Source organism: Podarcis bocagei (genome assembly GCF_964188305.1).
Source record: "Podarcis bocagei genome assembly, chromosome: 3".
NCBI classification, from domain to species: Eukaryota; Metazoa; Chordata; class Lepidosauria; order Squamata; family Lacertidae; genus Podarcis; species Podarcis bocagei.
Genome location: NC_138127.1, coordinates 45,143,959 through 45,255,660, shown reverse-complemented (window position 1 = coordinate 45,255,660; position 111,702 = coordinate 45,143,959). Strand labels below are relative to the sequence as shown.

Genomic DNA, 111,702 nt, shown 5'->3' with positions numbered 1-111,702 from the left:
AGCAATGGTGGGACATTGTGATGGATTTCCATTCACTTGTAAATATGCCAGAACAAATTGTAAAAATTAGGATGTCACTTATGTACACTGTTACTGAAGAAAAACAATGCTTAGAATAGATTCCCCCTCATCTTGGGAACACATAAAACGTAGGATCACTTAGAATTTCTCCCTCACACTGAAATATATGTATTCTAGAAACACGTGTTGCTGCAGCATATACTCTTTTTGATATAGTTTCATACAGACTGCTGCCCCACCTCTCAAACAAAACAACACAAATTTGGTAAACAAATACCATTCATTTAAAAAATGAAGTTGTAGGCTTTCACAAAACAGTAATTTATAGTTAAGAGACTGAAGGTGCAGGATTGGTGAAACTGTCCCAGATGCTGCCACTGACAAGTCCTTTTCCAAGCAGTTCCTTGTGCATTTTCATACGAATCTCTGGACTTGACAAAAGCGCCTTTATCTGATTCAATTTGGACAACAGGGCCAACAGTTCTCTGTGCAAGGCTTGCTTTATTACATCTGCTTCATGGCTCTTCCCTAGAGAGGAGGAAAATGATACATTTTTGCATATGAGTAAGTGTTGCCTAAAATGTTATGGAACGAATAAAAAGAGATGCCATCGATTGGAAAAAAACAACAAGTTTGCCCTTATGCATCTTTTAAATATATATAAAATGTTATGTTTAGCCAAAAATATAATTTAAGGGTGCAAATGTTACTTAGAAATGAAGCATAGTGATACAATATTCATGAACAATTCCCATTCTATTGGGTAACAGTAGCTATGATTAATATTAGTAGTGACAATTCCATTCAACAAAATGTCTTCTTTTGTACTTCAAGTAAACAGTTGTCCAGTTCTGCAAAACAAAAATTAATGGCATTGTTTCCAGTTTGGTTAGCCCATCTTCCATTGGCCATTTGTTTTGTATCCACAGGGCACACAAAGAAAGCAGTGGAGATTCATATATTTTTTTCTGCAGCTGAGAACACAACGAAGCTGGCACTTTAGTAGTAAGATCTCTCCATCCTTCTGGCCCTCTCTGTCTTGCCGTCTTTCCCTTCATTCAGTAGTTTGTTTTTTATTCTTATCAGCCTTGATATTTGTTATCATGAAGCTCTGCAAATTAGCCTCGCTCTGTTCAGATGAGGTGCCTGATAACAGACAATCACAAATCCCAACTCAAGTCAGCCAGGATAGCTCGGCAGAGCTGATCCAGGGAGCAGAGTCGTGGGCATTTGTAGCTGGATCATGCCTTCTTGGCCTCCTTCAAAGCACTCATTTTCTATTGTCATTCTCACTTTCCTTGCAATTGCCAATGGCTGCTTCCTCAGTTTTCACTGGGCTTTCAAAATCAGTCAGTCTGTTTTTGTTTTGGGTTTCTTCTAGGTACTGCTGCACCGCCTTGAGGACTGCATTCTCCACCAGCCTTTTGCTGAGGCTCAGCAATTCTGCATCATCTGGCTCTGCCCCTTTCTTTTCACCTACACACCACAACAGAAAAAATCAGTAAACCTGTGCAGGTGGGGAAATGGCATGCAGTACACATCTATTGGGCCTAGCTGCTCAGCCTCACCTAGTTGTGATGTGCAAGCTCACCCAAAGCCATCTGAATGTCTCTGTTTACTTTCAACTCCAGGAAGTCCCTCTAAATAGAAGCATAAAGAGGCTGCTTTCTCTCCTTTGTTTTTCTGTGCCCTGACCTTTCATGAATCTTAGTTGTTTGGTTGGCCTATTTTGCTCTTAGATTCCTCCCAGTTCCAAATGCTATCCAAATCCCAGTTTACTCCTTGACAATCACTTTGAAACAGCAGGACAAAAAACTATAAATCTTGGTGTGGTGAATAATCTGGGAACAGTTGATGCTGCCCTATTGCTGAAGGTAAGAGGGTGTGGCCCTGATCATAAAGAAACTACAATAAATACTTTTTAAAACCCCACCCGCAAAATCTGTTAATGTTCTAGTGTGAATACATTTCTACAAATAATATATAAACTGAACTGGCAACTAAAAATCCCAGAGCTCTTATCAGATTTTTATATTTCTTTCATATTAAATCCATAAATCAATGACATAATACATAAAACACCCTATTAGCTACTTTCCAATATTTATTTTCTCACCAAACTGTATCTTACACATTAAAAAATTGAGAAGTCTGTTGAGCTCGGTGAATTCAAACTTGGCTATGAAACTAACAATACCGTCTGTGTATTTATGTTTTTCATTTTTAAAGGGGACATTTGTTTTGCTTTTTGATTGCTGTATTGCTAATGGGTTCAAAATCTCAGTTAAATGCATCTATTGTGGAGGACCACTGGCTGCCTCTCTAAACCCTGGAGTGAGAGACAGAGCAAACAGAGTGTAATATGGCAACTGCAAGGTATATAAAAGGATGCTACAAAAGACTAAAGGACAGAACAAACTTTGCTTCCATTGTGCATTTCTTATTACAACAATCTGAACTCAAAATGACTGCTTCCCTAGGTTTCACTTCTCTAGTGTTCCCTAAAACAGCTTTCTTGTGTCACCTACACTTTGGTTTCTACTGTCCTTGCAAGGGGTTATAACCAATGCTGTCCTTCCATTCATGAAAGGCTCTTAGATCCTGCAGAGGCTTCCATGATCAGAACAGGAATAGAGCCAATTTTCACACATTCCCCCTTTTCTCCTTTGCGCAGCCTCACATGCTGCCTGCTATGCTGTTCTACAGGGTCCCTCTACCCTCTGGAGCAGAGCTGAGATATATGAGTTCCAAGAACTGTTGGAGAAAGGGGAATCAATGAAATAGCTCTCCTCTTTCCTATCATTACACCTGGAGCTGGATCAAAGACCCTTCTGTGAATACAAGGACATTGTTAAAATACACCCCAAGAAGTTCATGTACAGCCACCGGAGAGTGTGCTATATTCCTCTGATTAGACAGAGCAACTATCAATAGTAAAGTGATGCCGCAGCAAGAGCAATGGGTACTGGTAGAGCAAGATGAGGACAGTACAGCATGAGTTTGTGAATAAGAGTTAATTTTGCCAGAGCTGGCACTTGCCCCACACAAATTGTTGAATGGCAGATTCCATGGTTAATACATGGAAAGGTTATCAACTGTAAACATAAGTTTTAATGTATGCACAAGGCTTTAAGGGTACTGGCTTTCTGGTACATCATTAGCTTTGGAGTGTTTGCCACAGTTCTTTAAAACTACAGCAATATAAGCCAAGTTAGTAGCAAGCAGGTCCCAACTTAATATGCATTCACTCAATTCAACATTATGCTTCTGCTTCGTAAACATAATATGCATGTTTTTACCACAAAAATCAAAATGCTTATTATTAGGCAAAATAGAAAAATAATATTGTTTGAAAGGCAACAAGATGGATGCCTTTTAGCTGGACAGATTTAAAGAGATGCATATTATTATTATTATTTATTACTTAGCTTTTAGCATAATTTCTTGGGATTATTCAAAAACATGAATTGTTTTCTGGGTTGTTTTGTTTACGTATTCATTTAGCAGCCTTTTAATGTGTTAAGTATGCATACAGGTGCACACAGACAATTAGCAGCAAATAATAATACATAAAAAGCCATGCAGCTGCTTCATACATTTATTCAAAGAACTCATATCAAATATCTAATGTATACACTCTCTTTATTACAAAAACAGTTTCTTAAAAGTGAAGCTCTTGGACAAAGCCAGAAAATTCTTCAAGAGTCTTTGCTCATTTTTTCCTAGCAAGTTTTATAATGGCTGCAGGAACAGGATCATTTATTCATTATTATTAAATTTCTATACTGCCCCAACTACATAATATAATCACAAAAACCATACTGCCCTCAGTTTAAAATGCCATAGATTGATTAATCAGACAAAGGCCTGTATATAGAGGAACATTTTCCCCTGGTGCCTATTAAGAACTGACAATCCATCCTGCCCCATAGAAACAGTAGAATCTAAAACTTTGCTCAAGTTTGAAACTTTACTCCAGTTCAAAATAAGCATGGCAAGCCAGGGCGACCTTTGCAACAGCATCTTCTCCTAGTCATTGTGTGTTCTTTGTGTCTTTGTGTGCAAAAGCCACATAAAGCTATCTCATTATGATATAACAATATACACCCCAGGGCACATGATACCACAGAATTGTAAAGTTCAAAACAAGAAAGGACAAGACATATGTAGCCTGTAGCCTGTCAACATTTTGAAGAAGAGTCTTGCTGTTAAAACATTGCTATGACTCATCCTAGAGCAGTAAGCTCAGCTATGCTGTTTTGTGAAACATCAAAAAGTCAGCTTAATTTACTATCATTTTCCCCTCCCATTTTTTCCTTCATTAGGAGCATGTCTGCACCAGCAAATTTTCATCTTATTTTACTAGAATATATATTAAAGTGGCATATGCACTCTAGTCCTGCATCTTGTCATTGCTAGGTTTCGTTGTAGTGAAGTTAGAAATTTAAAAAGGTACATTCGCAAGCAATTCTAAAATTCTATGATAGTTTTTTGTTTATTTGTTCATTTTAAATCTGATCAGACAGGAACAGAAGTAGTCTATGTCCATGATGGGTGTGCAGTAGTTATATGAATTGCTCTACGCAATGAAACAGGTAAGAAAACAATGGGAAATTTAACAATTGTCACAGAAGGCATAGCATTAGTGAGCCCACAGTCCACTAGATACACATTCTACCAATGCAATCTATCCCTTTTTTAGAGGAAGCTGGCCATGTTGACAGGAACATCATACAAAGCCTTCCGTGTGCAGTAAGCGAGACATGCAGCCTCCTGTACTCAACTTTATGTGGTTGAAATAAAAAATTTAAAATTAAAAAATTGTCCAGTAGCACCTTAAAGGTAAAGGGACCCCTGACCATTAGGTCCAGTCGTGACCGACTCTGGGGTTGCGGTGCTCATCTCACTTTATTGGCCGAGGGAGCCGGCATACAGATTCTGGGTCATGTGGCCAGCATGACCAAGCCACTTCTGGCAAACCAGAGCAGCACAAGGAAACGCTGTTTACCTTCTCACCAGAGCGGTACCTATTTATCTACTTGCACTTTGATGTGCTTTCGAACTGCTAGGTTGGCAGGAAGTAGCACCTTAGAGACCAACTAAGTTTGTTCTGGATATAAGCCTTTGTGTGCATTCACACTTCTTCTCGAAAGCTTATACCCAGAACAAACTTAGTTGGTCTCTAAGGTGCTGCTGGACAATTTTTTTCATTTATTTTGACTGTGTCAGACCGACACGGCTACCTACCTGAACCAACTTTATGTAGTAGAGCATGTAATTTGTGTGTAAATTGACCCCAAGGTAAGAAAAACATGAGTTTTCTTAATATTTTACTGCATATCAGCATATTGTTCTATTCACCATGTGTTAGCCAAAGGTTCAAAATGGGTTTCCTACAATCCAAACAAACACACAGTACATGTGACCATCTGAAAAGAAAAGAAAAAAAGAATACTATGATCTGATGAAGACTATCTCCCCATGAAAAGATAATGGCAGCTGGACTTAGGAGAAAGCATGCCCCAAAAACTCAATCATGATTTGATTTATAAAACTCCAAATTTCCTGTTTGTTTGAGCCCTCTAATGCCTTTTCACCAAGTTGGCTTGAATCTACATCCTTTGCAGAGGAATTCAGCACAATATGAGGAAGCAAATATAATAAAACTCCAAGCGAGAAATGAATTACAACAATGAACTGGAGAAATGAGCTTGGTGATCGTTCTTTCTTTGACTTGCAACTCTGCTGATATTTAAGCAGAGCAAATAGCCACACTGACAGAAGAGTCTCCCTATTTAATTTGTAAATGCAACAAGAGTAATTGGTAATGTAGTACCAAGAACATGCGTTTAGAGCCCGGCCGATCCAGAATTCTCTGCATTATCAGATGAAAATAGCAGCCTGAACCTAAAATGAGTATGGCAAGCATCTTTTGTTAGTGATTGGTCAGAATGAGATCCCCCCCCCCCCGCGCAAGGTGCTAACTAATAATACAAAGAGCATATTGGAGAGACTATGGCATTAAAATGCAGAGGATCCACATGATCAGTCACTCTGCAGGAGGTGGAATGACAATGTGCCATGCTCTTGGCTGTGCTGGTGCTGCTGTTTGCTGGAATTGGGATGGAGTAGGGCAGTGTGACAGTGCAGGTAGGGGAAGCCCTGGGTTGAGGTAGTGATGAGCTCAGATGCACTGGGTAGGAGGACAGCGCATCAGCAGTGCCCCACCTCATGTGCCACAACTGTGTGTGCGTGTGTATTCTTTTTAATTTGTGAAGGAACTAAAAAAAACTTTCTCCCAATAAACATCAACCATTTGCCAGCTCCAGGCATGGAGGAAGGAGTCATATGAATAACAGTGCAGTTGATGAAGCAAAAGTGAAACTTCTCACTGCATTAGAAGGGAAGCAACATCCATTAAAACATCATTTTTAATTCCTGGCCAGCATTTTACTTGATTTCAACATCAGTGTTTAGTCTAGATAACCAGGAACAAAAGAGAGAGGGCTCCTTCCTGTATAGAAATGTGGTAAAGGGAATTTCAATGGACACAAGCTTTTCCTAGGGCAGAGGTTGTTGCACTACAACTGCCATCATCCCAGGCCACTGGCCATGCTGGCTGGGGCTGATGGAAATTGAAGTCTTGCAGCATCTGAAGGGCTACAGGTGAACCACTCCTGCCCTAGAGGGATGAGGAAACCTGCACCTGTTGACACCCCAGCTTCTAAACATCCATTAACAAGTACAGGACCTCCATATTCCTTTGTGTTCAGTCATCTGCCGTGCAGTCCTATAAATCCCACAGAGAACAACATGGGTTATCACAAAGAAAGTGTGCTTCAGACTGTTGCCACCTCAGCTTCTCTCTCTAGGCCTAGTTGCCCTGAGACTGCAGACCTGAAAGGAAGCACAGTCTGGCTCCATCCATCAGCCAGCGAACCAAGGGCTGATGTGTTGTGTGCATTTTTAAAGGAAGAAAGGCCCACATGTCCAGACCAGGTGATACTGTTGAGGTTATATAACTGTGAGAACTGGTGTTTGTGAATTTGCTTGCTTTTATCTTCCCTCCCCATTCCTTTTCCCTTTTGTATCATATCTATTTGATGGTAAGTCTGGAGGCAGGTGCAATCTTTATCTTGCCATCTCTGCACAGCATTTAGAAAGTTTTAAGTGCATTATAAGTGAATAATAATAATATTACTCTAGCTATGTCCTCGTTCTTACACTAGTCTTGATCACCTAGTGAAGAAACAGTCCTAGGGTGGGATATTAAACAGACAAAATTTGCAAACCTATTATGTCTCAAACAGCCTTGGAAATAGATGTTCCCACAAAGAGGATTCTTTTTTTTTTTTTTTTTAATAAATTTTTATTGGTTTTACAGCATTTTTGAGAAAAACAGACAAACATAAAACAAAACAAACATACAAAATAATTTCAAAGATATTTTCATAAACCTCTTTTCTTGGACTTCCCCATACCCCCCCTCTCTGCATCCCAGTGTCCATATTTGAACTAGCAACTCCCAGATGTTACTTTCTAATCTCTGTCATCTTAGTCCTCCTTTATTGTCTAACCTTGTATCCCTGTACCCTGTTACTTCTAGCAACCACAACATTTTAACATTCATTGAGTTTATAATAGTCCTTAAGATAGCTTTTAAATTTTTTCCAATCTTCTTCCACCATCTCTTTGCGTTGGTCACGGATTCTGCCTGTCATCTCAGCCAATATCATATAGTCCATCACTTTCATCTGCCATTCTTCCAGAGTAGGTAAATCTTGTGTCTTCCAATACTTTGCGATGAGTATTCTTGCTGCTGTTGTGGCATACATAAAGAAATTTCTATCTTTCTTTGTCACCAATTGGCCGACAATGCCCAAGAGAAAGGCCTCTGGTTTTTTAGAAAATGTACATTTAAGTACCTTTTTCATTTCATTATAGATCATTTCCCAGAAGACCTTTATCTTCGGGCATGTCCACCAAAGGTGGTAAAAAGTACCTTCAGTCTCTTTACATTTCCAACATTTATTATCGGGCAAATGGTAGATTTTTGCCAGCTTGACTGGGGTCATGTACCACCTGTATACCATTTTCATAATGTTTTCCTTTAAGGCATTACATGCCGTAAATTTGATACCGGTGTTCCATAACCATTCCCAGTCATCTGACATAATGTTGTGTCCAACATCCTGCGCCCACTTAATCATAGCAGATTTAACTGTTTCATCCTGTGTGTTCCATTTCAACAGCAAGTTATACATTCTAGATAGATTCTTAGTATTGGGTTCTAGCAATTCGGTCTCTAGTTTTGATTTCTCCACTTGGAAACCGATTTTCCTATCCTGTTTAAAAAATTCCATTATTTGGCGATATTGAAACCAATTTTCTACTTTGTGCTTCAATTTCTCCTGACTTTGTAGTTTAAACTTGTCTCCATCCTGTTCTAAAATTTCCCAATACTTCGGCCATCCGACCTCCATATTGAGTTCCTTCACTGCTTTAGCCTCCACTGGTGACACCCATCTAGGGGTTTTATTTTCCAATAAGTCTTTATATCTTATCCAAACATTAAATAATGCTTTTCTAACAATGTGATTTTTAAAGGTACTGTTAACCTTGTCATACCAAAGATATGCATGCCAACCAAAAGCATTATTGAAGCCTTCCAGATCCAAGATGTCCGTGTTCTCGAGTAGCATCCATTCTTTCAGCCAGCAAAACGCTGCTGCCTCATAGTACAATTTTAGGTCCGGCAGGGCAAAACCCCCTCTTTCTTTAGCGTCAGTCAATATTTTGAATTTAATTCGGGGCTTTTTGCCCTGCCAGACAAATTTCGAAATGTCTTTGTGCCACCTCTTAAAACATTCCATCTTGTCAAGAATCTGCAAGGTCTGAAACAAAAATAACATTCTAGGCAATACATTCATTTTAATAACTGCAATTCGGCCTAACATTGACAATTTCAGATTTGACCATATTTCTAGATCTTTTTTAATCTCTGACCAACATTTTTCATAATTGTCCTTATACAAATTAACATTCTTAATGTTAAATAAACCCCTAGGTATTTGACTTTCTTAACCACTGTCAAACCTGTTTCCTCCTGAAATTTCTCCTTTTCCATATCTGTTAGGTTTTTCCCTAAGACTTTAGTTTTTTGCTTATTCAACTTAAATCCAGCCACCTGGCCAAATTGTTGAATTATTTCTAAAACCCTTTTCGTACTAGTGTTTGCACAAAGAGGATTCTTGCCCAGAAAATACGTATGCAAAGAGCCTATTTTCCTTTTCTATCTAATTGCAGTGGAATGGCCTTTTGTATACAGTGATAAGGGGAAATAATGAATGAAAACCTTGAGAGATACAATAACTGGGGGGGGGGGGGACTTCCATAGCAGTTTAAAAAACCAGCAGCACATCACTCTCATATAATGGCCTTGAAATGCTTATAAATCATAAACAGGTTAAATGTTTTAAATAGACAGTAGAAAAGCAACATAGTAGGATTTAAAGAATTCTATGTACCATAACGGTTGGAATAATCCCCTTTTCTCTCTCTTCTATTTTCTCAAGCTATATTAGCATACAAAATGGCACTGCCACACTCCATCTACTGCCCACCTTCAACAGTTTGTCACCTTTGGCCATAAAGAACGCCAGTTTCTAGCATTAAAGGAAACACTACTGCAAAACACATGCCAAGAGTCAGTATAAGAAAAGCTCCATGACTGGACCAGACCAAAGGTCCATCTAACTGGACACTCGTAGCATGATGAAGATAGTCATGTACTGTTGTTTCTCTCCCCCATGGCCATATACCCCAAACTGTGACTGAACACAGAGCAGCCCTTTGCCAGCATGGTGCCCTCTATACGTTTTGGACTACTATTACCATTAGCTCCAGATAGCTATATGGAGGCACCAGGTTGGTGAAGACTTATACAAAAGACCCATTGTTGACTATCATGTCTCACAACCATGACAGGCCTATTGTCCCTGAATTTGCTAATCCTTTTTTAAAGGCATCTATTGTATTGGCCCTCACAATACTGAACATACTAATAATCAATTCTAATGCTTTCTAAGGAGTGGGAATAGTGTTGCTTGATTATTCTTCCTACACAATTCATAGTTGTGTTCAGTTATAACTCTCCCACAGTTACAAAGCCCCAACAACTTCTTGTCTACTTGTATGTTTATCTTACATTTTCATACCACCCTTCATTGATGAGGCTCAAGGTTGGTGTATATCAGTAAAAATCATATAAAAACAAAACAGATGTAACCAGAAAACACCATCGCTTACAACAAAATCTAAACCATGCTGAAAGGAGAGCCATAGATAATATCAGAAACAACCCAAACATTATAATTAAAGAAGCAGACAAAGGGGGAGCTGTCGTCATCATGAACAAAACTGACTACATTCAGGAGGCTCACAGACAACTTTCCAATACCGCCTTTTACACAAAATTGGACTCAGACCCCACACAAGAATACAAGAAAGAACTGAACAAGATTGTTAAGGAGCTACCCCCACACATCCAAGAACAGATCCTCACCAACACACCAACAGAACCTCGACCAGGAACTTTCTATCTTCTACCCAAAATACACAAACCAGGAAATCCAGGACGCCCCATCATTTCAGGTATTGGCACTATTACAGTGGGTGTCTCCGGTTATATGGACTCTGTTCTGAAACCATATGCCATCAGTGCTCCCAGCTATGTACGTGACACCACAGATTTTCTGAGGAAAATACAATCTTTAAATAATCTTCCCAACAATACTATACTAGCTACTATGGACGTGGAATCTCTGTACACCAACATCCCACACAACGATGGTTTACAAGCTATAAGGAACACCATTTCAGATAAAACCACAGCGGACCTTGCCACCAAACTCTGCCAATTTGTCCTTACCCACAACAACTTCAAATTTGGTGATGACCTGTTCCTTCAGATCAGCGGCACAGCAATGGGCACCCGCATGGCCCCACAGTATGCCAACATCTTCATGGCAGTTTTAGAACAACGTTTCCTAAACTCCTACCCACTCAAACCTCTCTTGTACCTGCGATACATTGACGATATTTTTATCATCTGGACACATGGTCAACAGACCCTGGACACCTTTCACCAGAAATTCAATGATTTTCACCCCACAATCAACCTTACAATGAATCAATCTATGCAAGAAATACATTTTTTGGACACTACTATAAAAATACAGGATGGACGCATAGACACCACCTTATACCGTAAACCAACTGACCGACAAACATATCTACATGCCTCTAGCTACCATCCCAAACATACCAAACAGTCCATTGTATATAGCCAGGCACTACGTTACAGCCGCATCTGTTCCAATTCTACAGACAGAGACTCTCACCTAAGAGATCTACAGCAAACCTTTTCAGAACTAAAATACCCAGCAGATGAAGTTAGACAACAGATCAACAGAGCCAGACTGATACCCAGAGAGAACTTGCTGCAAGACAGACCCAAAAAAGAAAATAACAGAACACCACTAGTCATCACATACAGCTCCCAAGTTAAAACAGTTCAACGCATCATCAGAGATCTACAACCTCTCCTGGACAATGACAGTTCTCTTTCTCAAGCTCTGGGAGGAAGACCTTTCATTGCCTACAGACAGCCACCCAATCTTAAACAACTCCTAACCCACAATAATACTACAACCAGACTTAACACGGACACTGGCACCAGAGCCTGCAATAAACCCAGATGCCAACTTTGCTGCCACATACACCCGGACAACACCATTACTGGCCCCAACAACATCACACATACCATCTCGGGACTATTTAATTGCTCATCGTCTAACATTGTGTATGCCATCAAATGCCAACAGTGTCCTTCAGCTCTCTATATTGGACAAACAGGCCAAACCTTACGCCAAAGAATAAACGGACATAAATCTGACATCAAGAATCACAAAACAGAGAAACCAGTAGGAGAACACTTCAATCTCCCAGGACATTCTATACAAGATCTCAAAGTAGCTGTTTTACTACAAAGGAATTTCAGAAATAGACTGGAAAGAGAAGCTGCTGAATTACAACTCATTACCAAACTTAAAACAATGGAGAGACCTGGTCTGAACAGAGACATTGGATTCTTATCTCATTATACATGACTAAGCCATCTCTCACCTCCTCACCCCTTGCCTTTTCCTGTAAGACCTATTACAGTCATTAAGAGTCGTCAACAGGCTCATCTCAGCTATCTGCCAATCTCCGATTCCCACCACCCTTCTGAGTAATACCCCTCCCCACCTTCTCAATATATAGAAGGATCTGGCAACTTCTGTTTCAGTGTATCTGAAGAAGTGTGCATGCACACGAAAGCTTATACCAAGAACTAACTTAGTTGGTCTTTAAGGTGCTACAGGAAGGAATTTTTTTTATACAAATCCAACTGTGGGATATCAACTAACAATTCTTCACCCTAACCTTTCTTCAAAAGCCTGCTGGAAGAGATGTATCTTAACCTATTTCCTAAAATAATATAAATAAGAGTGCATGTGGACCTCAGTGGGGATGGAATTCTACAGGCATGGGGCCACCACTGAAAAGGTCCATCTCAATAGATATACATAAGGGTATTATATTTGCCATTGTCTGTTTATTGCTTCCTCCCCTGCCTCCTTGTTGTGGTATATTAAGCAGATGTTTTCAGTGGAGATCTCATCTGTATATATTGTGAAGGTAAGATATATATATTTTTACCCCAACATGCATCACTTTCTGAATATTGAATATATTGATAGAATATATTGAATATAGTCTACATTTCTATAGCCTTGTCAACCAGTTCAAAGAATTTTTTTTCACATTCTGTATGTCTACTTGGGTTCTTACCATGCTGTATAACTGGTTGACATATTATAACTTTGACTCCAGGTTGGTTATGAATAAGTTCAAAAGCACCAGTTTTACTACAGATTCTTTTCAAGATCACACTGTATTCCATTGCATTCTTTCACCTGTAGATAATTTAATAGCAATGAAAAGTTTTTGTTTATGAATAGAAGATAAAAAGAATTGTTTTTGTGTGTGCATACTGCTGACAAGCACTCTTACTACAAGTCTATACTTACATATAGCTAACCACAAAAAAATATTTCCACATTGAGACAATTTACTTGTTATGGTAAATTACTAGCAATAAAGCCTTTGATATACATTCCCATCCACCACTTTTCACAAGGGCACTTAAATGGAATACAGAAACTTGGCAAACTAAAGAAAAGCAATTTCCCTGATGACACTTTGCTGGTTAGGAATACAACAAAACACTGCAGTCTTGCAAATACATTTTCAGCAAATTGCTGCCTACCTCTTCCTTCATTGGTTTACTCCATACTTCTCCCATGGCTTTCTCAGCTCCCCAGCAAATACCCTCTCAATCAGGAAAAGGCAGCACTGAGTTATGGTACCACCAGACCCTTCTCTCTTTCCCGCTATTAAGAGAGAAATGGAGAACTGGGGCAGGCAACAGCCACAGCACTTCACTTCTGCAGGTAAAAGAAGGCAAGGAGAAAACTGGGCGTGCATGCAATGGCTATGGTGCTTCATTGTCTGCTCTTTCTGCACACTTCTTGTGACCGGTGTCCAGAGGAGCTCTGATTAGCAGGTGACATCACACATAGTCAAACAAGAATACAACAGTGGATAGACCTTTATATTTCCCCACAATGCAACAGAAGCTGAATCGTTATTCAACAGTCTTCACAAACAGCAGTATATATGCTGAGGCTGAACCAGAACAAAATCGGATGTCAGGTTCAGAATAATGGGTGCACATGCACTAAGGAAATGGCCTCATGAGTGCAAGTATTTCTGCTTACTTGATGGAACATTCTCCCCTCTCTTCCCCCATTTTGGAAATTTTCCCCCACCCCCCAGAGCCAATGTGGAGGAGAGCCCCATTGTACTAACAGGACTCACTGTTCTGGCTCCTGCTAGCTTAAGATTATTAAGTCGTGCTCGGTCTTCAAATATTTAACATTGCAGAATCTACCTGTCATTTCCCTTGTGCTCCTTCTCTATTTCTTTCCCTCGCCCCCTTTCCATCCCAATGTCCTCTACAAATTCTAGGCTTTTCTTAGTATATGTAGCCAAGCTTAGAATGACATATCACAATGGTACTAGTCTCATCAGATATGCAAATCAGCATCATAATTTGGCCATTTAAATTACCCCCTTCCCATGTGAACCAGCTGATTGGTTGAAGTGTGCCAAGCTGTGCTATGCTATTTCTTCCAGTACACTTTGCCCCTTGATTACTCCAGAACAGTGGCAAATTGCATGGCTGGAACACTGTGATGGAGTACATATTCAGATCCGTCAGGGATATAAATTTGCAGAAGTCTCTGTACCTTCCTTCTTACAGACACTTGCATACACTTTAACTTTCACTCTCATGTATCTATAGCCCCACCCCCAGTTAATGGGGCACTGGACCTGTCAAAGTTCTATTGTGATAGGTTTGCTAGGCACTGTGAGAACAAAATTGCTTCTCTTTATGCTGATCTTGATGCCAGTGTCTGGGGAGGTGTTCTTATTAAGTTATGAAGGATCAGTTCCAGTTATGAAGGTCTGAGAATGCGACCATGTTGCTCCTGCTGGATCTATCAATGCCTTTTGTTACCGCTGATCATGGTATCTTCGTGGACTATAATGTGAGCTGGAGGTTGGAGACACAGTTCTGTAAGTGGTTCTGCTCCTACTGGTCTCAGAAAATAGCACTGGGAGAAATATGTGTCCACACCCTGGCAGTTGCAAGGTGCTGCAAGACACCGCTTTATTCCCAATGCTAATTAACACCCGTATGAAGCTGTTGGAGCATCATCAGGAGATCCGAGGCACAGTGTCAACAGTATGCTGATGACACCCATCTCTATTTCTCCATTAAACATGACTCAGGAGAGGCTGTGCACAAGCTGAACCAATGCCTGGACATATTGGTGATGGCCAATAAATTTAAGCTAAGTGGACCTGCAGAAAGTACACACACTCCCACTGTAATTGCCTTACCATTCAAGAGTATTTTCATTATTCCCAACATAGGTCATGTGAAACTCACACTTGTTGCACATGGCAAGCGTGTAACAGGATCTGCACGAGTGGTCTTGCTAGCCAACATGGTGCCCGCCAAAAGTTGTTGAACTACAACTCCCATTATTTCTGGCTATTGGTTGTGCTTGCTGGGGCTGATGGTATGTTAGATCCATAACGTCTGGAAGGCACTGTGTTCGCTAGCCATTATCTGCTGTGAGTGTGCAGAGTTGGCTTGGGGGTGGGGTCATACCTTATTGTAAATTGCCTCATGATGGGCAACTGCTTTATCATATAAAATTGTCCATAGAATTGTATCCAATTGTCCAGACATTTATATTATATTATATTATATTATATTATATTATATTATATTATATTATATTATATTATATTATATTATATTATATTATATTATATTATATTATATTTTATACTAATGCACTATTTCCCAAATGCTTTATAACTCGGCTAATTAATATTTCCTGCCACATGCCAAAATTCCCCCCTCTCCAAGAAGACGCCCCTGTCTTCTTTCACAAAATTTGCCTTCAGTGACGTTTTCTCCTCAGCCTTTCATCAACCTGCCTAACTGTTAATTCCAAGGCTCAGTTGTCAATTTTGCCATTTGGCCTGGAATAAGGCATGGGTTTTTATAGTTCATTTGGTTCTGTGACCTCTTGGTCTCTGCTTTCAAGAGGCTGCTGCAAAAAGCAAGCAGAAATAGCCTGTGGTTCTTACCCAAGCCACCCTGACGACCCCCACTGGTTGTTCCACCTGCCAGTTCCATAAGCCTCTACCAGAACCTTTCCTAGCTTTCATTTCTGATTAATTTATGTCTACTCTGGTGATTGTATATTGACCACCCTTGTTGAGGTGCTAAACCTGTGTCTGGCTTGTACTACTTAGGCTGCAGGTGATGGCTTTAATGGTTTAATGTTCTTCCATTGAAAAAGTCCCTGTATACAGAAAACAATGTGCCAATGAGCAAACCTAGAGTTGATTTCTACCTGACATGCTAGACTTTTATAGGCAAGGTTTTATATGGCAGAAAGCATCCAATCATGTTTAACCTCCACCTGCAGTCTGAGGTGGTACTTTTACAAGTGTGCTACCTTAGTGACTTGGACAACTCTCTTCTTTGTTCTGTGCCTGAGCTTACTTTGCCTTCTTCCTGTATACATATTATGGCCCAGAACTGATCATCCGGGGGTGGGGAACCTTTATCCCTCCATACGTTGCTGGACTACAACTCCCTTCATCCCTGACCACTGGGCATGATGGGTGGAGCTGATGGGAGATGGGAGTCCAACAACATCTCCTCTAAATCTAATAAATACAGCTAACAATCTAAACTGTGTAATAAAGTTTAATTTTGCAAATACTGCATTCAACAGTATTCAAATACTACATAGTTTTAATGACTGGTGGGGGTGGCAGAGAACAGCTAGAAGGGGAGTTTGAATGTGTCTCTGGCTCCTTTTGAAATATACTGGATATAAAAGCTGGAAGTTATATTTCTCACCACATAGAAACATAGAAATGATGTAACCAAATATCCCTTTTAAACCACATCTTTCTGAAGTGAAAGTATTGTATTTACGGTAAGTAATCATGTACCACACAGCCTTCGGAACAGTTACCCTTTTCCTAGGGAGCTAATAAGGTAATAAGCATCAACAACAAAGCCTCTGCCCACTGCATCATGATATCCTAACAGCGTGTTAGGTCAGCTTGGTATCACTGAGGAGAATATTTTCTTCATTGGCCAAATTATTCCCACTGGATAATTTTCTTGCACAATATGCTATTTGCTTAGAACATGATATGTCACCCAATCTTGTCTTCATATTACTCTTCTGTGATGTCAAGGTTTGGGTTCAGACTTAGTCATGCTTAGGGAGGACCCACTGAAATCAACAGAACTTATGTCAGTCATGACCAACATGAGTCCCATTTATTTCAGTGGGTGTAACTGTAAACATGACTATGTCTACATCTAACCCAATGTTTTTGTACGCTCAACCCATTCTCAACTTTCTCCATCCAACCTAACTTCAATCCAGCTGTTATCCTACACCCAAACACTGAACTTCTGGACAACCTGTTTGCATTCTCCAACTCCTTCCCCCGCCCTCAACTCCAGCCAAAATGCTCACAATTTGGTTTCCTATGGGTGTGCTGTTATACAGAAGCTTGTGAAATAATTTGAAATATATTGTACAATCTTTTATTCCACATTAACATTGTCTTTTTTGCATTAAAAAATGTTAATCTATAATTAGGAGAAAGATATTTAAGTGACTACCTTATGGGACTACCACATCTAATATTATGGGTCAGCTAACAGAGGTTTATTTCCATGTAAGTGTTATAGCACTGGAGCCTTAGGCTGCAATCCTAACCCCACTTACCTAATAATAAGTCCCACTGAACTCACTAGAACTTACTTCTGAGTAGACATACTTAGGTTTGAGGCCATAGTCATTAATTTTATTTATTAACGGACACCTTCCAAGTTTGCTTGGACCAAATATATGAAGCTGATTAAAACAATTTGGAAACAGTGTGACAGACATGGTGTGGCTTGATTTTCTGAGAGGAAAACTGGAAATATTTTGGTTAGTAAAAAGTCAACTGTAAATTTGTCACTATGTAGCCAAGGTTGGTACAAATATTGCACTGAAGCACATACCGGTAATAAATAAATAAATCTGAGAACTGAAGTCAAATCACTTACATTTTGTTAGCACAATTTTATTCTCTGGTGCACCTAACTCACTGCAATGTGAACTAAAATAGAAGCAGATCTAGTAATTATTCCAAAAAAAATATTGTATTTGTATGGATGCCATGCATTTATAATAAACAAAAGTGCTATTGAATCATTTTCTCAACCTCAAAGTATAACAGCAACAAAAATATTCTGGCTTTTCAAACCTCCATGTCTCTTACATTTGGCTAATAATCAATGCCCTTAAAAGAGATTAGTCTTTAGTGGGCAAATACTGCCCTATCCCATAGTATATACCTGGTAAGTTAAACAAATATATACCCTGATGCACTGTTAAGATATCATCTTTACTATTCACTAACAAAACAACCTTCAAAGAGTAATCAGAATACAATTCCTCTCAGTTACAAACAAATCTAATAAACTGAGCATATATAGCTATATATTCAGACATTTATCTTTTACCTACCTGCACTCAAACTCTTGAAGCAAAGTATTTAATTTAAAGGGGGAACCTCACCCCAAATAAAGAAAGCTGTCTTTCCCCAGCTTTAAACAGCACTCTGGAATACTGCAGCCAGTATTTAGGAAGACTCTGGCACTAGACAAAGCAGTCAGACTTACTGATTTTCTCCTCATCTCTCCCAAAAGGATAGCAGCAGAGTTGACCCATGGCATCTACAGCTTTATTTTCGTCCTTGCCCTTGCAGTGTGTACACCCCAAACTGCAAAGTGGAGAGCAATCTGGAGTCTAAAGGAAAACTGTACGTTCTACTCCAAGGAAGAGAGAAAAGCACACACAGAGGCGAGGAAAAGGGAAAGCAAGCGAGCTGTGTGCTGTGATGAACGAACAAGGCTCCACCTCCTTGTCCTTGTGTAAAATGCTTTAGCACAGATAGTTGAAGAGAGGGGGAAACTCACTTTTTAATCTGGACTGATTAACAGAGACATGATTCTCCAAACACACACCTCATACATTTCACAGGGCTTCCTTGCACAGGGATTTTAAAGAAATAAGACACTGTGCTTTGCCACTATCAAGAAAATATGTATTACAATAGCTAGTTGTTGTTGTTTTTTTAAAAAAAATCAGTTTTTATTAATCTTAGAGTTCATAAAGTGCTAGAGCTAGTGTTGCCTTAACATCTTTTTTATTTTTCTGGGTGTCCTCTGCTTTTAAAAGCTGCATGACTGGCAGAAATGTAGCAGGTGCAGCTTCTTCTATCACTAAATCAGCAAAAAGTCACATCTGTTAAATTCTTGTCTGTTTAATGACATTTGAAGAAATAGGAACTCTACCAGAAAAAGGTGGTAACTCTACTTGGCTTTTCTATCTATTCTAGTTACCTATTCTACTTGGGAATTATAACTCTCTTTCACTTCCCCTTGCCCTGCCATATTTAAGCTCTCAGAGAATGTAAAGTCCCCTTAGACTCCAACTAACACTAAATTTAAATGATGCCTCATTATAATTCTGTAATTAATGACAGAAAAATTAATGTAAAGTAAGAAAATGCTTATTAGAGCATGTCCTCCAACATGTCCTGAAATTGCTCCATAAGCAGAAAGGTAAAGGACCCCTGGATGGTTAAGTGCAGTCAAAGGTGACTATGGGGTTGTGGCGCTCATCTCGTTTTCAGGCCGAGGGAGTAGGCATTTGTCCACAGACAGCTTTCCAGATTATGTGGCCAGCTGATCAAAACCAGTTCTGGCACAATGGGACACTTTGATGAGTGCCAAAGTGCATGGAAGTGCCGTTTACCTTCCCACCACAATACTACCTATTTATCTACTTGCACTGGTATGCTTTCGAACTGCTAGGTTGGCAGAAGCTAGGAGAGCAGTGGGAGCTCACCCCATTGTGTGGATTCGAACTGCCGACCTTCTGATTGGCAAGCCTAAGAGGCTCAATGGTTTAGACCGGGGTAAGCAACCTAAGGCCTGTGGGCCAGATATGGCCCAATCACATTCTAAATCCGGCCCATGGAAAGTCCAGGAATCAGTGTGTTTTTACATGAGTAGAATGGGTGCTTCTATTTAAAATGCATCTCTGGGTTATTTGTGGGGGATAGGAATTTGTTAATTTTCCCTCAAAAAATATAGTTTGGCCCCCCACATGGTCTGAGGGACGGTGGACCAGCCCACAGCTGGAAAAGGTTGCTGACCCCTAGTTTAGACTACACTGCCACCCACTCCCCTAGCAGAATCAGTGACGGGAACTGGACTGAAGAGCAAAGAGTTGAGAGGATGTCCATGAGATAGATCACTTTACTGCCTTAGAGAACCGTGAAGTTGTTTTTTCTCCAGTGTGTTTCACAGTGCTTCTACCACCCCACCCCACCATTCATCTTAACAAGGTTTAATTTGTTTTCGTTTGTGTACATACCAGGGGGCATTGACATGCAGGCATGCCCATGCAAAGGCATTCACACTTTGGCTGGAGACAAAGAAAACTGCAAACTAGGAGATTCCACAACCTCACCATCTTGTTCCTTTGTTTCACCACTCTTATATCTTTACCTAACACTTCAGTGCCCCTATGTGATAGCCCATAAAAACATGTAAGACCTGGCAGAGATCACAGGACACAGATTTATGAATCAGGGTGGCCTAAACACATGGCTCTCTTTGATCTTCAATTTTGGATAAAACATCATTGATCTTAGGATGACAACAATCTTTGTTGTCGTTTTTACAATATCATTAACAATTAGCAAGTTGCTTCAGAATCACCAACATACAAAAGCAGAGGGGTTTTATTTAAAAAAAATATTTAATTGCACCCATGTGTTATAACAATCTGAAAAGAACACAGTGTCCTAACAATGTTGAGGGCTGTCCCATTATCATTTTGCTGCCAAAGCAGGGACAGGAGAAGTCAGATGGTGCCTCCGTGGAAATACTGGCATTTTCTTTTTAAAAATAGAATACTAGGAAGACAGCAACCTCCTAAACCATTCTGATATGACAGAATGGATTGTAAAACTGTATCAGGCATGGTAACAGATTCATCTACATTTTGTAATAAAGCATGTCTTATCTAAGCAGAAATTGTCAGCCTGTCTAATCACGAGTTTGGGGAAAACACATGACCCATATTCTAAAGTACAAATGAATTAAACATGACTGCTTAACACACATCTACAGGGCATAAGTAAAAACCAGCCATTAAAGCAAGGGAGAATATTTCTGACAGTAACGCGTTTCAGTCATCCTTTTCGGGGCATCCAAGAACTGCACGTGCACCAATTAATATACAAAGCAAGCCGGAAAGGGGGGAGAAGTGCAGTAAAAGCCAGTGCCACTGTCAATGAACACTTCTGATCCCTGTGAATCTGTGTCAAAAGCAACCCAGCCGATTTCAAAGGGAGAGTTAAGAATGTGCTTAAAGTTTTCACACAGAATTTAATTAAACTTCAAGATGCATAACTTCAACTGGATTGTCCCCATGAGAGTTAATGAAGTGGAGCAGGCAAACATATGAGCTGAGCTTGCCCAGTGTGAATCATATCTCTGTCATGAACTTACTAAATGGCTGTCTGGCAAGCTACTATTTCTCAGACTCAGTGTCCCTCCCACTCCCAATATGCAACACAGAGATAATTATGCTGACCTACCTTACAGGGTTGTTGAAAGGGTTACTAAGAACATATATATGAAACAGTACAAGCAAACTAAAGTGCTGTTCCACAGTTAAATAATGGTTCATGCTAGCCACGTTACTTCTGAGATTATTATTAATGCAATTAATGCCAGTTGTTAGTGGTGTCATTTTGATCTTCTGGTCTAAGAAGTAGTTCTTTTAGGATGTGAATAAATGATCCACCCTAGGGAGAAATACAGACTTCAACTCTTGATATTGTGAGCCAGCTCATTAAAATATTTTCCAGAACCTACAAACTGATGCCATCTTTTTAAATTTAAGTAACAAATTAACACGTAGTAAAACTACCCACTGAATCCATTCAATTAAAATTCAAAGGGTTAAGCATATTTTTCTTTTGTTATTAAAAGAAGATCAGGTGGTATATTGGCCTTTAGATTTTTAGGCACCGGAATGGAATTTTTCATGCTAGTCAGGATTTATTTCTAAAAGCCTTTCTAGGCTGCATTCCTATAATCAAGGGGCCTTATTCCATAGCTCCTTAAATCTTTACATGCCTTCTATTTAGAGTTCGGTATTGAATCTACCATCTCATATCTCATTTCAGTTACTAAATAGAAAAAAAACAGTGCATTTCCCCAAACAGTCTTTGGTTTTGGCTGTTCACTATGATACATTTCATAATATAGCGATGCAAGAGGATACTTGCAAAATTCAATCCTTACACACATACAGTGGTGCCTCAGGTTACAAACTTAATTTGTTCCGGAGGTCCGTTCTTAACCCGAAACCATTCTTAACCTGAGGTGCACTTTCACTAATGGGGCCTCCTGCTGCTGCGCCGCCGGCGTGCAATTTCCATTCTCATCCTGGGGCAAAGTTCTCAACCTGAGGTACTACTTCCAGGTTAGCGGAGTTTGTAACCTGAAGTGTTTGTAACCCGAGGTACCACTGATTTTTAAAGAACCAAAAAGCATAAGAATTGCAGAACCATTTCTCTCCCAAGAATGTACTCCTACAATGAACAAAACCCTATTTCACAATATTTCTCAGGAGAATACACTACAATTCTCAAACTATTTCAGCTACATGTAACAGGTTTCGGAGTTCAGCCACATTTTGATGTGTAAATACAGACCCCAAAGCACCAGACCTAACAGCTTTATGGCACTTCATAGCTCTCAGTTTTTATTTTCAAACAAAAAATGTGCAGGCTGAGATTCCCTGACTAATATGCCTATCTTTATCAGATGCATGCCTGCTTATCACATATAAAAACACAAAACCTGAAAAACATATTTAAAATTGGGCCTCAATGCTTGCAGAAACCAACACTGAAATACTGAGAGCAATTTCTCATAGGCAGAATGGTGTGCCCAAGCTGTTAAAAGAAAATCTTTTATAAGTACATTAGTTAAATCAAACCAGCTTCAAAGACAGCTTTATCTTAGTGCTTGGAAACCAGACAGTTCCACAGTCACACACTATTTTGAATCTATTTCAGGTTTTAACCTATATATCTCAGCATATTTTAACAGCTTGGCACAGTTACAGTTTCTTTGTTCTGAGAAGTAAGCTTTTAATACCTCCATCATTCAGTGCTTCTCATTCTCAATTTAAAATAAAACCATAGGGAAAAGGGAACATCTCAGGAGGAAATTGCACTGGAAATTATTCCCGTGTCTTCATAGTGATTTATTACACTGTATAGCTTGTACTTGTCTCCATTATGTATTAGTCAGTATGTCAGTAACAAATTAATACAAGATTTCAAAATGGTTTAATTATTATTAAGTATCCCATCTGAAACATTGTACTGTAATAGTAAATTAGCCAGGCACACATAATGCTTAAGTCAACACACAGTAACAATTGATCTGAAAGGTTATAGATTGTAGGCATTTCTAAAGAAAAAGTTGTTAGAAGGCCATAGCAAGCAGTCAATTACATTTGTTTATTTCAATTTCGAGCCTGTTCTTCATGAAATTAATGATATCAAGGTAAGTTACAGTATAAAATATGACCAAAAATCATATATACAGTATTCCAAATGAAGTCACAACATAGAGTTGTGTAACAGCATTCTGAAAGAATGCAAGACATACAAAATATACAATTAACTTTGCCTGCAATATTTTGATTAATAATAGTTATAGAAATATAGGAAGCTGCCTTATACTGAGTCAGAACATGGGCTCATCTAGCTCAGTCCCATCTAAGCTGATTGGCAATGGCTGTCCAGGGTTTCATACTGAGGTTTTCCCCCAGCCCTACTTGGAGATGCCGGGGATGGAACCTGGAACCTTTTGCATGCAAAGCAGATGCTCTAACCACTCAGCGAGAGGCTTTCCAGAAAGAGATGCTATTATGAAGCGCTTAGTATTGTGTCTTCTCAAATCCATACTGTGATATCACAGTTCACAGAATAAATAGAATATAAAGAACCTTTGCCCTCAAGCTTAACAGCAGCTGGTAAAGCTGCACAACTGCTAGAATTATTTACAGAGGGGAAACATTCAGTTTCTCAGAAGGAAGGCCAAACCCTGCTCGCTTGAACCTTGGCTTAGCCACACATTCACCCATTTTGAAAAATAGGAAAGCACTGTTTTGCTAACATGGCAACACTCCTGCCATTTCAGCAGCATTTTGTTCCTCCAGTCCTGTTAAATAGGTTGACTAGTTTTTTTTCCTTTTACTTATTAATCTTACACAGTGCTACTGAAGAAAATATTCACATACTTTAGGGATAAATTTCATGTTAGGTGCAAGTGCATGTGGTTTAATAACACAGTGCTGCCTCCCCCCCCCCCTTTAAAGCCACTTACTGGGTAGTACTGGAGAAGTAACAGGAAGGGTGATTAACCCTTTACCTTAATGCTTCTTTACATTCTCCCTCAGAGAGTTTCAAATATGTAAAAACACATGAGTGAGGAAGTCGTAGGTATGCAAAAACTTAAGCATGCATGAAGGTACAGCTCCAGCATTTCACAGAGTGAGGCAAGCACCTCGCATGGTGGATGCTGAGCGGGAGCAGCAGCCACCTTCAGCTATTCCACCCATTCTTCTCTGTTGCCACATGTTCTCTCCTGTCCTCCTAATCTGGCCTGAAGCTTCAGTTGTGATAAGGATCCTATCCTGTCACCAGTGTTGAAGGAAGTTTTAACTACAGTCCAGTCAGCTTTTGTACACGGAAGGTGCCACCTTGTCTGCCTCAGGCAGCAAAATGTCTTGGGCTGGCCCTACATGTATGTGCATACACAGTCGTGCTAAGAGGAAGGCACGCTTGGCAAATCCACACCGTGATCAACTCCCGCCCGGGAACCAATGTTCCCACAGTGGAAGGATGTGTGGGTCCAGAATTGGCCTCCACAGTCACTTACGGATTCATTGTCAAAACCGTGTTTATGGAAGACAATCTTACTCGGCTATGAGTGATTGCCAAAGAAGAAGACGACGACGACACAGTTGCACACACCTGCTGCTTCCCAATCACTTCCGCTTTACCTTTACCTTACCCGATACAAGTCTGGATCCAACCTATTTTTAAGAAATATATTATTAAAAAGATTATAAAACCAAGGAAACAAACTGGAATTTTGTTCCCATTTTCTAAAACACACAGTATCTTAACAAGAGAAGCTAGACATTCCTCATACTGAATAATGAGGATGATGAATTATTTTATTTTTAGAAATATTTTCTGGAATCTTGCATGTTGCTTCTCAACTGAAACAAAGACAAGTTTACAGAGCCAATGGAAAAATCTCTAACCTGTGGGTATAGGGTGGTATATGAATTCAATAAATAAAAATAGTAATAATAATAATTGGGACAGTGTGTAGTGGAATTTCAAATCTTGTGCTCAGTTGGAGATGCTCAATTATAATGTTTTTTTACAACCTCACCCCTCCAAAAAATTATCATCCTCAATACTTTATATATACTAAGCTTTAAAGACAAAGGCAGCGTGGATTTAGAAGCAGCAAAAGGAACTTTTCCTGCTGTTCTATATTGTTGCCTAGATATATATGCTGTGGCATTAAACCTAAAACGTTTTAATAGCAATGCTCACATTATTTCTGAAGTACTGACCTGTTCAACAGTGTATCTTATTTTAGAATACCTCAGAGGGCTGCAATGGCCATCAGAGCAGAATCTCTGCGCAATCATGCAGCATTCTCTGTAATCTCTGGAGACTTTGGATAGCCATCAGATGTTGAAGAAAAGGGCCATTCTGGCATTTTAACAGAAAAGAAAATGGCTTTTTCCTATACTTATTCTTATTTATCTTATATTGCCATTATCCAGGCAAGACAGTGACGGTCTGGGGGTTATTAAGAAAGCTGATTTGAGAGGAAAGTGTGTGATTCGCTTGGATGGTGTTGCATTCCCCTTGAAAAAGCACATGCTGGTTATTACCTGGGCCTTCTCATATGATCCTTTCTGGCACTCAGGTACCGTATTTTTCCATGTATAAGACTAGGTTTCTCCCCCTAAAAAATAATGTCCAAAATTTGGGGGTGTCATACACGGGGGCCATCTTCCCCCATTTTCTTAAATTGGAGTCCCCCAAAATAGAGGTTGTCTTATACATGGGGGCATCTTATAGACGAAAAAATACTGTAATTAATGTAGGCCCTGATTTGAGCCCGAACACGAGCAGAAGCATAGCTGTAAAGTGTAAGGTCTTCTTTGTCATGATGCCCAGCAGCTGAACTCGGCCTTAGGATACTTATTCAGCCTCATCACAGTTGGCGTTCAGGTGTCAGGTAAAAACTGTATTGTTCTGGTGTGAGTTTGGTATTACTGATGTCTGAAACAATTCTTGCTATACTATGCAATTGCAACTACTGCACCTTTCATTTTGCCTTTTGATTTTCTAAAATCTCTGTAAGCTGCCTTGGAAGGCATTTGGCTACAAAAAGCAAGGCTGAAATAATTTAATTAATAAATATGGAAGGCACTGGAAATGTTTGTATATGGTGGACTATAAAACACTTTGATGATTGATTTATTTTTTACAATCAAGCGGTATATACATTCTATGAAATAAATGAAATAAAAATAAGTGAGAGCTAAACACTGGAATAGTTGGCTCAGGTCATATGAACAGTCTGCCCATGTACTGTTCTGAGGGGTTCTGACTCTCCAAAGCAGATGTGGGGGAAGCACAGGGGAGAGTGGGAAGAGCACCACTGTGGTAGCAGGAGTCTGTGTGCTGGCTTCTAGCAACACACTGGGTGACTTGAATTTGGCCTTTTGTATACTTAAGCCTGCCTATTTTCATTATGCTAACAATTTCTTCATTGAGTCCAGTTTATAGTATGGCATTGCTGAATAGGTGTGATGCAGTCTACGGCTCATAAAACATTTCCATGGTAGCTGCAATAAGAAATCATGTGCCCACACCACTAGATTCCTAGGACAGGGGCACCTTCTTCAGCCCAAGGAGAACATTCCCTTGTAGACAGCCTGTGATAGTGGTGGGGAATGTGGCAGTGATGGGCAGAGTCAGAGGCACAAGTGTGCAGGGCAAGTGAGATGACTATTATTTTTGCACAGGCCTCCTTCCAACCACATAAAAGTCAAAGGTTTTTACCCAAACATCTCTCCTGCTAGGCAAGCAGGGGGCATTAGCACCGTTCAAGGACCAATTTGAGCAAGGCAAAAGCACTCATGGAACAGGTGCAGCAGGGCAATTGAGAGGTGTGTGGCCTAGGGCAAATTCTAAGGGTCAGTGAACCCTAAAGGGCTGCATCGAACCTCAGGGCCTGCAGTTCCCCAGTGAGGTTCCCCACCCCTACCCTTGTTGTTGTTTAGTCGTTTAGTCGTGTCTGACTCTTCGTGACCCCATGGACCAGAGCACGCCAGGCACTCCTGTCTTCCACTGCCTCCCGCAGTTTGGTCAAACTCATGCTGGTAGCTTCGAGAACACTGTCCAACCATCTCGTCCTCTGTCGTCCCCTTCTCCTTGTGCCCTCCATCTTTCCCAACATCAGGGTCTTTTTCAGGGAGTCTTCTCTTCTCATGATGTGGCCAAAGTATTGGAACCTCAGCTTCAGGATCTGTCCTTCCAGTGAGCACTCAGAGCTGATTTCCTTAAGAATGGATAGGTTTGATCTTCTTGCAGTCCATGGGACTCTCAAGAGTCTTCTCCAGCACCATAATTCAAAAGCATCAATTCTTCGGCGATCAGCCTTCTTTATGGTCCAGCTCTCACTTCCATACATCACTACTGGGAAAACCACAGCTTTAACTATATGGACCTTTGTTGGCAAGGTGCTGTCTCTGCTTTTTAAGTTGCTGTCTGCCCCTACCCTAGCACCTATGATAATTCAAAAAGGATTAAATGATGTGTGCAAATTGTGAAAGACAGGAGTTCAATGTTTTGTTTTTGATGGCCAAATATCTGTCTTAACAGTAAGGGTGCCTGCATCGTCCACTGAAAACTATATAGCATTACATAGGCTGTTTGTAAATTACCAGCTTTAAAGTAGCTCTTTTTCTCAATTTGGATTGAAGCTGGTTTGGGAGAAAACTAATCAAAACACAGTACTTTATAAGAAATGACAGGATAGAGAAAGGATTGTGGTTAATGCTGTGTGCTCATCATTTCCCAAACCAGCACACTGGATGTAAATATGAGTGTGTATACATAGAGCCTGATAGTTTGAAAGAAGAGAAAATGAAGCTGCTGATCATGTTTGTCTCCTCACATTCTTTAACAGCTGGTTTACACATAAATGTGCATCACTTGATGCCTCACATCAACATGCATGCTGACTTGCATCTTAGCATGTACGTTGCCTGTTCAGAAAGCATTGTGTTTGAAATGAAACAAGCTGCCTTAAAAGCTTTGTGATATTTTGGACAACACAACTCGGGAAAGTATTTGCTGGGAAAGTGGTTTAGAACTATGAAAAATAAAATAAATGAAATTTATTTGCTTTCACTTGTTACTGCAAAAAATGAATAAATGAATATAGTTGTATGCAAGTCTTTTTTTCCAGCCGCAATTTACAAGAACTCAGTTCTGGCACCTCTCAGCTGGGCACCGTTGCCATTCTACAAGAATGAGGGAGGTGTTCATGGTGAGGTACAACACCTCTTTTTCTAGAAAACAGCACTGGTTGTATGAATTTACCCACAGTACAGTTTATAATGGGAAAGACAGAATGGGGCTGGAAGCTTGACCTCAGTGGTAATAGTGCAATACTGCAAACACTGACAGACAGATAGCTGTGAAACAGGAGTAAGAGGATGAAAAGGGGAGAGAGTTCTTGCTTCCCTATAACAGCATTCATATGCAAAACATAAGTAACTTATCACATACTGAGCAAGACAAGTTGTGTCAAGCACCTGTTCCAAAACACTATCTATCTATCTATCTTTCTATGCATGTACTAATAGCCATCATTAAGAAGGGGAGTTAAAACAAACCTGTTTAGAGCTGAAAATAGTAACTGAGCCCTTTACAGATGTTTTATTTTTGCACCGTATCTTCCTGAGGTATCAAAATAATGAAGCTTCTAATTAGAGAGTGCGAAACAAATATTGCTGTCACGTCTTTTCAGATCTTTTTCTTTCATATTCAATTCACCATAAATATACTAGAGCGGCACTTTTTGGTTTAAAAATAAAAGCGCTCATGAGCAATACCTATGGTTTTTTAACAAAGAAACGGAGGACCAATTTGGAAAGCCATTGTGCGCAGTCCTGTGAAAAATACAGGACAGCTTAATGCGAATTTAGTGAGAAGTTACAATGGTAAGAATGACCTGGCTCACTTTGAAACCTTAGGCCTTTTCTTTGCCACTCTGGATCCTTCAGTTTCTCACACATTTATTTATCAGCTGGTGAATGTGAAAATATGATCTGACCTTAAAATGTTTTCCTTGAAACATGTGGAAGTCTTAACACTTCCCCTTTCCCTATCTGCCCACTCTGATCTCACGCCACTTGGCTGACTTCATTTCCAGCATAGCCTTTTCCCCATCAGTCTCATCAGGACTGATATTGCTGGCAGTGAAGAACAAAAGGTATAAATGAAATCATGAAAGATTTAAAGCACCATATCTTTCTACTGAAGAAACAACTTTCAACTGTATTTCACATAAACCATTGAAATACAGTGACATTGCCTGGTTTACACATGCAGAATGAGCGGTAGAATTTGAGGTGCTAAGAGTGGACAGTACCTACCCGAGATTGCAGAGAGTCGCATCACATTTTTTAATACTCCTCCACACAAAAACTTATGGGGGGCACCCTGCTAATGCTAGGGTGAAAGATTCTAGGTCACCTCTTTTCCTGCTCTGCTAGTTTCTACTTGCATTGAGTTTTCCTCCCTTTTTTTTTTAACAGAGAGAGAACTTAAAATTTGAATCGCCTCCTGCAATCTGAAGTAGCACAGTGAATTTTTCTACATCAGGTCTTGACAACTTAATTCCTGTCTCATTGTACTGCAAGGTAAAATAGGCCATCACTGTCTATGGAGCAACATGACCAAGGCTCTGCCCTGCTGCCCCAGAACTGTATTCTTAGAAATAATAAGGCAGCTTTCTTTCCTATAGTGGGGGAACTTGAATAGAATAAGAATAGAATAAAACAGGAGCAATTGTTCTGACAGTAAACGCACAATGAGCAGATACAGCATAGATGACGCAGGAATAGACACACATACATGCTGCAGGAAACAGAAACTTACTAAATAAGGATTGATGCAGTACTGCTGAGGCTGGGAATGAACAGGAATAAACTAATTAAAGGCCCATAGAAGCCCCATTACCTTTTGCTTGTTCAAACAAACATGAAAACTGAGGATGCAAATGCATTTCAAAATTGGCATTAAGCACAATAAAAAAATAAAAAATAGAAGACCACGTGGAAAAACTGATTGCAATCGTTTAGCCATGTTATATTTGACAGTTATTTTTACTCAGAGCCCAAAATATAAAGTGCAAGAATAAACATTAGTAATAATCTCTGCTGCATGCTCCAAAGCAGAATAAAAGCCAAAATCAAATGGCACAGTGGTGAGAAGTGAACCTGAACAACGTACTGAACTTGCTTTGAACTGTTTCATTAGCAAAAAAATATTACGGTATCTTTCTAGTATATAGAAACTCACTTCCAAGAGCACCTTTCCCTTGCTAATAAAATGCCTCTTTATGCCATAATACCTTAAGAAAATGTTATAGACTATCAACATAAAATTCAATAAAGGATATTGATTTTACTCAGGCTAAAAATGTAATGTATTGGATTGCATCCAATAATGCCCTTCTGCAAACAGAACAAATGTTTCCATGCACAGAAGATCTCACTGAGGCCCTGCTAACAGAAGATGGGGATAAGAGAGCTTTGCCACGTCATCCTTTTCCCTGTAGTTCCTTACACCACCTTCCAACTGCTGTGGATAATCTAGGTTTATGGGGTTACAGAGGGCTGCAGGTAGAAGAAGAAATCAGCAGAAATCATTTCTCCTTGCCTTCCATTAGTGGAGGAGAACATGCTACTTCTAGCACACCTATATGTATTTATTTTAATTAAAAAATATCTACACTACTTTTCGTTTGGAGTAACAGTGAAGCACTTCACAATGCAAAGTTACAAAGTTACAAAACCAACATTATCAGTAAAAATGTCATAAGGACCAAATCATCTGGGGTATGTCAGGGCACCCAGGGTAAAGAGTATAGTTATTTTCACTGTTGAGGAAAGCGCCCCATTGAAATAAGCTGATGGAGAAAGGTCCTGCAGGCTAACAAAAAGGTATTTTTGCCATCACAATACAAGTCTTTGGTTACTGAGTAATATAGAAATGTAGTATGTAGTTATTTAATAATAAAAGCCACTGCTTTTATACATTTCTATAGCAAATGAAAACTTTACTCTGCTTTAGTCCTCTGTATGCTGCAGTAATTATAAGGGTTGTAAGTTGATTAATTATGCTTTAGTCACCTGGCTTTCTACAAATAAAGAAATATATTGATTAAAGCATTTTTAGGATATTGCAGGAAGAGAATAGTTTCACCTGTGTGAGAAATTAATAATAAACAAATGGCATTCAACTGTTGAAAATAAATTTATTTAATTTGCATCTCACTCCAATATCACCCCAAATCAGTTCCTCCTCTGTGTCCCATTCTGGTGGTCCTCTCTGTCCTACACCGTTGATCCCTAGCAGCTGTTTGGTATTCCTACTACTACTACTTCTGTCAAAGCTGTTGCTTTTGCTCTGGGTGCAGAGCTGCTTCTGTTCCCTCTTAATGTGGCACAGTTAGACGCAGTATTATCCACTGGCAGCTTTTTCTTTTTCTTTTTGCATTTCCTTTGGCAGTTGTCCTTAAGGAAATGTCCTCACGTCTTTCACACACAGCCACAAGCTTGACCTGCTGTCAATACAGTACGTTAAAAATAAATAGATTTCATTGCCTTTAAAAAAAACAACAGTGCTGCTTTGTAAGCGGTAGGAGGCACTTGGAACCAGATCTGGCATTTAAAAAGAAAGGAAGGTCAGATCATGACTCCCTGTCCACCTCAAAAACCCCTTCCCTAAGTGCCAGTTTCATGAATTTTACTGGATGAACAGGGAAAAGGGACACAATCCCAAGCAGCTGGCTGTCTGGTATGGAAGAGGACACTAGGCCACCCTAAAGAAAGGCCGTCTCTGCTAAAATCCAAATGGCTTTTAAAAATGAAACTTATTAGTATTGTGGAAGATCCAGACTTAAATGAATTATTGACACTGAACACTGTTTGCTTCAGCTAGCTCTGGTTCTCATTGTTAGAAAGCTAGAGTAGTTTCACATGGACAGGAAAAATATAAGCAGGATTCTCATTCGTATGTCATTTTTAAGTGTGCTGTTTTTCCATGTACACACAATGGGGTGGGATATAGGAACCTCCTGCATGCAACTTTCCCTCAGTCACAGCCTCTCCTATTAATCCAGGAGGGGGGAAACAATTTTAATGTTAATGTAAAGCTTTAATTTTTAAAAATCCATCAATCAAGTTGCTTGAAGTTTACAGCCCTGGCAATTATAAATTCAAACAGTGCCTATTGTTTCCCATTTAATCTGACTTTTCTAAGAAGATAAATTGAGGAAGAGGCAATATTATGTGAACAAGTTTCAAAGCCTTGACCAGAAACATTATTTAAGCTGCATTCTTGGCACTGTGTTTGTGTTACGAAATCTTGAAGAACTAAGCAAAAGGTCCACGCATATGCTACACTCCTTTGGTCATGAAAGAAGTAGGAGGATAAGTGAACATAACAAAAAGCCATTTCACTTACAGCTAACTCAGAAAAGCATAAGAAATATATTGCACTTACCTACTATGATAGAGGACTCACAGTGATAGTACCCATTAGGCTGCTTCTTTTTCAACATTGAGCAAAGATCTAGACGCTTCATGGGTTCATCCCCAAAATGATGGTTTTTGAAATTCTCAAATAAGGTTGGGTCAATTCTTTTCACTCCCTTAAAACAGTAAAGAAAAAATACATGATCTAACAAGGAGGCAGAAGAGTAATACAGGATCATCAATGTACACAGCACTTTATAGACTAACTAGATTTTCATAATATTTTCCTATTGGTTCTACTGACCAAAGTTTCAACGTGCTGAAATTTTGAAATAAAACTTGATAGTCTTGCTGGCTAATAATCCATCTGATGAGTCCATTGCAGATGCAGAAACTTAAGTATTATATTTAAATGTCATACCTAAAGCAGTTGCCCACTCTCCTAGCGTCTTTTTGTCTGTCAGTAGCAGAGATCTGTGAATGAAAACCTGTTACCAGCTATAGATCACTTCTGTTGGGTCAGGAAGCACATCAATATGGAGAAATCCTATACTCAGTTGATTGGTACAATACATTTTGTCTGGTATAACCAGTAAATGGTATCAGCACAACATTAATTAAATCAGAGATTAGTATTATTGGGCACCTGTCGAGGTAAACAGCTGGCTCCTGATTATTTAATGAGTATTATTCCATTAAAATACTGGCATACCATAGGCATATAAATTTGGCTTGATCATTTAAAATAAGCAATTTTAAAGACAAGTAATAGAAAGATGCTATGGTCAGCTGTTTCAAATTTAATTCTACGTATTGCATGGTTCCTTTATCATATCTGTTAGAATTGTTCAGTGCATTATAGAATTGCCTTCTTGGAAAAGTACAGCTGTCCTCCTCATTGGTAGTCTTTAGATATCAGCTAAATATATACATGTTCATCTGTGTTTTGGGGAGATAAATGTGCCAGCAGTTGAAATATGTTGCTGCAGTTTTAATTTGGGTTCTGTTGAATGCAATGAGTTTTTTAAATTGCCTTTAACGTAATAATTTTTTAATTTACTGTTAATGCTGTACACTGCCCTGGGCTCCAGACTGGAAGGAAAAGAAATACGGAAATAGTAGTAGTAGTAGTAGTAGTAGTAGTTGTAATAGTAATAATAATGCTGCATTTCTTTTTATTCAAGTACTTTTGAAGAAGCTTTCTGAGGTAAAAACAAAGCAAGTGTGTCAGAATATATTTGGACAGAATATTTGCTCACTGTCCAAAATATTACTTTGCTTTTCCTAATTCTTGAAATGTCACTGACATCTAGTGGTAAATGATGTTAATTCCACATGAGTCATTTCTTGATAACCCCTAATGCAACACTCTTATAACTCAAGTATAATTTGCAGTTAGTTAAATATCTGCAGAATCAATACAATACAATGATTTAAAAACCTTGCTGATTTAAAGCTATGTCATACTGGCTCAAGCTCTTCAACGCCAGAAAACTGAAAAATAATGCTAATGCCTTATCAGACATGCCCTGTGATCCATATTGATGTTGTGTAATGTCACAAATTATGCTTCCTCACGATCTGTGTTCATGTGTGGTTGTGAGATGTGTGCATGCAGTTGAGGGTGTGCAGTTGTGAGGTGATGCCTACAACAGTTTCTTAGAGCCAGTGTGGTGTAGTGGTTAAGAGCAGTAGACTCGTAATCTGGGGGAACCCGGTTCGCGTCTCCGCTCCTCCACATGCAGCTGCTGGGTGACCTTGGGCCAGTCACACTTCTTTGAAGTCTCTCAGCCCCACTCACCTCACAGAGTGTTTGTTGTGGGGGAGGAAGGGAAAGGAGAATGTTAGCCGCTTTGAGACTCCTTAAAGGGAGTGAAAGGCGGGATATCAAATCCAAACTCTTCTTCTCTTCTTAGTTTTCCAAATGTGCCCACAGGCCCCTAAAACCTAGCAACTTCTGCACCCCATTGTCATAAACTGTAATAATTAAATTAAATTAAATTACTAGCAGACTCCCTCCGCAAAAGCTGTGATAATCTCAACGTTTATTTTATTTCACTTATTACATTTATATTCCACTTTCTCTCCAAAGAGCTCAAGGTGGCCTACACGGTTCTGCTGCTCCCCATTTATCTTCACAACAACCCTGTGAGGTAGGCGAGGCTGAGTTTGAGTGACTGGCCCATGGTCACCCAGCGAGCTTCATGGCTGAGTGGGGATTTCGTACATCAGTATTTAAATTACAAACACGCCACGTATTATTTGCCAGTAGTTGCTACCATGGGTTTTAATGGGGCAGAAAAGCCTTTTGACATTTGAACTTTTGACATTCATAACTTCACTAAAGCCATGAAGACATGTCTTCCTTAACAAGCTTGAATACATGAGTAGTTTACCACACAAATGTAAAAAAATGCCTGTATAAATATTAGAGCAAAAACTGTCACTTTGAGGTATATATTCCCAAGTGTTAATCTTCAGCATTTTTGAGACAATTTTTATTGGGTTTGCAAGGTGACACATTCATAAACCTCACATATGTCATGTTTCAAACTATAAGCTCAACAGGTATCATTTTTAGAAGCCATGGAATTTTTATCTATTTAAACAATGTATATGCCACTTAACTACAATTACCTTTAAGCAGATAATTTTGAGGCTTTTGGTGGAACCTGAACTAAAGGGGCACTGCCTTAATACAATATCCTGACAGGACAAATATCCTGTTACACAGTCTATGGGATATTGAGGAAAAACATACCAGAATTACTCCATAACTGGCAAGGGACATTTCGTTTTATATGCAGTAGTATTTTATGAGGGAAAGCGTTAAAGTATCTAACCGTCGCCCCCCCCCCCCCACAGCAGGCTGGAATGGTATAGTCCAGCAGTGGGTATATTATGAGGGAGCTCTGGTTTCCCTCCACTTCTTTTTTTAAGCTCTCTTCAGGCATCTTTGTCTGCTTGAGGGGGCATAAGGTTTGTCTGCAGTAAAGGGATATAAACCAGCTTCATAGTATCCTGTAGCCTTGTCTAATTATAATTTCTAGCCAATGTTACAATAAGAGAGCAACAGAAACATAATTCACAAAGCATTTTTAATTAGTTTTCAAACCAGGGTTGATGTTTTCAACCTAATAATAATAACAATAATTTATTATTTATACCCACCCATCTGGCTGGGTTTCCCAACAGGATATTTAAAACACGATAAAGCACCAAACATTAGAAACTTCCCTAAACAGGGCTGCCTCCAGATGTCTTCTAAAAGTCAGGTAGTTGTTTATTTCCTTGACATCTGATGGGAGGGCGTTCCACAGGACTGGCGCCACAACCGAGAAGGCCCTCTGCCTGGTTCCCATGATCGTTATAAGGCCTGCCAAACCTCTGATGGGTTTTGTGGCTTTTCAAACATTACATACAACCATAATCTGGTAAAGCAGTCAGACAACTATTTCCAAACACACACACAAATTCATAATGAATTTTATAGAAACTAGTACAGTGGCACCTCAGGTTAAGTACTTAATTTGTTCCGGAGGTCCGTACTTAACCTGAAACTGTTCTTAACCTGAAGCACCACTTTAGCTAATGGGGCCTCCTGCTGCTGCCGCGCCGCCGGAGCACAATTTCTGTTCTCATCGCAAAGCAAAGTTCTTAACCTGAAGCACTATTTCTGGGTTAGCGGAGTCTGTAACCTGAAGCGTATGTAACCCAAGGTACCACTGTACACCCAATTTGAGAATAAGACCCCAAATGGATCATGTTGATTCACTCAACGGTTGGATACTGATCTCTTATCTAACCATTATATCAGATATGCTGAAACACTGAACTCAAGAGGCCTCACATGCATGTGATTAACTATGTTTTTGTATTTAAATATTCTTCAAGCTCTCTACTTGTTCTGTGTAGAAGGCAAACTACCTTGTTCACATTTTTCTTGTTACTTTGCTTGCAAAAGCCATGTTGTAAAATATTACTTTCATGCTAAAGAATGATGAATCTCCTCTTAATTATACTTTCTAGTGGTTAGTCTCATATCAAAGTCCACCTCACTCTCCTGTACATTCAAAACCACTTCTTGAACAGTTTATTAGCTACCTTTCATATTGCTATAAAGGTCCAAAAGCATCTGATTCTACCTATTCTGTATAATCTATCTGTTTTCTATAGACTCTTCAAATAGTGACCGTTCACAATTAGCAACTTGAGAAGAATTCAGGTAAGACTATTACGGTACAGCTGACTCTAAACTTACATGAGGCTTACATTCTGAGGATAGTGCCTAAAGCCAAAATGGTGTATGGTCAAAACACACTGGGTGCCGTGGTGACTGGGATTGCAAAAGTTTTCCCCCCCTTGGTGTCCACCCCATTTTATTTTTTATTTTTTTCATTCCCCGCCCCTAAGCATGTAAAGCTGAATGTGCACAAGTTAAATGAGTATAAGTTGTGAGTTACCTGTATCGTCTTCACAAAATACTAATTTACTTAATCAATCAATCAATCAATCAATCATAGAATCCTTCTGGTGCCTTTTGTGTCTAATAATCTTGTGAAATTTTTGAAAGTCTTTCTTTTTTTCAAATGTAGCTGTAACAGTTATTTTTGTTGTTAGACAACTGTTGTAACAGTTATTTTTGTTGTTGTTTGTTTTGTTTCTATGCATATGCAGCAAAGAAAGAAAGGTAGGAAAGGGTGATGTTCCATTTCCCTCTTTCCTCGTTGCAAACTCACTCATTCACTTCCATCAACACATATACAATACCTCTCTTCATTCATTCATACCATTCTCTCTTTCATTTACAACTTTGAAGCATACCACATTGCACACGTGAGGAAATGCTCAAACACAGAAGTACCACCTGATCTTTCTATCATACATATATATGTAAGCAGATACTTTACCTTACTACACATAGAGAATAATGTTGAAAAAACATTATAGTGTGATTGGGGGACCTATTTCTGCAATTTTAATTTAAGGTGCTATTTTGTGAAATTGGCTATTAACAAAACTTGTTGTTAGGGAAGGGTTCTGTAGTGGAAGAAACAATGCGAATTTGTTTAAGGAAAGTGTCACTCTTTGCTTGTCCTCAACCAGGTCATGAGTGTGGTATTGCAGTAAATGTGCATCTCAGAACTAGACACCTGCCATAACACTGCAAACTAGATACTCTTTTCCTACCAGAAGTGAGGTCTTGGGTGATCTGCCCACTTTTTTCTGCAACTGATTAGGAGACATATATAGTAAACAAGGAACAAAGTGAGAGGGGAATGCACAGAGTAAGATAAAATATAACAAGGCCATGTAAGAAATAAGAACAGTGATATCATAGGTTTGGAGAAATAGCCAAATGGGAGGGGTAGCTTTGCGAGGAAAAGTGGGAGAGTTAAATAATGAAACACTAAAAAGAATGCTTTGTTTACCCAGCCACATATCTTCTAGAATTCTGTTAAAAATGAGTGCTACTGCTTCTTTTGCCACCAACTGCCAGCCCCAACCATTGCCTACCATTGATCAAGAAGATGAACAAGAACAGCATGAGATCTGCATGTGTGTATTGTGGTATGGAGGAGAGCTGGGTATTGCCTACTATGACACTGGAGACTGCTCTATCTACTTTATGGCTGACACACCAGACAATGAAGACCTTAAGCTGCTCCAGAAAGTGGTTGATGAAGTACTTCCCAAATACATATTAAGTAGTGCTAAGCAAGATTATAGCATAGCCAAATTCCTGTCCAATTTAGGTAATACTATGGGAGAACATCAGGAAGGAGGAAAGCCAGAGGTTGTCCTGTATCCAAATATGGATTTTGGTTTAGAAGTAAGCAAGCAAAGGATCCTATCTAGGCAATTCCCTTTTGTCCCCTCTGACATGACAGCAACTGAGAAAATCCTCTATTTGTCGTCTATTATTCCTTTTGAGAGCCCACTCGTGGTAAGGGTGCTAGGAGGATTGCTGAAGTTTCTTGACAGGAGGAGGGTTGGAGTTGAACTGGAAGATAGTAGTGTCAATGTTCCTATCCTTGCCTTTAAAAAGTTTGTACTGACAGATATTGTACACGTGGATCAAGATGCTTACTCTGTGCTGCAGATATTTAAAAGTGAAGTGCATCCTTCTGTGTATAAACAAGCCAGCGGGAAAAAAGAAGGACTCAGCTTATATGGGATTCTGAACCACTGTAGATGCAAGTGGGGAGAGAAGCTGATGAGACTGTGGCTCATGAGACCCACACGCAATTTGACAGAACTGAACAAACGTCTTGATGTTATCCAATTTTTCCTGTTAGCTCGGAATCATGAAATAGTTCTGACCCTACAGGAATGCCTCAAAAATATTAAAAATGTGCCCCTGATTCTTAGGCGCATGGCTGTTTCTAACACTAAGGTAAGTGACTGGCAAGCACTGTACAAAACCGTTTACAGTGCTGTGTGCCTCAGAGATACATGTCGCTCCCTGCCCAATACCATTGAGCTCTTCCAGACTATTTCACAAGTCTTCACTGAAGATCTACACTATATTGCCAGCCTAATCAGCAAAGTGGTAGATTTTGAAGGCAGTATCTCAGCAAACCACTTCACTGTCAGACCAAATGTAGATCCCACCATTGATGAAAAGAAACGAAAGCTGATGGGGCTTTCAGCCTTCCTCACAGAGGTGGCCCGAAAAGAACTGGAGGACCTGGATAATAGAATTCCATCCTGTACCGTTATTTATATTCCCTTAATAGGATTCTTACTCTCCATTCCACGGCTGCCCACAATGGTGGAAATGAGTGACTTTGAGATTGAGGGACTAGATTTCATGTTCTTGTCAGAAGAAAAGCTTCACTACCGCAGTGCCAGGACAAAGGAACTGGATAGTTTGCTTGGTGATCTTCATTGTGAAATAAGGGATCAAGAAATACTGATCATGGACCAGCTACAAACTAAGATTTTGGAAAAATCTGCAGTACTTAGTGATGTGATTGAATACACAGCACACTTAGATGTGCTGCTCTCTTTAGCAGTGATGGCTCGTGAGAATGGATATATCCGTCCATGCTTCTCTCACTCCCACATGATCCGTATTAAGGATGGAAGGCATCCACTGATGGAGTTATGTGCAAAGACCTTTTTCCCCAACTCAGCGGAGAGCACTGAAACGCATGGCAGGATTAAGATCCTCACTGGACCCAATTCATCTGGAAAGAGTGTATATTTAAAGCAGATAGGCATTATTACATTTATGGCACTAATTGGCAGCTACGTTCCGGCTGCTGAAGCTGAGATAGGGGCAGTGGATGGAATCTACACCAGGATCCATAGCAGAGAGTCAGTATCTCTAGGGCTGTCCACTTTCATGATTGACCTTAACCAAGTAGCCAAGGCAGTAAACAATGCCACTGAAAGGTCTTTGGTGCTCATTGATGAATTTGGCAAAGGCACAAACACAGTAGATGGCCTCTCTCTTCTGGCGGCTGTGCTAAGGTACTGGATTAGACAAGCAACCCAATGCCCACACATTTTTGTTGCCACTAATTTCCACAGTCTGATGCAGCTGAATCTCCTGCCTGACAGTCCTCTTCTGCAATATCTGACTATGGACACCCACCAAGATGGAAATGAACTTGTGTTTTTCTACCGGATCAAAGAAGGCATGTCCACTGTCAGCCATGCAGCTAATATTGCAGATTTGGCTGGCATGCCACCTAAACTGATTGCCCGAGGAGTAGAAGTGTCAGAGTTGCTCCGCAATGGGAAACCCATCCAACACACTGACCATTCTTCAAAGGAGAAACAGTTGCAAAGTTGCAAATCTCTGGTAGATAAATTCCTCTCCCTGGATCTCGATAATCCTCAGCTGGATTTAAAGGAGTTTATGAGTGAAGACGTGCTTCCCTCTTCAGCAACCATATTGCACCCTATTAAAAAGGCATGACATGTACTGAATTGCTTCTGCTTAGTTGGTTAAGACAAACAAAAGAAACGGGAGTCCTTGCTCAAGTTAATTCATCTATAGATGTCAAAGAAGCCTGCACAACTTGTGATCCACCAAAATAAATGCAGCCATGCATACCAGGTACTTGACACACTACCACAATGTAGTGGCAGAAATGCCTTGGGAAAGGCAGAAGGGAAAGAATGCTTGAAAGTGCTCATGTCCTAGGAGAGAAAGCTGCTAGGGATCTTTAGACAACTCTCTGGCCTTCACTGCATTACTTAGGTAATGAAGAAATTCTATAGTAACAATAAGCGATATTTGGAAAGATTATTTGAAAGAGAAGCATACATCTTCAGGTGCATAATACTAATAAATATAAGAAAAATAAATTACTTTAAATAATTGAATTGTTTATTAGGTAAAATTAAATAAGACTATTAAAATATTACATTTGTGTTCTAAGTTCTATTCATTGTTATTGTTCAGTTTTACATAAACTTCCTCTTTACTGTTTAAACAAATTATTGTTGAATAAATATGAACTTAAGTATGCCTTAAGTATGTTTATTATACTCTAAAAAAACCCTAAAACAAGCTACACAACCAAACAATGTTGAATTATTATAAAGGAAAGAAATTTGGCAGATTATTATCTATAGTCTCAGAACACATTCAGGAGAAATTGGTTAATATAAATCATGATAATACTTTAAATGTTTATACACTAGACTGAGGAGATATACTTTAATTGTTGCAATTCAGTGTGGACATTTGCATTAGAGTTTTACTAGCATAGTAGAAGAAATAACCATTCCAGGAGGAATCACTTTAATTAGAAACTGATTTTTTTAAAAAAAACTTCTCTAAAGTGGCTTTGACCAAAACTAAGGGCTGTGCCTTATCAGAGTAACCATTAAGCTGTAACCCTCACTGAGTGTGTTTAAAAATTCCAGTTTGGTTTCCAACATGCCTCATCCTTACTTGGAACCTCTGGTTGGTGAATAAGTGGTCACAGATTTTCATTTCACATTAAGAGTTCTTGTTGCTGGATATTAGTAAATGCTACCACATGCAGAGAATCTCTCTCCAGTGTTACTGACAGGGAGTGTCTTACTTTTAAATCACCCAAAACACTGTCACATTATCTCGCCCCCATCAATATTCAGGGAGTTTGCCACACAGCCAACCCTCTGGAACAGATTTGGGGAGGGCATAGGGGGAGAATTCTTGCACTAATGGAACAAATGCCTTGGATATTGCCCAATATAATATATACAGTGGTAGCTCAGTTTACGAACTTAATCCGTTCTGGAAGTCCGTTCTTACACCAAAACCATTCTTAAACCGAGGATCGCTTTCCCTAATGAGGCCTCCTGCCACTGGTGCCCTTCCACTGTTCGGATTCCGTTCTTAGACCGAAGTAAATTTCTCAAACCGGGACAGTATTTCCAGTTTTCTGGAGTTTGTAAACCAAATCGTTCTTAAACCGGACTGTTCTTAAACCAAAGTACCACTGTATTTTTAAGCATCACTACTTGACTTCTGGGTTACTGTGTTTGGAAATTTGAACCTCCTTTATAGTACAATTTCTTAAAGGTCATAGCATTCCCCCACCATTTGTATAGATATTGTGATGTACAAAATGACTGCACCTGTTTTCGTAGTTTTGGTGATTTTGACAGCTTCATGAAGGTCAAGTGAGGCTTAAAAGCTTTATCATCTCCTGTGACGATGCCCTTTTCTTTAAATATCTTCCTCACAATATCTAGGTAGGCACAAATGGAGAAACTTTTAAAATTCCAAACACTGTGCAGACTATAAAGTTTGATAAAATTATGAATGATAAGACAGAAACGAGAACAAATGTTCAGATAGAGTCTAATTTAAACTTACAAGCAAACCACAGAATTACGCACTTGAAACTAGATACACATTTTAAAAATTGCATATTTTTAAAAAATGGAAAGAGCCAATCTGCTATACTCGTTAGTGCAACAAACCCACCTTCCTAACATAGCTTTGTAGCAGATGAAAAGCCCTCAAGGTGATGCTTACATGTGTTGTTTTACATCTGTCACAATTCATTTCTGCCCAAATTTGTACCACCTAAGACTAAAGTTTGCCAGGTCAACACTGTTCTAGGCATAGCAATGTTGACTCACACTGTTGTACCAGTGAAACATAACAGAACTATATAACTGATAGCCAGTAAAACAACATAAACTGTGGCATTTAGACTAGCAGGATCAGTTGCCATGAGGTGTTGGTTTTATTGTGTTTAGTATTTTTTTACCATATTTACTTAAGTCTAATGCGCCATCAAATCTAATGCGTACCTCATTAAGTCTAATGCACCTTAATTTTCACAAGATAATTTGACCAAAAACGGTGAGCATTAAATTCGAGTACATACAGGGTTGCTATTTCTTTCTTGTATTTTGTACTGATCTAGTGTCTTAGGCTGGTTGAATTATTATTTTGGCGTGAGGGGGGGTGTTGGTTGATTGTTATAACTATAACATAGTTTAAAAAGAAAAACTGAACAATTGGCTTCTATCAGCCTGCCATAATCACCACTGGGTGTTGTTGTTGTTGGGGTTTTTGTTGTTGTTGGTTTTTTTTTTAAAAAAAAAAGCTCCAAGGGTATCAGATCAATACTGGACACTTATTTTAATACCTATGAATTATTGGTATTTCCCATCAACACCTGTTGACAGACATGCACTTCTCTGTTCAATTTAATTGCTTGAAAATATTGTAAATCCATACAAACCTTCCATGCAAAGAAAGCAGTGACATTCAAAGATGTTAGGAAAGCTGGATTCAGTTCTAAGCACTGCCAGTAACATGCATTTTGGCTTTCAACAAATTCATTAAAAAATTGTCCAGTAGTACCTTAGAGACCAACTAAGTTTGTTCGGGTATAAGCAAACTTAGTTGGTCTCTAAGGTGCTAATGGACAATTTTGTAATTCTTTTATTTATTTTGACTGCGTCAGACCAACACAGCTACCTACCTGAATCTAGAATCATGGAAGGCACCACATTGAGCCGCATGAAATGGAAGTCCACCAACCTCACAAAGAAACTTGCACAGGTACAGACTGATATCTCCTTTCTGACTAAATACAAGAACCTGGACATTATACCTACGGGTCTTAAAATTAATAACCCCCTACAATCCACCTATCCTACTGAATATGTAAAGAAACTATGCCACATTCTCTCCAGGAAGCTGCTCAAACATATGATCAGCGTTCTGTACTCTAAACAGAAGCAAATAAAGGAGGAATGCTCTGTAATGGACATGGTATCTGAAGAAGATCGATCACCAAGCTCATTTCTCCAGTTCATTGTTGTAATTCATTTCTCGCTTGGAGTTTTATAATATTTGCTTCCTCATGTTGTGCTGAATTCCTCTGCAAAGGATGTAGATTGAAGCCAACTTGGTGAAAAGGCATTAGAGGGCTCAAACAAACAGGAAATTTGGAGTTTTATAAATCAAATCACGATTGAGTTTTCGTGGTATGCTTTCTCCTAAGTCCAGCTGCCATTATCTTTTCATGGGGAGATAGTCTTCATCAGATCATAGTACAGTGGTGCCCCGCAAGACGAAATTAATTCGTTCCGCAATTTTTGTCGTCTAGCGAATTTTTCGTCTTGCGAAGCACGAAATCCCATAGGAATGCATTGAAAATCAATTAATGCGTTCCTATGGTCAAAAAAAGTCGAAACAAAGCCAAATTTGGTACAACAACAGTTTATTAACTGCTCTTTAAAGTCACACATACTGTAAAGAGCTGTTCAAAAATTGAAGGGAAAATAAATTAACTTTATAAACAAAACATGTCTTTGTTTTTAGACAAAGGAAACAAAGCCGCGAGCCGTTTTCGTCTTGCGAAGCAAGCCCATAGGGAAATTTCGTCTTGCGAGGCAAATCGAAAATGGAAAAACCTTTCGTCTAGCGAGTTTTTTGTCTTGCGAGGCATTCGTCTTGCGAGGTACCACTGTACTCTTTTTTCTTTTCTTTTCAGATGGTCACATGTACTGTGTATGTTTGTTTGGATTGTAGGAAACCCATTTTGAACCTTTGGATAACACATGGCGAATAGAACAATATGCCGATATACAGTAAAATATCAAGAAAACTCATGTTGTTTTTCTTAACTTGGGGTCAATTTACACACAAATTACATGCTCTACTACATAAAGTTGGTTCAGGTAGGTAGCCGTGTTGGTCTGACGCAGTCAAAATAAATGAAAAAAAAATGTCCAGCAGCACCTTAGAGACCAACTAAGTTTGTTCTGGGTATAAGCTTTCGAGAAGAAGTGTGCCTGCACACAAAGGCTTATACCCAGAACAAACTTAGTTGGTCTCTAAGGGTGCTACTGGACAATTTTTTATTTTTTAAATTTATTTCAACAAATTCATGTATGTGTATTCTTATGGATACTTTTTACTGCACTGCAGGGGGTTGAACGATGACCCTAGGGGTCCCTTCCACCTCTACAATTTGTCTACACATATAAAATCAACACATGTAGTACAACATGTGCTAACTCATACTGATTTCTTTCTTACTGATCTCTTTGCACGAGAGCTCCTATACAAATGTTAAGCGAAACGTGGTGATTGGTATTATCACTATAATACTGATTCTGCACCGTGTATATAGTTCGGAGTCTGCACAGGAATTGTTGATAAGAGCACCTACTGAAGACTGGGGCCAACATCTGGGTAAAGCTTCTGGAGTCTATCGCCATATATGGGAGCTTTCCACCTTATTAACGTCTAGTCTGATGTTAATACGCCACTTTCTACCATGTGAAGCTAATTATTACCAAATGAAAAAGGGTTGTGAGATATCTTATGATTCCAAAATATTTGTGCTACTGTGCTTTGTCTTGCGCTTCCTGATTTTAATTTTTTTTTAAAGCAAAGAAGTCAGAAAAATAAATCTGGCTGTTATGGCCTTCTGGTACCATGTAGATCCCTAAAAGAATTAAGATGTGTGTGTTGTCAAACAAAAAGTCCTTAGGAGAACAGCTGCTGATTATTGTCCCACAAACATAGGAAAGGGTGGAGCTGGGGCACTAAACAAAAGCTTGCTCAAAGAGGAGGAGAAAGCTAAAAATGGCTTGTTATCAGAAGGTGGATTGCTGCACCAGTCTGTAAAAGTCTTTAAAATGACTGATTAGCAACCCTAAAAAAGCAGCTTGGTTGTCATTGGAAATAAGCCTACTTTGAATTAGCATAAATATCTCTACATGTAAGAGTTAAAAGAACTAAAGCTCTGTTTTCCCAAATCAGCAGGGTCAATGCTTATTCTACTTTAGTGAAGAACTGTGAAAAAATTTAAAAAATCATTGCCTTCACTGAATTCTGCCAATCACATATTTTTTTAAAAAGGCAATATGGGAAGAGTGGAGTTTTCAGATTGTGTTCTTATGGTGTTTGACAAAAAGAACAGAAATATATTTCCAACCGTTTGAGCTTATCCTGAGGAAGGGCTGAAGAGCTGAGTCTTTTCTAGGTCCAAAAGTGACAATATTTCCTTACACGCCCTCCCTACCGCCACTCCTAAATAATCTACAACATACAGGATTCAGTGGCAGATACACAGAGGTTCTTCAAAAGATTAAACCCACACATAAGAACCTGAAAATAACTCAGGCAATTATCAATTTCAGAAGGACGTTTATTTTGTAAGCTTCTTCATATGAAGAAAATAAAGGTAATCATACTTATTTCAAAGATATACATAAAGATGCATTTGATTCCCTTCATTTAAGTCTTTTCATCCTAGGGGAATAATAATAATGACAAAGCTCACATAATTGTTTTCTATTAGAGAGTTTTCATATTAAAGATAATGGGCTACATGCATGGTTCATTAACCTCTGCAGAGGCACTACTCAGATAAATTTAGTTTGTGATATTAAAAACTCATTTCAGAATAATGTTTGTAGTATCTCAAGATTGCAGCATATCAAACTTATGTTAAAAAGAAATCAGTATTTATATTAATGTTGCTACTTGAAAAATGTCAATGGAATGTGCCGTTTAGTTGTGTTTATTGCCAGCTGTATTTACAGCAAAAGTAAGTCATTTGGAAATCTCCAGGATGATTAAAAAGAATATTGTTTTGTGCCAATGGTACAATATTACATCTCTATTACTATGTTTGGCCTTGCTTCTGGGTGAAGATTGCTTATAGCATTAAAAGAAGAAAAACACCATGGGAGATGTGAGTTTCCACGCTGAAGACGAGAAATATACAGAAGGCAGATTCACCAAGTGACTAAACTGCTCTAGAGGAAAGGAGTGCAGAGGTGGGCATGCCCGACTGGCATTATCCACTTAAGAAATCTATACAACCAGTGCTGCTTTCCTAGTCCCCACTTACCTGTTAGTAAGCACCATTGAATTTAACAGGACTTACTTTCCAAGTGGACACTGTGAGTATTGCATCCTGAGCAAAACCAGGTTAGCTAACCTGTGACTCTGCAGATGGACTAAAACTCCCATCATTCCTGACTACTGAGCATGCTGGCAGGGGGTGATGGAAACTGGAGGCCAACAATAACTGCAGGACCACAGGTTAGCTGCCACCCCCAGCCCACTACACTCAAGGGGAAAAAAAGATTAAAATATGTATTTGTTTCCAACTGCCACAGCAAATGTTGAAATTACATGTCCATAACTTCAATATTCAAATCTTTTCTATAGAGTTTTGCAGGGGCTACTGCATGTGGTGAGGGTTTTTATCCCTTTCCTCCCCTGCCACAAGTCCATACTTTGAGTATGACTTTGTTGGATTCAACTCAAAGAGATAGAGGGTATATGTGACTGGTATGGGTATGAGAGCAGTGAACACCAAATAAGATGTTGACCAGGATGGTAGCTCTATAGACAACCTGTGTAGCCTAGGGGCAGTAAGACAGAGCCATAAGTCTGGTTCAGATCCTGCCACTACTATGAGCTCACTAGGTAACCTTAGGCAAGCCACTTTCAATCCCAGTCCTCCCACTCATAACATAAGGACCTCCAACCTTAGACAAAATAAAAAAATTCCTTCCAGTAGCACCTTAAAGACCAACTAAGTTAGTTCTTGGTATGAGCTTTCGTGTGCATGCACACTTCTTCAGATACACTGGAGTGTATCTGAAGAAGTGTGCATGCACACGAAAGCTCATACCAAGAACTAACTTAGTTGGTCTTTAAGGTGCTACTGGAAGGAATTTTTTTATTTTGACTATGGCAGACCAACACGGCTACCTATCTACTACTCCAACCTTAGAGGCAGCTTCCTATTTTCCATTTCTCCCTTATCAGAATGATACTTTAATGTTTTTTTCCCAAAGAGCCTCTCAAATTAACAAGTAACTTTTCCAGTTGCAATGAGTTACTGACAGCAGGAACTGTTTTCAGGGAAAGAAACAGATTTAAAGTTTTAGAAAGCTGTATAGAAACGCCTTATATAATTTTAGGGTTGCCTTTTGTCCGGATTTTCCTGGACATGTCCGGTTTTCAGGGGTAAAAATCTCTGACAGGGTTTTGTTTTTTAAGAATATGCAGTGGCGTAGCGTGGGGGGTGCAGGGGGGCCAGCCGCACCGGGCGCAACATCTGGGGGTTAGGGTTAGGGGGCTCAAATCCACGGGTTAGGGGGAGCATAACCACGGGTTAGGGGGTGCAAATTACTTGCCTTGCCCCGGGTGCTGACAACCCACGCTACGCCACTGAGAATATGCCAAAATGTGTGGGGGGGTCGCTTTCCTTTCCTGCCAGCAGCGGGGGTCAGCTCACACCAGCCGTGTCCCTCCTTAGTGCCCTTCGATGTTTATCTCTTTTTCTCCTTTCCATTTCCTCTCTCTTTTTCAGCGCAGGGCTGCCTCATGCCATCCACATCCCTCCCCAGTGCCCTCCGTCGTTGCTCTCTTCCTTCTATCTCTTCTCTCCTTCTCAGTGCATCAGCTCCCATAACCCTCCCCAGGTGCCAGCAACCCTAAAGGAGGGGGCAAGCTGCGGAGATAAGCGGTGAGGGGGGCGGTGCCCCAATGGTGGTGGTGTCCGGGTTTTGGTCTTTTGAATACTGCAATCATAGCAAAATCAGGGATGGCCAAATTCTGTATGTTAGGGAGCCTCTATGTTCCCTAAACTCTCACCGAAGAGGCTGAAATAATCCAGTCCCCTCAGATGGTCTGTTGTAAAGCTGGTGCTATCTAGCAGGACTAAGGGCATCTCTGGTATGGAATATAGGTGCTCAAGCAGGAAGGGGTCAACAGTGGAGGGAAGCAGGCTGGGGAATGTATGTGCTTTATGAAAGATATACTCAGTAGGCAAGCTGGAAACTGCAACTCCAGAATAAGCACTTAGCAATAAAATGTTGTTTATATGGAGCATCCATGAAGAGTCATTGCTTATTTTTCATCCATGTGAAACTAAATAAACAGGGACAGTGGTGGTGAGAGATAAAGATACAGCATTTCAGGAACCCACATCCAATCCACCTACCGCCACCCTTGTTTTAAATTACAGTAACTTGAATCTCTTACTTACTAAATTTCTTGTTCACTTCCCTTTCCAACTAAAAACTCAGTGATTTAAAAAAAACACTTAAAGAAATCAACAAGTAATTTGAACAAAATATGCAAAAGATCTAGCAAACACCTCTCTGCTTCAATAACCCATCAACAGAAACAATAACTCAGAAGTTTAAATTATAAACATCTTAGTAAGTGTTTTAAGCGGTCTCTAAAATGAAATTTAAGTGCAATCTTTGGTGGGTCTTCCCCTGAAAGGAAATATTGAACTGGGACACTACTGCTGAGAAGGCCCTATTCCTTGCTTTGACAGATCCTTTTTTATTTATTTCATTGGTAGATGGTACCCAAAGTATAACCTTCCCAGTAGCTCTTAAGAACCAGAGATTTGTATATACATTAGAAAATACTTTTGTTTGCATTTCAAGCAAAAATGCAGTTCCAAGAGTTGAATAATGGAATAGACAGATCAATAACGAATGTCAGAGCTTCATTTGGTATTGATTTTGTACTGAGGCCACATGCTGAGAGGCAAACAGCCATTTCAAATGGCTTGAAAAACATATAATCAATGTTAGAAATTACTAGGGATGTCCATTTCCTTGTGGAAAGCTTACCCAGGAAATGCGTCAGTAATTACTCTCCAATAATTTCAAAACGAAGAAATTAGGCATGTTTCTCAAAACAGAACACAGTCAGAATTTCAGAAATTAGAATTGTGATGCATCATTGAAGGTCAGAGCATTAACAAGTGTACATATTAGAACCTGAATACGTGCCCTATTGCATTACTAATGGGTGAAACAAAATGAAACAAATTCAAGTCTATAATGGAGTCTAAGATAAGGAATAAGGTACAAGAAATAACTGTCTTACCACAATGTAGTCCGACAATAGCGTCCCTAGTCCTGCACCTACAGATAATTCATGAGATACTTTCTCACCCTCACCACTCCAGATGTGTCTTGACCTGTGGATTTGCCAGTTAAATAGCTTTTCTAGGCAACCCTCTGTTTTTTCCTTCCAGTGCCTCTCTGCTTATCAACTTTCAAAGTCAATGTGCTCTACCTTGATAAGCTATCTTGGGCCTATTTCACCCCAGGGTGGCTCTAGTTTTGAGTTGGCTCATGCTGATTCCCAGATGCACTGCCACAGGCTGAGCTGGTCATGTGCATACCATACAACCAGCTCAGACTCCAACAACCAGATTGAAAACCAATGTCCATGAGCTGAACAGCAAAGCAAATCAGCTCTCAGCTACTCCATTTCAGCATGGCTCTTTTCTCAACTTGTTCTTCCAAGAACAATAAATCACCCCTATGGTTGATTCAGTGGCAAAACTGAGCTTCTCTACTCTCCTAAAACTCTGCTCTTTTCTCTTGTCACCATTCTTCTAAAAGCCATCCCTCAACACAGATATATTTGCTAACATTTTATTCTGTGTTTTCACTTTCCTGGTATGAAATAGGGTCCAGAGTGGTTTACTATATGGGTATCGGATACTATATTTGTTTACCAGGCACTCAAAACCTGGCAAGTCCCAGACCTCTCTGGGCTCTGAGACAGCATACAACTGAAGTGTCCATATACTATCCACAAAGCCACTGTATCTAATGGAGAATCAGGAATTATGAGCTTCCAATACCTGAGTGGAAATGGTTGTAACTGCTCTGAACAGCTGCAAACAGCAACAACAGATGTTGCACAGTCACCCCACTGTGCTATCGCAGGAATGTCTGGGACCTGCCAGGACTCAGCCTGAGCAAGCTTTGGAAAGGGGGAAATGTAGGGGCCCTGCAGCTGTTGGTGGATTACACTGTAAATAAATTGTTCAATAACAATTTATAGTAGAGAAGACACAATGAATTCAATAGGATGCATTTACACAGTTTTATGTAATAATACTTTAAAAAAAACAAATTAAAATTTTACTATCCAGCATCCCAAGTTAAAATATAAACCAAAACGATGAAGTCATTTAACAGAATCAAATTATATATATCTTTTGATTGGGATAATTGATTCTTATTCACTTAAATCTCCCTATAACCTTATTTTCTTGCCAAAAATATATTAGCGGTATAATTTTACCACGAAGCTTCTTTTAATTTAGGTTTAATTATTAATGTACTAGATATACACTTCTTCTGGTTTCTTTTCTACCAAACCTGCATAAGCATTTTACTTTTTTATATGTTCCACTACAGTCATGAATATATTTAAATATTCCATCTGTTGTGTTATACTCACTGAAGTATAAATGACCAAAATGGCATACAATAATGCATATTTAATGTAGAAGACTCTCAGGTCGCTCTGTTTCTGTCCTGTTTTATTAATATGGGATACCAACCTGAAGAAATTAAGTTCCACTTGCTTTTAAAGAAATAAAATACCGGCAGCTTCAATTTGAGGAATTGCAACTGATTAAGAAAACAGATATAATTTCTGAGCGCTGATATTATACCCATTTCTTATATGTTTACGGTAAATACAGTGCCATTAGTGAAACATGCACATCAAAATAGTGAAACCAATATTCATAGAAATAAGATGCCAAATTCTTGCTTCAATGGCACTTTTGACCCATGCAGAGGAGCGGAAATAATTTGGATCAGGAAAATTGTGTGGGTTCCTGACATAAGTCTTCTCCCTTTGTAAATTGAAACAAACCAGGATCAAACCATAGTGTGATATCCTGGTGTGCTAGCTATAGATTATTCTTAAGAGGAAGTGGAAGCTTTCAGTCATCCCTCACACATGAAGCAGAAGGAAGAGGGAATGTATACTCATGCTTGGAACAAGTCATGGTTTGTTGTTACATCTCAGGTGGGCCAAAGTGCTCAACTAGATGGGTCCTTGATCTGGTCTAGTGTAGGCAGTTCTTTCCATAGTGGATTGTTCCAAGATCAAACTTACGTGACAAAGTAAAGCAATATAAATTAATCTGCTCTCCATATGAAACATTCATAAAGGTAATTCCCATGTTCAGCGGCTATTGCATATTGTCCTCATGAAAAGGAAATTCTTTTTCCTATGACAAAGGAGAGAAAACAGTAAAACTGATCTGTTTTCTATTATCTTTCTTCACCCTCTGGAGCTGCTTTTTAAAGTGTGCTGCTCTGTTCATGAAATAAAGGCTCCCTCCTGTGGCCAGAACACCACTTCTCTGTATTTGAACAGTTGGACTCTCAAGCAAAGTCTGAATTTTACAGGATAACCATTCTGTGTTCTGCTGTTGTTTCTCAGTACTGAAGTTGCTTGCCACTGACTATTTTCCTTTTTTTTTTAGTACAATTCACTGTTCTGTTCCAGTTAATGACCTATGGAGCTATCTGCTTTCAGGAAATCAGCACTTCTAGCGCTGAGAAATAAAGTGGTCATAATGGTACAAAGAATGTTATATCTTTCAGATGAGCTCATTTAGGAAACAATACAAACAAAATAAAAAGAATGCCAGATGATCTAATCTGACACTCTTGGTCTTGCCAGCATACAACTGATCTGTGGAAAACCATCAGGACAGATGACTAACAACAGCAAAAAAAAGAGGCTTACTTCATCTGACCACTTCCAAATTACAATTTTGATACCATTGCAACTTGTTGCTTCTAGCAGATAACAACATGTTACTAAAACTGCTCAACTGATCTGCACTGTGCAATAATTAATCAGTTTGCATAAATAACGAGGCCCTGCCTGGTCTGCGACTGAGCTTTTAACTCTGTGTGAAATGGTTTAGAGACTTGCTGCCAAGAATTATGTACGGGCTCTCTGGAAAACCCAGATGTTGTTGGTGCCATGTACAATCCCTGTATGAGATTCATATCTAATTAGATTCAGAAGGTCTGGTTGCTGGCTGGTCTTAAAAATCTCTAATTTCCTGTTCTTGCTTCTGTCATAAGCTATATTGTTACTCTACCAGAGAACGGTGTGGCACTAGTAAAAAATGCAAACACAGTTCTCATCTTACATGGTATAAAGAATAATCTTAAACTTTAAAAAGTTTCATTCGTATATTCCTACAATGGAGCTAGACAACATGGATCCTGTGCGGCTGCCTCTAAAAGAAGCAGCTGTACAGTACATCTATTCCTCCTGTTCCCTGATAATATCTCATAACAGAAAACATGTGATATGATGTCATTGTGTTGAGAACTTCCACACCCCTTACAAATAACAGCTAGGGATGTACAAGCATACCTCAATCCACTCCAATACTACATTCTGATTTAACTTGTGTATCTCGGCCAACACAGATATTTACAAATCTGTTACCTTCCTTCTCTCTCTCTCTCTCTCTCTCTCTCTCTCTCTCTCTCTCTCTCTGTGTGTGTGTGTGTTGTTGTTTTCCAAAGCTAATGAATTTCCAGAGGGGTAGCCTTCAGCAGCAAAAACAACAAAGAGCCTTGTGGTACCTTGAAGACTACCGTATTTTTGCACCATAACACTCACTTTTTTCCTCCTAAAAAGTAAGGGGAAATGTCTGTGTGTGTTATGGAGGGAATGCCTACGGGTGGCATGCCTACGGATTTTCCTCCTCTAAAAACTATGTGCGTGTTATGGTCGGGTGCGTGTTATAGAGCAAAAAATACGGTAAGTTAATTAAATGGCTAATGGCCCATCACAAAGCTATCAATGGTTGCAAGCCTAATCAAGTCTACTCTGAAGTAAGTCAATTGAATTCATTGGGGTTTACTTCATAGTTCAGAATAAACTTGTCATCCAATCTCATTTCGCTTACTGCAGCATTGGTGAGGGTCAGTTTAGTCAAGAAAACCCTGGGGGAAGGAGAGAGGAAATGAATTTTAAATTTAAATTTACTTTAAAACATAGATTTGGGGTGGTCAAAGTGGGAAGTCAAATCAAGATGGTTCTTCCCGCATGACAAACAGGTTAGCACCTTAATGGAGGAGTGCAAGTAAGATCCACAGGCAATGAGATCACTTTTTCATGTTAGGAGAATGAATGAAGCATACCACTGGTTTTTATAATTTACAATAGGAAGCAAATGAAAGCTAAAACCCTAACCCTACTTACCTGGGAGTAAGTCTCATGAAATTCAATTGTATTTACTTCTGAGACAACATGTAGTCTGTAGTCCTAGTCTCTTTTGGCAACAACCTGAATACATAAATGACTTTCTCACACCTTGACAGCGCCTTTCTCAGCCAAAGCAAATACTTTGTGTCATTTATTCCACATATGTTCTCTTTCAAAGTAAATGAAGCAGGTAATGGCCCATCAATTAGCTGTCTCATCACAGGGTTCCAAACATCTACTGAGCTACATTATAAGTGTTAGGAAATGCCAAACAAAGCAGCATGTCAAAAAATATGACATTAATTATATATAACACTGGTCAACAACAAATTTGTTGTCTGCGTTTTTTCAGTTGATTTAGGACGAATCTGATGCACTGAATCCAAAAATCACATTGGTTTTGCTCAATCAGGTCAAGTCTTTGAGCTATGGCCACATGTCATTTTTTTACGTTTTTGTTCACATGTACGCTTGTGTGGAGCATTTTAGAAGAAGTTGGTGGGGGTAAAATGCCATGTAGAATAATTGTTTTGATTGGAAATGATTATTTTAATGACAAGAAGTATTCAGGTCCGATAGTTCTGGGTGATTATGTCGAAAAGGGATCAGTTTGAAGTAATAAAACCTCGAAATCTTCCATAAATTGGTGCGGTTGAGATCAACAGAAAGAACCGGAGCAGCCTCAAGTATCCTGATCTTCAATCAGCACGTCATCCTGTAGCTCATTGTGATGAAATTCCAGTGCCTATCTTTGGAGAACTTCCTGACATTAGTGACGAAGATGTCTCCAGTGTTGAAGGACATGAAGAAGAAGTGGTTCTTGAAGATGATGCTCCACATCCATTTTCCCCAAAGGAGTTGAATGATCTAGTTCGCGACCTCAGCTTGTCAAAGGACTCTGCCGAACTGTTGGCATCCAGATTGAAGGGAAAAAACCTTCTCTCTGACAGTGCTCGCATCAGCTTCTTCCGCAACAGGCATCAAGGGTACCTCCGTTTTTTCTCGGAAGAGAAGGACTTGGTGTACTGTGCAGAAATTGCGCAGCTTCTGCTCAAGCTTGGAGTGCCACAGTACAAACCCAAAGATTGGAGACTGTTCATTGACAGCAGCAAGCGATCACTGAAATGTGTTCTGCTACACAACGGCAACCAGTTTGCCTCTATACCCCTGGCTCACTCAAGTACACTGAAGGAGAACTATGAAGCGGTGAAGTATGTGCTGGAGAAAATTGGTTATGATCAGCATAAGTGGTTTATTTGTGTTGACCTGAAGATGGTGAACTTTTTGTTGGGACAACAGTCTGGCTTCACCAAGTACCCATGTTTTCTGTGCATGTGGGATAGTAGGGACCGTGCTCAGCATTACACGAAGAAGGACTGGCCTGTGCGGGAGGAACTGGTGCCTTGCAAAGAAAGGAACGTCATCAACGACCCTCTGGTGGACAGAGACAGAATACTCTTCCCACCGCTGCACATCAAGCTCGGCTTAATCAAGCAGTTCACCAAGGCTCTGGACAAGGATGGTGACTGCTTCACTTACTTGTGCCAGGCTTTTCCAGGATTGACCATGGAGAAGTTGAAAGCTGGCATATTTGACGGCTCTCAGATCTGTCAGCTCATCAGAGATCCAGAGTTCGGAAACTCAATGAACGAAGTGGAACTGGAAGTGTGGAAGGCATTTGTTCTGGTAGTGAATAACTTTCTTGGCAACAATAAGGCCAGAAACGACGCAGAACTTGTCAACAACATGCTGACTGCTTTCAGGAATCTGGACTGCACCATGAGCGTCAAGATGCACTACCTATTTTCACATATGGACCGGTTTCCTGAGAACCTGGGTTCAATGATTGACGAGCAAGGGGAGAGATTCCATCAGGACATGAAAGAGATGGAGATCAGGTATCAGGGTCGCTGGGACGCAGTCATGATGGCTGACTACTGTTGGACTCTGAAGAGAGACCTCCCTGCCGCTGAGCATTCCAGGAGTTCCAAGAAACGGAAGTTCAAGCCCTGAAGTTTGAAAAATGGTGAAGCAACATGCAATATATGTGTACTTACCTTATCAATGCCCACCATTCAGTTTACAGTAACCCTGACCTGATGGAGAGAAACGGATGCCATTTCCTGATTCAGCAGTGCAAAAATACCCTAAATCAGTTGTAGAAATCTAGACAACATTCAAAAAGTAAAAAATTGTTGCCCAGTGTAATCTATGAACTTAAAAAAAACCCCACCCTGCTGTGAACAAATGCAGACCACATTCACTTCCAAGGAATCCCAGTTCTGAGCACTACACGAACACACAGACAGAGGGCATTTCTATATCTGTGTCCACTTAGATTGGAATTCTTGGACATCCCTCGCAGCAGCCAATGAATGCAAGTGGAAACCATGCCACAAATTTTCTTTTACTAGATTTACAGGAGGAGGGAATGCTGAGATGATACTTTTGTTGGCAGACACACGTTCCCTATAAGATATATACTTCCAGCCATAGCTCAACAGTGAATCATGAATAACGATTCTGGCATTCCAGAACCTGCATGCAACATGTAATTCATCTTCATCTGGTGGTTTTCAACCTGTCTTGAGGTAGATCACACCATTCCTCAATAAATGAAGCAGAAAAAGATAGTGATGGAGAGAGATGAACCAAGAACAAGGAAGATGGATGTAGCCAGTGGGGGGAGATTTAGAGACAGAAGAGGAAATAAAGGGAGGAGAAATTTGGCTTAACTGCCCAAGGAAGTGAAGACATTGATTTCATTGTGCCACTGAATAAATAAAAAATTATATAATCCTGAAAATTAGCAAAACAGTGTAATACCTGCACTGACTAAGATAGCCTACTCCAATTTAGCACCCTTCATATGTTTTCAACTATATCTCTGGTCAGCCCAAGTCACCATGCAATTCTAAACATCTGGAAGGTACTAGGTTGAGGAATGGTGGTCTAATGGAAGCATATATCCATATTTAGTGCACTGAATCTCCCAAGAACTTTTGAGAATGTAGGTCCTTTTCATAGTATCATGCTCACCCACAAAACTTTACTTGAAAAGAAGAGTAATGTGGTAAACAAGAGGTGCCCTTAACACATTATACAATGGCTAAAACACACAAAAAGCTGCCAAGCAGTAGTTTTTAGGGCATGTGTGATGCTAGTTTTGTGTAATGCTAGTTTTCATCTAAAAAATGAAAAATAAGTTCATTGAAAAAATTGTCATTCTTTAATAGTGATTAATAAATTAAAACTAATATAGAAAGAAATGTGAGGGATTATATTGACTGTCCTTCTAAAATAATTTAGTCTTTGTTGTAAAGCTAAGTCATATTGTCCAATTTTAAGGTCAAACATTTGCTTTACTTAGTCACAAATTCCAATGCTGCCTGCACGCCTCTGTCTGCATAATGAACCAACTTGTCCCATGTGAGAGTTTGGGTATGTTATGTATTTACCATTACCACAAGATGTGGATGTGGTCACAAGATGCTATACCAAAGCTTTAAAAGGGAATTAGACAAATTCATGGACATAAATCCAACATTATCTACTAGCTATGCAACATCTAGGTTCACTATGTCTCCAAGTATTTGTTGCTGGGAAGCAACAATGGGAGACGACTGACCACTGTAGGAGGAGGATATTGAACTACGCTGACCATTAGTCTAATCCAACAAATGTCTTCTTATGCACCTTTATATTGATTTAGTACAGTGTATACAAAAGGAGGTGGGAAGATGACAGAGGTTCAAGGAATTTTTACAATAAATAAATATCTGTCAAAAGCCAAGACCCATGCTGCACATTATTAAATTGCAAAGGAAGATCAATGGATGCAGAAGTTTTGAACATAAATGTTCTTCCTTAAGTAAATAATATTTCTGTTCAGCATACAATGTGAAATATGAACCTATCCTAAACCTACAGAGGTATTTTGTTTTTACCTTTGTTTTTATTCTGCTGCATTGGTGTGATGGGTTGTGAATGCTCTCCGTAAGAAATGCCTCTGCTCACTCAGAGATACATATATACATCCTTTATTTTACATATGTACAAGCAGCACACAAAATCATGCGTCCGAATCCTCTGGGTCAGATTCTAGGAGTGACTTACGTCCGCCCCTTTTCCAGCAGAAGAGGCGAGGCATTCTCATTTGATGTCTCTGCCTCCTCCTCTTTAACACTCTCCTTTCCTGAGCAGATGGAACCGGCACTGCTTCGCTGTCCGTGCCAGAGTTTCCTGTGTGGTGTTGAGGCTCTGCTCCAACATCTGAGAGCCTTCCCTCCTCCTGAGTTTCCCTCCTTTCCTCCACTGGCACTTCCTGCCCCCCTTCCTCTACTTGTCTCTCCTCCTCCCCTGCGTTCTCCGTCAATACTATGACAAATGGTCAACTCTTTTTCTGGTTATTTTTAAAAAAGGATTAAATGGGCCTTGTAAAATGATTTGCCTACAGGAGAAAAAATTAGCACTGCAATCACATTGTTTCCATTTCAGAAAAGTACCCCACCCCACAAAAAAAAGTAGTAGCATGCCAAAGTAATTTTTCTTCTTGTTGTTTAGTCATTTAGTCGTGTCCGACTTTTCATGATCCCATGGACCAGAGCACGCCAGGCACTCCTGTCTTCCACTGTCTCCTGCAGTTTGGTCAAACTCATGTTAGTAGCTGCGAGAACACTGTCCAACCATCTCTGTCCTCTGTTGTTCCCTTCTCATTTCCCAACATCAGGGTTTTTTCCAGGGAAAATGTATTGGAGTGGCCAAAGTATTGGAGTCTCAGCTTCAGGATCTGTCCTTCCAGTGAGCACTAAGGGCTTATTTCCTTGAGAATGGATAGGTTTGATCTTCTTGCAGTCCATGGGACTCTCAAGAGTCACCTCCAGCATCAGAATTCAATAGCATCAATTCTCCGGTGATCAACCTTCTTTATGGTCCAGCTCTCACTTCCATACATCACTACTGGGAAAACCATAGCTTTAACTATATGGACCTTTGTTGGCAAGGTGATGTCTCTGCTTTTTAATTCACTGACTGCAAATGAGAATACAGCCTGGAAAACAGGAAGTCCTTACTCCACCCACCTACTCTCTTTTTCCTGAAGTTAATTTCCCCTCGGTTCCCTTGTCACCATGGATTGCAAATCTGCTTCAAATAATGCGAAAAAATATGCTTCAAGAAGCAATCATACTTAGTGTTACCCATGGTCACTGTCAGTAAACATGTAACCATGAACCACTGTTAACATTAACCAAGAGAACTAGGCCTGAAATTGACTCCACGTGAAAGCAACACAAATTGAAGCTAGATCTTGATTCACAAGTGCACCAGTCTTGTGTTTTCTAGAATATCCCATTGTGAGTTGATATGAATGCTGATTGAGGATACAGTGGCAAAAGCAAAATGCATAAGCCTTGATAGAGTGGTCACTTACTCGTGGCCAAAATAGTTGACATGCATCACCAAAAAATTGGCATATGCATAGTTACAAATTTACAAATATTTACTGTAATTTAAACAGAAATACAGGGCCAAAGGCATAGGCTCCCCAAACAAAAAGAATGGAGCAGAGATAACACAGAAATATTTGCTGTAAGTTCCAACTGTGCTGTGAAAAAATACAGGTTTTAGACTAATTATTCATAAAGAGCAGAGCTAAAGAGAAAGCTTGTGCATGCTATATAAGGCTATGTAGAAGATAACCAAGATGGCAGTGGCCTTTGCAACTTTGATGAATGCCTTAATATGAGTCACGCAATGTTCAGGCATGGTATGACTTCACATTCCTCAGAACACAAAAGATCATTCATTGCCTCTAATAATGTCTTAAAAGAAACCTTTTCCAAGAAATGGTTGGAATTTGGGATACAGTCTAAAAGGACAATGACAAACTCCAGGCATTTCTTCAGCACTGAGATCTTTTTGTTAAATTTCTTTCAATAAAAACGCATTAACAGATTGTCTGGTCTCTGTTTTCCTATGCAACATTCACTTTTGTTCCCTTTCCCCTCCCTTTAGAGTAGCTCTGGAATCTGAAATCTTAGCTACATTTATGAATAAATAAATAAAGTGACTCCATTGCTTCCACTGCAGTGGACAAAATAGGATCAGACTCAGCACTCTGGTTCCTGCGGTTAAGTACAAGGCTCAGGACAAGCATGGGAGAACCCCCCAAAAGCTGCATTCTCACATAAGACTTAACAAGGAGTTGTGGAAAACTTCAGGCTCAACATTACCCATCTCCTCCAGTGTGACAAGAAGTTCAAAAACTTTTCCTTCTGTTTTAAGCTAATCACAGCTTGTTGTGATGTCCAAACCCACAGCAGTCGGGTGGTATCTTAAATATTATGATAGACCTATAGTAGTGCTAATTCTTGGTTAGAGGAAACAAACAAACCACAAACTAGAGTTTATAAAGCTGACTTGTTTTCATTCCATAATTAAAATTAAGCATAATTCGGTTTTTGGAGATAGATGTTAAAACTATGGTTAATCTAAAATGGAAGCCAAACCTCGATAATGTAATTCCTGACCAATTACTGAATGCAAATAACCAAATGAAGTCAAGGTTTGGATAAAAATAGTATATTTCTTTCACATAAAACTTTCAAATAAAACAATATTTCACATGGATTTAAACTTGCTTTGAAAATGCATTCATACTTTCACTGACTGATCTCTGGAGTAACTGCACATGTTTAAAAGAATTCTAACTTGAATGCCATGTGCCAAAATCATTGCTGATAATAAAGCTGGGAAGGGTTCTCTTAATTAAGGATAAATTTAAATTTAAGTCAATCATCCGACCTTTCTGCTTTGTTCAAAAAATACAGTATGTTTTGGTCAAAGTTGCTGTATATGAGTGAAAGAAAAGGTTCAAATGTCTATAGATTTATTTGCATCAGAGTTTCTAATCTTAATTAAGTTGTGGCAGTATATCTTATCAATCCTGTGCTGCTATGTAGCTAGAATTAGTCTGTCCAATGGTCATGCTCAATATAAATGTTCAAGAGGGGGAAATAGATCTTAAGAAAAAAAATTTATTAGCATATTATATATCTGTGATATGCCCCTTCAAAGCCACTTCGGTGATATTTATCAGCAGGTTATAATGAACTCCCCCCCCCCCTGGATTCTAAGGCAATCCATAGCAATTACTAGCACATCTGTTAATTAGTCTATCACTTTCATTCTAAGTGGAATTACAATGTAAAGTTTGATGTTAAAGCTCGCTAGAATGTGCACTTAGTAGCTAGTAGAACAGCGAGCAATTATATATCATTGTAATGAATAAATGTCCAATTAATCTCATCCTACTAGATGTTAATGTTTAATGGAAATCTGGCATTTATGTGTTCTGTAATAGAAGACTGCTAAGTAAAATCTGTCAAAATGTTTCCAAGTACAAATTATCTGAAGTTTTGAACTTAATCAGATTTCCAGATATAAACTCCTACCTATCATCTCAACTCCACTGCTGAAACAGGGGCTGCAGGGACAAGACACCTCATGCTGGCAATGGGAGGATCTAACTGGTGGGAAAAAACTACACCTCAAAGTGTGACTCCCAAACACCCTCAATCCCTAGGGAAAGGATCATTCATAGCTTGCATTCATAAAATCCCTGGCTCCATTTAGGATCGGGAAAGATTCCTGCCGTGAAACCCTGGAGAACTTCTGGCAGCCAGTATAGAAAATACTGAAATATATAGACCAATGGTACCTTCCCACGTTCTTAATCCTTTCCTGCCTGAGCATGCCAGTGACCATAGAATGCCTTCCACTGCCCTGAATATGAAAAATGCAGCAGGTAAACAACTCTCAACTATCAACTATCAAGTAGTAGCAAAATTAAAGGAGGGCCTTGAGGCACCCTCAAGACAAAGGTCCAGCAGGAGTCAACTACCTGGTTCCATTAGTGCAGTGATGGTCAAACTTGGCCCGCCAGCTGTTTTGGGACTACAGTTCCCATCATCCCTGACCACTGAGTCCTGTTAGCTAGGGATGATGGGAGTTGTAGTCCCCAAACAGCTGGAGGGCCAAGTTTGGCCATCACTGCATTAGTGGAAACCACTGCAAGGACTCCTCCAAATCTGCTCTGGAAGGTTGGGAGAATCCCTAGAACAGTGTGGAGAGGTGGGAGAACAAAGGGGAGATGGTTCTGCTGGAGGAGCAAAAATGCTTGCACTGATGAAACAATCTCCTTAGTGCTACGCAGAACTCTGCCCACACAAATTTCATTATGACATAAGCTTTTTATGGACTAAATTCAATTCCATCAGATACAAGCAGGAGCACGGTCTCCTTCAAACAAAACACAGCATAAGAACATATTTACCCTGTGGCTTATTGGAAAAACCAACACATTTATTGGTGAACACCAAGCATACCAATCTATACCCTGACCCCATTTTTCCTTGTGGAAGTCAGACAATGACCCAAGTGTGGTCACTGTTTCATGCGCCAGTCATACCACACTCTCTCAGGTGCATGTCAGGCTCCTTCCAATCTTTTCTCCTGGGAGCATGTAGCAAGAAATCAAACCTGAGCCCCCCTTCTATGGTAAACCTGTATTACTCCACTGAGCTACAGCTCACCATAAGGTCACTTGAGTACTACAGCTAGGACCTTCATGGAGGGCGGAGAGAGAAGGAAGGAGTTGTGTGATTGGTCAGTTTCTGGGAGATTGTCTCTGACAAAGGAAACACTGTGGGTTCTTCCTGGAATTATTATTATGCATTGTGTGGGAGGGAACGTGAGATGGGTTTGTGACATCATAGCACCCCTGCCATCATTACTCATGCACTGGTACCTTCAATTCATACTTTAAGCAAAACTATGGTTTCCTGCTACAAGAACTCTTAGGTTCACACATTCCCTCTCCTCCTTCACACCTTTAAGGAAGAGACTGAAAATGTCCAATTTCAAATTTAAACTATTTACTGCTCCAAAGATTTTCAAACTTAAGTTAGGGTTGCTTAAACTATGATTTGTGAGAGCAAGCTTGGACCAAAGTGCAGGCTCACTGCAACTCATAGGAGGAACCCACCATTTCCCATTGCATCTGAGATGGGTCTGAGTGTGTCATCAGTCTTGTGACAGGTGGATGGAGACAAAGTGGTTAGGAGTGCTGCGGGGCTGGTGGCACACCTATGTTATCACTCTTATTTCTGGTACTATTGTTTTGCTTTCTTTTGAGCTGAAGAGCAGTGCATAGAATCACAAATAGAATCAGTTTGCGCAAGCGCTGGTGCAGCAGATGTTGGTGTGGCGTGACGACAGGATTGGCCTGCCCAAATGCAGTCTTAAGCATTTCATGGAATGCTGTGAAATTTACTTTGCAATAAACATGTTAGGATCAGGCTGTCGCAGCTATGCAAAGTTTTCAAAGTTACAGCTAGATAGCCATGTTGGTCTGCCGTAGTCGAAACAAAATAAAAAAAATCCTTCCAGTAGCACCTTAGAGACCAACTAAGTTTGTTACTGGTATGAGCTTTCGTGTGCATGCACACTTCTTCAGATAGTTTTCAAAGTTAGCTGCCCCTAAACAGAAGTGAGTAAGAGGACCAATCTACATTAGCAGGGTGTCAAGAGATGCTTTTTGAGCACTATGTAATACTGCTAAAAAGAGTTACCTGCTATCTTTAAAAGAGTGGTTGCATGATCACTGTCAGTCAACTTCACAAATCCAACTTGATGTCTAAAGTGATCGGTTCCTTGAAAAGACAGATCCAATGGCTTTCCTTGCAGTAGTTCTTCAATTAAATCTTTACTCGCCATGAAAGCACCAACTGCACTATCAAGAGGAAAAATATATATCAGAACTGATGTTATTCATTAATACCAACTCTTCTGCTTAATATTCTTAATGGTTGCATTTTACACCCTCCATTTTTAAAGCATGACAAGAGTGAATTAAAATATTGTGCATATACAGCTATATAAAATACCAGCTCTCAATCTGATGTGGACTCAGAAAATGTGTCCAAATGGTATCAAAAAGCATCTAAAGGAAAGAGCTTGAATTTACACATCTTTATTTCTTACACGAATATTGAGGCACATGGTTGCTTAGTGTCACAAGCATATGGAAATGTATGGCTCATCTAATACTTCATTGAACCTTTATTCCCAATAAAGATAGAACTCACAGGTGGAAAATACTTTCATTTCAATGTATCTTTGTTATCTGTAAAGGGAATCTTTGTATGAGTCAATTTTTTTTATTCCGTTGGAGCTGCACTGTACTTTTGTCCTTCCAGGCCATGACGCTTTGTGGTTTAGATTTTTGATTCTTTGTTTTCTTCTTTTTGCTATGTTTGCATTTCTTAACAAAAATCAATAAAATATTTGAAAGGCTATGGTCAGCAGGGCTCTCCTTATTAATTTGACTAGACAGTTATTTCTCTGTTGTTATTGGGACAATGACTTAATAGTCACTAGGTGGCAGTAACTACCTGGTGAGCAGACATCCTCAAGATCAGAGAAAGTCTACTCAATAAATATTGTGAGTTGAAAGATGTATTATACCACCTTCATTTTGACTTCCACCAGCCCCCAACTTACCTGCTCTATCCTACAGTCCTGAAAGGAAATACTTACCTGTTTTGACCCTTTTGCCTGAAGTGAAAGATATGGCAGGCTGAGCAATTCTTTCTTTTATGGCTAGTGCCAAGGCTGCAATCACAGCTCCAACAAAATTAAGGCAGGCAGACATCCTAACAGCTACCTCCTTGAAATGTTTCCAGCTTTCAATGGGTATTTTTTCACATTTTCTTGTATGCCAAAGAGCTCTTAGCCATGAAACCACAGTGCATTGAAGAGACTTCTGGGGCACATTCTCGGCACACACTTGGACCACAGGGGGCACTGAGCAGGCCCTTCTGGGCCTCAACATCATCCCATATGAAATAAGCATGCAGCTGCACCTCATAAACATATTTAGTCATTTCCTGTGGGAGTAAGCTACAAGGGAAGATTCCTGTTGCAATGGAAATCCTAAGCGAGCTGCCTTTCAAGGAAGCTCATTTGTCACTGCTATTCTTTCTGAGGAGCCCCAGATATGCTTCTGAGGAACTCCAGGGTTCCTTGATAAACACTGCTTTAAGGGATGGCTTCACTTCATTACGGGTCCACATAATCCCTTCTTGGCTGTGGCATCATGTGGAGAAACATCAAGAGCAACTAGTCTGCATGCTTATGACAACTAGCAGTGTTTGGCAACAGTTTCTGCTGTTATGGCAGCACATTTTTCCAGTCACCACACAAACAGGAGCTGGCTACATCTCTGCATGGTGGAATCTGCACTGGTGTCTCTCACACAATCATGTGAGGAGCAGTTGTGAGGAGCAGCTGGCCACTTTGCACAGGTGAACTCAATATGATACACGGAGAGAAAAAGAGCAAGAGGAAACTTGTGCACAGCTCTGTGCAGGTCAGAACATAGGAAATTCCAGAACTCATTCCCGAATTGCACACCAGATTTACAAACCTCCTCCCCACAAAAAAATGAAAATGAAAGCCACATAATTCATTTGTGACACTGACTTATAGTGGTTTTGATGTGTCAAAAGCACACTATGAACAAGTTACTTGCGGATGACTGACTAGAATATGCTGTAAATTAAGACATCCCTTTCTTTTCACCTTACAATATGGACACCCCCTTCCCTCCCCCTCCTTTTCACTCCTGCTACTGTCGCTCAGCTTGCCTTTTGCATCAGAAATACCCTTTGATAGCTGTTCTGAAAATGAAGGCTTACTAATCTACTATCCTCAGTAGATTCTCTGTGTGATGGACTCCGTATCTGGTCAATAGCCAGTTCATAAATTACAGTGCAGCAAAGAAAGCAGAAGCACGAGAGACTCTCACTTCTGCTAAAACATACAACCTCGCCCTTGATGAGAGCTCTGCGCCTCAGGGATCAGCTGGATCTCACATTACAGCAGAATCCTCTCAAACTGGTGACACAGACTGTGCTGGATTCAAATTTGTTTTGTAATACCTATCACTTCTCTATTTGGGGTCATGGCCTAGGGTGTTTCCACAAAGTAATGTTCTGTGCAAAATAACTGAAATCACTGGAAGGGAAGGTATGAGGGCCAATTCACTTCAAAAGCCAACAGGAAGAAGAAAGGCACAAAACTGCTGGAAGATAAGGACGGGTAATGATGTGTTGCTGGTGCATTCACTTTCATTCTGGCATTGTGTCACTTAAAAACCTGCTTATTTGTCAGCTTTCTATTCTGTGTGAAGCTAGCTGGGAGCTTAATAATTTTAAATGTAGTATGCGCTCTCAACATTTTCAGTCTCCTTTCATTCTGGCCTTTCTTCCCTACGAATTGCTTTGTTAAAGGCAGAGTCAAAACCAGGTCAATGTACTCAAGCAAGTATTACCAGTGAGTTCAATGCTAAGCTTCACAAATAAAAAAGGCTGTGACCTAAAATTCCTATTATGATTAAAGCAGCAATGCATAAATACAATTATTAGAGCAGTAACTGCTGAGGATTACTCAACAACCCCAGGCCACAAGGACACGCTGTTTGCTACAATGAGTATCCTCTCAGATAAGGACATCCCTGCAGAAGATGAAACATCAATAGGCTGGGTATGCAAAGTGTTTGTTCTGGGTGAATCAATTATGAAGAATATAACTAGTGAGGTGAGGGACTGGAGGAATGCACGGTAACTTGTCTGCTGGGTGCAAAGATAGGTTATTTAAATATCTTGAGCAATCTACTATCAGAGAGTGCTGGGAAGATATGAGAGTCATGAGAGTAACAGCTATGTAGAGGAGAGATTGTGAATGTTAAGGTAAGCTGCTAAGGAGTCCAGGACCTTCCTGCCAGCCTCCTCTGAAATTCTGGATATGCAACTATGGGAACTGCAGAGAAGAGGTTTGACAGATGAAGAATGGAGGGCTCTTTTTACTTAAGCGTAGAAAGAAATACCAGAAGAATGTAGCCTACATAAACCAAAGCACAACTACAGAGAAAGCCCGTAAAATCAAATAAAAATAAACTGAACAGTCAAGAGAAACACACAGTTCAGACCAGAACATGCTTCAGAAATAATAAGAGTAGATGCAAAGGAATTTGTGTGCTGACTGTGGTGACAAAGACACCCAAAGGAGGCATTCCAGTGACAGCCACACAACCCTGGGTTTTATTTACACTGGAAGCAGTTGCAGATGCTAAGCTAAAACATGGACTGGAGATGGGGTACATTTCCACATGCTGCACACAGCAGCAGCAACATATGCAAGTATCAATCACACAGATTGCCCGCTTTGTGTGGGTACCTCCCAGTCTAATAAGGCCTCTGCTGGGGTCATAGTAAGTATCCAGGCAATGAGTGAGCAATGTGATTGGTGCTTGCACACTTTTACACTGCAATGCAAAGTCTTGGCTGTGTGGCCTTTGATTGCTTTCCTGGTGGCTAATGTGAAGCAGAAGTAACAAGAATCAGGACTCATCCTTGGAAATTGAGGGGGAACTGACATGTGTGTGTAATTGGCCCAGTGGATTAACAGAAAAGCAGAATAAAAGCCTAAATAACTGAACAAATCAAGAAACAAATAAGCTGTTTTCTAGTTTCTAAGCTGCTCAAGCCTGCTGTGTTATAAAGGGTTTCTCCACAAGCCTAAATGTTTACTATTTTTAATTAATGAAAGATGAAACTTTTTCCTGTCAACTGAAGGTTTCTCAAGTGGTATTTGCATATATCACTTGTGTTGTCAAATATACAGGCCATCAAGTTGACACAACTTCAACCAATCAGAAATAATGAGCGCGGAAATGTAAACTGCATTACTGTATAGGTTTTGGAACTGGACAAAGATGTTGCACTACAGAGAGAGAGAGAGCGGCCTGAGAATGTGGCAAAGCAGTTCTTCAGAAGCAGTGCACATTTGGAGAGACGTTATGAAACAAAACATGACATTTAATGACTAGAGACTACACTTGTCAGAAAGGAGGAAACTCATTCCCTTCTTCAATTTTTAATTTAAAGCTGTGCAGAGAGCTAATTCTGCTGCAGTCCTCAAAGCCCTTACTTGGGCACACACTGACAGAGCTCTATAGCCACTCACTCGAGACTTTGAGGATCACACCCAAATTTATTGGAAGCAAAACAAATGGAAGAGTTTTAGCTTTTAGCATAGTGCTGTTGAAAGGATTGGTTGTGGACTCATTATATCTCTTTGTCCATTTCTCTTTTGTGATTCACTTTCATTAAATTACCCAGCTATTAGCTACAGCACTGAGAAGTCTGAGCAACTTAAGCCCATGCCATACTTTGCTGAAAGCAAATTTGTCAAAAAAACAAAGAGCCAAAGGCAGAGGTGTACAAAAGGTTCACAAAGCAAATTTGTTAGTTCACTCATGACATGTGCATGCTCCACTCAGTGCAAGGGAGATTACTCCCAAGTAAGTGTGCATAAGATTGCAATCTTACTCCATTACTGGAGACCATATTAGCTGACTCAACTACACTAGTTGCTATACACCTCATTATTACAAGGCTCACTATTAAAGAGGCCATTATAGACTAGAATACGGCCTCACAGCACATAATGCAACCACCTCCTGACATTAAGCAGGTTTTAGTCTAATGAGTACTTGGATGGGAGACCTCCTGGATACTAAACTGAGGCCCATGCTAGAAGAAAGTCAGGATATTAATGTACTAATATAAGAATTGTGTGTGTGTACACGCGCGCGTGCGAGCGAGAGAGAGATTAGCCAGTGACAGGTGTTGGAATTTATCATTTCATGGTGTTTTGACTCAATAGCTTTATATTTTCTCTTCCTTCATATATGTGTATTCCTGACAGCAGAGGATAATCCTGTATGCATCTGATATGTGGGCTCTGGTCTACAAAACCTTTTGCTATGATATATTTATTAGAGAGCTGGTGTAGTGTGTAGCAGCTAAGCTACATCCATGTTTTTAACAACAGTGGTACCTTGGGTTAAGAACTTAATTCGTTCTGGAGGTCCGTTCTTAACCTGAAACTGCTCTTAACCTGAAGCACCACTTTAGCTAATGGGGCCTCCTGCTGTCACCATGCTGCTGCTGCTGCGCAATTTCTGTTCTCATCCTAAAGCAAAGTTCTTAACCCGTGGTACTATTTCTGGATTAGCAGAGTCTGTAACCTAAAGCATCTGTAACCTGAAGTGTCTGTAACCCGAGGTACCACTGTATTTATTAAGAGGCGTGCTCAGAGGGGTCCAAGCATCACTGAGACTGCAGCATGTTGAGAAGAAGATGCAAACTGGACAAAAATTCCATCCTTCTTCACTTCATCAGGGCTATGACCTTTAGGTTATGTGATTAAAGTGATCTACAGTTTGGCCTTCAATTATCTTTGATCAAACATAAAATTCTCTAAATGCTTTAGCCTTTCCTTTTAAAGAAGGTACTCCAATCTCTAATCATTATACATTTTACAGCTATATAATAACTTTTTTGAGATGAGGCTACGAGAACTGCACACAGGGCTCCAAATTACTAACAAAGGTATGGGCTAGCAGGAATCTTTGGGGGGAGATTAGCAGTCTCCAGTTTGCATAGCTAATTATCCGTGGTTTGCATATAATTTTGTCCCCTTATTACCTATGTGATGTGAGCACTTTTATACGAAAAAAGTTTCCTCTATACCACAGAAGGCATAACACTACTAATATAAATTATTAACCCCAGCTATGTGTCATTAATGTCATAATTATAGTTAAAATGAAACCACAATTTTTCTGTTACCCTTTTTTGGGTTACCACACTTTTAAGTAGATTTTAAGACAGCATGTTATTTCAGAGTAAAATGCTTACTTGTCAACTGCTTCTTCACTGGCCAAATGTAGAACAGAGAGGGTGATATGCAAAGAACCACAATGAACCATTGCTTTAGAAAGCCTGCTATCCTTTTGTACTATTTTATCCTGGAGCAGCTGAATAGTGTCTGTGATCTGAGGGAGAACAGAAACACATACAAAAACAATATTACTTTTTTTTTATTAGTGCAATCAGCAGCAAACACAAAGAAAACGCTTTGCTCTGCATAAAGGATAGTGCGAGAACACAAACAAAGCTCAAGCACAATGTCTGTTTTACTTGAACTGGACTCCTGCAAGAGACTTTCCCAGTTTGTGGTGCTTCTTGCCTTAAGACAACCCACCATGATAGGAAGGAAATCAGACAGGAAACACAAAACAATATACATTTATTAGGACATGATTTTTAAAGCCAAATCCACCCTCTGTTCTATGTATTCTGAGGAAAGCACAAATACATGGGAAAAACATCAAGGTTACAGAAAACCTTGGTCTGATCTGGATGCAGGACGAAAGAGCACGTTATAGCCCATACTCCCTTTCAGAGTGAAGAGATGGGCTCCGCTTCGCTCAAAGCAGACGGGATACATGTTACAATGCAGCCTTAGGAGTGCCTCTTAACACATTAGCACTTTTCATACAAAATGACTCAACTGATCTAATACAGATGTTGGTTGGGGCTTGATCGTGCACAATGCTGCAAGCCAGCAAAGTTTTATATTATTTTCTACAGAGAGTTGTTAGTTTTCACACTTCAGGGCATCAGTTCTGTCAAACCAAATTACCAGCATCTTCAGCATTTCACTTCTTTAATCAGTTGATCGCTTAAAATGTCAAAGGGACAGAGTTCCCTGGGAAAGCTGCCTTGAAATATTGATGGCTGACTTCTGGTTGATATGTTATGCATACAGGGGATTTTTACTGTGTTCATTACCGTAGGGTTATGATTGCCCTCAAAGGATTTGTCTACACATTGTTATGTCCCACCCCATCCCACCCCCCAGTATCAGATTAGTTCTCTGGCTACAGAACTAAATACAGATCTTATTTCTCTCAATAATAGCTTTATGACTGATTCCCCCAGGTTTTCTTACTATGCAGAGTGAGAATTAAAGTACATGTGAAAAGCACAGAATAATGCCACAACAGTGCACTGAGCAAGGGGGAACCTGGCCAACCTCTCCAGCAAGTCCCAGGCTGCTTCTCTTGCCTTCCTTCCCCTTACTAGGCTAGAGATCCAACCTCAGAAGTGACCGATGCCCCTGGCCGTCACCCATCCTTAGAAACAGGGGGCAAAAGCTTCTCTGCTCAGTTAATCCACAAGCTTCCCCCTTCATGCCAGGCTGTTCCTGGAATTTTAGCTCTCATCCATGGAGCACCCCAAAGAGAGTGGAGCAACTTGGAAGGCTCGAGGGACATGAAGCCACAGACCACATGTATCGGAGAGACCATAAATGGCTTTTCAGAATGACACAGAATCACATATTTTACAAGCGACAAATTTCAAGTGCTAAATAGCCATTTGGGAACTCTGTAAATACATGTTGCAGCCCAATGCATGCCTACTCACTGAGTTTAATAGCACATAAGTGGGGTTAAAATGAGTCCCAAATAACTACCAATTGTTCTGTTAGTGTTTGCTTAAGACAACAGATGGATTTCAATTAGGGAACCAGTCTGATGTGATCTATTAGGCTGTTGTTGTTGTTGTTGTTGTTGTTGTTGCTATTAATTTCTTGTACCCCGCCCATCTGACTGGGTTGCCCCAGGCACTCTGGGTGGCTTCCAGCAAAGTATAAAGCAACACACCAAAACATCAAACATCAAAAGCTTCCTGAAACAGGGCTGCCTTCACATGCCTGCGAAAAGTTCTATGATTGTTTAGCTCTTTGACATTTGGGCAGAACTGCCATAAAGGCCCTCTGCCTGGTTCCTTGCAACTTCACTTCTTGTAGTGAGGGAACTGCCAGAAGGCCTTCAGAGCTGGATCTCAGTGTCAAAACTGGACTATGTGGGTGGAGATGCGCCTTCAGGTACACAAGACCAAGGCCGTTTAGGGATTTAAAGGTCAGCACCAACATGTCCACCTAATATATATCTTAATTCTATATAATCCATCACTTTACTATAAAAACATAATTCAGGGGATTCATATAAGATAAAAACAACTAAAAAATCACCCACATTGAAATTTTGTACACCAATCAAGAATCATAGAATTGTAGAGTTGGAAAGGACCCTGCCCATGCAAAACTATATTCTAAAACACCTCAGGAAATGGGAAAGATCATTTGACATTACAAATTACAATTCCTAATATTGGCAACTGACAAGGACGATAACCTTGCACATTTTAATGTTTGGTTTTATTTAGTTAGTTAGTTACATATTCTTGTTTGCAGCAATGTACTTGGCTGACACAATCTTGCTGAAGAAAATGAATCTAGTTGCTTTGTAAGATGAAGTTGGATAATGAGTTTTGCCTTGTAAAGGCTATTAAGTTATTTAGCTTTATTTTTCCATCCAGTAACAGCCATATAAGAAAATGCTTGTCTTCAAATTACACCCAGTCATTTTTGCTATGCACAGAAGCAAAGCAAAAAAAAATTGCTACAGCATACATTCAACTGCAGTATTACTGGAAATTAAATCAAGTAACTATTAAATGTTGTTTAGATGAGAAATTTCCTGAACTAAATTAAGGAAATCAAAGATTTGTTTTCATCCAGCAGACATTACAGTCCAATTAAAAGAAGTAATCAAATGGACCTAAAATAAATTTATATCTGAAACCAGTGCATGGCAGTTATTAAAAACAACAGATAGCTTATTCCTAGAATAAACTAATCAAAATGGAACCAAAAGCATCCTTCTCCTCATTGTGGAAGGCGAAGGGAGGAGCATATGAGCCCGAAACTTACATAAGAAAAACCCTGCTGGATCAGGCCAAAGACCCATGTAGTCCAACATCTTGTTCTCCAGAAGACAGCTGTGTGTATGTGGGAGCCAGGAAAAAGGACCTCAGTGCAGCAGTACACCTCTCACTTGTGGTTCCCAGCAACTGGTACTCAAAGGCATACTGCCTCCAACCGTGGGAGCAGAGCACAGTCAAAGGGCTAGGTAGCCATTGCTGCAGTTTATCATGTCTGAACTGAACTTGAGGAAGCACATTCCTGACACTGTCAGCAGGCTGGCAGAAACAGCTTCCAACATGGCATGGGAGAGCTCTTCTTTTGAAAAAGGAAAGGAACACCATTCTGTCTCCAAATTCGTATTCTCGTGTATACATAAGTTTCTAGCACTCAAAGGAATGTCCATACCCAGAGGTCTATGTGTACACACTTCGTAGGCCACATACTGGATCATCTCTATAAGGGACCGCGTGCAATGGTGGGTTGGGCCAAAACCAAATTATGTATAGGGGCAGAGCTGGCAGTGGGGCAGAGCACACACCACACACCAGAGACTGCAGAGAAGGCAACCATACATGGCATATACGTGCATGCATTTATTAGCACCCATGCAACATACATATAACCTTCCTCCCTATGTTATCCACCCCTGCTTCTGAGCTGATTAGCTGAAGAGCAAGGAAGAGACCTGCTGCTTTTCCTGCTGCTCAGCAACTTCACATTCAACTGGGCAGTGGCAGCTGCTGGGCAGAGTAGGGCAACATTGCTTACCTGGCTTCCCAATGTGGAAGTCACTGGTGGTAACTGAGAGGGAAGGGGGCCAGGAGCTTAGCGCAGTACAAGCACAGTGGCAGAACCAATCCAACGCTCCTGGTGCTGCAACTGCAGGTTCAAACTTCTATTCCCCACAATTTCTCCCACTAAACAACTGTTCAGTAGCGAAAAGGAGGCAGCTCCTTTGGGAATCAAGCGCCTTGAGGAGCAACTCCCAAGAGAGCCAGTTTCCTTCGTTCCTCACCTTTATTGTTGGGAAAGCAAGGGAAGATTTCTGGAACCACCAGTTCAAAGCACAAAACCCTTCTGCTTCAAGGCACAGAATCACTGTCTAAGCTCTGGTTTCATTATTCACAAGTGATTTTGTCCTCTATGAGATCAGAATAATAATAAAAAGTAAGGCTACCTTTGGATTTGTGATTGGAACTGAGATGAAGTAATTTGGTTTATCTTGATTTTTCTTTTTCTTCTTTATTAGATTGTCTTCCTCACTTTCCCTCCCAGTAGTTCTCTTTCTTGTCTTTTTAACATATGGTTTAGCTGCGCTTTTATCTGGGTAGGAAAGGAGGGTGGAGAGGTGTTACGATACTGTGCACACGTGAGTAGAACAATACATAAATTCTCGAAATTAGTACGCAAAGAGTCAATACCTCAAGAACCACCTCTTCCTGTACAAACCGACCCGGACTCTGTGTTCATGATCTGAGGCATTCTTTGTGTACCTTCCCCACATGAGGTCCGGAAGGTGGCAACACGAGAACGGACCTTTTCTGCAGTGGCTCCCTGTTTGTGCAGTCTTTCCCCAGGGAGGTTCGCCTGGTGCCTTCATTATATATCTTTAGGCGCCAGGTGAAAATGTTCCTCTTCAACCAGGCCTTTGGTTGATTAATATTCTAGCCTTTTGAATATGTTTTTTTGGGGGGGCTGTTATTGTTTGGTTGTTTTTGTTTTAAGTGTTTGTTGGTGGCTTTTGCCTTGTATTTTATCATGTGAACCACCCCAAGATCTTATAAAGGGAAGTATTTAAGTCTAGTAAATAAAATAAATAGTAATAAATAAATTCAGGTATCATACTTTTTGAAATATAACATGTATGACAGAGACCTCCCACAAAATTTTGTTGTATAAAGGGTTCCCTGCCTAGGATTCCAGCCGTTCCGTTCCATTCCACACATCCCACATGTTTTCCATTTACTCTTCAACAGTCAATCTAAGCCTACTGCGCCTGCTCAGTCCTCACTGGGCTGCGGGGTTCTTTCTTTTTAGAAATATTTCTAAAGTATTTATTTCTTTTAAAATATTTCTTGAACTTCAGCAAACCTCAGGTTTCCTCTAATTCTACTGACACCTCCCTCTTATGCATAGTTGTTGCCCTTTGGGTGGCTTAACAAAATAATAATACTGCACTTATATCCCACTTTTCCTTAAAGAAGCTTGTGGGTTTTTCCGATCCCCCTTTTATCTTCCAATACCCCTATGAGGTAGGTTAGGCTGAAAGACAACCATTGGCCCAAGGTCACAGATTCACGGCTGAGTTGAAGATTGGAACCCCTGTCTAACACCTCAAGAAGTGAACTGGAATTCTAACATAGGGTGACAGAAACAAGGGCCTGACATTGTAAGAGGATTTTAGGTCATATACATTTTTTCCTAAAATTAATTAATTTATTGATTACTCCCTTTACTGGGCATCTGCTTTCCTGTCAATGGCTACATATACCCTTGTGGTAATCTGTCAGAGGCTGGCATGCATGGCATCACAGAAAAATGTGTCCTGGATTACCTAACCTGTAACAAAAGCTCCCCTGCTTCCATTTCCACTATGACTACCTCAGGATAAAAGTCTCAGTCCTATGTACATCTACTTGGCTATAAATGTTACAAATAAATAGTAATAATAAAACTAATAAATTTTTATTTATACCCTGCCCTCCCTGGCCAGGGCCTGGTTCAGGGCGGCTAACACTGAATATGAATTACAATAAAAGGTAATAGAAAAAAGAAAAAAGAAAAAAAACAGTTTATTAAAATACGGCTTAAAATATAGCTTAAAATGCAGCCTCATTTTAGTAGTAGCCCATAAATGGTCATAAAGGGAGGAAACATCAGATATTCACCCGATCTAGCTATCCATGCTGGTCCTACATGGCCCAGCAAAAAAGCCAAGGGAAATTTTATATACCATATCCCATATAAGGGGTCAGAGTGAGTCCAAGCGGAAGGCCAGGCGGAACAGCTCCATCTTGCAGGCCCTGCAGAAAGATGTCAAATCCTGCAGGGCCCTGGTCTCCTGTGACAGAGCGTTCCACCAAGTCGGGGCCAGGGCTGAAAAGGCCCTGGCTCTAGTTGAGACCAATCTAACCTCCTTGAGGCATGGGACCTCCAAAGTGTTGTTATTTATGGACCTTAAGGTCCTCCGCGGGGCATACCAGGAGAGGCGGTCCCATAGGCATAAACAGATATGCTCTCAAAGGCTTCTATGTTTTCTCCAAAACCAACATAATTTAATGTTGCTTCTGAACCAGTACATTCCAGTATTTTCTATGCTGCACTCACTGTCTTTTTACAACTCTGATTTATTTATGAAATTTCTAAACTGCCTTTCATCCAAGGATCACCGGGTGATTAACAATATAAAAATACGCAACACAGGAATAAACAAAAACATTACTCCCCATGCATATATTTGTGGTGATGGTTATTGTTTCTTAACTGACGATGAAATAACGGCGCCACCCTGTCCAGGCCAGATTTGCAAAACACAACTGAGGTTATCTTCCTGCTGCTGGAAGATTTAATTGGCCCTGTTCTGGTACCTCCTGCCACAATCAGCCCTTTAATTAGCTGTTTCAAATCTGCAATTCAAACAATCTCAGCATTTGCTCATTACCTTTTTATTGTATTTTTCATTATCATAATTGCACATTTTTCTGCATTTTCTTAAAGGGCAAGCACTAGGAAGCGGAGAATTTGTAGTTCATAGAATATTTTGTGATTCACTCGGGATCTGAGTGCATTTTTGTGGTTAAAGGATGCAAACATTTGGGACTTTGGGGAGAGGTGGCGCCAACATTCAAGGACTACAATAGATGCATTTGTAATTGCTAAGGTCAGAGTACAAAATACGAAGAAATTTGGCCCAAGTGGAACATGCTTGTTTACTTCCAAGATGGAAATTTGAGCTAAAGCAACTTCACAGCTCTGGATTAGTATTTATACTTACTACTAAATTCATCTTCAATATCTGCTTTGGCAAATGGCATTTCCATCATCAAGCAACATACAGAATCATCAAGACGGCGGGATTCCTCTTTTCGTTTTTTTCTTTGCTTTTTCTTCCGCTCCACAATTTGCCTTCCATCTGGAATACATTTGAAACAATGAGTTGGGTTTTAGATTTCAAGGCTGATGAAATCATCGCCAATAAAACTCAGTTCCAGGCTCACAGCTCACTGCAAGGCAGCTTTTCAAGCAGAATACCAGAGGCTCTCACAAAGCACTTGCTTGTTCCTCCAAACTGCAAGTTTAGGTTTCATTCTTAGCTTTCGATGTTTTATGAACAATCCCAAAATACATCTGTGTGTCTTGACTCCCTTTTTGAAAGCCACAAGTAATGCTGACTTGCTTTACAAGGATCTATGCAGTTGAGAATGATTAAACTTCCAATCCTCTACACCAGAGTGTTTTCCCTACTACTGCATCTGTGTATGCCTATCTTCTAAACAACTTGTGGGTTCTTATAAACAGGGTGTGGATTCTTCAACTATATACATAATCAAATTCCTTACTTATTTTTTATTTTTTATAAAAATATTCATATACCTCATTAAAAATATCAAAGCTGTTTAAAATAATATACCTATATATTATAAAAACACATAAAAAATAAAATCAAGATACCATCAACTAACTAGCATGGAAATATGTATTCTTAATTGCCTGCACAAGCCTGGAAGAATGAAAAGGTTTTAGCGGAAGGCACATTTTTTGCATATTCTACAGGGCTGGGCTGATGACACTAAAGGTTCTATTTTGTGTTGATGTCAAATGAGCCCTGCCAACTTAGGTGACAACTGTTGTCACATAAAAACAATTATACACCTTTTGTTAATGAAAAGGTACAACTTACTGAGTCTTTTAAAAATAAAAACAAGTAACTGTGACTCTAAACTGATAGTAGCAATCTAAGGACAGACCATCATAACTGTTACACTGAATTAGTGATGTAATGCTTCTTTCATTATGCAGGTATAATTGTAGTATGACATAACAGTTATAGTTGTGTAGTGGAAGAAGTGTTACATCTGAAATTCAACATATCAGGAAATAGCTCATTACTACAGAGCCCTCCTTTTTCAGATCTCCGCTGCCAGGTAGTCCAAATCTAACCCAATGGGGGAATTTGGCAACAGACACACCTGTTCCGTTCTTGTGGCAAAGAAATCACTGGCTTGATAGATGAAGTGAAGTGTAAAAAACACAAGCACATGATCCAGATTATTAGTGCCCTGTATAGCGTCTCTTAGATACCTCATCCCTCATCCGTAGTGCTAGGGGAGATAAATCACCTGATTAGATACTAATTGGCTTCAGTTTAAAGCAGCGAGGGAAGGCTAACAAGGCAGTTGTTAGCTGATCCTGAAGGTTGTACAGGAAGTAGCTGCTGGCTGATTAAAAAAGAAATGTGGCATTTAGGTGAATTGCATCTACAGCTTCCTGTTGTACGCACATACAGTGACAAACACAGGTTTGCCATCATGTAAATATGAGAGGTTAAAATCTTCCTTCCCGATTCAGAGATCCTCTCCTCTGTGCCTTGGGGGAAGTGAATCCTCCCAGCCATTCTCTATATAAAAGCCTCGTGGGATTTAAGGGAGGGGGGAGAACTGATCTTCTGTTCTGTCTCCTGCATGCAAAATCTGCAGAGGATCCTACTCATATAGGAAAAAGGGAATATCATGCAAATCTCTGCACACACAGTGGTTTAGTGTGAATGGTCATTCTGTCATCTCAGAATTCCTATCTACCTCCAGTGTTAGGCATGAAGGGTATCTATCTGAATTTCCAACTATAGAAAAGTCTCAGGCACAGCTTATCACCCTCAGACGTTCAGGAAAAATAAACGTGTTGTCATTGTTTGCATATAAGCTTCACACATTACATCTTTTAGGTACATGCCTTGGAGGTTTTAAGTGTACGCCAAAACTGTAAATTGTAAGAGTGACAAACGGGTTTGCAAATGCATCATAATGACATATTAATGGCGAAGCTATGCCTGGCCATAGCTTCCTGTTGTGTGCACTTTCCATGACAAACCCAAGTTTGTCATCCTATAATCAGGAGCAAAAGGCGATTCTGGCAATTGACTGTTGTATGGCTGATTTCATCGTCAACTGTATCCAAAAATAAAATACACCCTTTACCCTGATGGGAAGGAAGAGAAAAGCTAAAGTGCCATTTTTGCCCCCCCAAAATTATATATTTCGACTTTAAAGTATCAGCATCCAAACAACCAGGCAAGTGTCGAACGTCACTGTTTGTAGTAGTAACAAGTGAAGAAGGGATTACCTCAAGGGAAATTATCCAGAGGATGAGATAAACAAGTGAGTCATAGTGTTGGGCTTGCTGCAGGTTGACAAATTTGATGTGTAATTCTCTGCAGTTCAGAAACAGTAACTTCAGTACATAATTTATGGTTGCCTGTTATTATCATTTGCTGATGTGTAATTTGAACTGAACTTGTAGAACAGATACTAAAAGATCCATGGTGGCTCTGGGACATTAAGATCAACGCTGCAATACAAAGCATGCCTGATTAGAAGTTACGCTGGACACAGTGGACTTCTTTCTGGGTAAATATGCCTTGAATTGGGCTGCATCTCTAACTGCTTCCCAAACATATACATTTTGTTCATCTTTCTTAAATTAAATATATGTTTTGAACTGGGGCTCTGTGGAGGCCATAAGGCTGTATTGATAATACCACTGAATTATAACAAGCCGGATAAGTGCTGAATTATGAGCACGTGTGGGATGGACAGTAGGTATGTGGTTTTATAGGATCCCAGTCATAAACTATTCTCCTTACAGATTCCACACTGAAGCAAGATTCATCCTTAATTATATTTATTGCCGATATAGAACAGAGTGATGTGTTGCTCTTTCCCAGGAGGCTTGGCTATCTTGCGTAATTTAGGCTCTGCAAAACTAGGAAGGCTGTATCTGGGGGTTCCCTTTCAAGCAATAGTAGTTTGCTTCAGCCATTTCTTCAGCAATATTTCTTTTTGGTGCTGTTTGCACTGCCAGTGCCGTGGGGTGTAAACTACTCCTGCTCATTTAAAGCTACTCCAGGAAAGCACTTCTACACCTACCAACATGAAGTGCTTCCCTGCTTGAATAAACAACTGCTGTTTGAGATGATAGATGTAAATGCACTCCATTTTGGGAGCCTGCATTTCTCAATCGAATTTTATTAAAAGGTACCAAGGCATCCTGCAAGTTGTGAATTGCTGGCAGCTATAAAAGCAGGCCAAATGCAAATCATGTTGCCTTCATGGCTCTAACTGCAACACAAAGGACAGAAAAATCCCTCCATCACCCCAATAATTCATGGCCTAGAGTTTCTCTGAGAAAGTAGATTCCACAAGCAGAAAAAAAACTAGGAAGAAAAGGCAGTGATTTCATAGTTTGTGGTAATGTGGTACAGCAGATAAAGTGTTGCAGTTAAAACTATGACACTCCCTTGGTTAGCGCTGGGCAAGTCATTTCCAGCCAAATTTCTCACAGGGTTGTTGTAAGGATACGAGGAGAAAGCAAAAATAATTTCATGCCAACCATAAGCTTATAGAAAGGAGAATGAGCTACAAAAGTGTAGCAAAAGTATGTGTAAACATAAATCATCATTAATTAGGTGAACATTTAAAAGAGCATTTGGAATGGTAAACAAAACCCAGTAGCCTGCAGTGTCATTTGTTCTTTCTTCTATGCTAATTGTGCATAACAAATTGGTTTTTATACTCTTCTTTCCCCAGCTGTTATGTCAAAGAACACTGAACCATACACAGTATACTACAAGGGCAGGGTGTTAATACTCCTTGTGGCATTTCCACTTACCCTATCTGTCCCTTCACTGCCATTTGATACTCCTATCTCAATTCCCACTCCTGGGAGAAGCTTATAGTTTTCAGAGCATAGTCAGCCATATTGCCAAAGCTAAACAAGTCTGGGTCTGGAAGTCCTATACAAGCCACTTTGAGTTCTGGAGGGTGAGATGTGGCAGAATAATAAGTCATCATCATCATCAATCTTTATTACGGTCCAGAGACCCAACAAAACATTACAAATTAATACAGAGTTCATAAAGCCTACCTCCAGGTTAAATAATAAGTAATAAATCCCTACTAGCCCATCTAATGTAGCTGTGTCACATCCAAATTCTGTACTGCACCTAGGAGATCACAGATACCAAACAAGCATTTGCTACTAGTAGCACTCATTTTTATTCCCAGAATACACACAGCTTAATCACTGCAAGGTTAAACATCATCAGTAAAACTATCTAGCTAGCTATCTATAGGGACGCGAGTGGCACTGTGGTCTAAACCACAGAGCCTAGGGCTTGCCGATCAGAAGGTTGGTGGTTCAAATCCCCGCGGCGGGGTGAGCTCCCATTGCTCGGTCCCTGCTCCTGCCAACCTAGCAGTTCGAAAGCACATCAAAGTGCAAGTAGATGAATAGGTACCACTCCGGCGGGAAGGTAAACGGCGTTTCCGTGTGCTGCTCTGGTTCACTAGAAGCAGCTTAGTCATGCTGGCCACATGACCCGGAAAGCTGTCTGTGGACAAACGCCGGCTCCCTTGGCCAGTAAAGTGAGATGAGCGTCGCAACCTGAGTCGTCTACAACTGGACCTAATGGTCATGGGTCCCTTTACCTTTTATCTATAGCAAGGTTGCACAATGGGCCCTTCTCCTCCTGAATAAGAATACCTTGTTTATCCCCAGCAATAATTCTAATATAAAGTTCTGACGGTGACTCTAAAGATCTGAGGCTATTGTGGCTGAGAAAACAAGACGTGTACGCCAAATGGTTTGTGCTTAAGGGGAAAACTTCAGGCGTACCTTTGTACACGTGTCTGTGCTGAGGGCTAGAATGCATGTTACCCCAAGCTACCCCAAGCGCAGGAAATATTTCAAAGCAGCTTTGTGTCGGAAGGGGGACAGCAACACCAAAAATAGGGAGCTGAACCGACAACCAAAATTGGGGGAGCCTTCATTATACACCTTTAGGCGTCAGGCAAAAATGTTCCATTTTAGCTAGGCTTCTGGTTGCTTGATTGACATCCTATGTCCTTTTTAAAAGTGGTTCTTTTTTGAAGGGGGGTGGGAGATGTTATTGGGTTGTTGTTTTTATTTTGATTATATATATTGTGGTTTTACATTTTGATTTTGTTCTGTGAACCGCCCTGAAACCTCCAAGTATAGGGCGGTATATAAATTTAAATAATAATAGCAATTACTCAGTGGCAGTGTCCAATTCAACCCCTGACATCCCCAGGCGGGGTTGGGAGAGCCTCCTGCCTGAAACCCTGGAGTGCTGCTGCCAGCCAGGGTAGGCAATACTAAGCAATGGTCTGGCTCCGTATAAGGCAGGTCCCCGTGCCTCTTTCTCCTCCTGCTGCTGCTGCTGCTCACCGGTCTGCTGCAAGAGCTGGCTGCTTGTCGAGAGAGACTGCCCGTTCTCTCCGGCTTCGCACGGGGCCTCCGCCTCCAGCCCATGGGCGCCCGCCCTGCGGGGAGGCGAACGCTCTCGAGCTGCCATGGCGACCCAGGCACCACGCGGCCCCCGCCTCTCCGCAGGAGGCGCCCGCGGGCCGAGGGGGCTCCGAGGACGAAGCGGCGCGGCTGCGCCTGCGACAAGGCGGGCGGAACGGAGAGTCCGGAGCCAGAGGGTCCGCGGTACCATAGCCCGACTGGCACCTCTGCCTTAGCGGGGAGCGGGCAACTACGGGAAGGCGGAGGGGTCAAGAGCGAAGTTCTGCGGAACGCTCGGAACGCAGGGAGGGAGGGAGAGACGCCCCTCTGCCTTAGCAGGAAACTACGAATCCCAGCATGCAATGCGCCCGCAGAGAGTGTGATTAGGCCGGGCGCGGAGTTGTATCCGAATGCTATCGTTGCGTTCAGTCAGAGTTGCCTCCGTTGTCGCCAAGGGCCACCTGTTTTGTGTTCCCCTTTCCTTCACCATCCCAATCTTTGTCAGAGTATTCTGATGTCTGGGAACAAAACATTTCAGGCAAGACATAGGAGTAATGCTACAAGTTTTGGGGAAGGCAGGACAAAGCTATCCTCTGGCATTTACCAGAGAAATGCACTGAATTTTGCTCTCACTGAAAGAGGGTTGTAAGCCATGCCATCTGAGCAGGACGTCACTAGATGACCTAGAAGGGATTTCCCAGTGGAAGAACTTGGCACCGCAAAGGCACACTCAGCTTTGTAATTTCTGTCATCATCATCATTCAGAATTATAGACCATTTCATGGCATAGAAGCAGTGTACAGGGTAAAAACAGAATGAAACATAGGGGAGGAAACCCTCTAAGTATAATAAATCAGTTCAACAAACTAAAATAAAACATCCTTACAAACTTAAAAAAAGTCACAGAATGTTTCATCAAATATAAGGTGAAAGTTTCATAAATGACTGGGTCAGGAAAAGCCTTTCTAAGAAAAAGTGCCTCCAGTAGGTTTATAAACTTCATCCATACCCCCCAGCATTTCTCTGATAAGAAGAAGAAGAAGAAGAGTTTGGATTTGATATCCCGCCTTTCACTCCCTTTAAGGAGTCTCAAAGCGGCTAACAGTCTCCTTTCCCTTCCTCCCCCACAACAAACACTCTGTGAGGTGAGTGGGGCTGAGAGACTTCAGTGAAGTGTGACTGGCCCAAGGTCACCCAGCAGCTGCATGTGGAGGAGCGGAGACTCAAACCCGGTTCCCCAGATAACGATAAAAATAGGGACGTCCCATTTCTTAATGATAATTTTACTATTTATACCCACACATCTTACTAGGTTGCCCCAGCAACTCTCAGAGGCTTCCAAAATATATAAAAAACACAATTAAACATTAAAAAAGTTCCCTATACTGGATCGTTTTCAGACGGCTCAGGGGTCAGAAAACTCCATACCCTCCAACATTTCTCCAATGAAAATAGGGACATCCTAAGGAAAAGGGGGACATTCCGGGATCAAATCAGAAACCGGGACGGCTTCTCCTAATCAAGGATGTCCCTGGAAAACAGGGATACTTGGAGGGTCTGCTTCATCATGCTAGACAAATTTCTGGTTTAGGCTAGTAATTGACTCCAGAAAACTGGAGCTGCAACACTAAAAGTCTATTTTCTAATATAGGCTAACTTCTCCCCCTGGGCCTATGGTATTCTCAGCAGTTCTACATCTGAGGACTGTCGTTGTTCAGCAGGCACGTAATGGGCAAGGCGGTCCCAAATTCCTTAGGGCTGTAAATGCTAAATGTAGGGCTTTGGAAATGCACCCAGCAGCACACTGGAAGCCACTGCATTTTCTTCAGGAAAGGTGTTACATGGTGTCAATGGGGCACCCAAGCCAACATCTAGCGTTCTGCACCAGCTGCAGCTTTTGGATTAAGCCCAACGGAAGCCCATTGTAGGGTTTGTTGTTGGTTGCCATAATTATGGGATGAGTAAGTCTTGGTGATGAGAGCAGACCTGAGCTCTCCTGACTGTGTAGGAAAATAGACTGGCCACATCTACCCCGCTTGATTCATAGGACATCACAGTTACAAAGAATTATAATAGCATTGGTCTCTTGACAAAATAGTTAAGGAACATGTATTACTTTTAATATGTGGGTTCTTGTTAAAGAATACTTACTACATAATGTTAGGATATCCAACTTGAAATAGCAGTTGTGGGGGAAATAATTTTGCCATCATACTACTAACAAAACTAAAACTAGCTCGTAGCTAAATCAGAAGAGAAGGAGTTAATAAGACATTGGAAGGAAGACAAATAAAACCTCATATGGAACCAATTACAGTTTCTATAAAAGATGTTCCCTCTAGAGGAAGAAAGTTAGCTAATGGAAGAGATATCTTTCTGGAAATACAGCAGCTCCGATCTCAAGCAGCTAGTCATGAACTGGAATAGCTTTTAAACCTTTTTAATTTTTTTACATGCCAAGAGGAAGGAATTGCCAGTTAGACAGGGTTAGCAGGTTCTTAAAGAAAGATAAGGTTTGGACAGAGCTATGTTAAATACCTGTTTCTATCACTGTTTTCAATTTCTGAACTAAGGGGGAAATGAACTGGTTAAATATGGGGTTGGGAATCTTTTTGGCTTCCTCTCCCACACACAACACAGGCCAACTTTGACAGGTGGGTGAGAGCACTCCGGTCAATCACCCAATGTCAGGTGATTGATAGGTGAGCACTCTCATCCACCTGCTAAAGTTGACTTGTGGGAAGAGGGGAGGGATCTACCTTATTTATTTAAAATATTTATAATATTGCTTTTCATCACTATAGATACCAAGGCAGGGTACAAAACACAAAATAAAATAATAAAAACCATTCCAATCATAAATCATAAACAACAATACTAAAAACAAACCATCCAGGAAACAAAGCAGCTAAAAACAATAGAGAAGTTCAAACAATAATCAGTTTGTTTTTGTTTTGTTTAGTCGTTTAGTCGTGTCCGATTTTTCATGACCCCATGGACTAGAGCACGCCAGGCACTCCTGTCTTCCACTGCCTCACGCAGTTTGGTCAAACTCATATTAGTAGCTTCAAGAACACTTTCCAACCATCTCGTCCTCTGCCGTCCCCTTCTTGTGCCCTCAATCTTTCCCAACATCAGGGTCTTTTCCAAGGAGTCTTCTCTTCTCATGAGGTAGCCAAAGTATTGGAGCCTCAGCTTCACAATCTGTCCTTCCTGCGAGCACTCAGGGCTGATTTCCTTAAGAATGGATCGATTTGATCTTCTTACAGTCCATGGGACTCTCAAGAGTCTCCTCCAGCACCATAATTCAAAAGCATCAATTCTTTGGCAATCAGCCTTCTTTATTGTCCAGCTCTCACTTCCACACACCATTACTGGGGGAAATACCTGAACAAATAAGTCTTAACTTGGTGCTGAAATTATAACTACATTGGTGCTATTTGTACCCATAAGGCGGGGATATGCAATGGATGGGGTTTTGGAATGGATAAAACTGTTATTCAAAATACAGGAATGGGTTTGTGATAGACAGCTTAGTGATCTGCCTGCTTCATGCAGAGGTAACATAAATCACTTTTAGGTTTTACTAAAGAGGAGTCACTAATGATGTTGGGAAACGTAGTTGTGAGAGGAGTTGCACTGCTTGGATTTAAATGGAAACATAAGTATAGTGATCATAACAAAAACCTGGTAGAGTGGAGAAACCAATGGGATATTGTTATCTCTGGACACAAACAATAGGAAGGGCAGAAAGGGATATGTTGGCATAGAGTCTGGAAGAGCTGCAGCCCAAGATAGGAAAAGAGGTGGTAAGGGAACACCTACCTACTTTAAATGAATTCAGATCTCCTGGGCCTGATGAGCTGAACCTAAGAGTACTAAAGGAGCTTGTGGATGTAATCCCAGAGTCTCTGTTTATAATCTTTGAGAATTCTTGGAGAACAGGTGAGGTGTCTGTGGACTGGAGGTGTGCAAATGTTGTCCCCATCTTCAAAAAGGAGGAAAGAGAAAACCCAGGTAACTACCGACCAGCCAGCTTGACGTTGATACCAGGAAAGGTCCTAGAACATAGAATTAATCAGTTGGTCTGTGAGCACTTGGAAAAGGATGCTGTGGTCACAAAGACCCAGTATGGGTTTCTAAAAAACAAGTCATATCAGATTAATCATATTTCCTTTTTTCATAAGCATTACAAGCTTGATGGGTTAGGGAATGCTATGGACTTAAGTGTATCTTGATCTGTGTAAGGCTTTTGACATGATATTCTTGCGGAGTCCCCATGATATTCTTGCGGAGAAGCTGTTCGACAGTGGAACAGACTCCCACAATATGTGGGGGACTCTCCTTCCTTGGAGGTTTTTAAGCAGAGTTTGGATGGCCATCTGTCTTGTATAATTTAGTTAAGATTCCTGCATCGGCAGGGAGTTTGAGTAGATGGACTAGATGACCCTTGGGGTCCCTTCCAACACTACATTTCTATGATTCTATTATTCTATGAGTCAAACAGCCAGGGACTTCAGCTTTCATGACCTGCTGTTGCTGATCACAAAGGGACTTGTATTAGAGCAGCAGGCATACTTTACATGACAGCACAGGAAAAGTGCTTGAGAAAAAAAACCTAAGACCTGCATGAAACTAAACAAGTGGTTTAGAAAAATGAGCCTGCTTGACTGAAAGGTTTGTCAATGATACAAAAAATATATAACTTCTGTTAACTATAACATAAGAATATGTGTGTGCACAATATACAGATCATTTTACAAAATAATTTGCCCTTTTGGAAATTTCTGACAGGAATAAACCTCACAAAATTTTCAGAGCAAAATGTAAGATACTACATTATTCTTCATTACAGGACAAAATCCTACCCCAAGTACACTTTTCTCTGCAGAATTTACACACAAACAGACCTTCAAGCTAATTCTTGTGGTAAATTATCACCTGCAGAGTAATAAACAGTGCTACCAAATTTCAATCAATTACTATTTAAATGGTAAGCGGTGAAACGAACAAGCATCTGGGGCATAAAATATCCAAAAGCAAACTATTGATTTTTGCCACAGAGGTGCTTTTAGGTCCTAGCCAAAGTGTTGTAGTAGAAGAAATGTCCTGTAGGGGTTTTCAAGTAAAAATTGATCCAGGAAAGCAGATGGTGCCCTTCTTGTGGCACCATACACAGATTTGTTCTGGGACAAATTGAAATTTGGCTTTACAGGAAAGTAAAACATCACAGAATTGATGCATACGTTTTATATAAGGGTGAAGCTTGTAAGAATGTAATCTAGGTCTTATATAAAAATCTGTACACCACACATGCACACTTTCTTTCCCTTTCTACAATCTGTCTGCATGTTTACCCAAGACACCCTACTGTTGCGGGCAAATTTCACATCCTATAAGACATGGGGACAATGGTTCTATTGTCTTATTTTTCAGGGTGAGGAATCTTATCTTTGTTTGGATATGAGGAGTGGTGATGCATTTAACTCTGCCGCCGCAACATGTGACTTTTCAGATATGTAATCACACTGGAGCTGGAGAATTTCTGTTTGTTCAGTGCAATTGATCATTTACACAGGGCTCCGTGTGCTTAAGATGCAAGACACAAAGTGCACTGCCAGGCTAGGCCTTCCTAACTTTCAAGAAGAATGTCAGCAGAGCATGTTAAATTTTATTACACCTCCAGGCTCAATGCACATAACTTCTTATATTTTCTAAATTCAACGTTCTGACGCTCTTCCAGGGTGCAACATTGCCTTGCTGTATGAAGCCAGCACAGAGCAGGAAACCGCTGAAATGGGATGTCTGGTGCTGCATTTTTGTCTCTTCGCCTTGCCAAAGAAAACGGATCTCTAAGTAAAAGGATGCAAGTTTGAGAGGGACGTTATCGGAAGCTGTTCACCAAAGCAGGATGTCATGGAACGCCTTGCTGGGGCTCGAAACTCTCATGCATTTTGAGAGGCAGTGGCATGGAAGAAGAAAAAAGCCTTCCTCTTCCAGCAGCATATAAAAATCAGTGGGTTTTTAAAGCCAGAGTAGTGAAAAGTCATTTTCAGGGAAGTCATCCAAAGTCTTGAGTATGTTGAAACTGATCTTCTGGCTGCAATGATATGTTGGGAAAACATGTCAAACAAGTAGTTAAAAGCAATATTAGCAATAAACAAACAATGCTGCATCCATTTCCTTTCCAAAGAAAAGACCAGTTTTTGAATTTTTGTGCAGGCTTGAGCACATCCACCCCCTTCATGAAACACAGCCAACAACCCAAGTTTAATTGACTTCACTAGGATTTTTATGCAAGTGAGGAATGCAGAATTGGATCCAAATTTTATGCTGTTCCAGATGGAAGAAATGCATATTTACAGACTAGTAAAACCATTGTTTCGAGACTGAAGTGCTAGATTCAAACCCTAATTTCAAAACCAGCTGCCATAACTTCTTCTTCTTGCCTTTGCATTTTTATCATCCTTTGTCTGACTTTGTTTTCTTCCTTCTTATCCCCTCTTCTCTTTCCATCCTCCTATCCAAAAGACTGAACTGTGGAGCAGACATTGTACTTGCTTCATTCCTGCTGTGTTATTTAAACAGCCTGCACACTAACTGAAAACTTATTATCCAAGCATGGATTTCTATATAGCCAAGAGAGTGCCATTTTTACACAAGAGGGAGTTATGAGCTGGTTTGAGGGATCCCCAAGTTTTGCATGTGTGCGTGTATTCATGGAGGATACGACTATTACTCAGAATGGCTATGTACTATCTCGAGTGTCAGAGATAATAGAGCATAGCTGAATACCAGTTGCTGAGGAAAGCAAGTGTGGAGAGTAATGTTGCATTCATGCACTGCTTATTAGTTTCCAACAGGCATCTGGTTTGTCACTGCAAGAAGAACAGTGATGGATGAGATGATCCAACTAGGCTTGTTTTATGTTCTTAAAAATAAAACAACCCCAAGGGAAGAGTGAGCACAGGATGCCAACTGGTTGTTGAGCTTTTGTTTTGTTTGTTTGTTTGTTTGTTTGTTTGTTTGTTTGTTTGTTTTAAGGAAAATCAGGGAGCAGGTAATGGAATGGAGTATCCTGCAAGATGGCATGGATGACTTGCTGGAAGCAGGAACAATAGCATTTTACAACTGTACATTTTGTTTCAGGTCCCAGCTGTTTCCCCTAGTTCTCATATCATTCATCAGTGATTTTTTTAAAAAAGGTTCTGCGGTACATGCTGTATGAATTTGTTCTTCCAGGTGCATAATAAATGCTTGAATGAGAGCCTCTTCATACGTGACATTTGTTAGTTTATGGAAACTTTTTTTTTGCTCTGTACAGTCTGTACACACTAAACAGTGTAAAAACAATTTTTGCCTCTCAGTCCCCTATATGTAATGCGGACACCTGCCTTGTGCGTAGATCACACAACTGCCTCAATGACTGAGAGCAACTCTTTGTGTAAGCAGCTTGTCCAGTACTATTGCTGCTACAGCTCGATATCCAGGTTGCATGCATTAAATCGAAAGAGACACTAATTGCGTTTGATATTCTGGATTTGGTCTTGCAGGGGTTAGCATGTTGGAAACTGTGAGACTTGAAATATCTTGCTTAGTCAAGACCCCATTGGCTGGCTTTAGGAAGGCCATTATCTCCCTGCCAACTGCACCTATAAAATGAGACTACATGAATGCATTGTGACAACAAATAAGGTAAAGCATATAAACCACTGTGTGCATGGCAGGCGCTATACACCTGGTGGCAATTCAAGAGATGTTCTAAACAGAAAATGGCTTTTGACAGAGCAAGAACGGCAGAGGACTGAGCAATAGTGGAAAGGCACATGGAGCTGATGCTGTCCTTTAGTTGCTCCTGGATAATGTGAGTTTCACACTACAGTAGTTGCAGTAACCTAGCACATATATTGATGGCATGGTAGGTGAACATCTCACCCACCCTAACCACTTTGGCAGAAGTTATAGTCTCCCCTGAAGCCAAAACAAAATGTCTTTATTTATTACCTGGCCCTTCCCAAGGGCTCATGATGGGCAATGATACGTGAAATCATGGATCATCTGTTATTATTAAACCATCGGCTGACCTTCCTCCTTAGGTTCTGTTCGTTTATTATGTGCCTGGCCTTAGCATCTTGATCCTTCAGTGATGGATGCATGGCTGAGTCTTTGTGTGGCCTGCACATTTAGAAGGTTTGCAGTGGCACAGAATTTCAGATTGACAACTAGTTCACTACTAGTATGGACAGGGCCAGCTGAGCCCTTGAAAGTACTAGTGCCTTGCTGCCCGGGAATGTCATGATTCTAGAGATTTAGGACTACTCTAGGAAATCCTTGAACCCAGCTGACTCCTGCCCTAGAAGCTTGGAACAGGTTCTGATTTAGATATCTGCACCTGTTGTAACCTTTGGGCTTAATGCCCACGGGAAACCTAGTCAGAAAGAACAAGGAACATGTTGTTGTTCTCTGCTGCCCAAGAATTCTGAAACTGGCGCTGACTGTGTCTAACTGTGCATGAATTCCCAATGTTTTAGTGCCCACTTGTTTTTCAACATTTTATTATTTCTATAAAGCTACTTTCCCAGAGGAACGACCAAAGAAAGGCCTCTTTCTTGACAGAAGGTAAACAAGGCCTGCAAAATCATTTTGCGATCTTACTCCAAATAATCTTTGCACACCTGGTACAATGAATGCTAGCATCCAGACACTACCATATGACAGAAGAATTACCCATTCATGGGCTGAGTTGTGTTTGTGCAGATTGTCATAATGGTCAGATGTTGTGGCTGCCTTAACCACCTGCTACATCAGGAGACTGAAAGGTACAAGATATGAATGTTCCTTGACTTTGGCAAGTATCTCAAGAGCCAGAGCCATGAATAAATTGGGCAAAGCAGGACAGAATTGGACTCTGACATCCTTTTTATTACTTGGACCACTAAAGTCCTGTCTGTTGATGAGAATGATCTGAGCAGTGTAGACTGGCCATCAGCACTGTTGCTTCAGTGTTCAGGAAAAAGGCCCTGTATAGTACAGGAATACTGGATAGGCATTGGGAAGTGGGCTATAAAGACATGATGTAATTGTATAAATAGTAGGCACAGGGCTGTATGGGGTGCTAGGAGAGGGGTAGTGCCTCTGGTGGGGGACATGCCATGCTCCTTCTGAGGTAGTTTGTCCAACTTTGCTCCCCACTCTGCACTCAGCTCTTACCTGTGGCTCCTAGAAGCTCTCAGCATGTAACAGTGGCCACACCATGGGAATAACTTCAATGGGATGGTTAAACCAGGTGAGGGTAGCCTATGGTTCTCAAACCCTCAGAGAGTTTGGGACTTCCCCTGCATGCAAAGACAGGCTGCGACAGGCAGATTGAGTGGATGAGACCAATTGTGGGTGCAACAGGCAAGATGGCAATTTCTGCCCATGTCAAAGTGAGGGGAAGACGGGGCTCATCAACCTGGGAAGGTAGCCCATCTAGGAGAAGAAAAACTCTGATCCTAAACCTCTGCTGCCTTGCGGGACATCTTCGGGAGAATAAAACCCTACACAGATTTGGAGTGGAGTCCCTAAGATGGCTGGACGACACCTTGTACACCTCCTTCCGGCAACTCCTGCAGCCAAGCTGGTGCCAAATGTATTGCTCTGCTTTCCTTTGGACCATATCAGCGATGCTGAGGAAGAGGGTCTTGTCATCTGGGCAACCCAGGACCTCCATGCACGCTGCCCAGGCTTGTGCCTCGAGGAGGTCACTTGGGTACTGCTAATGCACTGGTTTGGTTTCACACCTGAAGGCAGACTCCGTTATCTCTCAAGACAAATGGATGACAACGACAAAAAGTAGGCACAGAAAGTTAAAGCAAATACCTTGGAGCACATAAGCAACAATCAAATTGTAGGTGGGAGCCATTGTGATGTCCTCTGACATCTTACAGTATACATCTTTCATCCTTTGCATTGCTGAGCCGTGTGATATTTGAGGCTAAATTGGCCAGGGAATAATCCTACATGTTGGGTGAAATTCACCACAACTTCAGTAACCAATGCCTATTAAGCAAATGATATTTGAATCAATCCTAGCCACAAGTGCATTTGAATCACTTGGAGGCTATGTATATTTTAAGTGTTAACCTGCCAAAAGGCCCCCAGAATTCCCCGCAGACCTGAGTTTTGATTAGGACCAGAGTTCCTAATCAAGTAGATATTGCTGGAAAGCAGAGGTGAAGAACAAGCGGCCCTCAAGATGTTGTTGGACTACAGTTTCTGTCACCCCTGCCCATTGGCCACACTGGCTGAGATTGACAGGAGTGGAAGCCAAATAGCATCTGGAGAGCCACAGTTACCACATCCTGGCATCAACCCCCCTCCTTCCTACTCTGCCCCTAATAAACTTTTAGTAAAGGGGTTGGGAAACTGGAAAATCTTGAGCTGAGGAACAAGGGGCTTAAGTGAGAGGGAAATTCAGTGGTGGCAGTTGGCATAACTGGGAGCACTGGACAAATGCCTGTTATCTGTGGACGACAATTAACAGCAAAAAGTAGCAACATGCCATCGGGCCCCTTACTAACTGAGGCCCATACAGGCACAAACTGAACCAAGCGTTAACATTTAACAGCATGCTACAGAACATGACTAATCCAATATGACACCTCCGCCCTGTGGATTTTCATAGTAAGGAGTTTTAGGCACTGTTTTGAGAGTCCTTACTAAGTCATTTAGTCAGGACGGAAATTGTGACAGAGAAGAACTCCACAATTCTGTGCCCTTCTCAGTGATACAATGTGACTTGAAGCTGCAGTGGCACAATTCACCATTTTGCATTGCTGTGAGTCATCTCAGAGGTTTCCGAAGGAAAAACCAATGGTCTAGATGCAAGATTGCATTTTGAAAATAAAATATGATAATGATACCCAAGGCTTCGTTGTTTCAGTTTCCTCCTTGCAGTGATGATCTTGGCAGGAGAAACATATCACACCACAGAGCTCTTCTCCTTTCTTTCAAGTTGGTCAAGCAAAAGGAGACCTTCAGCACACTTTTGCTTTCCCTTGTGCAGATATTTGAGTGTAACTCCTGATTGCCTTCCCTGGCACGGCATCCGCACGAGACATATGGAGGAAAGTGGATAGACTTTCACTCTTCTCTGCCAACACAAGCTTGTATTCTGTGGTCTGGAGGCTTTCTGAGGCTCTTTATTCTGGGTCACATTACTAGAGCGGAGAAGCGTATCTTTTGTTCTTGCTTATAAAGGGATATTTTACTCACAAGGATATATACAGCATACCATTTGCAAGTGAATGGATGGAGAAGGATGCAAAGCTGTCATATTTTGCATTTGTGACGCTTCTTTCATTTCGCTTTCATCTGAAAATTGAAAAAAAAGGCTTCAAAACAAGGATAGCTCCGTGTTCAGAAATCCACTAGAGACATGAACTAGCTGCAGTGAGGTCAGACACGGAGCAGCCCTGGTTAAAAGCAGAGTTAACACTTTGGTCTCCTAGCATGCTGAATATGCAGGCTGCCTTTGAATACTGAGATGTATCAAGAGTGATGTATATAGCAATAATAAGCGTTCAAGTCATTAAACTGGAAATGGGGAGAAAGAACATTTGCTTGCCAGCTACATTTCAAAATATTTCACATTGTGAGGTGGCCTGGGCTTTGCTTTCATTTTGTGACTGCACAACAGGGTGCCCTGTCTACCACACAGAGATGTCTATAGCTCATTTGATTTCTTTAATGTTGTTTCTATATCAGTCAGCCAGATGGTGGGGAGCGGTAATGCTCTGCACTAATCACTTAGAAACTCTCTGCAGTAGTGAATTGAGATTTGAAGACACACACAGCACACACACACACACACTGCAAATGCCACTGGAATATATTTCCATATGTACACATTAGCTAAAATTCTCTCCCCTTCCTTCCCAAACTAGACAACTCTTGAAATGAAGAGGGGATTCCCCTTCTGTTTTGACCAGGAAGAAAATCTAAATGTGCAGGAGTTCATTACTATGATGCAATTGTTGTCCTGGATACAATCAAACAAGTTGAACCTGAAGCGTGGCACACTGCTCCCAATTCAGGATTCAGCAGAATTCAGGATTCAGCAGCTACTCCGTTCCAGCTTCCTCCCACCCACCCTCCGGGTCCTCCATCAGTCTGATTCTGTAACCACTGCGCATGCTGAATGTGTTGTTCAGCAGGTTGCCTTCCCCTATGAAGGTTATGCTTCTGAAACAAACAACAACAACCACTGCAAACATCAGCATTCCTGTTATGTACTGAGCTGAATCCTAGAACAATAGGATCCAGAATGCAGCAGTCTGATTGGTCCGCAGGTGGAAGTGAATCAGCAACTTGATTGGCCTGCAGGAGCAGCCAATCAGGCTTCTGGAGGAAGTGAATCCACAACCTGATTGGCCTACAGTAGCAGCCTGGAAGTAGCCAATCACAATGGAATTAGTCATTGTGCAAATAATGTATATATAGCTAGAGGTTTTGGGAAAAGTTTCTTTCATTGCTACTATGAGCTGAATAAAGGTAAAGGTAAAGGGACCCCAGCCCATTAGGTCCATCGTGGCCGACTCTGGAGTTGCAGCGCTCATCTCGCTTTACTGGCCAAGGGAGCCGGCAGGGAGCTTCCGGGTCATGTGGCTAGCATGACTAAGCTGCTTCTGGTGAAACCAGAGCAGCGCACAGAAACACCATTTACCTTCCCGCCGGAGCGGTACCAATTTATCTACTTGCACTTTGATGTGCTTTCGAACTGCTAGGTTGGCAGGAGCTGGGACTGAGCAACAGGAGCTCACCCCGTTGCGGGGATTCGAACCGCCGACCTTCTGATCGGCAAGTCCTAGGCTCTGTGGTTTAACCCACAGCGCCACCCACGTGAATAAAGAGCATGAAATTCACACTTGACTCCAAGTATATTTCAATTCCCCTAACCCTCTTGTGTGTGGCTGGTGCTTGGCTACAAAAGCAACAGCACTCCCTACCTGAACAGCAGAGATAATGGGAATGAGTAAAACTGGCACCAACATGCTATCATGTGGCATGCTCATGTTCAGGATACTCCATTCCTGAGCCCCCTTGCTCTTCCTGATTTGTTTTTAATGACACTTTGGATTCCGCCCCCCCTTTTCTGTTACCTTGTCAACCTGGCTTACAGGACAGGGTGATTTAAACCACAAAGAAGAAGTCAGGCCGATAGAGTCATTTTGTGATGAGGGCCAGGAGTTTCTCCATTTCCAAATGCAAGGACCCCCCCCCCTCACAAGTCAGTGTTCCATCTCCATGGGACGCACTCAGCCTTCATTAGATCCCTTGGGGGTTTCCACCAGGCCCTTGAGAAGGTTTCCCTTCTCTAACTTTAGTTTGGCTACAGCAGGACTGACACTCGGAGAGAACTGAGATTGCTATTAGTACAGAGAGAATTGTGATGATTTTTTGGTGTGAGAGCAAAGTTGACAGATTTACAAAGAAAGTGCCTAGGGAGAGAGATGTGCATAATTAAACAGCAGTACAAAGAAGAGGACCTCTGGAGCAAAATTACCGTCTTGATGTTTTGTTGAGTGGTTGGTTTTTAATTCTCGGTGTCTTTTCAGCGCTTTCCCCACTTAATCAGATTAGTCAGCTATGCTAATGGGTGTTTGTGACTTAGGAAAGCATATAGACATGCTTGTTGACATGAAGGCTGCTTCACTGTAAATAGAGCCCGGTGGACTGCATGCATCCACCCCACTCCTGAATGCCATCTGTTCTCTGGCCTCATGCATTTGTGTGTTGTCATCTTCATGCATTTCACTAGAAAAGCTGGTCCACGCATGTATTCCTGCTGTATGAGTGATTTGCCTCTCCCCAGTGAAGTTAACTGGAAAGCAGTTCAGGACAAGAAGGTGCCGCCTTTATTTGTTCACATCCACCTCGTTGTGTTGAATGGTGAATGGAAGGTGAAGGTAGTCTCCCACAGGGAATTCGGTCCTCATCTTGCTAAATCAACCTAGCCTGGAATATTTTATAGGGGTCAGGCCATACCAAGACCTTCTCTGGCACATTGCTATGAATAAACTTTACTTATTGACTGAGTTATTTCCTTATGTTTCCTGGTTGGAGCTTGATAGTGGTATACGGCCAGATGTCCCTAGGATCTGAAATCAAGAGCCTGCTGTACGCTTAAGTCCTGACCCCATATGCAGAAGACATCATTGGGTTGGCATTTAAGTTTGGCACTGTGAATTTCTCAACAGCAGTCGTTCACTCTCCTCAACAGATTTCATAAGAAGGCTAATGTCACAACAAAACAGCCAGGGCCGACTAGGGCTTAGTTCATGAACCTGTAAACCATGCCAGGGTTCAACATTTAATCTTTCCTTTTTTAAAAAAAAAGATTATTTTTTCACTTTTCTGAGATACAAAGGTAAATGTAGTAATTCAACGGAACAAAAACAACAAGGGAACACAATTAAAACTAAACCATGGTACCTGAGTTTGTAAATGCTACAGTTTCCTGCATACCTCACCATACATATTTAGAAGGAAACATAAATAGACTCTGCAAATGCAAGAGTGAATAACTGGATCTCTCTCCAAAATGACCTCTGAGCTATTGGGGCCACCCACCTTTTAGGGTTAATAAATGTAATTAATTATTATTATTATTATTATTATTATTATTATTATTATTATTATTATTATTATAAATTCCTGCCCATCTGACTGGGTTGCCCCAGGCACTCTGGGCGGCTTCCAACAAAGTATAAAGGAACACACCAAAACATCAGATATTAAAAGCTTCCCAATGCAGGGCTGCCTTCAGATGTCTTCTAAATGTCATATAGTTGTTTATTTCCTTGACATCTGGTGGGAGGCCATTCCACAGGGCAGGTACCACTACTGAGAAGGTCCTCTGCCTGGTTCCCTGTGACCTCACTTCTCACAGTGAGGGAGCTGTCAGAAGGCCCTTGGAGCTGGACCTCAATGTCCAGGCTGAACGATGGGGCTGTAGATGCTCCTTCAGGTATACTGGGTCTAAGCCGTGGTAACCACTTCTAAAAATGCATGTATGTGTAGAGTGTCATTCCTTCATTGTTTAGTGATCAGAGGTATCTGGTGTACATGTGGGAGCAGGAGCAATATTTCCAGGGTGCAGCTTCTAGGCAGATTTGACCCCCACTGTCTCTCATTTTAACTACTTTACCTCATACAGTCAGGGATATTTTTATGTCCAACCAAAACAATATTCAATATTCATGGAGAATATATTTAACCATAGATCCACCCCCACCCCACCCCACCCATCCTGGAGGTCTGTAAAGAGTTCTTTTATTGCACACCAGCCCTGCCATGTAATTGAAGTGACAAATACAGCACTAATGGGTACTTAGATATGTTAAGCAGGCTAAACATGCTAATGAGTCCTATGAGTGTGGCCTTTGATTCAGCAATAATCTGTAATTAAACTATTGTGGACTGCTTTACATTTGAAACAGATGGGCAAACAATGCCTCTGCACATGCTTTCTTCGTGGCAGAGGGCTCGGTTAAATTATTTATATATTATGTAAAAATATAAAAGGCTCAGCATCCATACATCAAAACTGACCCCTTTCAAATTATTTTATCCAATTATACAAATTGCAAGTAGGGACGCAGTTTATTTCCTGCAATCCTGTCGCTATAGTAACCAGTGTTGCTAATTGTGAGATTCTAGCCCAGTCAATTAGGGACTTTTACACTTGTAACTGAACACTGCTCAACTGTGTCTGCTCTCTAGACTGACACTAAAGTCCTGGAAGAATCCTCATGATAAGTATTTAACTTCAAGTTGTGGCACAGCTTTGGGGCAGGTTCTCAGAAAGATGGAGAAGGGTTTTCAACCAGTATGTACTGCTCATGAGCCAGAAATAATAATAATAATAATAATAATAATAATAATAATAATAATAATAATAATAATAATAATAATAATTGTTAAATAGTGGGTTGACATAGCAGCCGGCACAGCGATTTCTTCAAGTAGCTCTTTATTAAGATAAGCTGGAATAGAACTGACTGCGAACAGCTCAGCCGGCCTGTATTTATAGGCAGCCGGCTGTCAACATTGTAACCACAACAGCTCAGAGTTCCCGCCTAAACTAACTGCCGCGGACCTGAGTGAAAACTATCTACAGACCTGAGTGAAAACTATATACAGTATCCCCCTGTTGGCCCAGGGTGAAACTACACTACATAACACCCCTCCCCACCGAGATAAGGCGTTAGTTACAATCGTAATGGTTTCCTTATATACAGCACTACGCGTAATGGTTCAATTAGGCACAAAAGCATATCGGTTACATTTCCCATACTTAGACCAACAGTGATACCTGTCCAACAACGTAGTCCTTTAAATGAGTTGGGCGCTTGGAAACTCTGCCAGACCGCCGGGGACTGGTAGCCAAGTCCGGAGGGCCACACAGTTCTCGCTGAGGCTGTGGTGCGACCCTAGGTGGCGTTGGAACCAACTCCCCTGGATCCGCTGCTGTGGGTGGAGCCTCCGCAAGTGGAGTGGTCTGAGTCTGTTCTGAGACGGCTTGGTTCGGCTCCACGCTGGCAGTTTGCGAGGGAGGTGTAGGTGGGGCCTCGCCATCTGTACGTGTCTCTTCTGGAGCCGCAAGCGCAGTTGGGGGCACCTCGGTAGTGTCTAAGTCGCCAACCCTGCGCCTAAGCTGGTCTATGTGCCGTCGCCACAAACGTCCGTCTTCGAGTGCCACCTGGTACGAGCGAGGTCCAGTGACTCCCACTACTGTGGCTGGCACCCAAGGAATGTCCCCCACATAGTTCCGGGCAAAGACCAGGTTTCCTGGGACAAATGACCGTGGTGCGTTGGCACAGCCTGGGGGTTCAGCCACGGCAAAGTCTGGGTGTAGCCGGTCGAGCGGTGACCTGAGGCGGCGGCCCATAAGCAGTTCAGCAGGACTCCTCCCTGTGGCCGCATGAGGAGTGATGTGCTGCACGAACAAGTATTCGGCGACCCGCTCATGCCAGTCTCCCCGGTCCAGGCGCGCCAGTGCCTCTTTTGTCGAGCGCACCATTCTTTCCGCTTGCCCGTTGCTGGATGGATGAAAAGGTGCCGTTAGGGCATGGCGGATGCCCAGTCCCAAAAGATACCGCTCAAACGTGCCTGACGTGAACTGCGGTCCGTTGTCAGAGACAAGGACATCAGGACACCCATGCGTTGCAAACAGGCCTCGCAGCACCCGGATGACAGCTTCGGTAGTGGTGGAGGGCATCAGGGCGACCTCCAGCCATTTGGAATAGGCGTCCACCACTACCATAAAGGTCCGGCCGTGAAAGGGGCCAGCCAGATCGATGTGCACCCTCGACCAGGGTGTCTTTGGCGTCTCCCAGGTGTGTCCCTTAGCTGCCGGTGGTGCAGGCCTCGACTCTTGGCACGCTTGACAGGCGGATACCCAGGCAGTGATGGCATCGTCCATATTAGGCCACCAGACGTAACACCGAGCCAACGCCTTCATTTTGACAATTCCCGGGTGGCCAACGTGCAGAGCCTCCAGGACGCGCTGACGGAGTCCCTGGGGAATCACGACGCGGTCTCCCCACAGCAGACAGCCGCGATGAGCTGAGAGTTCATGTTGTCTGGTTGCGAAGGGCTGGAACTCCGATGCAAAAGGCCCTTGTGGCCACCCCCTCCACACCCAGTTGAGCACCCGGCTGATGGTGCGATCCTGGGCAGACGCGGAGGCCACAGTGGCAGCCGATACAGGCGCTGCCGGAAGATCCTCAATCAGAAGGAGCGATGAAGCTGGAGCCGGGTCTTCCACAAATGCTGGAAGAGGGCAACGGCTGAGGGCGTCGGCATGGCCCATCGATTTCCCCGGGCGATGGATGAGCCGGTAGTGGTAGGCAGCCAGGAAAACAGTCCATCGCAGCATGCGTGGTGAGAGGACCGGTGGAGTTGGACGATCACCGGCGAGGAGGCCCAGGAGTGGCTTGTGGTCAGTGATGAGGTCAAAAGTCCTGCCATAGAGGTATTCATGGAACCTCTTCACTCCAGCCACAAGTGCCAATGCCTCCTTGTCGAGCTGGCTGTAATTCCGTTCCGTCGGAGATAGTGTCCTGGAAAAGTAGGCGAGCGGTGCTTCTCTTCCATCTGGGAAACGGTGACTAAGGACAGCACCGATGCCAAAAGGTGAGGCGTCGCAGGCAAGGACCAGCGGCCTGGATTCTCTGTACTGTACCAGCACACTGTCTGAAGAAAGGAGAGCCTTGACCGCGTTGAAGGCCGCCGTCTCTCGATGACCCCAGGCCCAAGGCGTCTTAGTGCTAAGGAGTCGGTGAAGAGGCTCAGCCACAGTGGCTTTGTTGTGCTTTGCACGCGTGGGTTCGAATCCCACCTTCGTCGCCAGTGTTAAATAGTGGGTTGACATAGCAGCCGGCACAGCGATTTCTTCAAGTAGCTCTTTATTAAGATAAGCTGGAATAGAACTGACTGCGAACAGCTCAGCCGGCCTGTATTTATAGGCAGCCGGCTGTCAACATTGTAACCACAACAGCTCAGAGTTCCCGCCTAAACTAACTGCCGCGGACCTGAGTGAAAACTATCTACAGACCTGAGTGAAAACTATATACAGTATCCCCCTGTTGGCCCAGGGTGAAACTACACTACATAACAATAATAATAATCGTTCATCTGGGTGGGTTTCCTTCTTTACATTTCCAGGGGACTGCACAAAATCAGGAGCACAATTTGAAGTAATTAAAGTAATGAGAAGTGGACTCCATTGTGCAAGGTTTTTCTTTAATCCTTATACCACAGAAAATAAACAGCATTTAATAAAAATCACAGCAATAGTAAAATAATACTGTACATAGACCCAAACAATGTATGTAGCATTGTGGTCAAGCTTTGAGATATATAGGACTCCATCTTATTTTTAAAAACAAAAAAGCAAGCAGGTGAAATTATATAGGAGAGTCAGAACAGAGCATGGAAAATATCATTTCTCCCATTTTAATTTGTTAAACATACAGCAAGTTTCCCTGACTTAGTGAAACATATTTTAGCGTGGTTACACAATTTTGATCTCACATGAGTATAGTAGACCTCACATGATGCATACTTTGGGAACAATTAATATTACATCTACTTTCAAATAAGGAGTGAAATACAACTGATGTGTCATTAGTCCAAGTCCCTAATTTTAAGGAAGTTGTGAGAAGTAAGTTTGAAGAACACTCACGAGAAAACAGATTGCAGTGTGTTTCTGGGCTATTTGAATAAATGTGCAATCCTAGTAAGGTCGACTTAGAATGAAGTTCCCATGAGTTCAGTGGGACTTACCCCCAGGTAATTAGGTGTAGGATTGCAGCCTAAGAACACCCCCCCTCCCTGCTCCATTGAACCACTTACTACTCATACAATTCCAATAATTTTCTAAATGGATATGATGTTCGCTTTCCAGTATACTATTTTCTTTTCATACTGAAGATGAAGAGCAACTGCTTCTTCTGAAATACGGAAATCAAGAGAGCACCCAGTGAAAGAATGGGGCACACAGGTTAAATATGAGCCGACATAGGATCAAAGTACAGATCAATGGGAACATCCTTTGTGCTCTTCCATGCTGCTCACTTCAAAGTATGAGGTTAGTGGCAAAGTTAAATTAACAAGACTGGTGATAGTTGCGTATTAAATATTTTAAGGGGTTGCATTAGAGACATCAAAGGCAAACGGGCCAAGCTTTGCCAGTGGCATGAGCATACATAATAAAGATACCGGACAAAGACAGCTGTGCTTTCTTGAACAGAGCAATAAAAGAATCAATGAATGCAGGCAATTAGGACATGATTCCAACTAGTTCATTAGAGAGAAAGGGAAAAAACAAGAGAGCCAAACTTATGCGCTCATTTTACTTAATATACAGTGGTAATTGGTTCTCAAACGCCTTGGTACTCAAACAACTTGAAACCCAAACACTGCAAACCCAGAAGTAAGTGTTCCGGTTTGCAAACCTTTTTTGGAAGCCAAACGTGCTCTGCTCTGAGTGACACACTTCCATTTTGAGTGTTACACTGAGGTCTGTCAGTTTTTGCTATTTGTTTTGCATTTTTGCTTCTTTTGTTATTGTGACTGTGTGGAACCCATTTCAGCTACTGACTGATTGTGTACATTGCTTATTGCTTTCATTTTATGGATCAATGGCCTCATTAGATAGTAAAATTCATGTTAAATTGCTGTTTTAGGAGTTGTTTTTAAAAATCTGGAACGGATTAATCTGTTTTGCATTACTTTCTATGGGAAAGCGCACCTTGGTTTTGGAACGCTTTGGTTTTGGAACGGACTTCGAGAACAGATTAAGTTTGACAACCAAGGTACCACTGAAGTCTCTCCTATTATTTTATGCAGATAGGTAGTTTTCATGTTTGCCGTTTTGATTATAATACATTCGGGAAAATTAATTATTATATTTTATTAAATTTGTTAGTCACTTTATCTTGCTCAAGGCAATCCAAAACAACTGACAACCAAACCAAATTAATGACATCATACAAAGATCGGTTGGATCCTGAGCGTGGCTCAAACCAAATTTCCGCCCAAGGAAATGTTTACTGGGGTCCACAATGCCCCCCAGTATGTTTCCGTTTATTGTGCTGAAGGCAGCTATTGTCATAAAGTTTACAGCCAGAAACATTAAACATCCTTTTGTCAACAGTCCCCAGTTATCAAGCCTGACAGATTCGTAACACATGTATAGTAAAACTTTGCAGGCTAATCCATAGTAATGCAGGGAATCCCTTGTGCGGATTAAGTGACGTTTTGGGGATTAGGATGCAAGATCCTGGCTAGTGCAGGTGAGGTCAGGCATGACACTACCTCAGCAGGGCTGCAACATCGCTTGCAATGTGTAAAGGATGTCAGACAAACAGCATTAAAAATACAACCAACCGAGGAGGCTTTTTACACCCTAGTCTCACCTATTTGCTCTGAGACTCCATAACGCTATTTATTATGACAGCTTACTAACTTGCATAGCAAAACGCCAAACCTGAAAACTGGAATAAAAATCACACTGGAGTCCATGGAACTCTATTCAGGTAACCATTTTATGATGAATGCTAGAATTTTCCTCAGGCACCAGAGTAGACGGAAGAGTGTGCAAAAGCGTTGTGCAAAACAAGACTACAATCCAAAACAGAGCAAGAATAATGGATTTCATCAAATGATGTTTGCCGTTTCCCATCCCCCTCTAAGAGGATGCAGCCAGCAAACCTGTTAGGCTTGATACAATATTCTTCTCCGCCCTGTCCCTGAAAACCTGAGACATATCTAGAGTCCAGTAATGCTGCTGCGAATGCCCAGAGCAGCTGCCAAGAAACAACTCCTAGAAAATCTGCAAATCCAAAGCACCGGATAGGATGATTGTGAATTCCTTGGCCTAAGTAGCCAGCATGTCGGTTCATAGTGGTTGTTATGTACTGAAGTTCTCACCCTGGGCTAGCAGGGGGATACTGTAGATAGTTCAGGTCCACATATGCAAATAAGGGATCTAAAGTGACGTTCAGTGATTGGATAGTTACAGAAAGTTGTTACAGTTACATTGTACTGGAGCTCTATATAATCAGGCTGGCTGAACCCTTCAGTTCAGTTCTGTTCTGACCTGTGAATAAACAAGAGCTGTTTGGAGAATCGCTGTGTTGTCTGATATGTTCACCCACAACTTAACAGTGGTTATATGGCCTTTAGGGTGGCATGCATCCTTTCTGTCTCTCTGGCTTGCCACAGCTGGAACTGCAAGGCAGCCTTTTGTGAACTGCAAGCTAAACTTCCCTCTCTTGCTGAATGTTATGTTGAAGCCATCATCGCTTGGCTCACTCACCCGTTCTTAGGGCCAAGCTACATGTTTACGTAATTCCTGCTTTCAAAAATGCATGCTTAAACTGGCCTCTTCAGCTCTGAAGAAAAAGCAGCTGTGAGCCCCCTGGTTTGACATATGCTCCCGGTTTTGCACTTCTCTTCTTAAAGCAAGGCGAGCTGCCTTACATATAAAATATCAGCCATTGTTTTTCACAGCAACTGACCCAGTCATTCCAGGCTGATTTAGTGAAGTTATTTAAATATGTAGCAGTGTAAACAGACCCCTAAGCCAAGCTAATGTGCGCAACATTGATTGGGAAGCAGATAATGGTGTTAATGCAGGCACCGAAGGACAAGCAGCTTCTAAGCCTGTGCTGTACTTTCCGTCATACAAGCTGCTCAGAATAATATGTGCAGTTACAGAATCAGGAAACCTCTTTAAGTGTTAGGTGTGTGTGTGTGTGTGTGTATCCTTTCTTCGCTTACCTGAGAGTAAGTCCCATTGAACTCAAATGGGTTCACATCTGAGTAGACATATATAGAATCATGATGTTAATGTTACTACTCTTAGCCTTCCTGATCTGTGTACATGTGGGGGGAAATGAACATTCAAATGCTGCAAAGTATTTCCCCTAAAACAAAAGTCTGCATATGATGTGATGTGATGATGCTTCGGTGTTGGATTTTTTCCCATGTGTATGTATAAATCCAAGAGTCCTTCGTTTTCCCTCCACAGTTAGGGACAGAGACTATTTTCAACAATAGCCTATACTTTGCTTCCATCCAATAATAATGGGGCTCAAAATGGAAGGGGGAAATTTAAAAAAAGAAAAGAAAATGAGAGGTTTTCCAAATAAACAACCCTTTTCAAAACAACCAGTGTTTGTGTGTGTTGTAGGACGGTGGAAAAAATGGCCGATCTGGATTCTGAACTATTAGTTGAAAAATGGCTGTCAGCAAATGGCTGCAGTCCTTTACACACTTACCTGAGAGTAAATCATACTGATCTCCTTATGACTTACTATGAAGTACATATGAGGTCACGCACAACCATTCACCATGCTTAAAACCATTCACCATGCTTAAAACGAGTAACTATTTACTCATAGCACTTGAAGTGTCACATACCCTTGATACTGTATTAGTTATGATATACAGTGGTACCTTGGTTTTTGAACGGAAGCTGTTCCTGAAGACCGTTTGAGTTCCGAAATGTTCGAAAACCAAGGCACAAAGGGTGGTCTGCAAATGTAGTTGAGAAAATTGTGAAACACTCAGTGGAAGCTGTTCTGAGGTGCAAAAACAGAAGCATTTACTTCTGGATTTTCGGCTTTTGAGTTCTGAAATGTTCATCAACGGAGACGTTCAAAATCTGAGGTACCGCTGTATATAATTATATATTATATAGTCTTAGAATAATAAGAGTTAGAAGGGATCATAGGCATAGAATAATAGAGTTAGAAGGTCATTGAGGCCAACTCCTTGCAAAGCAGGAATCCTTTTGCCCAACGTGGGGCTTGAACTCATGAACTTAAGTTTAAGAGTCTCATGCTCTACCGACTGAGCTATCTTGCTGAGTGTTATACGTACATATAATAAGTACATACAGCTGTTATGTTAGGGGGGAAAAATACTTGCAGGACTATGGTGTATTTCACACAACAATTTCAAATCATTTGCTGTAAAAAAGGTAAGGAAGCATGGTTTTTGTAAAACAGCAACCCTAAGGCTTTGGGTCTTCAGGTGGGACAACCACATATAAATATATGGTAAGAAATTAAGAAATGGGTCCCCAGATGCATGTTTGGGGTCAATTTGAGTCCTGGGTACGAAAATATTGAAACTTTGGCCCTGAACCCCAACTTTGAGAATAAACCTTTTCAATAAAAGCTTGTAACATTAACAGCTATCAAATTAGATAACAAAACCTTGCTGCCGTAAAGCAACAATAAAGAACCAACAAGAATAAGAGGAGTAATAGCTGTAATATCCATGCAAACATTAACTAGCAATAACAATAACTCAGGAAAATAGGACTGGTTTTATGTGATGCCTAAAAGTTAACAAAGCAGGCATCAAACAATTGACTTCTGGGAAACGATTCCAAAATGTGCAGGTTTTGGGGAGACCATCTTTGTTCAGCAGGTGGGGAGGGGCAGAGAAATTGGCATCTATTGAAGATTTTAAAGAGTAGGTAAGCTAATATGGTAGCTGGAAGCTCTTCAAAATGTTGGTTGCAGGGAGCTATAGGGTTGGCAATGTGGTACTGCAAACAGTGTGAAGTACTGTACTTTTCCGTCTATTAGACACCCCCGTGTGTAAGACACCCCCTATTTTGGGGGGACTCAATTTTAAGAAAATGAGGGGAGATGGCCCAGAGTTGTTGAGCCTCTCTCCCCATGCTGCTGTGCGCGGGAAATGATCCAGGGAGTGCTTCCCGCACACAGAGGCATCGGGGGAAGCTGTGCGCCGCCAGCCAGAACCCCCAGATTGCTCCCTGCGCGCAACAGCATCTTCCCCTCCATGCCACTATCCGTGTATTGGATGACGCCAGCTTTTTGACATGATTTTTGTGTCAAAAAACCTCGTCCAATACACGAAAAAATACAGTATTTAATTGTTAATTTTTATTTTGTGGTATTGTTTTATGAGCCTTGTTGACAGAACTGCTTTAAGTGGTGGTCCACCATTTTATTGCAATTTGATTTGGTGACTATTCTGGGTGTCTGTAAAAGAAAAAAAGCAAACTCTTAAAACAGGACAAAAATGGAAACTTTTTCCCCTTTTAAAATGCCTTTGATTTCCATACATTCCCTCCAATCCTGTGGAATATTATGACGGTTAACAACTTGGACTTCAATACATGGGTAAGAATAGGATGGAATTTCTAACATCAAGACACCCTGCCATCTGTTTCTCTTTTAAGAAAAAACCCTCTCTCCACAAATCGGCTCTTTTCAGCTTTGCTGGGAGAAAGCACTGTATCATATGACCCGTTTTAAAAACCACTTACACAGGCTTTACAAGTCAAAACAGCACCTTGAACTTCTCGTGCACAATTTACTAGCATCCAACACTGCCATGAGCAATGCTTAATAGCTGCAAATGCTCATTTGTTGCTGTCATAATATGAGTACAGCTATTAATAATAATTAGCTGTGTGGAAATGGGAAGGAGTGCCATAAAGACAGTCACATTTGACCCAGGGTTGCCCAAAATTTTTCCGAGGCCTGAGAGAAAAACGGAAGAGTAGGTTGCATGACTGAGATAGAACTGTATATGACAATAGAGGCAAATTGTAGCTGGGAGCCATGGGAACGGCTGGGCTAGACTCCGTATCAAGAAGCAATTCACTTTGCTCAGCTATAGTTAATGGGATGTCAGCCCCAGGCTGGTGAAGCCCAGGGAGCAAAAGTACAGGTCACCATGGCCTAGCAAGAGAGGTGGATGCTCAAAAGGAGAGAGAGGGCCAAAATGTGTGTAATGCTAAACGTGTAGCATGCAACTGCATTTATTTATTTATTTAAGAGTAGGTGTGGACTGCCAGCACACAGGGAGGGGTCATGATCCAGATGAAAATCCCACCCCCTCACCCAGCTATTGGGATGAAAAAGAAATAAAACTCCCACTGGAACTGGAGGGAACTTCACCCCAATTCCTGGTGAACCCCACAGGGGGAAAGCCACAGAACAACTGGTGGAGCTGGGAAAAAACACACTGAGGATCTTGCATTCGTCTGGTAAAATAGTACTTGTCTGCTCACCCTTCATATCTTCAGCCTGTATGGTTGGTTAATGGAGGGCATCGGTTCTCTGATGCCAATGCCTATCTAAGCCCAGGCAGAGGTTGCTTGACCCAGTATAAGAAACTAAATAAGGAATCTGATCTTGTGAAACGGAAGCACACCTTTCGCTGTGTAAGCAGACAGCTTGCCCTACCATGTTCGGAACCATTAAAAAGGTTGTTGCTGGATAGAAGCTGGCGGGAATTGGTAGTCCACAGCGTTGGAAGGGTACTAGTTTGGTGAAGGATAAAGCACGGCATACAATCCAGCTGCTTAAGAAAATTTAAAACAAAACCCAGAGGTATAAATATAGGGCTGTATTCAACAAAGTTTTACTCTTAGTATACCTATTGAAATTAATGAATCTAAGTTAGTGACGTTCATTAATTTCAGTGGGTCTACCCTCCACTTAGTTGAATATCACCGTTAGATTTTTTTAAAAAATCTATTAAAAACCCAATAGTTTCAAAAAATAATAGAATTTCATAGCTCAAGGACATTTGGAATTATTATTCCCATTTTGTCCACCCTGAAAACTCAGGAGCAAAGTCACACTGGATTCAAACAAAATGTGTCCAGATAACAATTTCATAGAGCTACAGCTTAAATGTTTTCTTGTGGTGTGCGTTGTGAGGAAAGAGCATTCACCAGAAACTCCCTTTACAGCTCATAAATTCCTCATTTTTGAAGCATAAATGAGACTCGTGGAAGAGAATGGAGACAGCATTGTCATTTAAACCAACAATGCTGACAGCTAGACTGTTTACTTTTCTGCTGTGGTTCTTTTTTCCCTTTACATAAGCCAGGGGTCACAGTCGCAGCCTAGCCAAACAGCCTAAAAAACACAAGGAAAGGGAGTAAAAATCGGCTGTTGGATGTAGAAGGCACAGTTGAAGCCCAGTACTCTTTGCACGCTGTTAAAGAGGACAGTTGGTTGAAGAAAGAGAGGGAAGAGAATTGTAAAGATGCTTCCTTTTCTTTCTGGCCTTGCCTAATCCAGGAAAAACATCTTGCTTTTGTCACTATGCTTGGGAGATTTAATTGAAAGAAGGGTCCCCCAGCTCCAGTTGTTTATAACCCTACGCCAATTAAACTTGCTCAGGCTGATGCTGTTACAAACATCAGCAGCTGCAGCAGCACAGCGCAGCAAAGCAGCTATAAGAGGAAAAGATCAGGGTGGGACTTTTCTCCTTTCATACCTTCAAAAGTTCATGATCGCTGAAGGAGAAAGAGCTGCTTCTGCTGCTTCTGGAGACAATCAGGGCCAGAGCTGTAGAACATTCCTGCCATTTTTCCTGAGCTTCTTCAAGCTCTGGGGAAAACAGAAATGTGGAGACAAAACACATAGGCTGTGTTGACACAACCACAAGTGCAAACTGTGCCAAGTATTACTGTAGGAGGCCCATTCAGAAGTAATCACTTTACTCTTCTTCAATTCAAAAGACACAGTTGTGCTCAAAGTAGGATTAATGTGCAGAGCACAGCACTTAATTCTGTTTCAAGGCCAACTGTGAGAAATGACATGTAGCTTTGGAGGGTACGCCATGATATCCCATCAGCCACGGGTAAGATGAAACAGAAGGTTGTTGCACTCAGGCTCTGCTTGTGGGCTTCTCATGGGCTGGTCAGCACATATGCATGTAGTCAGATCCAGTAGGGCTCTTCTTATTTTTTTTGGCACTTCTTGCGAGTAGAACTGCAGTCCTTTCTTCCCATTCTGGATCTGACATTTCCCTGGCAAACAGGGTTTCTGCTTATAGGTTTCTGCTGCTTTATCTACCAGAAGACTGGAGCATCTGGGTGATGCTCCAGAGCTTGTACATTTGTTGATCTCCTTGGCCACAAGAGATCTTGCACTCATTGGGCAATACTATGGGCTGTTCCTTGGAATGCACCTGCCTCCAATCATGAAGGCATAGCATATCCATCATGGCTAGCAACCATTGACAGCCTTAACCTCCATTCATTTTTCCAATCCTCTTTTTTAAAGCCACCCAAGTTGGTGGCCATCACTGCCTCCTGTTGGAGCGGGTTTCATAGTTTAACTATGTGCTACGTGAATAAATACTTTATCTTCTGAATCTCCTGCATTTTCTTAAAAGGGGTAGTGCTGCCCAAACAGTTCCTTTAGGCTACTGACGGTCCCCTTCAGGAACCAACAGCATGAGCATCCTATTAGCTCTTCCGTCTTTTTCCTAGGATCAGCCTGCCCATTTGTGAAATGATGACAAAACAAAATATTGCTCCAGGTGAAAAAGATAAGCTCAGTTTCATGTTTTGCTGAGGTTATAATCTCAGAGAAGTAAATTGGCATTAAGCAGTGTGCCCTAATCTATAGTTACAGCTAAAACATTAACTCGGTTCAGCAAAGGTGTTTGCTGACAAGTAAGGTAAAGAAGTTCGAAAGCACATCAAAGTGCAAGTAGATAAATAGGTACCGCTCTGGCGGGAAGGTAAACAGCATTTCCATGTGCTGCTCTGGTTTCTCCAGAAGCGGCTTAGTCATGCTGGCCACATGACCCAGAAAAACTGTCTGCGGACGAACACCGGCTCCCTCGGCCAGTAAAGCGAGATGAGCGCCGCAACCCCAGAGTCATCCGCGACTGGACTTAACGGTCTGGGGTCCCTTTACCTTTAAGGTAAGATATGGTTATATTTCATGGAGTAGGTAAAGACAAAGTGAAATGCAAGCAAGGTTCTATGAGGGTCAATTTTCTTGAAACTACACAGAAACATGGGGAAAGACAACCTGTTCCTATCAGCCAGGATAAACTGTTCTTGGAGCTTCCACTGTCTGCAGTGTGAATTCTACAACTATAAAGTGCTCTGTGACTGCAAAAGTGAAGGGAAAGCAACCTGGTGATAGCGAGTCCAGAGGACCAAGAATTGTTAAAAGCTGCATTCCTGCTTCACAGATAGAACTTTTTTCAAGCTTTTCCTAGCTGATATCTGCTCTTTTGGACTCAGCATATCACATCCTGTTTTTAATCTCCCTTCCCTTTCCCATAACACTCATCTGATTTAGACTGTGAATTGGAAGGCAGGGCTGTCTGAAATATTATCACCTTTGTATAGGATGTAGTGCTTAAAAATAGTTAATATTAAATTGTATTTCATTATTCCCTGACCTCCTGGTTGGGATTCTGGAGGTCACTAATGAAGCTCTCCCTCCATCTTTTGGATTGTCGTGAATACATGATGACTTGCATGATGAACTTGTTTTAACCTGTGGCACCACTGAATGTTTGGGCTGCTATGTTATGTAAAACAATACTCTATTAAAATAGAATCTTAAACATTCCCTGCACTGCTGATGGTTTGTCCTCATCTAGGACTGGATTCCAGCCTGAAATCCTAGGCACTGCTGTTCACTCAGCAGCTCTGCTAAATTTAATTAGCCTTAAATATGTCTAAGATTGCAGGCTTACATAAAAGTAAGTCCAGCAAACAGACCTCAGAGAAATGTACAATAACCACAATAAAAGCAAAACACAAACCGCCATAAAACCAACAAGTGAACAGTA

The 111,702-nt window shown here is 40.9% G+C and overlaps 2 protein-coding genes across 9 annotated transcripts; one reads left to right on the top strand and one right to left on the bottom strand.

The window, feature by feature from the left end:
* Nucleotides 1-282: 282 nt before the first annotated feature.
* Nucleotides 283-82,801, bottom strand: AKAP7 (A-kinase anchoring protein 7). 5 transcript variants are annotated; one of them, XM_081187755.1, is made up of 8 exons: nucleotides 82,489-82,799; nucleotides 77,021-77,158; nucleotides 74,204-74,349; nucleotides 70,110-70,246; nucleotides 63,915-64,075; nucleotides 42,348-42,460; nucleotides 32,791-32,938; nucleotides 283-549 (listed from the first exon to the last, which is right to left on the bottom strand). In XM_081187755.1, the coding sequence occupies exons 1-8, from the start codon at nucleotides 82,757-82,759 to the stop codon at nucleotides 350-352; spliced, it is 1,314 nt and encodes a 437-aa protein (XP_081043881.1). In that variant the 5' UTR covers nucleotides 82,760-82,799; the 3' UTR covers nucleotides 283-349. The 5 variants fall into 5 exon arrangements, with proteins under 5 accessions (XP_081043881.1, XP_081043880.1, XP_081043884.1 ...); XM_081187754.1 differs by having other exon boundaries at nucleotides 406-1,497; XM_081187758.1 differs by lacking the exon at nucleotides 82,489-82,799 and adding an exon at nucleotides 79,366-79,382 and having other exon boundaries at nucleotides 406-1,497.
* MSH5 (mutS homolog 5) lies at nucleotides 34,856-41,152 on the top strand. 4 transcript variants are annotated; one of them, XM_081187655.1, is made up of 3 exons: nucleotides 34,856-35,215; nucleotides 36,939-36,987; nucleotides 38,199-41,152. In XM_081187655.1, the coding sequence occupies exon 3, from the start codon at nucleotides 38,227-38,229 to the stop codon at nucleotides 40,690-40,692; it is 2,466 nt and encodes an 821-aa protein (XP_081043781.1). In that variant the 5' UTR covers nucleotides 34,856-35,215; nucleotides 36,939-36,987; nucleotides 38,199-38,226; the 3' UTR covers nucleotides 40,693-41,152. The 4 variants fall into 4 exon arrangements, with proteins under 4 accessions (XP_081043781.1, XP_081043782.1, XP_081043780.1 ...); XM_081187656.1 differs by lacking the exon at nucleotides 34,856-35,215 and adding an exon at nucleotides 35,556-35,741; XM_081187654.1 differs by lacking the exons at nucleotides 34,856-35,215; nucleotides 36,939-36,987 and adding an exon at nucleotides 37,060-37,452.
* Nucleotides 82,802-111,702: the final 28,901 nt, after the last annotated feature.

Bases quoted from the DNA above. Each gene is read 5' to 3' on its own strand.
- MSH5 (XM_081187655.1), top strand. From the start codon at position 38,227: ATGAGTGCTACTGCTTCTTTTGCCACCAACTGCCAGCCCCAACCATTG.
- AKAP7 (XM_081187754.1), bottom strand. From the start codon at position 82,759: ATGGTACCGCGGACCCTCTGGCTCCGGACTCTCCGTTCCGCCCGCCTT. The intron at 64,076-70,109 runs GTAAGCATTTTA...TCCTCTTGATAG, and splicing joins AGTGAAGAAGCAGTTGACAA to TGCAGTTGGTGCTTTCATGG. The intron at 42,461-63,914 runs GTAACTCTTTTT...GTGCCTACCTAG, and splicing joins CACTCTTTTAAAGATAGCAG to ATATTGTGAGGAAGATATTT.